The 105,866-nt window shown below is 48.3% G+C and overlaps 3 protein-coding genes and 1 pseudogene across 3 annotated transcripts; all 4 read left to right on the top strand.

Annotated features, from left to right (window-relative positions):
- The first annotated feature begins 10,546 nt into the window (after window positions 1–10,546).
- TGM7 (transglutaminase 7) lies at window positions 10,547–26,733 on the top strand. Its single transcript, XM_028850804.2, has 13 exons — window positions 10,547–10,564; window positions 10,991–11,180; window positions 11,981–12,226; window positions 12,878–12,996; window positions 14,974–15,102; window positions 15,186–15,363; window positions 17,736–17,874; window positions 20,039–20,142; window positions 20,563–20,805; window positions 23,097–23,423; window positions 23,767–23,927; window positions 26,019–26,152; window positions 26,399–26,733. Exons 1-13 carry the CDS (start codon window positions 10,547–10,549, stop codon window positions 26,556–26,558), a joined length of 2,148 nt encoding a protein of 715 aa, XP_028706637.2. The 3' UTR covers window positions 26,559–26,733.
- An 8,416-nt stretch (window positions 26,734–35,149) lies between these two features.
- LOC709871 (ATP synthase peripheral stalk subunit d, mitochondrial pseudogene) lies at window positions 35,150–35,710 on the top strand (annotated as a pseudogene).
- A 790-nt stretch (window positions 35,711–36,500) lies between these two features.
- TGM5 (transglutaminase 5) lies at window positions 36,501–71,617 on the top strand. The gene is made up of 13 exons (XM_077939203.1): window positions 36,501–36,693; window positions 43,907–44,086; window positions 44,193–44,438; window positions 47,141–47,259; window positions 50,182–50,310; window positions 50,879–51,056; window positions 62,819–62,957; window positions 64,552–64,655; window positions 64,762–65,001; window positions 68,345–68,713; window positions 69,269–69,429; window positions 70,504–70,637; window positions 70,851–71,617. The coding sequence occupies exons 1-13, from the start codon at window positions 36,684–36,686 to the stop codon at window positions 71,002–71,004; spliced, it is 2,163 nt and encodes a 720-aa protein (XP_077795329.1). The 5' UTR covers window positions 36,501–36,683; the 3' UTR covers window positions 71,005–71,617.
- Window positions 71,618–79,929: 8,312 nt separating this feature from the next.
- EPB42 (erythrocyte membrane protein band 4.2) lies at window positions 79,930–105,029 on the top strand. Its single transcript, XM_015142053.3, has 13 exons — window positions 79,930–80,295; window positions 86,001–86,186; window positions 87,125–87,358; window positions 90,904–91,022; window positions 91,972–92,076; window positions 92,912–93,089; window positions 93,588–93,726; window positions 94,031–94,134; window positions 94,918–95,160; window positions 95,729–96,028; window positions 99,079–99,239; window positions 100,557–100,690; window positions 104,792–105,029. Exons 1-13 carry the CDS (start codon window positions 80,286–80,288, stop codon window positions 104,952–104,954), a joined length of 2,076 nt encoding a protein of 691 aa, XP_014997539.3. The 5' UTR covers window positions 79,930–80,285; the 3' UTR covers window positions 104,955–105,029.
- Window positions 105,030–105,866: the final 837 nt, after the last annotated feature.

Below are 105,866 nucleotides of genomic sequence, written 5' to 3'. Positions count from 1 at the left end.
AAGTAGAATGGCAAATTGTTTTATATGGAAATTCTCACTTTAAAAAAATCCTGTCTTTGAGTTATAGTATGACTGTAGCTAGGGAAAAAACCCACCTGTGCACAGACAGAAAACAGGAATGAAATGTATCAAAATGTATACCCTTCTCTATCATTAAAAAAAATTCTGTGTTCAGGGGCCAGGTGTGGTGGCTCACGCCTGTAACCCCAGCACTTTGGGAGGCTGAGGTGGATGGATCACTTGAGGTCAGGAGTTCAAAAGCAGCCTGGTCAACATGGTGAAACCCCGTCTCTACTAAAAATACAAAAATTAGCTGGGTGTGGTGGTGCAGGCCTGTGGTCCCAGCTACTTGAGAGGCTGAGGCAGGAGAATCAGTTGAACCTGGGAGGCGGAGGTACAGTGAGCAGAGATTGCACCACTACACTCCAGCCTGGGTGACAGAGCAAGACTCTGTCTCAAAAACAAAAACAAAAACAAAAACAATTCTATGTTCAAAATATCTTTAATTTATGAATTAGAACTCTTACTATGAAAAAAAGTTGTTTTAAAAACATCTGCCTTCCTCAAAAGAGCATATATTTCTACTATAAAAGATTCTTGGCACCAGTAATCAGGTATTTTTCTGAGCCAAGGCACAGCAATTTTAACAAAATAAAGTCCACAGGGTGCCCAGTGAACACCGGGTAATTAGTGAGTTTAATGTGTTCACCTGACCATCATTTCGTGAAAACACTCGACATATTAAAAGAGGCAGAGGATGTGACCGAAAGCTTTGGTTACAATAGATGTAGGAATTTGTGATGAATGAATCACACAGATTAACTCAGGGAATTAGGAAGCTCTTACATACGTTTGACAATAATTAGTAAATGTGTAAGTAGCTTTAATTTTTTTCTGTCTGCAGCACTTTTTCTTTGACCAAACTAAGTTCCTCCTCCAGGAGTGCTGAATGGGCACTTCTCTCTTTAAACTTTGAATCTGGGAAACACATAGACACATGTCTAAATATCCTGCCACGATCTTCCTATTCCTTTTCTTTCTTTCTCTTTAAAAAAAAAAAATGGTTTTTTTCTCCCTAATTAAAAACATCTTACACTCCCACTGTGGAATTTTTTAAAAATTCAGTAAAATATATTTTAAAAAACCACACATTTACAATCTCACTGCTCTTAGCCAGTTTGTTACATTTTCTTCCATCTTTTAAAAATGGATCTATCTGCATAAATAACATTTTTTACACTGTTAAAACTACACTGTTTTTTAAGAAATTATTTTATTTTTATTTTTATTTATTTTTTTATTTTATTTTATTTCTTTTTTTTTTGAGACGGAGTCTCGCTCTGTCGCCCAGCCCAGGCTGGAGTGCAGTGGCACGATCTCAGCTCACTGCAAGCTCCGCCTCCCGGGTTCACGCCATTCTCCTGCCTCAGCCTCCCGAGTAGCTGGGACTACAGGCGCCCACAACCGCGCCCGGCTAATTTTTTATATTTTTAGTAGAGACGGAGTTTCACCGTGGTCTCGATCTCCTGACCTTGTGATCCGCCCGCCTCGGCCTCCCAAAGTGCTGGGATTACAGGCGTGAGCCACCGCGCCCGGCCGAAATTATTTTATTTTTAATTGACATGTAATATTGTACATATTTATGAGGTACAGAGTGACATTCTGATGTATATTGATACATGTATACAATGTATAATGATCAAATCAGGGTAATCAGCATATCCATCATCTCAAATATTGATCATTTCTTTGTGTTGGGAATACTCAAAAACCTCTCTTCTAGCTATTTGAAAATATGCAATAAATTCTTATTAAATATAATCACCCTGCAGTGTTAAAGAGCAGTAGAACCTAGTTTTCCTATCTAGTTGTAATTTTGTATCCCTTAACCAACCTCTCTTTATCCCCGCTCCCACCCACACTTCCCAGCCTCTAAGCACCACAATTCTGCTCTCTGCTTCTCTGATCTCAACTTCTTCAGGTCCCACATATGAGTGAGAACAACTGCACTGTTTTCCTATCCTACTTTTTCCCTCCAGTTAATATCACATTATGGGCGTTTTTCTTGTCACTGGAAACTTTGTCAACTTCATTTTTAATCAGCAGCATTAATAATTCACCATTTCAGTGTGCCTTGTTTTTCTTCAAGATGCAAAGCTCTCTGGGTCCTGATGGGCTGTGCAAACCTTTCTTCATGACTCTTTTTCTATGACCTTCCTCATAGCTCTTTCTTACCCAACACCCATATGGTCAGGGGAAGCCAGACCGAGCTGGCTTAGATCGAATTGGATCCCAGGACTTTAGGTGACAGAAGCACAAGGGAACAGCTTCAAGCCAAGCTTTGCCATCCACATCACCTGGGAGTCTTCTCAGCTCAAAAAGGAGGCCACAGAAACAAATCCCTCAGCACATTTTTACAAGGCTTAAGTCAGAAGCTCCTTTCCTTATACTAAGATGCACCTGGAACAACGGGAAATTTAAGAGGAGTGGGAGGAGGAGGAAGTGGCAGCCCCACCTGACTCAGGGATGGAAGGGAAGGTTCTAGTAGGGTGACTGTAAATGCTCAAGAGGCAATTAGATCTCGAATCGTACTGGTGACTAGTTGAAGGGCTTTGACCGACAGGAGAAGGAGGGAGATGGATCAGGGTGAGTACTGGGAATCGAGTTACCTTTTTGGAGGCACTAAGCCAAGAGAGGGGAAAAGTTTGGAGAGGGTAGAGGATGTAAGGAAGCAGCAGGAGAGCCTGAATTGATGCTTGGTGGCTCATTGTGCAGTTTGGCTCCTTCTCACTTCTCCATCTGCATTTGGACCTTGGGGCACAAATCCTACTGCCATTCATTTTCTTTTCTGAAGCTGTGAACAGCCTGTTATTTAAAACCTTAGGGGTTGAAATGGCCTTGGGAAGTCTGAGGAGCCTCAAAAAGAGCTTGGCCCCTGCCACCAGGTGTCCTTGGGTGCTTGTGAGGCTATTTCTATGGCCAACTCTGAAGCTGTGGGAGGACCCCGCTCAGACCCTAGACCTCTCCCTTGTCCAGCTTCTCCCTGACTCTCAGGGCCTCACTGAGAGCTGCTGTCCCGACCCCTGAGCTCAGGCCCCTTTTTCGATCCCTTCAGAACCCTGCCCACTCCTCTTCTGGGAGTGAGAAGAACAGGCCCCCGCAGGCTGGGCTGGCCTGCCCTGCCCGACACACGGGGCCTGCCATGGAGGGCACTAAACATGGGTCATGTATTTCTTTTCTTCTTTTTTTTTGAGATGAAGTCTCCCTTTGTTGCCCAGGCTGGTGTGCAATGGCGTGATCTCGGTTCACTGCATCCACCGCCTCCTGGGTTCAAAGGATTCTCCTGCCTCAGCCTCCTGAGTAGCTGGTATTATAGGTGCCAGCCACCACACATGTCTAATTTTTGTATTTTTAGTAGAGACAGGGTTTCGCCATGTTGGTCAGGCTGGTCTTGAACTCTTGACCTCAGGTGACCCACCCACCTCGACATCCCAAAGTGCTGGGATTACAGGCGTGAGCCACCGCACCCGGCCATGTATGTCTTAAAATAATGTTCTAAAGCATGTATCATGTTCTAATGGCCAGGCACTGTGTCTCACACTGGGCACGGTGGCTTACCCAGCACTTTGGGAGGCCAAGGCAAGTGGATCTCCTGAGCTCAGGAGTTCTAGACCAGCCTGTCCAACATGGTGAGAACCTGTCTCTACTAAAAATGCAAAACTTAGCCGGGTGTGGTGGCACACGTCTGTAGTTCCAGCTACTCGGAGGGCTGAGGCGGGAGGATTGCATGAGCCTGGGAGGTCAAAGCTACAGTGATCTGAGATCGCACCACTGCACTCCAGCCTGGGAGAAAAAGGTGAGATTCTGTCTCAAACAAACAAAAAATAAAAACAGAGAGATAAATGGTTTTTAAATGCAAGCCAGAGTTTGATAGAGAAGGCTCAAGAAGCTCGTCATGTGCTAGATTCCAGGGTACTTTAGTGCTAGAGTTTAGCATACCTTTTCTCCTTGGCTATCCTCAACTAGAATAAGTTTAAAACAGTTATATTATCTTTTAAAACTGCATACTTTAATTAAACAACGAATACACAAAATATATACTTATTATAAAAAGCTGAAAGTTCACACAGTATTTTAAAAAGCTCGAGTTTCCTTTTACATACCTATATACTTTCACTCCTGCTCCCTTCCCATAGGAAAGCCCCATTAGCAATTTGATCAACTGCCTCCAAATAACACTAGATTACCTAAAATGGTTTGTTTTGCACAAACAGATTATATATATTATTTGATGACCTGCTTTTTAAAAACAATCACATATCTTAAAAATCTTTCCATGTCAGTGCATATTGGTCTATCAAAAATTTGTAATTATTGTAATTTTCCATTCCGGGCATATAAGCACAATTTCTTTAATGAATTTATTAATTTGCTTAGTTTGTTACTATCTCCTATTGGTGGCAATTTAGATTGTTTCTAATATTTTACTCTTACAAACAATGCTGCAATGATCTCCCTGTTGATATAACTTTGTATATGTGTGTAAATATTTTTTATAAGTAAGATTTCTAAAAGAACAACTGTTGGAGTGAAGCAATATCCACCTGAAGTTTTGATGGATGTCAACTGATTGTCTCTAAAATGTCCATATGAATTTACACTCCCACCATCAGTATATGAGACAGTCCATTTCCATAGGCCCTCAGCAAAGTAGGTTATCGTTATTCATTTAAATATTTTTGAATGGATCAAAGACGAATCTCATGATTGTTTTAGCTTGCATTTCTTGCTATTATTATAGCAAGACTGTCTTCTTAACATTTATAGCCATTTTTCTATATTATGAGTAGCAATGCTCTGTTGCCTAAGAGGCAAAAGACCTAAGACTTTAACTTGTGCAGCCAGCTGTAGAACACTTTCTCCGGCCAGCAGCTATTTGAATTGCTGGGTACTGGGTGTAAATAATCGAACAATATAGTTAATCATGTAGACACCACTAAATGAAAATAATGTTTCAAGGAAATACCGTAGTAGTAAGTGATTAACTGAATAATAAGGGGTTCAGAGTCCGGGAAATTGCAGAACAGGGCGACAGATCGAGTGGGTCCTGGAGCTGGTTCTGTCCCGACCTGTTGAGCTGCCTGAGGGCTTGTGCCCTCCTTGACATCTTAGACTGAGGAGGCTGAGAGGGAGCTGTGCTTTTTGTTGTGTTCTTTGGATCCTTAGGGCTCTGCAGAGAAGCCTGGGGGTGGGGAGAACCCCTGCCCGGTTCTCCTACTAGAGAAGTTCCTCTTAAGTCTTTTATTATGTTTTCATTTGAAGAAAGCACAATATTCACTTACTTGGAAAAAAAAAAGTTTGAAAACCTTCAGACCAATACCACAAGCCAGAAGTTAAGAACTAGGTTCTGGAGTCAAACTGTCTAGGTTTAAATGCCAATTGTGCCACTTAATTAAGTAGGTGACACTGGGCAAGTTAATTAACTTTGCCGATCATCTTCCTACTTACCTATAACATGGGGCTGATAATATCAAATTGGGTACTTACAGGGATAGCAGGAGATGATGCATATAAAGACTGGAGTTCCATAACACTTAGTATTAACTAGATATTCAACTGGTGTTGCAAGTGAGAACATCCCGTATGTTCTGAGATGCTTGGGAAGAATTTTGTGGAGGAGTGGCTGCTGGGTTTTGTTTGAAGAATGGGTACAATGGAGACACAAAGACATTAGGGAAGGGGCAGGGGCTGTCAGAGGTAGATGTGAGTATGGTCTATTTGGAGGCCATAGTACAAGTGAAGCAGTTTATTTATGGGCTAGTGGGAGATAAGATTGGAGAGATATGTTGGGACCACATTGTGAAGGGCTTGGAATGCTTGGCTAAGGAGTTTGGACTGGAACTTTTAAGTAAGACATTTTTATTCTTGCACACTAAAAGAGGCACAGAACATGGCAGTAATCTCCTATAGGAATCTCTTCATATGCTCTCACACAGATTATACTCTTTCACATTTTGTAAGAAGGGAAGAAATAAAAAGAATAAAGTATATGTAAAAGTCCTAAAAATGGACAATAATAATGCGAAGTGGAAAGAGAAAAGAAGCTAGAATAAATGCAGAAACAGAGACAGAAGAACGGAAGGAGCTGAGTCCGCCTGGCGCTTTGTGGCAGGTGCCAGCTCTGTGCCAGCTGCACAGGATAGAATTTGTCCTTTGTTGTCTCCACCTAGAGCGTTCCAGCCTCACCACTAACCTGACTACCTGGGACTTTGTTGGCAGTTGATTCCTTTAACTGACCCCGTTCTTCATCCACCCTAGCTGGGGCCTTAGGAAGCCCTGCAATTCAAAATATTTCAATAAGTATTTATTAGCCTGCCATATGCCCAGGGATGCCAGCCCTTTGCACACATACGGTGGTCCTTCTTTTCCTCTTACCGACACCTGTGTTTAGGTCCTCATGAGCCTTTGGCTTAGATCGTTGTGATAGGGTTCTCGCTGCCCTTCCCACCCTTGTCTTCTTCCCCTTTGGTCTGGGCTAAATGCCACAGTTGAATTAATCCTAAAGTACAGCTTTGATCCTGCCACTCCTGCTCGAAAGCCTGCCTTTAATCAAAGTAGCACTTTCCCCTCAACACAAAAGGAATACCTGTTCAAAGTAAAAGCTTGGGAAACGCCAAAAAACCTAAAGGAAAGAAAATTTCCATCATTTCACCACCTAAACATAATCTGTACATACTAATTTTTAGTCTTTTAAAGAAATCTTCCTTTCTAATGTCTTGTGAATTACCTCTCTCTAATCTTTGCTCCTTTTTTTGGCTGCTGTTGGTGCCCTCTTTGTTGGAATCCAGTTGGAATCATCAAATGAGAGGAATCAAGTGTATGTAGCCAGCTCCTACTGTAAGATATGTGGGTTGCACTGAACATTTTTATGCTTAATTTTTCTACACAAATTATTATTTTTTAATTTAAAAAATCCTAGACGAGAAGTTCATGGGTCAAAGGCATTTATGTTTTAAGGCTTTCTTTTATATTTATTTATTTATTTATGATGGAATCTTGCTTTGTCATCAGGCTGGAGTGCAGTGGCCCCATCTTGGCTTACTGCAACCTCTGCCTCCCAGGTTCAAGCAATTTTTCTGCCTCAGCCTCCCAAGTAGCTGGGACTACAGGCACCTGCCACCATGCCCAGCTAATTTTTGTATTTTCAGTAGAGATGAGGTTTCACCATGTTGGCCAGGATGGTCTTGATCTCTTTTTTTTTTTTTTTTTTTTTTTGAGACGGAGTCTCGCTCTGCCGCCCAGGCTGGAGTGCAGTGGCCAGATCTCGGCTCACTGCAAGCTCCGCCTCCAGGGTTTACGCCATTCTCCTGCCTCAGCCTCCCGAGTAGCTGGGACTACAGGCGCCCGCCACCTCGCCCGGCTAGTTTCTTGTATTTTTTAGTAGAGACGGGGTTTCACCGTGTCAGCCAGGATGGTCTCGATCTCCTGACCTCGTGATCCGCCCGTCTCGGCCTCCCAAAGTGCTGGGATTACAGGCTTGAGCCACCGCGCCCGGCCTGGTCTTGATCTCTTGACGTTGTGATCCACCCGCCTCGGCCTCCCAAAGTGCTGGGATTACAGCTGTGAGCCACTGCGCCCGGCCTGTCTCCTTTTTCTTAAAAGGCTGATAATACATTAGGATAAATTTTGATCCTTTTATACCCTTGTCTTTGTATTAGTCAAATAAGTACCAGGAGTCTTGTGGCTGGGGCTTAACTCTCCTCTTACTCCACATGTCATTAACTCCAGTGGGATTGTGGCCAAGTCAAGAAGGCCTTGTGGGTGCTGACTAACTGCTTCTGCTTGATTTCCTGCTTTGTTGAGACTCTTCCTGATCCTCTTGGCTTTCTTTTCCTGCTTTTGAAAGCCTTCCTTTTGTTTTCTTAAGTCATTGTCTCTTTGACATGAGAAGCACTTCAGTGGAGTGCAACAAAAAAGAAAACCTGAGTGTCCAATGGAGAATGAGCTTTCTCCATGCCACTGCAACCTTGGGCCTCTGGAGAAGACATCTTCCTTCCTCCTCCTCTCCTTTCTTTCCCAAACTAAGATAAACCTGGCTCAGGGGAAAATTGAGTTGGCTGTCCCTAGGAACTATGCTTTGAGCTACAAACAGCAGCCAGGAAAAGGCTACCCTGAGTCCTGTTTCCTCCTGTGTGTTCCTGTCTCTTTTGGATCTACGATCATTCAGGGTGGGAGCTGTGTATGGGAAGGAGAGGCTTTCTGTGAAGGCTCAGTGGTCCTGCTATGAAAACTTTAGGCCCCTTAGGAGCAAATAAGAGGCAACCAGTTTCCAACCAGATTGAGGCCAGCTGCTTTCTGACTTTGTGTGTGTGTGTGTGTGTGTGTGAGACAGAGTCTCGCTCTGTCGCCCAGGCTGGGGTGCAGTGGCGCGATCTCGGCTCATTACAACCACTGCCTCCTGGGTTCACGCCATTCTCCTGCCTCAGCTTCCCGAGTAGCTGGGATTACAGGCGCCGCCACCTCGCCTGGCTAATTTTTTATATTTTTAGTAGAGACGGGGTTTCACCGTGTTAGCCAAGATGGTCTCGATCTCCTGACCTCGTGATCCGCCTGCCTCTGCCTCCCAAAGTGCTGGGATTACAAGCGTGAGCCACCGCGCCCGGCTGCTTTCTGACTTTTAACTATGATCCATGATTTATATCATGACCCAGCTACACATAAAATTGTCCTTGTTCTTCCTATGTGTGACGCATTGTATGTTTTCTATTCCATTCCATTTTTCTTATTACCGGCTCCTCTCTCTAAATTGATTTCACAAACTACTAAATGAGTTGGACCTGAAGTTTAAAAACTGCTGTTGAATGACCAAAAGGGATCTGTCTTAGATCTTTCTCTGAATTTTCTGGTTCCAATAACATATCTATTTAAGTGCCCCAAAACATCAAAAGGCTTAACAACTTTGTACCAATTCATCCAGTAATTCACCTTTGTTGAATCTACCTTACAAAGATTGTTGTTAAGAGACGGATCAAGGGATCATTGTGCATATTTTGTTTGTAGCCAGACATTTGGCACATTTATGGAAAAGATGAAAACTGGATTTGATTTTAGATTGTGAAGGAAATTTAAAAACATTGACTTCATCTTTATTCAAAGATTAGATTTGGTTAAAGCAGTTGAATAACTATGCCCAAAAATTATTATTATTATTTTTTTGAGACAGAGTCTCGCTCTGTCACCCAGGCTGGAGTGCAATGGCGCAATCTTGGCTCACTGCAACCTCTACCTCCTGGGCTCAAGCAATTCTCCCGTCTCAGCCTCCCAAGAAGCTGGGATTACAGGCGCTCACCACCAGGCCTGGCTAATTTTTGTATTTTAGTAGACGCAGGGTTTCACCATGTTGGCCAGGCTGGTCTCGAACTCCTTATCTCAAGTGATTCACCCACCTCGGCCTCCCAAAGTGCTGGGATTACAGTGAGCCACAGTGCCTGGCCCCAAAGAGTATTTCTTAATGGCTCAGTGTTAACATGGAGGAAAGAGCTGATGATACACCACTGGCCTCGAACTTAGGCTCTAATACTTAGAAACATCTTATTACTGATTACTTAGATGAAGACTGGAAGATAGTTTAGCCAGTCTAGAGATGGAAAAGTAAAATATTTGGGTCAAAAAATCAGAATCTATCCACCTGGGCAACATAGGGAGATGCCGTCTCTACAAAATATAAAAAAAATATATTGTGACGCATGGTAGCGCACAAGTGTGGTCCAACCTACTTGGGAAGCTGAGATGGGAGGATCACTTGAGCCCAGAATGAAGGCTGAGGCTGCAGTGAGCCAGAAGCATGCCATTGCACTCCAGCCTGGGATGCAGAGTGAGACCCTGTCTCAAAAAAAAAAAAAAAAAAAAAAGGGGGGGGAATCCAGATGGGTAGGAAAGATGCAAAAACATTAAGAACCTCTGCGGAAGTTCAAAATGCACGAAAACTGGCTGGGAACAAACATGAGTTTTTCCTTTAGGATGCTGCTTAGCAGCCTCTTTTCCCAGTAAAAAATGTCTTCAGACATTGCCAAATGTCCTCCAGGGCACAGAATTTCCCCTGTTGAGAACCACTGAGGTAAACTGATGTACTACTAGAGGAAAGACCTAATGAACTTTTGTCGACAGTAAATGCAATCTAAACATTGCCAGCAAAGGTCGCAAAAGAAATGCAATCCAAGAACGCATGATTCCTACCAGTAAGAGTAACTAATAATGACTGCTCACGCTGTACCTGGCACAATGCCAAGGTCCTTCCATAGGCATCCTCACTTGACGCCCACATGACCTATAAGGTAGGAATATAGTTGTCTCCATTTTTCAGATGAGGACACTGATGTCTAGGGACATTAAGTGACTTGCTTGAGGTCTCACAGCCCAGGTGATAGACCTGAAGCTGTGTCAGTCCAGAGCCTGCCCACTGCCCACTATGCAATGAGAGTTTCACAACCATATACCAGGTGCGCACACACAGGAAGCAGGCAGTGCCCTCCTCATAGACCTAAAAATGGCTGAGAAGTCAGACGTAAGTTACAAATGACCCAGAGAGTCTCCAGAATCCCAAAGCAGGGACTTGCCCTACAACTGAAGTCCCAGCCTCCAGTCAGCTCACTGACTTAGTTCATACAAAATCCTAGTATGTTTATTCTTGTATCAGTAGGATAATAGAGGGACTTTTAGAAAGATTGTTAACAAATAGTTAAGAGCATGCAGCAGCACTTCAGGGGTTAAGTTTCGGTTATCTGGAATGGTTTCTGTTTGGGGACCCCAATCCTTGATCATTGTGGCTCCAGGTCCAGACGTGGAACTCACCAGGATCAACACTTCCCCCCGCCCCGCCCCACCCAACCCCCACCCCCGCACTCCCCGCACCTCCCAGAAATGACTGAGAAGCCACAAGGGACGCCTGAGCCCAGGCGGTTGCAGGTGGGCGTGACCTGTCCCCTCCTCTCCCCTAGTGGCAACCTTGCAGCTTGAGTCTGTCGACCTGCAGAGCTCCAGGAACAACCGGGAGCACCACACGCAGGAGATGGGCGTCAAGCGGCTCACTGTGCGCCGCGGCCAGCTCTTCTACCTCCGGCTGAGCTTCAGCCGACCCTTCCAGTCCCAGAGCGACCACATCACCTTTGTGGCTGAGACTGGTGAGTTTGCTCTGCCCCAGGGCCCCGCAGGTTCCCTCAAAATGAGGGCATTAACAGAGTCTGCCTGCAGGGCCCCTGCCTTTCCCACCTGAGCCGCCCGCCACTCTCTTGTCCTGGGAGCCCCAGGCCCCTCACGCTCAGGATCCTGTTAGTGCCGTTGAGAAGAGATTTAGTCAACTCCGCAAACTGAGGTTGTGGCAGTGCACAACCAACCTGTAGATACACAACAAGCATTGTGCTAAAACTTTACACACATCAGCTCATGTAATCCCCAGGACAAGACTTTCAGGTGGTACTATTATTTTTAAAACGGAGGCCTGGCCGGGCGCGGTGGCTCAAGCCTGTAATCCCAGCACTTTGGGAGGCCGAGACGGGCGGATCACGAGGTCAGGAGATCGAGACCATCCTGGCTAACACGGTGAAACCCCGTCTCTACTAAAAATACAAAAAACTAGCCGGGCGAGGTGGCGGGCGCCTGTAGTCCCAGCTACTCGGGAGGCTGAGGCAGGAGAATGGCGTGAACCCGGGAGGTGGAGCTTGCAGCGAGCTGAGATAGCGCCACTGCACTGCAGCCTGGGCGACAGAGCGAGACTCCGTCTCAAAAAACAAAACAAAACAAAACAAAACAAAAAACGGAGGCCTGGGGATCTTAAATGGTTTGCCTGAGGACACTCAGGGGCAGTAAAAGCCAAAAGCATTAGCAAGTGGTAGGAGAAGGTGAGGGTCCTTCCAACCCCCCCGGAATCACATACCACACAGGTTTTTGGAGCCTCACTTTGGGGTCATTCTCTCCCACACAGGACCCAAGCCCTCAGAGCTGCTGGGGACCCAAGCCACATTCTTCCTCACCCGGGTCCGGCCCGGGAATGTCTGGAGCGCTTCCGATTTCACCATTGACTCCAACTCTCTCCACGTTTCCCTTTTCACACCAGCCAATGCAGTTATTGGCCATTACATTCTGAAGATAGAGATCTCTCAGGGCCAAGGTCACAGTGTGACTTACCCGCTGGGAACTTTCATCCTACTTTTTAACCCTTGGAGTCCAGGTAGGATGTGCTCACAGCTTGTAATGCTAACCTGATCCATTGGGAAGGCCCCGCGAGGTTCTTTGGAAAAAGCCCAGAAAATAAATCGCCACATAGCTATGCAATGTAGTACCATGTGCTCTCACAAAAATCATCCTTACAAAGAATTTCTAATGGCATGAGGAAAGTATTCATGGTGTGATGTTAAGTGAAAACACTGGAACATTTCCTAATACAGTCCTAATTGTATTAAGTATGCAGGCACAGAAAGAGAGTGGCTAGAGCACACCAAAACATAATGGCGGGTGTCTCTGAGTAGTGGGAACATAATGGCGGGTGTCTCTGAGTAGTGGGAATGAGCAGTTTCCATTGTCTTCTTTCCATCCGTCTGGATTTTCTGAATCTCTACAAGAAACCAACCCTACAATCCGTCACTTTTACAATCAAGAAAAGATCGTTGTTTTTTAAAGTACACATTGTATTTCTGGCTTCTAGAAAAGCATATAGTAGACCTTTAAGGGGGTCCAGTCTTAATTTCTGTTGCTATCAACCCATCAACTGCTCCTCCTGTTTTCCAGAAACACGTTGTCATTACTGTTTTTAAATTTTATTATTCTGTTTTTCGGTTTGGGGTTTGGGGTTTTGCCCCCTCCACTACTCTTAACTGCCCAGAGGACGACGTCTACCTGCCAAGTGAAATACTGCTGCAGGAGTATGTCATGCAGGATTATGGCTTTGTTTACAAGGGTCATGAAAGATTCATCACCTCCTGGCCCTGGAACTATGGGCAGGTAACACTGTCATCCAATGTGGGCCTGGGGTGGGCTCCTTAAGGCTGGTCCTTACACAGCCCTATTATGTAAGGCTGTTACATTACACCGCCCTCATGGAGGGCCACTAATACAGGTGAGGGTGTGAGGGGCTGGGCCAACTTCACATCCAGTGAGAGGGGCACGGAAGGGGTGGATGTCTTTCCTTTTTAGCTTTTAACATTTTATTATGAAAACCTTGAAACATAATCAAAGTAGACAGGCTACTACAATGAATCTGCCTGCACCCACCTCTCGGCTTCAGTAGTGATCGATGTATCATGAGTCTGTTTGATCAACACTGGGGGTTTGTAAACTACAGCCCACAGACCAAATGTGGCCTACTGCCTGTTTAACCCACGAGCTGAGAATAGTTTTCATATTTTTTCATTGTTGAAAAGGAATTTTAAAAGAATAATCTTTTGTGATGTGAACATTATATGAAGTTCAAATTTCAGTGTTCACAAATAGCATTTTATTGCAACATAGCCATGTTTATTCATTTAGATGTAGTCTGTGGCTGCTTGCATGCTGCATTGGCAGATCTGAGTTATTAAAACAGAGACCTTATGGCCTGCAAAGGCTAAAATATTTACTATTTGTTTTTTTACAGAAAAAGCTTGTCCTTCTTTGGTCTGTACTCCTCTGCCTCCACCCTCGCTCCCCACTCTACCACTAGATTTTTTTTTTTTTTTGAGGTGGAGTCTCGCTCTGTTGCCCAGGCTGGAGTGCAGTGGCATGATCTTGGCTCACTACAACCTCCACTATCTGGGTTCAAGCGATTATCCCGCCTCAGCCTCCTGAGTAGCTAGGACTACAGGTGTGAGCCATAATGCCCAGCTAATTTTTGCATTTTTAGTAGGGACGGGGTTCACCATGTTGGCCAGGCTGGTCTCGACCTTCTGACCTCGGGTGATCCACCCGCCTCAGCCTCCCAAAGTACTGGGATTACAGCCACAGCTCCCGGCCAATTTTTTCTTTTTTTTAAAGCAAATTACAGATACCATATCACTTAATCCAGTAACACTTCAGCATATTTAATCCAATAATACTTCAGAATATAGTCGTGTAAAAGCTTTCTGCAAAACTTAATCAGAATACATGATTGTAACTGAAAAAAAAAAAAAAAAAGGACAGTAATTCTTTAATAACATCCAATATCCAGTCAGTGTACAGAGGTGGACCTTGGCTCTGGGCAACGTCTCCACTCTCAACCCCTGCAGGCGTGGTTTCTCTCTCCCTCCCACTGCCACCTCAGTCCTGCCCACAAACTCCAAAAGGGAAGAGGTGGGGGAAGCCTTGCTGAGGGAGAGCACGTTTTTCCCATTCTCCAACCGTGGCGACCTGTGACCCTCTTTGAAACTGAGACAAATACCTGTGCATTTGGCAGCCAAAGGGTTGTGGCAAACATTGTGCGCATCTACCATGAGCCCACTCTGGCTCCTCCAGGGCCGCAATGTCTGCTCTGAGCTCCTCTACCTGATTTCAAGACTGCCATGCCTGGCCCTACATTGATCTCTAGACTTTTTCTGCTCTGATCCCTTCCCTGCTCCTTCAAGTCCTCCAGACAGGAGTCTGTGTAAATCCTTGGTACCCACCATGCTCAAAGACCTCAGGTAAATGTGCCCACTCTCCTCTTCCTGTCCACCCAATCTGTCAAAGCCCATTGGCACCAAAGCCTTCTCTCATCTATTCAGCCAACGGGGATCTCTCACTCTCTGAATTCTGTTTCCGTTTTTCATCAGAGCCACACAGTTTAGTTTTTCAGAATTTCAAACCTCATACATTCCCAATTTGATTTATAAGTTATTCAAAGGCAGGACCTTGTCTTATATTTAGCGCCCTCCCCCGTCCCCACATCCCCATACACCTGCCATCCCCAAAAGTCTGTTAGTGACTTAAAGTTTCAGAAGTCTAGACATTTGCTCCTCTTTTTTCTCCCTTAAAATCACTGGGAAGTTTGAAGAGGACATCATAGACATCTGCTTTGAGATCCTGAACAAGAGCCTGCATTACTTAAAGAACCCGGCCAAAGACTGTTCCCAGCGGAACGACGTGGTGTACGTGTGCAGGGTGATGAGTGCCATGGTAAGGATGGATGCTTCCCGCCATCTGAGGACAGTCTGAGCTTCCCCAGGAGCTGTGGAAATTTACCCATCTGTCCTCTGCAGATCAACAGCAACGATGACAACGGCGTGCTGCAGGGAAACTGGAGCGAGGACTACTCCGAAGGGGTCAGTCCTCTGGAGTGGAACGGCAGTGTGGCCATCCTACGGCAGTGGTCAGCCAGGGGCGGGCAGCCTGTGAAGTACGGACAGTGCTGGGTCTTCGCATCTGTTATGTGCACCGGTGAGCGAAAGATCAGTCACTTAGGGGTGTGATTAACTTCATTTTCAGAGAAGTTAACTGTGACTCATAAAGGTTCCGTAGCTTGCCCATGGCCCCACAGCTGGGGGTGGTGGGCACCCAGGCCCTGAGCCAGCACACCATACAGTCCCAAGGGATCCTGTGCATTTATGTGAGAGGGGGGTTGACCTGTGGCAATCACGTCACAGTATCCTTGATGGGTCAGACTATTATAACTGTCGTCTGGATAGACAGCTTGTGGTCCCGAAACAGAAACCCAATGGCTTCTTTCTGCCACCAGCTCAGGCATCTCAGCTCGAGATGAGCCTGGCACGGAGGGGCAAGTGGAAGTAGATGGTGTGAGGTAGCTGACCTCACCCATAGGCAGAGCTAGCAGCTCCCAAATGCTTCACTGAGAGATCCTTGAGCAGTTATCATTGTAGACTTACCGCTTTGCTGACTACCCTTAAAGAACATCAGTGTTTTATGCAGTATCAGTTATTTACAATTCAGTGCAAAGTCGTTGAGCAGATCATCTGTGAAGATGAGAGAAAGATGGAGAGTACTTGTCTCACCCTTGCAAGGCCAGAATACCTTACACAGGCCTGTCCTGCTACATGATGGAGCTTGATAAACGTTTGCTGAACTAACAGGGTGACTCTGAGTTGGAGAAAGGAGAAGCAGAGAATGGGGAGGACAGAGACAGGAGCCAAAGACAAGGGCACAAGCTTTTTGGAGAGGGGTAGCAGAGGCTGGCAGTTATATGCAGGTGCTGCAGACACAGAGGAGGTTTAAATCTGAGTGTTTGAATCCAGTGACCTCACTTTGCTGAGGTGTGAAATCCGGTGACCTCACTTTGCTCAGGTGTGAAATGAGGCTAGGGCTACTCTGGCACTCAGTATTCTCGGTTGTTCCGTGGGCTGGCACGTCCCCAGGCTGTGGCTAGGTAGGTGTTGTGGAGGAGGCCTGGGATGAGCAGGAGAAGGACAAGGCCCACCACCGTGCTCCATTTCCAAGCCTCTCCCCACTCCCAGGCCCTTGAGTTATGAGGCCACTGCACACTGGGGGAGCTGCCCCTGCCCAGCTTCCTCTGGCCGCTTCCAGCCCGGGTGTAGCTCCCACACCTGCTAAGGATCTGTGACAAGCCAGGAGCTGTGCTGTGAGTGGGCAGGTGACGGTAGACAGGCGGCCCTCTTGGGGGCTCTTCAGTGAACCAAAACAAAAGGATTGGTTGCTCTCATTAGTCCTTTTACTTTTCGAAGCTGTGTAATCCTCCTGGCAGCCTCAGTAGGCACTGCCTGCCCCTCCTGGGAGGGAGAGGAGTGGGATAAACCTCTCTGAACTCCTCGCCGTGCTGGCAGATATCAGGACCCACGTCCCTTCAAGGTCACACCTGGCTCTTGCTGGCTCTTGGCTTGACTTCATCTGGCTCTGGGCAGGCAGGGGTGTGTGTGTGTTTGTGTGTGTGTGTGTGTGTTTTGGGGGTAATGTCTACACTGTGTGACTAGATTTGCAAAATCATAACTCAGCTTTTAAAAGCCTTTGTAGCAGTATCATGAGAAGCCACAAGAGGGAGCTGCTACCTTATTAAAGACGGTTTCTGATTCTGTGGTTTCCGTTTGTCTCTGCTGACGGTTTCCATGGTCTCTAGAAGTCTATCTTGTCCCTCTATCCATTCTCTAATTTCTTTCATACCTCCCCCTACCTCTTGTCTTTAAGTAGAATTCCAGATCCCAAATTTCAGAACTAGGGTGGGAGGAGGGCGATAAAATAATCTGGACAACAATCCCTTGAGACATGTTTACCTATGTAACAAACCTTCACGTGTACCCTCAAACCTAAAATAAAAGTTAAAAAAAATTGTCAGAACTAAATTTTCAGCCTCCTGAGTAGCCGGGACTACAGGCACGTGCCACCACACCCAGCTAATTTTTTTTGTATCTTTAGTAGAGATGGGTTTTCACCATGTTGGCCAGGCTGGCCAGGCTGGTCTCAAACCCCTGACCTTGTGATCCGCCTCTGCCTCCCAAAGTGCTGAGATGACAGGTGTGAGCCACCGCACCTGGCCCTCTGTTTTTAACTTGGAAAGTTGCTGAGTGGAAAGACTCCTGAATGATAAATTGGATTATTGTTAACTGTTGTTTTAAGTGATCCTCAAATGATTCCTTTCTCCTTGTGGGATGTTGACCACCGATGGGGCAGCAGGGCTCAGGGACTGGGTGTGGGGCTCTGGGAATAAAGGAGTTACTGGTGTGGTTCCCTAAGTGTCTTGGCTTTCTCTCCTCCAGCTTGAAAGTTACAAATTATGCATGGAAAACCAATAATTTTGCCTGAAATGAACTGAGCGATTCTCTATACTTTATTTTTCTCTTTAGTAATGAGATGCTTAGGTGTTCCAACCCGTGTTGTTTCCAATTTCCGTTCCGCGCACAACGTGGATAGGAACTTGACCATCGATACGTACTATGACCGAAATGCAGAGATGCTGTCAACTCAGAAACGAGACAAAATATGGTGAGAGGCACTGTCTTGAACCGCTCTCTGCTCTGTCCCAGGGAGGGCAGGAAAACTTTGACCTGGTTCTCCCTGGCTCTTGAGGCAATGTTGCAAGATTGCCCTGAACATTGCTGCTAATGCTCAGAGAAGAAGAGAAGAATTCCCCAACCCAGGAGGCTGTTCTGGCTAATTAGGTCATCACATTTAACTCATTTCGGAGATAGAAAACAATGGGATAACATTCTGAGGCCTCAACCACATGACTAGCTGGGCATCTTCTGAACACTGACCTCAAAAGTCTTTATTCATCTTCTTCTTCCTTCTCTGAGTCTCTGTTTGTACCATTCTGTTTTCCCAGAAGTCAGACAGAACTTGGACTGACTGCTTCTGTAGACCTCTTCTTGTCTCTCTTGACTTCTTCCTCTCCCCACCCCACTCCCTGTCTGCGTACATGTGTGCGTGTGTGTGTGTGTGTGTGTGTGTATCTCTGTGCATCCCTTTACTTGTGTCTCTCTGGTTTCTTTTCCTGGTTCCTTTGTTCTTCTCAGCTCTACCCTCAAAACTGGTTTCCTGTTTTTCCTTTTCTAGCCAGTTTCCAGATAAGACTCTATTTTTTTTTTTTTTTTTTTGAGATGGAGTCTCACTCTGTTGCCCAGGCTGGAGTGCAATGGTGCGACCTCAGCTCACTGTAACCTCCACCTCCTGGGTTCAAGTGATTCTCCTGCCTCAGGAGGCAGGAGTAGATGGGACTACAGACATGTACCACGATGCCCGGCTAATTTTTGTATTTTTAGTAGAGATGGGGTTTCGCCATGTTGGCCTCGAACTCTTGACCTCAGGTGATCCACTCGCCTTGGCCTCCCAAAGTGCTGGGGTTACAGGCCTGAGCCACCGCAGCTGGCCTTCAGGTAGGACTCTGAGTTGTGTGAGAACTACCTGCTGTCCTAGGAGCCCCCTCCCTCTCTGAGCTTCGATTTTCTTGTCTGTAAAATGAAGATAACGTCTACTTCACAGGGTTGCTAGGGTGAGATGAGATCAATGCTGGTAAGGAGGGCTTTTCAGCCTGGAATCCACAGATAGACTCCTAGAGGTCTGAATCGGCTCTGATTCAGGAAGCAGTGGTGTATCTGAGGATATGTAACTTAGGTACAGTTCTGTCTTTGAATGCGTATCTTGAGTCTAATAATGAGAAAACATCAGGCAAGCCCAAAATGGGCGCTACTCTGGTTTTAAAAAATAGATAAATAACATAAAGACTGTTTTCATTAAAAGCCCAGACTTCACCACTAGGCGATATCTCCATGAAACAAAACTACATTTGTACACCTTAAATTTACGAGAGAGAGAGAGAGAGAGAGACTCTTTTCAAATCCCAATGTAACAAAAGAAAGAAAGGTGGAGGAACTGTTCCAAGGTCGAAGCAGACAACACGCTGCGTAGCTGAATGCAGTGTGTGACCACAGATGGCACTGCGTACCGCGTGGGAGAAGAAGGCTCTAAACAACATCGTTAGAGCAACTGACAACATTAAAATATAGACAGTAAATTAGATAAAGGCACCATATCAATACCCAATGTGCTAGGGTTGATAAACTATACGATCCCTATTCTTAGGAAATACACACTGAAGTGTATATGTGTAGATATCTATTCATGTCCACACTGAAAGAAAGCAAATGGGGCAAAATGTTAACAACAGATGACTTGGGTAGATGGGCGTTCTTTGTACTATTCTTTTTGTTTTTGTTTTTTTGAGACAGAGTCTCGCGCTGTCACCCAGGCTGGAGTGCAGTGGCGTGATCTCAGCTCACTGCAAGCTCCGCCTCCTGGGTTCACGCCATTCTTCTGTCTCAGCCTCCTGAGTAGCTGGTACTACAGGTGCCCACCACCACGCCCGGCTAATTTTTTGTATTTTTAGTAGAGATGGGGTTTCACCATGTTAGCCAGGATGGTCTCGATCTCCTGACCTCGTGATCCACCCTCCTCGGCCTCCCAAAGTGCTGGGATTACAGGCGTGAGCCACCGCGCCCGGCCTGTACTATTCTTGTGACTTTTAGTATGAAATTACTTCCTAACAAAAAGTAAGAAAAAGAAACAATGATATAAATCACTCCGTATAGTGCCTGGTATCTGGCAAAACCTCAGCTAACGTGAGTCCTTTTCTCCTTACTCCCTCCTGCAGGAACTTCCATGTCTGGAATGAGTGCTGGATGATCCGGAAAGATCTCCCACCAGGATACAACGGGTGGCAGGTTCTGGATCCCACTCCCCAGCAGACCAGCAGTGGTGAGTGAGGACCACTGCAACAGGCTCTGGCTCTGTGGGGAGGCAGATTAGGGTGACTGGCTGTGGGAGCAGGAGACCAGGGAGGAGCAGCGTTTTCCACGGCACCCTCTTCCCGAGGTCCCAGCTGACACAGCTTCAGATCAGGAATCTAACTCTACCGTTGACAGCGGGGTCACCTGGATGGGTCACTGGGCCTCATCTGTGTCCTTACCTGTAACGTGGAAAAGCTGATGATGAGCATTGCCACTTCACAGGGTGGCTGTGAGGGTCAGATGAATTAATGGGAACAAAAGTGCTTGGTAAACTGGAAGATATCCCATGGGTGAGAGTCAGCGGTACCACTGCCTGTCCCATCTCCACCTCCCACAGCCACAGCCAGCTGCCCCTGGCCCCCACGTCAGTAGCCTGTTGCCTCCACAGGGCTGTTCTGCTGTGGCCCTGCCTCTGTGAAGGCCATCAGGGAAGGGGATGTCCACCTGGCCTATGACACCCCTTTCGTGTATGCCGAGGTGAACGCCGATGAAGTCATTTGGCTCCTCAGGGATGGCCAGGCCCAGGAAATCCTGGCCCACAACACCAGTTCCATCGGGAAGGAGATCAGCACCAAGATGGTGGGGTCAGACCAGCACCAGAGCATCACCAGCTCCTACAAGTACCCAGAAGGTGCCGGGCTGGGTAAATGGGGAGAGGGCTGGTTTAAGCTTCTTTGTGATGCTCTCTAGCTGGGGTGGCTCCACGTTGAAACCGTCAGCATCTAATCACCTTTATCCTCATGGCAAACTCCTAGGGGTCCTTCCTGGATCCCAGGCATGTGACCCTAAGTAGGGTTACCAGCAAATAAAAATATAGGATGCCCAGTTAAATATGAATTCCAGATAGATCCAAGTAAACAAATATTTTATTTGTGTAAGTATGGGACATACAGCATTTGGGACATACTTATTCTAAAAAGTATTCACTGTTTATCTGAGATTCAAACTGGGTATGATTTTTAATGTATAAGTATGTTCCAAATAATGCATGGAACGTACTGTACTAAAAATCATTTGTTGTTTATCTGGAATTCAAATGTAGTTGGATGTCCTGTATTTTAACTACACCCAGAGTGGTGCCACTGTCTCCCTACGTCCATGGCAGGAGGGGTTGTAACAAGGAGATCGGTGGAGTTGGGGGGATGGGCCCCTGGGCCTGTGGATGGGGTGGACACCCTCACGGAGGGCGCGTGTGTGGAGTCAGGCTGCCTGAGTACTGAACAGGGCTCTCCCGTGCCCTGTGTAAGACTGGACACAGTTTACCACCCCTGTGCCTCCATTTCCTCATCTGTAAAACGGGATAACAGTCCCCTGGACGGCTGTTGAGAGGGTTAAATGAGTGTCCACAGAAAGCACTGGGAACCGTGCCTCTGGGACGTAGTAACTGCGCCAGAGAAGTCCACAGATGGGAGTAAGTGTGGGTTAAGCTGTTGGAGGCCACACAAATGTTTCTTATGATTACGCATAATTGAAGCCTGTCAGTAACAATCTGAACCTGTGATCAATTAAGCAGCTGACCAATCGTTACCTCCTCCTCCTTGCTCTTGCTATCCAAATAAATATGAAGGGCGGTAGACGCTCAGCGGCTGCCTTTGCTCACTAGAAGCAGGGAACTCTTTTCTTCTTTTCTTCTCTCCTTTTCTTCTTCCCCAGGCTAGCCTTTCTTTAACACAGTTTCTTTTGTTTTTTACCATTTCTACGTTCATCCCTTCCTTCAGTCTTGTAATGATGGTCTCCAGTAGTAACAGCTGTAACTGTGGTAATGACGGTCTCAAGTAGTAACAGCTGTAACTGTGGTAATGACGGTCTCAAGTAGTAACAGTTGTAACTGTGGTAATGACGGTCTCAAGTAGTAACAGCTGTAACTGTGGTAATGACGGTCTCAAGTAGTAACAGTTGTAACTGTGGTAATGATGGTCTCAAGTAGTAACAGCTGTAACTGTGGTAATGATGGTCTCAAGTAGTAACAGCTGTAACTGTGGTAATGACGGTCTCAAGTAGTAACAGCTGTAACTGTGGTAATGATGGTCTCAAGTAGTAACAGCTGTAACTGTGGTAATGATGGTCTCCAGTAGTAACAGCTGTAACTGTGGTAATGACGGTCTCCAGTAGTAACAGCTGTAACTGTGGTAATGATGGTTTCAAGCGGTAGCAGCGGCAGTCAGACACATTAAGCCTCCATGTTGAGTAGCCCCCATGGGCAAGAGATGAAGCTCTTTTTTTTTTTTCTTTTTAAGATGGAGTTTCGCGTTTGTTGCCCAGCTGGAGTGCAATGGCAAATCTCGGCTCACCACAACTTCTGCCTCCTGGGTTCAAGTGATTCTCCTGCCTCACCCTCCTGAATAGCTGGGATTACAGGCACCCATCACCATGCCCAGCTAATTTTTGTATTTTTAGTAGAGACGAGTTTCACCATGTTGGTCAGGCTGGTCTCAAACTCCTGACCTCAGGTGATCCACCCACCTCGGCGTCCCAAATTGCTGGGATTACAGGCATGAGCCACCGTGCCTGAGCGAACCTCTTTTTTTTTTTTTTTTTTAATAAGTTTTGAGCATATATTTTAGCTGGAGAGATGCTGGTTGGGGAGAGAAGCCTCTGGCTTCATGACGGTGATGATAGTGATGCTTGGTGGTCGTAGTGATGGCAGAGAACAGTGCTGAGTGCTTGCACCTAGCAACTCACTTAGCCTGACGTTTTTGGGATCCCTTATAAGGAAAGCAGATATCATCCCCCGGTTACAGACGACAGAACAGAACACTGAGAGATTAAAGCACTGTGACAGAGCAAGGATTTGAACCCAGCAAGTGGCACCTGAGCCGCACCCTCCCTGTGCTGCTATTCCTGTGCCTTGGTGCCCCGGGAAAGCCACCGGTCCTCTCCACCCCTCCCCATGCATGTCTCCCCCGCCTCTCCCTTCTGCAGGATCCCCTGAGGAGAGAGCTGTCTTCATGAAGGCTTCTCGGAAAATGCTGGGCCCCCAAAGAGCTTCTTCGCCCTTCCTGGATCTCCTGGAGTCCGGGGGTCTTAGGGATGAGCCAGCGCAGCTGCAGCTTCACCTGGCCAGGACACCGGAGTGGGGCCAGGACCTGCAGCTGCTGCTGCGTATCCGGAGGGTGCCAGACAGCACCCACCCTCAGGGGCCCATCGGACTGCTGGTGCGCTTCTGTGCACAGGCCCTGCTGCATGGGGGTGGCCCCCGGAAGCCCCTCTGGAGGCACACGGTGCGGGTGAACCTGGACTTTGGGAAGGGTGAGTGTGAGGCAGGCGTAAGACGGCACCTCCGGGGAGGGGAGCTGTGGGGCCGTGAACACAGTGGGGCGGGCCCAGCCAGATCACAGAGACCCCTTCCTCCGACACACACACCTTCCGGGCAGTGAAGCTGCCGCTGCTGCACCTCTGATGCCACCCCACCAGGCAAGACGCAGCAGTGAGCCCTGGGGGCAGTGTGTGCGTGGTGGGACACTGTCTGTCTCTCACACACACAGTTTTACCTCTCACGTGAAAAATTCTAATTTTTCCTCTCTCACATCTACATGTCCCCCCTCTTTCTGGTCCATGTCCTGGACTCAAGGTGTCTTTTGTATGTCCTTAGAGACACAGCGGCCACTCCTCCTGCCCTACAGCAATTACAGAAGCAAGCTAACGGACGAAAAGCTCATCCGTGTGTCTGGCATCGCCGAGGTTGAAGAGACAGGGAGGTCCATGCTGGTCCTAAAAGATATCTCTCTGGAGCCTCCCCACTTGTCTATCGAGGTAGGTGGGGGCTCTGAGGCCCTCTGACTCACCCAATCCAGGGGCCGGGGTGCAGCAGCCAACAAGACACTGTTCCCACCTCATCCCACACCGATGGCTCCAGCACAGTGTGGTGTGGTCTTGTGCTCTGACCAGTGAGGGGGCGGAAGGGCGTGAAGGCTTCTCAAAGGAGGTACTGTTTTTCAGAGGATGCATAGGAAACTGTATAGAGAAATGAGATGGCTGTGAAGGCATTTTAAGTAAGGAAATCATTTTGCAAAGGCAAAGAGGCAGGAAAGGCAGTGACTAGGAGATGAAGTAGAGAAGACAGATTTAGAGACTCCACAAAGTCAAATTCAAATGATGACCACCGGCTAAGCATGGTGGCTCACGCCTGTAATCCCAGTGCTTTGGGAGGCCAAGGCGGGAGGATCGCTTGAGCCCAGGAGTTCAAGACCAATCTGGGAAACATAGCCAGACCTTGTCGCTACTTAAAAGTTTTTCAGAAGTTAGCTGGTGCGGTGGTGCATGCCTCTAGTCCCAGATACTCGGGAGGCTGAGGTGCGAGTCCGGGGAAATCAAGCCTGCAGTGAGCTGAGATCATGCCACTGCACTCCAGCCTGGACAGCAGAGTTAGACCTTGTCTCAAACAAAACAAAACAAAAAACAAAAGGTGAGTATTGACAAGATTGAGGTGACAAAGAGGGAAACAAATGAAAAGTGAACTTCGGATGCCTGAGGGGCCAATGAGGCCACTGCACAAAGAAGGAGTTTCGGGCGAAGGAAGGGTGAATGGAAGAAGCGGGTGCGTTCCCATCTCCTCTACCAGGGTGTTCCTTCCCTGAAGCCTCGTTTCCCCACCTGCCCCTCCCACTCGAAAAGACTTGCCCACTGCCTAGTCTAAACCTGGCTCTGTACCTGGAGGCTTCTCCAACGGCACGCCCCTCCCCACCCCAAATGAGAACTGGGCAGCTCCAGACCATATATCCGCTGGCCTACCCCAAGGTTTTCATCCAGGCACACTGTCAGGCTGTCAGGCCGGCTGACGCCAGGCAGCCTCTGTGCTGGGGCAAACCGCGGGCAGAATTGCAAGTGCAGACAAAAGCCGGGGGCTGCGGCCAGGGCCCTGCCGTGTACCTGAGGCAAACATGGCAAATGCCAGGTAGGTTGCTAATTGGTCCCCATCGGTAAGGGACGCGCAGATGATTCCAGTTATTTTAACCTGTTCTACTTTGACACCCTCATGAGGGTACAAGGGACTTGGTATTTTTGTTTGGATCCCAGGTAAGTCAGGTGTGTTCTTCCTTTTCCCTGAGTCTCTGGCCCAGCCAGAACAAGCCCCTAGTATGATCTGGGTGGTCAGAGCTCATTTCAGTTCACCACGTGCTTACTGATGTCCATCATCTGGCTGGCACTGTTCTAGGAACAGGGGCTCCAGAAATGAGTAGGAAGGATGCCTGCCTCCCACTCACAGGCCGCGGCTGTGCTGCCCCATGACACAGCACTGAGCACACCTGGAAGAACTCGAGTGCATGCCCTGCTGATGTTTGTGAAGACACAGCAGTATGGGGAAAGATCCTGGGCTGGGACACCCGCGTCAGGTCCTGGCTCTGCCATTAACACATCATGGGGCCTTGGCCTCATGGTTTCCTCGGTGATGAGTGTAAGGGCAGGATGACATCACTGATGGCACTTGGGTGGCACACATGACACCGCTTGCTTATCCCCCACCTGTGTTAGATAGGAATCAATTGGGATCCTTTGTCCTCAGGATCCTTTTTAACACAGCCTTCCTGGTAGCTTCACTGGAGCTGGCACTCCCATTGAAATCTTGTGGACATCTTGAACTAGATGGTGGGGAGGGAAACGGGTTTCAGCTTGGTGGCAATTGCTGATGGGTGGTGGCTCCTTGGAGTATTGTGACCTAAGACAGGCCTGTATATGTGTTAATCTCAAGTACTCTCAGCTCACATTCCTCCCTCCCCACTGTAGCACGTTAGCTCTAAGCCGCAGTTCGTGGTGGTGGCCAGGGACCTGGGGGTGGGGATAACTGAACCAGAGTGCAGAAGCGAGGCCAGTTGCCCGTGGGATCACTGACCTCTCTCCACACAGGTGTCTGAGAGGGCTGAGGTGGGCAAGGCACTGAGAGTCCACGTCACCCTCACCAACACCTTGATGGTGGCTCTGAGCAGCTGCACGATGGTGCTGGAGGGAAGCGGCCTCGTCAATGGGCAGATAACAAAGGAGTAAGTGATGCTTCTGCCTACCTCCCCCTGGCTGGTCTCAGAAAAGGGTGCCCCATGGCATCACGGGACCCTCCTCAGTCTCCTGTGTGGTGCCTCTCTGCCCCCACTTCCTCACCCTCCTCAGGAAAGGCTGAGCTCAGTGGTGGTGGCGAGTGGGAGCTTCTCACCCACCCAGAGGGGAACCAGATCACCCCTCCTGCCAGCAGGGACTCCTTGAGGCTCTCACAGGCCCTTTCTGACTTTCAGCCTTGGGACTCTGGTGGCCGGACACACCCTCCAAATTCAACTGGACCTCTACCCGACCAAAGCTGGACCCCGCCAGCTCCAGGTTCTCATCAGCAGCAACGAGGTCAAGGAGATCAAAGGCTACAAGGACATCTTCGTCACTGCGGCTGGAGCTCCCTGAGCCCCGCCCTCCGGCTGCCCTCCCTGGCACCCCTGCTCCACCTGACTCCTTTCTACTCCTGACTATGTCATCTTGGCTCCACCTCTGTCCTCTCTCCAGCCTGCCTGGGAGTGAATGAAGCTCTGTTAGAAACATCGTGTGCTTGGGGAAGAGACAATAAAGACGTCTTTATTTATCACCAGCATTCTCAAGCCACTTATTGCTCCTGGCTGATCCTCTTGGCCTGGCTGCCAGCTCTGTGGCTGAACCCTCCCTTCCCCTCCTGTCCTTTCTCTCCTCCCTTAAGAGCCTCAACCACAAAATAAGCCCACCACCATCCCCTCTAAAACAGCCTCTCTGGAACTAAGGATCCCAGGTCTCTCCATTTACACTGTCTTAGTGAGCCTGCAGGCAGACGATGGAGGGAGGCCTGGGGAGGGCAGCTTGGATGTGCTGGAGAACAGCAACCCTGTGCCGACTGGCCAGAAGCTGCCCAGCAGGACTACTCTGCCCCCAGTCTAGAGTATCCTGGGAGGCACAGGCAGCCACCTTTCCGCACACGTTCGTTGACAGACAGGATGACTGGGAAGCACTGCATAGCTGGCTGCTGTCTAGCAACAGCCTCACCTGCTATTCCTGTCCCCGCTTTCGCCTCTCGCTCCCTCACCCTCATCTGGCGTTCTTCCCCATCATCCCAACTCTCAGCCTCTCTTCCTTTGTGTGTGTGGTGTGTGTGTGTGTGCTCTCTCTCTCTCTCTTTTTTTTTTTTTTTTTTTTTTTTTTTAGACAGTTTCCCTCCTGTTGCCCAGGCTGGAGTGCAATGGTGCAATCTTGGCTCATTGCAATCTCCACCTCCCGGGTTCAAGCCATTCTCCTGCCTCAGCCTCCCGAGTAGCTGGGATTACAGACACGCCACCATGCTTGGCTAATTTTTTTGTATTTTTAGTAGAGACGGTTTTTCCCTATGTTGGCCAGGCTGGTCTCGACCTCCTGACCTCAGGTGATCCACCCACCTTGGCCTCCCAAAGTGCTGGGATTACAGGTGTGAGCCACCGCACCCAGCCTCCTTTGTCTTTTGTTTTTGTTATTTTAAGGACAGAGAGAGTCACTCTTTTGTATTTCTTTCTCCTGTGGTTACCAATATTATTCCTGCTCATTCTAGATGATTTGGAAAGTGAAAAAATAAAAATAAAAAACTAAAGAAAAATCACCAATAGCTCCCCCATCCCAGAGAAAATCTTTGCTAACATTTCTCAAGAGATCATTCTAGCTTTCAGCCTGGGACTCTGGTGGCTGGACACACCATCCAAATTCCCTTTTTCCCCTTTTATTATGTTGTTGAAAAGTCAGCATTACAAATGGATACGTCTCCGTCATAGATAATTTAGAACATTCAGAAACACAGGAAAGGAGAACGTCTTTCTGTAGGTCCGCAGGCACGTGCACGCCTCACCTGCTCCGCCACTAGACAGTTTTTTTTTTTTTTTTTTGAGACGGAGTCTCGCTCTGTCACCCGGGCTGGAGTGCAGTGGCCGGATCTCAGCTCACTGCAAGCTCCGCCTCCCAGGTTCACGCCATTCTCCTGCCTCAGCCTCCCGAGTAGCTGGGACTACAGGCGCCCGCCACCTCGCCCTGCTAGCTTTTTGTATTTTTTAGTAGAGACGGGGTTTCACCGTGTTAGCCAGGATGGTCTCGATCTCCTGACCTTGTGATCCGCCCGTCTCAGCCTCCCAAAGTGCTGGGATTACAGGCTTGAGCCACCGCGCCCGGCTCACTGGACAGTTTTGACTCCTTTCCGTCTTCCCTTACCTTCCCCTCCTACTCTCCCTCTAGCTCCTCTTCTCCCTTTTCCTCCCTCTTCCTGCTCTCCCTCCCCCTCTTCCCCCTTCATGTATTTTTTTCTTTGTATGCCCCAAGTCCTCCTTCCCCCTTCTATTTTCTCTCTCTGTCTCTCTCTCTCTCTTTTTTTTTTTTTTTTTTTTTTTTTTGAGACAGGGTCTCTCACTGTCGCCCAGGCTGGAGTGCACTGGTGCGATCTCAGCTCACGGCAGCTCCGCCTCCCGGGTTCAAGCGATTCTCCTGCTTCAGCTTCCCAAGTAGCTGGGATTACAGGTGCCTGCCACCATACCCAGCTAATTTTTTTTTTTTTGGATTTTTAGTAGAGACGGGGTTCCACTGTGTTGGCCAGGCTGGTTTCAAACTCCTGACCTTGTGATCTGCCCGCCTCGCCTCTCAAAGTGCTGGGATTACAGGCATGAGCCACCGCACCCGGCTTATTTTTCCTCTTGGGGTGGCCCCCAGCCCTGCCTGCACGCAGCTGCTTGGGTCAGGAAGGGTAGGAGCCTGCACGTCCTCACTCCGCCCCGTGTGTCAGCTGCACCCGTCCCCGTGAGGAGCCGTTGGGCATTTCCGTGGTGCCCTGTCACTGCCCTGTCACTGCCCTGTCATGCTGTGTTCCAGGTGGCTCCCTGCCATCAGGAGAGGGCCACCTGAGTTGCCCTTGCAGGAATGTGAAACCTCGCTTGTCTGCCAAGCACTGGGTCCTCATGTTTAGTCATGGCCGTCCTTCCCTGTCCCTGGCTGTGTCACTGGAGAAGAACAGCAAGCAGGCTTCCTACTGGCCTGGGAAAGGCCTCCCAGGGGGATGTGGATGTTGGTCATTTCTGTCTTTCCAGCCTACCTTTCAAATTATTTTTCCTGTCCCCAACTAAAAATTGGCTTTAAAAATTATTATACTCTGGGCCAAGCGTGGTGGCTCACGCCTGTTATCCCAGCACATTGGGAGGCTGAGGCAGGCTGATCACCTGAGGTCAGGAGTTTGAGACCAGCCCAGCCAACATGGCGAAGCCCCATCTCTACTAAAAATACAAAAATTAGCTGGGCGTGCTTGTGGCACCTGTAATCCCAGCTACTCGGGAGGCTGAGGCAGGAGAATCACTTGAACCCAGGAGGCAGAGTTTGCAGTGAGCTGAGATCCCACCATTGCACTCCAGCCTGGGGAACAAAAGTGAAACTCCATCTCAAAAAGAAAAAAAAAATTATACTCTGTATCTGCCCCCCACCCCTTCCCCTCCTCCTCCTCCTCCTCCTCCTCCTCCTCCTCCTTCTTTGTTTCACTTATGTAAGCCTGTCTGGCTTTCTTTTTCCACCTCAGTTGAATAAACTAGATCATCTCAAAGCTCCTGTCCAACTGGACATCCCCCAGGCCCTGGGACACTGGAATTCCTTCATGCCTGCTGCTATAGTGCCCCCTGAGACCAGCTTCTAAGCAAGCCTCCCCTGACCTCACAACACAGGGGGGCTGGCCACCCAGGCCAGGCAGTAGCTCCTACAGACAAACTGTGACTAAAGAAATGTTCCACTGTGGAGCAAGGAAGCAGCACCAGCCAGGCAGCACCCTTGGCTCCTGACTCCTGGTCTTCCCGTCCCCCCAAAGTGTGCACAGAATCTGTCATCTTCAGGTCCTTGTGGCTGATGGTTTTGGGGTTCACGCCACCCAGTGTAATTGTGTGATACAAAGCAAAGAGCCGTGGACTCCCTCATGGTGTGACCCTGGTTCCCCCAGGGGTAAAATGATAACATAACAATAAGAGTGTCAGCCCGACCTTCCCTCGTAGGGTTGCTGTGAAGATCAAATGAGGAAATGTATTCTAAACTGCTTTGTGACTGGGCATGGTGGCTCACTCCTGTAATCCTAGCACTTTGGGAGGCCAAGGTGCGGGGGATCACCTGAGGTCAGGAGTTAGAGACCAGCCTGGCCAACATGGTGAAACCCCATCTTTGAAATACAAAAACTTAGCCAAAAAATTATACACAAAAAAATTATATACAAAAAATTGTATATAAATTGTATTATATTACAAAATATATAAATTAAATATTTATATATTTATTTATAAATAAATATAAAGTATTTGTATATATAAAGTATACATAAATAAGTATGTATATTTGTTTTACATAAAAATAAATATAAAGTATTTGTAAGCTGGAGTCATCACATTATTTAATTTCAAACTATACTACAGGGCAACAATAACCAAAACAGCATGGTACTGGTACAAAAACAGGCCTATAGACCAATGGAACAGAATAGAGAGCCCAGAAATAAGGCCCCACACCTACAACCATCTGATTTTCAACAACACTGACAAAAACAACCAATGGGGAAAGGACTCCCTATTCAGTATATGGTGCTGGGATAACTGGCTAACCATATCCAGAAGATTGATACTGGACCCCTTCTTTACACTGTATACAGAAATCAACTTGAGATGGATTAAAGACTTAGATGTAAAACGCAAAACTATAAAAACCCTGGAAGACAATCTAGGCAATACCATCCTAGACATAGTATTGGGCAAAGATTTCATGATGAAGATGCTGAAAGCAATCACAACAAAAGCAAAAATTGACAAATGGGATCTAATTAAACTTAAATGCTTCTGTACAGCAAAAGAAACTATCAACAGAGTAAACAGACAACCTACAGAATGGGAGGAAATATTTGCAAACTATGCATCTGACAAAGATCTAATATCCAGTCTCTATAAGGAACTTAAACAAATTTATAAGAGAAAAACAACCTCATTAAAAAGTGGGCAAAAGACATGAACAGACACTTTTCAAAAGAAGACATACATGTGGCCAACAAGCATGTGAATGAAAGTTCAATATCACTGATCATTAGAAAAATGTAAATCAAAACCACAATGAGATACCATCTTATACTAGTTAGAATGGCTATTATTAAAAAGTAAAAAAACAACAGATGCTGGCGAGGCTGTGGAGAAAAGGGAACACATATACACTGTTAGTGGGAGGGTAAATTAGTTCAACCATTGTGGAAAGCAGTATGGTGATTCCTCAAAGAGCTCAAAACAGAACTACCATTTGACCCAGCAATCCTATTACTGGGTATATACCCAGATGAATATAAATCATTCTATCATAAAGACAAATGCATGCAAATATTCATTGCAGCACTATTCACAATAGCGAAGACATGGAATCAACTAAATGCCCATCAATGACACATTGGATAAAGAAAATGTGGTACATATATACCATGGAATACTATGCAGCCATAAAAAAGAATGAGATCGTGTCTTTTGCAGGAATATGGATGGAGCTGGAGCCCATTATCTTTAACAAACTAACACAGGAACAGAAAACCAAATATCTCATGTTCTCACTTAGAAGTTGGAACTAAATGATGAGAACTTAAGAACACAAAGAAGGAAACAACAGACACTGGGGTCTACTTGAGGGTGGAGAGGGTGGGAGGAGGGAGAGGAGCAGAAAAAAGAACTATTGGGTACTAGGCTTAGTATTCAGTGGTGAAATAATCAATACAACAAATCCCCTTGACACGAGTTTACTTATGTGACAAATCTGCACATGTACCTCCTAACCTGAAATAAAAGTTAAAAAAAATTTTTTTTAAATTGAAGTGCTTTGTAAATTGTGAAGCACACTCACAGAGGCCCTCTACCAGTTTAACCTCTTCTCCAGGGTGACTATCTCTGTTTCTAGGGGTGGAAAAGGAAGGGGAGAGAGGAATCCACTGGCATCTGCCAGCTGCGGCTTCCCTGTGCAGTCATCTGTGGGGCACCTCCTCACCCTCCCTCAGACCCGGGCACCCAGCCCGTCATGGGCTCTGATTCTACAGGCAAAGAAACTGTCACCTGCTCAGGGGCACAGTGGAAATTCATGGCAGGCCCAGAATCAGCACCCAAGGCTCTCTGGCTCTTAGAAAGGTCTGACCGTATCTGTAAAATTAGAGAATAAAAGGAGGTTCTGGAGGTTCTCCACCCCCACCCAGTGAGTACTGGCCTGCCCCATGCAGATGGCAGGTGTGTCCTCACTTCTCTGTTCAGGTGTCCCTCCCCTGTGGGCACAGCCCTGCTTCCTTCCAGACAGGAAGGTGCTCATCCACTCTGCTCAGCCTCCCGGTCTCTCCCTGTCCCCTCCCCTGGGCTGAGGAACAAGCTGCTGCATCGGAGCTGCCTCCCTCTCCCCAGCACCCTCGCCCACTTGACCTCTGACTAATGGATCACAGGAATCGAATGAGGGGCTGAACCTACACATAGCTCCCTAGGCCCAGAGCCCAGGTCGCATTCAGCCCCAGGGTCCAGGCAGAGGAGCTGGCTGGGGTATTCCTGGCCCCGTGCATGGGCTTCGTGCTCCTGTGGTGCCTCTGCCTCCTCTCTCCCGTCCAGTGGCTGCCTTAAACAAGCCTGCTCTAAGTGCGCCTGACCATGCGAGGTCCTCCGGGGGAGGCCCAGGCCCTCCAAGATGGGTGTGAGTTCCCTACCCTCTCCTCAAGTTTGGGGCGTGGGCAGAGCTGCCAAGAATTCCAGCCACTCAGGCTGGCACAACTCAAGGGACTTTACTCAGAGTAACTGCCTTATTGATCCCAAATTCTCTCAACTGTTCCCAGCTGCTTTGGACTGGCCTCAGGGCACCACAAAACAGGCTGATGTCCAGCTGGTCATTGGGCACTTTCTCCTTTGGCCACCACAGTTACCCCAGCTGCACTTACCTTCCTGTTCCCCTCACACTTACACTCTCCTGCCTATGCCTCTTCCTCCTTCCCAGCTAACCCATCTCAGCATGTGGGTTCAGGCATTCATCCATTTGTCTATGTAGGGATCATTTTTTAATTCATTCACTCTATCAGGCAATAAATAGGAACTGGAAAACCAACTATGTTCCAGATATTGCAGCAGGCAAGCACTTATGAAGCACCCAGGCTCTGGAGTCTGACAGTTGCATTCAAAATCTGGCTCTACCAGTTCTTTGTGAATGATTTATTTAATGTCTTTAAGCCTCAATTTCCTCATCTGTAATGTAGGAACAATAACAGTAACTAACTATAGGGATGTTGTAAGACCAAGTGGGGTCATGCATATAAATACCTCAAAATAGTATCCGGTATTAAAAGCTACTGCTGGTTGTATTAGTCGTTCTGCTACTATTAGCCACTGTCATTATTAAGCTCTGGGAACGCTGTTTTTTTTTGTTTTTGTTTTTTTTTTTTTTTTTTTTTTTTTTTTTTTTTTGAGATGGAGTCCCACTCTGTCATCGCCCAGGCTGGAGTGCAGTGGCTGGATCTCAGCTCACTGCAAGCTCCGCCTCCCGGGTTCACGCCATTCTCCTGCCTCAGCCTCCCGAGTAGCTGGGACTACAGGTACTCGCCACCTCACCCGGCTAGTTTTTTGTATGTTTTAGTAGAGACGGGGTTTCACCGTGTTAGCCAGGATGGTCTTGATCTCCTGACCTCGTGATCTGCCCGTCTCGGCCTCCCAGAGTGCTGGGATTACAGGCTTGAGCCACCGCGCCCGGCGGTGCCCATGCCCTCCAGGGTGACTGGGGGCAAGACAGATAAGTATTTATAATGTTGAGGCATGAGTTGGCTAATAGGAAATGCAGGTGCAGCAGAGGAAGGGTGTCAGGAAGACTTCCTGAAGGGGGGATGCTTGAGCCTGGGTACTGGAGAAAATAGACAAGTGAGAGGAGGACATTTGAGAAAGAGAGAAGCTGATACATGCAAGAGAGAGGGAGGTGCAGGAGAGAGGGGGCCAGCCTGCTTGGCCTCCAGGTGGGCAGGAGAAGACCCTCCAGGCCTTGAGGGTGGTGCTGAGAAGTCTGGACTCTACCCACTGTGGGATCTTAAGCAGGGGAGCAACCTGATGGAATTGGCACTTCAGAAAAATCACTGGTGACTCATTTGGAGAAAGGGTGAATGGGAAACTGGTTAGGAGTTGTCCAGGTAAGCAGGGGCTTCCATGAAGGCAGAGCAAGGGGCACAGTTTCAGGACAGCATCAGGAATTGGGCTGGACTGATGGGCTAAAGGGAGGTCAGGAAGCAGGGAAGTACAAGGTGGCATGCAGGTGTCCCCTGGAGTGATGGATGGACAGTGTCCTCACTCACCAAGACTAGACTTGTAAGAGGAAGGGCAGGTATTTTGAGAGGAAGGAGCAAGAGGAGGAGTTCCATTTGGGCTCCTAGCCTGTGAAGTGTCCAAGGTTCCCCCAGCAGAGCTGTCCAGCAGAAGGTCCTCTGCAGCACACAGTTCTGGGGGTCCCCAGTGTCACGCGGGAGCCAGTAGAGTGAGAAGAGAGGAGATGGGGACAGATCCCTGGGAGGCACCAGTTCGAGGAGGGAAAGCTGTGACGGGGACTGAGAGGAAGAGGACAGTGTGGATGGGGAGACAGGCAGACGACCAAGAGAGAGAAGTCTCCTCAGCCCAGGAGGAGTGGTCAGTACCGGCAGGGCTGCAGGAGGCCTTGCAATGTAAGAGCAGGAAAGGCGCCCAGTGCCCAGCCTTCAGAGCGGGGAGATGAGCGTGATGTCGAGGCAGCCTTGAGACAGAAGGCAGCCCGCAGCGGGTGAGGGGTGGTGGGAGGCAAAGCAGTGGGCAAGGAGCTTGGCCAAGAAGTGGAGTTGAGAGAAAGGGCAGGGGCTGCCGGGGAACTGGGGATGAGAGTTGAAGGTGGATGTGCTGTGTTAAAATAGTGAACTGCATTTGTGCACATATACCCTATAAGCTGTAAGAGGTGAGTGGAGTGTGGACCATGGGCTGCCAGGGTCGGTGAAGGATACCAGGATGGCTGGGTGAAAACTTGCTCTAAAAACCATTGACTGGGTAGCTTTTGCAGAGACGATACCCCAAAACCAAAAGGCCACTGCAAATTCCCTGAAATCCTGGAATGAGACCTTCACCTCCAGGCTGGCTACTTTACCTGAGAATCCACCAGCTATTGACTGGGCTTACTATAAGGCCAATGTGGCCAAAGCAGGCTTGGTGGATGACTTTGAGAAGAAGTTTAATGCCCTGAAGTTTCCTGTACCAGAGGATAAATATACTGCCCAGGTGGATGCTGAAGAAAAAGAAGATGGGAAAACTTGTGCTGAGTGGGTGTCTCTCTCAAAGGCAGGGTTGGAGAGTATGAGAAACAGCTGGAGAAGATGAGGAACTTAATTCCATTTGATCAGTCCACTAAGGACTTGAATGAAGCTTTCCCAGACACCAAATTAGACAAGAAAAAGTATCCCTATTGGTCTCACCAACCAATCAAGAATTTATAAAATTAAGTCCAGGAAGAAGCTCTGGCCCTTATATTACACATTCTGGACATTAAAAATAAAAATAATTATATAATTTTTTTTAAAAAGCTGAGTGGAGACAGAGAGAATTGAAAATACAGAAGGGAGGACAATGCTGGTGAATGAGGTTCCCAAGAGAGAAGGGCCCACAAAGCAGGGGATGTGGGGAGAAGTGCCCAGGGCACAGAAAGACAGGGTGGGCACGGGGGTCCCACCCACTCCACAGGCAGAGCCCTTCCCTCTCCTGTCCTCTCTCTCCTTCCACCTGCGCTTTTCTCCCTACGAAAGGGCTTGTGCCTTTCTTCCTAGGATCAAGGCCCTTGCTCACCTGCATTCCCGCCCTCTCACCTATTTCCAAACCTCCTCCACAAATTTTCCCAATTTTTCTTCCTCTATTTTATTTGTGATTATTTGCTTTTGGTTGTGATTTGTCCTGGACCTGCCAGGTCTCACGCAAGACAATGCCACTGCCGAAGCTAAGTACAGTGAAATCATATTAAAGGAGATCCAGACGGAGTGGTTCTGTTTGCATTTAAAGTTCAGGAAGTGACTTTTCAGGATAAGAGAAAGGCCTTGGTTACCTAGCAGGGTTCTCAGCTCAGTGAGGTGCTTTACGGTGTGAGCAGAGTCTTGGGACCCTGATGCTACTTCCAGCAGCCCCCTGCATCCCTCTGGCAGGCCCATCAGCTCGCTTCTCCCTCCTGACTTCTCCACCACAGCACAGCACCTGCCTGGGAATGCCCTATTGCTCAAGAGCTATCAAAGGCCTACATGGCACAAGGCTGTGACAGTTCACCAGCTTCCACACCTCCTCTCAATCCAGCAACACCGCCAAGAAAAACGCGAGGGCAAGTGAGCAAACCAGTTGTGATCTGCTTGGTAATCAGGTGGCAGTGCAGCAGTCCAGCCCCGCCTTCGGTTCTCCTGGAGTCTTCCAATGGAAGGGGAAGCAGACACTCTGGCACCAGTTTGCTGAAGCTCCAGACCGCCCAGCTGTTCTGTGGGGAGCATCCCAGGAACCGGAGGCAGCCACCATGGCCCAAGGTAGGGAAAGCCCCTGTGGCCACTGGAGTTCAGGGATAAAGAGGACAGAGAGAGACTGTAGGAAGTCAAGGGGTGGAGGGTGTATTCAGAGAAATAAAGAAGTAAATACAGAACTGAGTCAGAAAAAGCAAGAACCCCAGAAACCTCAGTATTCATCCGTGGCTTGAGAACCACCACCAGGTTGACAGGTAAACACAGCCACACAGCTGCATGCTAACATGCCTGCCTCCATAGCCAGGTGGGACAGGGCAGGACCAGGGATGAGGGGGTCAGGGTTTCTGTCCTTCTCAGCTACTAGCTGACCCTTTGACATCGGATGGTCACTTTGCCTCTAGTTTCCAACCCCCTTGCCTGAAAAAGGAGAGATTGGATCAGACAATCTTGAAATTGTCTTCCAGCTCTTAAGTTCTCTGAATCTTCATATCTTCTCTTTCTCCTCCATTTCCGAGGGTCTATTTCTTATCTTAGCTAATCTTCCCATCGCCAGCCTTCTCGCTATATCATCCCCTTCTCTCTGGAAAGAGCTGCTATGAAGATTAAATCGTCAGTTGAAATCATTCAGAGGAATAAGCTTTCAACTTCCTCTACAACTGTAACAGCCTTACCTTTATTTATTACTTTTTTTTTTTTTTTTTTTTTTTTGAGACGGAGTCTCACTCTGTCGTCCAGGCTGGAGTGCAGTAGTGTGATCTCAGCTCACTGCAACCTCCGCCTCCCAGGTTCAAGCGATTCTCCTGCCTCAGCCTCCTGAGTAGCTGGGATTACAGGCGCGCGTCACCCCGCCCAGCTAATTTTTGCATTTTTAGTAGAGACGGGGTTTCATCATGTTTGTCAGGCTGGTCTCAAACTCCTGACCTTGTGATCCTCCTGCCTCGGCCTCCCAAAGTGCTGGGATTACAGGCGTGAGCCACTGCACCTGGCCCCATATTTATTACGTCTTGTGTTTAAATTTTTGTTTTAAAATTTTCATAACTTTTAATTGCACAATAAAGATGGGAATACATAGTTGGAGTAAAATAAATCAATAATTATAGATATAGTCTATCTATAGACTATAGACTATAGTCCTCTGCCTGCCATCCCCAATGGTAACCTCATCTCCAGAGTGAACACTGTTACCTGTCTTTTGTCTGCACATTTACATTCAGACATATATTTACTCAATGTAATACATAGGATTAGCATGTGTGGTCTTTTTTGGTATATCCATGGTATCATCATGTTGTATGTATATTTCTGCAACTTGATTTATTTCACTACACAGTATGTCTGGGAGCTCTGTCCATACCAGTCAGTACCTATAGATCTACCTCAACTTTTCCCATAGTATCAGTGCAAGTAATTTCTAATCCAGTCCCCTATTGATGGGCATTTAGGTTGCTTTCAATTTTCCAGTTACACGAGCAATATTGCAAGGAACATCCTTATCCATGCCTCTGTGTGCTCATGTGGGAGTGTCTTTCTAGGATAACTACGAAGATCACTTACTTTAAAACGTTTTTCTACAATCTCTGTTTATTTCCTGATCATTTCACCCAATTCTCTTCTCACCTCAAGGAAAACAAATATGCCCAGTAGCCAATGAACCTCCTATTTGAATAGAAGGCACCTGGGCTGAAGAGTCATCCCTGTCTTAGGCAGGGATTAACATGGCCCAGGATGTCTCTAGAGGATGGAATTCTGCCCCAGCACTTGCTGCCAGGCAGATGCTGCCATGCCTGCTGAGTAGCCTGAGTCATGTGCCCAACCTGAACTGCAGCCAGTTAGTGCTGTCTAATCAATTGGTCTCCAAAAGGGGTGAGCTTCTTTTTCCACTATTAGGTAAAAGCCAAGTGCTTTCTTAGCTGGCAGTGGGTGTGGACATTTTTTTGATCATGAGTGAAAGTCAACAGTGGGCAACAGCTGTTGGGTGATGGGAAGGGCACTGGACTGGGCTCAGGAATCTGGTTTAACCGTAGGCAAGATATTTAACCCACCTGAACCTTAGTTTTCTCATCTCCAAGTGTGGATGACATGACATTTTGTCCCTCCAAGGATGCGATGAAGATTAAATGAGATAACTGTCCTAGCATACCTGGCACAGTGCCTGGCACATAGTAGATAGGTCCTCAATAAGATGTTGATTATATCTGAAATCTGAAATAAGTACAGGGTGATTTTGCAAAAGATAGAGAATTCTATTCAACCTAGCAAATCTGAGTACCTACAATATGCTGATCATTATGCTTAATTTCTTTATAATGAAAAACTAGTTTATGAAAAAGATGTGTGTTGAAGTAATCAAAAGCACTCAAAGAGATTTAAGACAAAGTTTAATACTTATTAGGGTATTTTGGTACAATTTGGTTCATATTTGTTTATAACAACTTTATTGAGATATAATTCATATACCATCAAGTTCACCTTTATAAAGTCCACAATTCAGTGGTTTTTCATATACTCACAAAGTTTTGCAAGCATCGCCACTATCTAGTTCCAGAACATTCCGTTACCTCAAAAAGAAATCCCATACACATTGGCAGTCACATCCCATTCCACCTTTCTTTAGCCCCTAGCAAACCCTAATCTACTTTCTGTCTCTATGAATTTGCCTATTCTGGACATTTCATATAAATATAATCATATAATATGTGTCTTTTTATGTCTGACTGACTTCTTTCACTTAGCACAGTATTTTCAAGGTTCATCCATATTTGATATGTTAAGCATTCTTTTTTTACAGCCAGATGACATTCCTTTGTATGACATATCATTTTGTTTATCTGTTCTTCAGTTGATGGACAATTGAGTTGTTTCTACTTTTTGGCTATTATGAATAATACTGCTATCATTATTCAGATATTATGTGAATGTGTTTTCATTTGTCTTGGGTATATACCTGGGGATGGAATTGTTAGGTCATATGGTAACTCTTTGTTGAATGTCTTGAGGAATTTCCAGACTGTTTTCCAAAGTGCTGCACCATTTTACAACCCCATCAGCAATGTATGAGGATTCCACTTTCTCTGCATCTCCACTAACACTTGTTATTATAGTCATCCTAGTGGAGGCAAGATGGTATCTCATTTGTATTTCCCTAGGACTAATGATGTTGAGCCTCTTTTCATGTACTTATTAGCCTTTTGCGTATCTCCTTTGGAGAAATGTGTGTTTAGGTCCGTTGCCCATTTTAAATTTGAGTTGTCTTTTTTATTGTAGAGTTATATGAATTTTTTAAAAGTATTCTGGATATAAGTCCCTTACCAGATATATGATTTACAAATATTTCCTAACATTCTGTGGGTGTTCTTTTCACTTTCTTGACAATGTTCTCGAAGACAAACAATTATTATTTTGATGAGGTCCACTTCCTTTGGTTTTTCTCTCACTGCTTGTACTTCTGCTGTCATATCTGAGAAACTGTTGCCTAGTCTAAGATCACGAAGACTTACATCTATGTTTTCTTCTAGGAGTTTCATAGCTTTAGCTTTTATGTTTAGGTCTTTGATCCATTGTGAGTTAATTTTTAATAAATGGTGTGAGTTATGCATCCAACTTCATTCTTTTGCATGTGGATATCCACTTGTCCCAGCACCACTTTTTGAAAAGAGCATTCTTTCCCCCATTGAATTGTCTTGGCACCCTTGTCAAAGATCAATTGCCTGTGAATGTGAGTTTCTTGCTAGACTCTCAGTTCTATTCCACTGATCTATATGTCTATCCTTATGCCACTACCACATTGCCTTGATCAAGAAGTGCCACTCCTCTAATTTTGTTTTCACTTTTCAGCATTGTCTGGATAGTATGGATCCCTTGTATTTCCATATGAATTTTAGGATCCACTTGTCAATTTCTACAAAATGGCTGTTGGGATTTTGTTAGGGGTTGTGTTGAATCTGTAGAAAAACTTGTTATTTTAATGATATTGCCTTCCAATCCATGAAGATGGAATGTCTTTTTATTTATTTAGGTCTTCTTTAATTTCTTTCGATGATGTTTTGTGGTATAGGTTTTGCCCTTCTTTTGTTAAATTTACTAAGTCATTCTTTTTGATGCTGTTATAAATGGAATTGTTTTCTTAATTTTATTTTCAGGTTACTCTTTGCAAATGTATAAAAATACAATCGGTTTTTGTATATTGATATTGTGTCCTACAACCTTGCTGAATTCATTTATTAATTCTATTTTTTTGGCGGGTTCCTTAGGATTTTCTATATACAAGATTATGTCACATGTAAATAGAAACAATTTTACTTCTTTCCAATCTGTTTGTCTTTGATTTCTTTTCCTTTTCTTTCTTTCTTTCTTTTTTTTTTCCTTTTTGCCTAATAGCCCTAGCTAGAACCTCTAGTAGAATGTTAAATAGATGTGACAACAGCAGGCATTCTTGTCTTGTTCCTTATCTTAGCAAGGAAGCATCCAGTCTTTTACTATTAAGTATGGTATTGGCTGTGGGCTTTGGAGTGCAGTGGTGCGATCTTGGCTCACTGTAACCTCCACCTCCCGGGTTCAAGCAATTCTCTGCTTCAGCCTCCCGAGTAGCTGGGATTACAGGGACCCACCACCACTCCCAGCTAATTGTTGTATTTTTAGTAGAGATGGGGTTTCACCATCTTAGCCAGGCTGGTCTTGAACTCCTGACTTTGTGATCCACCCGCCTCGGCCTCCCAAAGTGCTGGAATTACAGGCGTGAGCCACCGCGCCTAGCTGGAAGTCCCCTTCTATTCTTAGTTTGTTGAGTATTTTTATCATGAAAGAAGGTTGGATTCCGTTGAATGCATTGGTTCACTTTTAAAAAGTCTAAATACAACCAAGACAAAGCAGCTAAGTCTCTGTACTTATTGGCTTATATCTAGAGGCAAAAGACAGACACATAAAAAAGTAGCTAAGAAAAACATCTGGGGCCAGGTGCGGTGGCTCACGCCTATAATCCCAGCACTTTGGGAGGGCGAGGCAGGCAGATCACAAGGTCAGGGGATCGAGACCATCCTGGCTAACACAGTGAAACCCTGTCTCTACTAAAAAATACAACAAATTATCCAGGTGTGGTGGTGGGCGCCTGTAGTCCCAGCTACTCGGGAGGCTGAGGCAGGAGAATGGCGTGAACCTGGGAGGCGGAGCTTGCAGTCAGCCGACATCATGCCACAGCACTCCAGCTTGGGTGGCAGAGCGAGACTCCGTCTCAAAAAAAAAAAAAAAGAAAATAAAAACATCTGAACACCTCATCCTAACCCTTACATGTTTATATAAATGAACACATGAGCCTGGCATGTAAATTAACTTGTCAATTAAGCAAATGAGCGATTCAGTTAAGTGTATAGCTCAGTAGGTGATGGAAAGAAGGGTTGGCCAATTGAGGCAGGCTTCATAGAGCAGGTGGGTATTGGAGGAGAGTTGGAATTTGGTTAGAGTGAGGGGCCATTCTGAGTTGGGGCTATAACAGCAAATACAAAGACAGGGATTTGCTTGGGGATAGATTGGCTAGAGGAGAGGGCCAATGCTGGGAATGATGAGAAGTGAGAATGCAAGAATAAGCTAAGGCCAAGTATGAAAAGTCGTGTCAAGTTAAGGAATGAGCCTTTTATATGATAGACTGTAGGAGATCTCAGAACTTGTAAAGCAAAAGAATGGCATGATTAAATTGTCTTGAGGAAAGGTAATCTGATACTGCATTAAGAGATGGGAGATGGGGAGAGAGATAGGAGGCAGGAGACCTCATGGAGGCTATTACGGTCACTAGGTATGAGAAGACATTGGAATTATGTGAATGTGGAAAGGGATGGATAGACACCAGAGATATTTTAATGGCAGGCATGAAGAGAGTTAGTGACATGTGAATGGGCATAGGCTGAGAAGGAGATGGGTGAGCCAATGGTGATTTAAAGGCTGTGAGCCCACCAGGTGACTGGGACCATGGCAGAACCATGGTCAAACATGGAAAAATCAAACACAGACCCTTCTGGCAGAGACTAGTGAGGTCAGTCTGTGTTTTGGCAGAGTCTCCAGAAGGTGGGGAATGGAACTTTCTTTGACTGTCATCAGCATCCAAGCTCCCAGGGCACTGAGCACACGGCCTGTGGTGGTCAGAGAGCCAGCAGATGGCCAGTGGCTCCAGCCTGTAATCCCAGCACTTTGGGAGGCCGAGATGGGCAGATCATGAGGTCAGGAAATCGAGACCATCCTGGCTAACACGGTGAAACCCCGTCTCTACTAAAAAAATACAAAAAAACTAGCCGGGTGAGGTGGCGGGCGCCTGTAGTCCCAGCTACTCGGGAGGCTGAGGCAGGAGAATGGCGTGAACCCGGGAGGCAGAGCTTGCAGTGAGCTGAGATCCGGCCACTGCACTCCAGCCTGGGCGACAGAGTGAGACTCCGTCTCAAAAAAAAAAAAAAAAAAAAAAAAAAAAAAAAAAAAAAAAGAGCCAGCAGATGGCTAAAAGAAGAGCAGCTAGCGGCCAGGTACGGTAGCTCACGCCTGTAATCCCAGCACTTTTGGAGGCCGAGGCAGGCGGATCACGAGGTCAGGAGATCGAGACTATCCTGGCTAACATGGTGAAACCCCGTCTGTACTAAAAATACAAAAAATTTAGCCGGGTGTGGTGGCGGGTGCCTGTAGTCCCAGCTACTCAGGAGGCTAAGGCAGGAGGAGAATGGCGTGAACCCGGGAGGCGGAGCTTGCAGTGAGCTGAGATCACACCACTGCACTCCAGCCTGGGCGACAGTGTGAGACTCCGCCTCAAAAAAGAAAAAAAAAAGAAAAGAAGAGCAGCTAGTCCAAGGAAAGTTAACCCCAGGGCAGCTAAACCAAGGAGTAGCTCCCCAGACCTGGAGGCTAGTACAGGGGCAAGTGAGACTGTTAACTTGAGTCCAAGAAAGTGGATGCTGGGGTGAATCTGAAGCCATGTGAGGCTGAAGGGAGCAATCAGACTTGGCCAGGTCTACAGAAGGACTTGGACAGAGGCAGAAAACCATGCCCCTCCGGAGTGTGTAAGGGAGAAGAAGATAGAGGGTCAGAGAGAGAGGAGAGGAAGGAAGAAAGAGAAACGTGTGTGCCTGGAACCTCATTAAATCCTCATCCTCACCCTGGCAGGCTGATCTTACGGACTCTATTTTACTGATGTGGAAACTGAGACTCAGGCTAAGTTACTTTCTCAAGTTTGCGGAACTAGTAAGTGGTAGGTAGGATTGGCTCCACAACCCCACTCTTTTGTCTGACCCTGGCTGCCCCATTGCAGGGCTTGAAGTGGCCCTCACAGACCTCCAGAGCTCCAGAAATAATGTGCGGCACCACACGGAAGAGATCACTGTTGACCACCTCCTTGTTCGCCGGGGCCAGGCCTTCAACCTCACCCTGTACTTCAGGAACCGGGGCTTCCAGCCAGGCCTGGACAACATCATCTTCGTGGTTGAGACTGGTAAGAACCCCAGCTGGCTCGCAGGGGCTAACTGTGTGTGTCTGGGAGGGGATTTTCGGGGGTTTGGAGGTCGCCATAGAAGGCCTCAGCTCTACTTCCCTCCTAGGACCACTGCCAGACCTGGCCTTGGGGACTCGGGCTGTGTTCAGCCTGGCACGCCATCACAGCCCCAGTCCCTGGATCGCCTGGCTGGAGACCAATGGGGCCACCTCCACAGAAGTGAGCTTGTGCGCTCCTCCCACGGCGGCCGTGGGTCGGTACCTCTTGAAAATCCACATCGACTCCTTCCAGGGGTCTGTGACGGCCTACCAGCTCGGGGAGTTCATCCTGCTCTTCAATCCCTGGTGCCCGGGTAAGGCAGGGTGCCCATGCGGGGCCCTCCTTTCTCTTCTGTCAGTGCTGCCAGAGAGACAGGCTCAAGGATTTCTAGACCCGGCTCCCGGGCCACCCAGAGCCTCCCAAATTCCCTGCACTCAGCATCCGCCCCAACCACCACCAATTAGGGCGGAACCTTGCTATTCATTTACTTATTTAGAATTTTCAAGTTGTAAACCAAATCATTTTTGCTTAAACAGAAAAACTGTTACAATTAAGTTTGATCATGAATAACATCTACCTTCATCATACATTTTTAAGTTAACTAGAGTTTTTTTCGTTATAAAAGTAATGAATGCACTGCATTAAGTATTTATGGAATGAAGGAAAGGGTTTAAAGAAAAGAAAGAAAAGTATAAAGTAAAAAGTAAAGCCTCCCAGTCTCTAAGTTCCATTCAACAGCAGTTCTATTCTTCCAGATTCCATTCACCTTTAACATTCTCTTTTGTAGTTTTACCAAAGTGTTCTATGCTTAATCGAATACGTACGCCTCTGTGTGTGTGTGATTCTACAACACACAGGGTAAGTGAGATTATGTAATACATACCATTCTCCAGCTTCTTTTTTTTTTTAATTTAACAATTCAACTTTGGGCACATTTTCCTATCGGAGCATTCTTCTTAACAGCTACAATTATTCCACTGTTTGGATGCACTAGATATTTTTAACTAGTCCTCTATGGGCATTTTGGCTGTTTCCAGTTTTTGTTTTTTTCTTCTTCTTCTTCTATAAACAAAGTCACAGTGAATCTCTCAAACTACCTGTCTCTCAAGCCCTGACCTCTAAATCTAGTTGGGGACAGGGCTAGATACATAGGCAGACACAAGGACACGATGTGGGCAGAAGGGATCGGGGTAGAGAATGGATCTGCTGTGCCTTTGAGCAGAGGCCAGACTCGCAAGTCTGGCTTCTGACTTAGGGGATGATCCCCTTCCCATCTTCCCTCTCTTTCTACCTTTTCCCCCAGCCTTATCCCAAGGAGGCCTCCTGGGTCACATCAGGACCCAGAGCCCTGGCTGGGTTCTAACGCCTCTAACCACTTCCCACTTCCCTGTCCCTGAATGGCTCAGAATGCTCACCCATCAGCCAGGTGGAGAGACCCTGCCATGGGATCCAGGAGGGCCAGTCGACTGTTTTCCCTGTCTCTGTCTCCTCTCTCTCTCTCTCTCTCTCTCTCTGTCTGTCTGTCTCTCTCTTTCTCTCTGAGGGCCTTCTGAGCAGTGGGGAGAAAAGCGTTAATGGTGGGGCCTTCTCTCTTGAGCTTGTGCCACACCCAGGCCCTGGGGAGACCCAACACTGGGCCTAGGGTTGGCGGGGGCTGAAGTGCCCTCTGGTGCTGCAGGACGGGAGGGTATAGTCTAGGAAGCCTCACCCTGTAGCTCAAGCCACTGCTGGCCCTGGCTGAGAGGAGGGGGCTGTGTGGTCTCAACCATAAACCTGCAGCTTCTTGCCACACTGGCCCAAACCCTCAATAAAATACATCTCAGCAACGAGGCCTCCTGCACCAGCCTCCTATCAGGCTGTGTCTGAGGCTGCCTCTGAGGAGGGCACCTTTCCCTCAGGGTCAGGCAGAACTTCCAGACAGTTCCAGAACCCTGTGAGGAGGACGTCTGCGCCCATGGCCTTTTGTTTGTTCTTAACTTTAAAAAGATAATTTTAAACTTTTATTTTAGGTTCAGGGGTACATGTACAGGTTTGTTATGTAGGTAAACTGCACATCACAGAGGTTTGGTTTGATGTACGCATTATTTTGTTACCCAGGTAATCAGCATATTACCTAACAGGTAGTTTTTCAATCCTTACCTTCCTCCCACCCTCCACCCTCAGATAGGCCCCATTACTTTCAATGGCAAAAATCGCAATTACTTTTGCACCAACCTAATATTAAGATAGTTCTGAATCGGCTTCAAAACCTTCTGTTCATATGGGCAGCATGTGTATGTATGTGTATATATATATATATATACATTTGTGCTGTAAACATGGTTCATAGTCTGTAGAGACTTCATGTATCACATACAGATTTCCACGTCCATGTACACGATTTTGCTGCCTTACGTCTCTACGGTATGGAATTCCACGGTGGAGCTGTACCGAAGCTAACTAACTACTCCCCAAGAATAGGGCGTGGGTGGTTTCCAGCTTCGCAGTATCACAAACGGCACTCAGACAAACAGCTTAGTGTCTAAATCTTTGTGCACATATGAAATGCTTTGCCTAGATTAAATACCTACAAAAAGAATAATGAGGTCAAGGCCAACCCTTAAGGTCTGGTTTGCTCTCTTCCAACCAAGATTAGTGTAGCAGAAAGAGCACAGAATATGGAACCAGCGGGCTGTGTTCAATTTCTAGCTCTGTACTGATGTGTGATTTGGGCAATTTACTTAATCACTCTGAGCCTGTTTCCTCAACCTTAAAATGGGGATAGGATGTAAATGTGCTTTGTAAACCAAGAAATTCCAGCAAAGGTGAATTTTTATTATTCCACCTCGTGTTCATATTGAACCTGTTGGTGGTGTTGGGAGCGTGGACTCCCTAAGACCCACCGCCTCGTGCCCCTCTTGGTGTCGCCAGGGGCGCTTGCTCCAGAGCTGTTTCCTCTGGGACTATGGGGATGAGAATGGGGCAGGAAGGGAAAGGTGACTTTTCTGCTTCGTGCCCTCCCACTCTGGTTCCTAGAGGATGCTGTCTACTTGGACAGTGAGCCCCAGAGGCAGGAGTATGTCATGAATGATTATGGCTTCATCTACCAAGGCAGCAAGAACTGGATCCGCCCGTGTCCCTGGAACTACGGACAGGTGAGTCTCAGCCCTGCTTATGGCCCATCCCGGCCCTGAGCTTGTGGGGAGAGGGAGCAAGGCGCACGTGAGGTTCACCTAGAACTGCTGACCAACGCTCACTAAATGGCACGAGGAAGATGTGTGTTGTGAGCCCAGGAGCAGCCACAGGGAGTGGGAGGGTCTGTCCCTTGCTGATCATGTCTGATTTGGACAACAGGAGCTAAGGGAAAGGGCAGTTAAAGGCCCCTTACCCAGGAATTCTACTGAGCATGAGAGTGAGGACGGAGGGCATGATAAGCACCACGTCAGTGATGATGGCATTTGGGTTCATTAAACTGTTTTTCCTTTCGGGTCCCATTTTCCACTCTCTCACTTCATCCTCACAACCCCTGGTGACTGACCCTAGCATCAATTCTGTCACACCAAGGACAACTTGCCCTTGAATGTTTCAGCCAGAAGCAGGACTGATGAGCAGCAATGCGTCTCCCTCCCCGTGGCTATTGTCTCTCTATTTATGTGTCTTTTTGATGAGATATCTTTTTAATTATGAAAGTTAATACATGATTGTTTAAAAAGCTTTGCAAAGAGACATTACAAAAATGGATACATGAAGGTCATCCCAAGCACCGTCACCAGCTTGGTGTATGTTCCTCTACATTTTGTTTTCTACACACATTCTAAAATGCTACTTTATATGTAAAAATAACATCATATTAATTGCAATGCTCTGCACCTCCTGCCTTTCTAAAAGCCTGCCTCTCTTTTCAAATTCAGCCTGCAGCAGGGGCTTCAGGAAGTCTAGCACCAGGCAAGGAAGAGGGCTCTCGAGGCTGAGCCCCACGCCAAGAGCACTGTGGGAGGGAGGGATCAGCTCTCGGCCACTCGGAAGGCTGTCAGCTGGGAAACCCTGGGGATCCTCGTGGAGCCTTGTCTCAGCTTGATATGAATTTCTCCCCTGGACCTGCCCAAATAGAACTCCAACACATGTGTCCTTCCAGCCCCAGCCTGGGCCCAGAGTTGGCTATAGCCAAGACGAGAGATAGTGGTCCCAACTGGCCCCAACTCACACCCCCGGTCCTCACTCAACATGGGCAGATTGGGCATCATGGAGAGACCTGGACAGGAGTTGGCTGCCCTCTGTGAGAAACAGAGGTGAGGGGTTGCTGCTCTCTCAGCCCTGGGTCCCTCTGTTTCTGTCTTTCTTTTTTTGTTGTTGTCTTGTTTTTGTTTTTGAGACATCATCTTGCTCTGTCACCCAGGCTGGAGGTCAGTGGCGACATCATAGGTCGTTGCAGCCTTGACCTCCTGGACTCAAGTGATTCTCCTACCTCAGGCTCCTGAGTAGCTGGGACTAAAGGCATGCCCCACTACGCCTGGCTAATATTTTTAGTTTTTGCAGAGACGAGGTCTCACTATATTGCCCAGGCTGGTCTCAAACTCCTGGGCTCAAGTGATCCTCCCGTCTCGGCCTCCCAAAGTGTTGGGATTACAGGTGTGTGCCATGGCACCCGGCCTATTTCTGTCTTTCTTCTTCATTAAGTGTATATTGGTTGCCTGCTCAGTGTCAGGCAGGGTGCTAAGTGCTAGATATATGAAAATGAATACAACATTGTCCCTGATCTTACAGTGTAACGGGGACTCAGACACATAAACAGGTCGCTTATCACACAGTGGAATATATAAAGACTGAGAGAGAGAGGCACAGTGTTCTGAGAGCCAAGGGAAGAGCTCTTGGTTGGGCGTGGGAGTATCATGGACTCTTCCTCGGAGAGGAGATGTTTGAACTGAGTTAGCCAAGTGAAGGATGGTGGGAAAAATATCCCAGACAGAGGGAAGGCATGAGCAAAGACATGAGGGTGGGAAACGGTTCGGCCCAGTGCAGGAATTTGGTGTTGCTGAAGAAATAATGGTGGGGATGGAGGGGGTGGGGACGGCGATTATTGAGACCTGAGGCTGGAGAGAGAGGTTGGGGCCAGATCTGGGAGGAACTTATGTGCCTACTGAAGGAGGTCAGAGCTTTGATTCTCTAAGCTGTAGGGGGCCTTTGAAAATTGTAAAACAGAAAAGTGAGCTGATCAGACTATCCTCTGGGGAAGATTGATTAGAGAAGCCTCCTAATTCTGCGTGTGGCCCAGCGTTGCACAGGAGTGAATGCATTCTTTTACACGCGTTCTACAAGGAGGTACAGAGTTTCTGTAATGTGCTGCGCACTGTGCCAGGCCTAAGGTCCAGAGTTGTGAAGGGAACTGGACTGGAGCAGTGCCGAGACTCAGGCAGGAAAAGACAGACTTGACTATATCACATAGCCGAGTCTTATGAGGAGAGGGGACATACCCAGGGCTGTGGAGCTAAAGCAGGCTCAGGCTCAGGGAAGGCCTCAAACAGAGTGGCATTCACACCAAGTCTGAAGGACCAGGAGGAGCCAGCCTACCTTGAGTGGGAAATTCCCTAACTCACATGTAATTAGTCAGCCTAGAGCCCCAGTGAATCACGGGTGCCATGGCAGGTTGGCACCCTCACTTCAGCAGCAGCTGCCAATGCTAAGCTGGGTCAGCAGGTGAGTGTGGAAGCAGGGGGATTTGGTTTTGGTAAGAACGCCCCCTGGGGCTCTAGGAGTGTGGGGATTGAGAGGAGTGGAGGAGCCTTTTCAATCGGTCAGACTTACTGGGGAAAACCCCAGAACAACCCAGGAGTAGCAACAGTCATCTGGAGTGAAGGGGAGGGATTTGGTGTGCAGGGCATACACGCCAGCTGAATTGTGACCCTAGAGCTTTGAAACCCCACACCTGAATGGGAGGAGATTCATGGCTGTTCTGTTTGACACAGTTACCTTCCAAGTGAGTTTATATTCCACTGGGGTTGAGGGGGCAAGTCACTACTTTTTACATATTCCCACGTGACAAGCATGGGTGCCTTCCCTCTCGGCCTCTCCCCCTGAAGTTTGAAGAGAAAATCATAGACATCTGCCTGAAGCTGCTGGACAAGAGCCTGCACTTCCAGACTGACCCAGCCACAGACTGTGCCCTGCGGGGAAGCCCCGTCTACGTCAGCAGAGTGGTGTGTGCCATGGTGAGGTCCCTGGCGTGCCCGGGGAGGGGGGACGCTGTGCAGCAGGAGCCCTGCCCACTCACAGTTGTCCCCTGCAGTGGGTGAAAGAGGGACCCTCTGGCAAAGCCATCTTGGATGAGACTGACGCCAGAATGTGGGTGACAACTTTTCTCAACCGAGCTCTGAAATAGCTGGGTGTAGGTCCTCACCTCTATGAATTCCAAATTACCTGTTTTGAGAAAGGGTGAGTGTAGCTCCGGTTTGCGAAATGGTCTTGTTGTTTCTAAATTTCCTCTTTTCTGAAGTGTTTTTTAAAGGTCTCACAGGTAGGCTCCAGCTTTGCAGGGGATGGGAGGACACGGGTAAGGGGTGGATAGGAACATAATAATAAACTAATTCACAGTGGAGCAAAAGTCAGAAGAGTCAACACCCATCCTCAGTCCTCCCCAGCAAGTCTGGAAGTCTGCAGTAAAATGCTGTTAAAGTCTCTCCTCTGTTTCTCAGGCCCATGGCTGTTCCAAGGCAGCCTACACATGACGTGTTGAGGAAATGGATGCTTCTAACACTTCTCTATATGGCTTCTCTTCAGATCAACAGCAATGATGACAATGGGGTGCTCAATGGAAACTGGAGTGAGAATTACACAGATGGCGCCAACCCTGCAGAGTGGACGGGCAGCGTGGCCATCCTGAAGCAGTGGTATGCCACAGGCTGCCAGCCTGTGCGCTATGGGCAGTGCTGGGTCTTTGCTGCCGTCATGTGCACAGGTAGGAGGTAGAAAGGACCCCATGAAAAGGTCAGAGGTATAGCAGCTCATGTATGAGCCTTCTGAACCATTCCCATCCCAGTCCCACACAGTTCACACCAAGGGACATTTTCCCCTCTGAAATGTGTCGGCCAGGCATGGTGGCTCACACCTGTAATCCCAGCACTTTGGGAGCCTGAGGCAGGTGGATCCCAAGGTCAGGATTTCAAGACCAGCTTGGCCAAGATAGTGAAACCCCATCTCTACTAAAAATACAAAAATTAGCAGGGCATGGTGGCAGTCACCTGTAATCCCAGCTACTCGGGAGGCTGAGGCAGGAGAATCGCTTGAACCCAGGGGGTGGAGGTTGCAATGAGCTAAGATCATGCCACTGCACTCCAGCCTGGGTGACAACAGTGAAACTCCCTCTCAAAAAATAAATAAACAAAATAAAAAATAAAATGTCTCATCACGGACCTCAGACTGCACATGTCTGGGCTTATGTCAGACCATGGTTCTGAAGTGACAGTCACACGTCCCAGGATGCCTGACACCCTTGCTTCTTCTGAGCTTAGGCAACCTACCAGCATATTCCTAAGAGCCTGGCTGGGAACGGTCTAGGTTCAAGACAGAAATGAGATGAGAGGCTAAGTAATTAGGAAACTACAAACTGATTAGTGTCCTTTCTGAGCACAGAGAATGGGCTCAATGAAGATGTGTACATGGAAGGGAAATGTGAGTCAGGGCTGTGGTGTGGGCCATGGGGCCAGAGCAAGATGGCAGCCCAAGCAATGACCTTGAATTTGGAGTTGTTGAGGGCCTGATAGCCCTACTCCGGCCAGAGGGTTAGGGGAAGGGAGAAAATGTGAGGTCAGCGTTTCAGATAAGGAATGAATACTACATTAGCAGAGGAAAAACTGAAAAATACATACGGGGAAAAGACGGCAAATGGAAGTTGGTTTGTGGGTGACAAGAGGAGGAGATAAGGAGGAAATCATGAGGGGGGTGATATTGGAAATGAGTCACACACTGGAGGTGAAAGGAGGAGGCCTTCTGCCTCACCCAGGGCCAAGTGCTTGCTCCGGGTCCTCACCCTTGCCCTGCCCCACACCCAGGCCAGCTCTGGGCCTCTTGGCTTGCGCATCCTGATTAGGGTGGCAATCAGAAGGTTATTTGTTGTGTTAAGCTGGGGCGAGAGGCCAAGCAAGGTTTTCGCTCACAGGACTCTTTAGGGGAATCCAGGAGTGCCAGATCTGCCCATAACTTGGTGTTTATTGGGGGCTCAGGCCTTCCGGGTGGAATTTCGTGTGTGACAAGGTTTAGTGCATTTCGTGTGCTTGTATGTACTGGGCTCATCTCTGGGCTGTTGGAAGAATGCAACTTCCCTGAAGGAAGCTCAGAGAGCCCCAGGCATCTGTCCAAGGGCACGAGGAGGCGTTGCCACTGAGAGAGAGTGACTTTGCACAGTTGATGAGAATGATCAGTAAGTCCCAAGCTTACTCCTCTGCAGCTGCAGAGCCAGCTCTTGAGTTGATTGAGTTGAGTTGGATGAGTTGAGTGCCCAGGTGTAAGAAACAAGGAATTCCACAGCTTTGAAACTGCAAGTCATGAAGATTTTGGTGAAGTGAGAGGTCTGAGTCCTTCAGGAAGCAGGCACAAGACTGACAGGTAGAGACTAGATCTTGTATAAGATAGAGAGGGAACCTTCCAGTGTGTGGAAAAGCCTAGCATCTAATGGGCCAGGTATGTGTGTGTAGAAGGAGTGAGCCAGGTTTGGTCGGGTGTGGTTGTCTGGAACTGCTTGATGAGAGAAGTGGAGCCAGTGAATGGAGATTATGCAATGACAGTAGACCAATTAACATGTTTGTGAGAATCATGGCCCTTTAGTGGCCTGGAAAACAAAGGGTTGGTCAAAGTAGGTCAAACGTGGCCCGGTCCCCTGTAGCTCAATCAGCACCAACCTTCCCCAAAAGGGTTACCATGTTATATATGAATAAATACAACAGTTTGAAAAACTCATTCCTTCATCCAGCAATACTTATTGAGTCCTTATTCTACACCAGGGACTCACTGTGTTCCAAGAGCTCTTGGATACAAGATGGGTAAGACCCAGCTTCTGTCTTCAACTAAAGTTAAAATTAAAGATTTAGTCAAACTCCTTAACCTCAAACAGTTCCCAAAGCATGTTTTTTGAAAATATATATGTTATTATTTCATAGCCACAGTAACCAATGTTTACTGGGGACTTCCTTTGTGTCAGCAGACACTGTGCTAAAACCCTGATGTCCTAGGGTAGCGGAGAAGCATGTGGACTCTGGAGGCAAGATGCGTGAGGTTGCATACCAGCACTACCATTGATCGGCTGAGTAACCTTGGTCAAGTCATTTAACTTGTGCCTCGGTTTCCTCAGATGTACGGTGGGGAAAGTAATGGTACCTACCTCATAGGATTATTGAAGGGATTGAGTGACTTCATACTGGAGAGTGCTTAGAATAGTGCCTGGCTATAGTGAGTGCTCAGGAAGCATCAGTTAGGGTCATCTTGTCTGATCACCTAAATGACCTTATGAGATGGGACCTACCATCTCCATTTTTCAGAAGAGGAGATTGAGTGGCAGAGTCGGTCTCATACCCGAGTCTGGCTGGCTCTTCAAGCCATGTGCTAACCATCAGGCCTTACCACCTCATGAGCATTGCTAGCAGCTGCCATTAATCCAGCACTAAGTCCCGCAGGAACACACTGGGCACTTTCACTTTTACTAATCCTGACCACCACCTGCAGTGGATATCATTATAGCTGTTTCACAGATGAGGAAGCAGGCTTAAAGTGACCTGGGGACTCTGGTCTGACTCAGATGTGCTTCTCCCCTCTAAGGCCCTGCCTCCCCAGGTGGCCTTTCTACGTGTTGACACATTGACTTCAACTTCCCATAGAAAAACCACAAAAGGAGGCTTTGTATGCATCAAAGATGAGGTTATAATTTTTGGGGATGTGCTGTGTCCTTGGCATCCATTTAGTTGCCTGTTACTTGAGAATTTTAGAGAACTCCCTGGCCTACCCTTCCTGTGCCCAGGGCCAGGCACCCTAGAGCTCTAGGCTCTCAGGCTCTTCCTGTTCTGGCCGTTCACTCTCTGACAAGGTTGGAACCCTCAGCCCTTGGCTGAGGTCTAGGAAGTAGCCTGGATGCCTTGCACGATAGCAAGAGAACAGAGGGAACAGTGATGTTTTGTTACCTGAAAACTCCCCAAAAACCAGGTGTGAAAAAGCCACCTAGTGTATAATTTCATACGTATGAAATGTCCAGAGCAGGCAAATTCATAGAGATAGAAAGTAGAGTGTGGTTGCTTAGGGCTGGGAGGAGGGGATAGTTGGGAGTGACTGCTACTGTAATGAGGTTTCCTTCTGAGGTGAAAATGTTTTGGAGTTAGACAGTAGAGATTGTTGCACAACCTGTGACTATATTACAAACCACTGAACTGTACACTTTACAAGGGTGGATTTTACGGCATGCGAATTATATCTCAAGAAAGTTGTTTGAGAAGAAGCCAGGCATCCTGGGAATATGCCTGGTCTATTCTCGCCCATAACTGCGTGGGGTTGGAAGTGGGGTAGGGGAGAGAAATGACTTGGGCTGAGGGTTGGGAGGTACTAATGTGTGACTGTAAGCAGTTGTACAGCACCATCCCTCTTCTGTAAAATAGGGTCCAAGGTCCCAGGGGCTGTAAGGGGAAGGGGAGGTGGGAAAGGGTGTGGGAGATGGGAGGCTGCCTGGTTGGGACTGAGACTGGGCCCTCCTCTTAAACTAAAGCAACCCAACTTGCATGTCTTTGATACATCAAATCCTCACTTATGATGGGCTTGCATATAAGGCCCTCTGCTTAATGCTTTTTTGAAAACCCCTGAGCTAGATATTATCTAAGATTTTTCTAACTCAATTATGTAGGGGCCTTTATAAAGTATCTCATCTTCATTTCAACACAGTAACTCTTGTTCTTATTGTTTTTACCCTTACGTCTTAAAGAAGGAACCGCAGCCAAGGCCCTGGTGCATTATTTTACCGCAACCTTTTCTTAGATCCCAGTTCAAACTCTTTTGTGCAATGCCCTGGACTAAACACAAACCTGCCTTATTTTCCGTTGATTTCCATTGACATAAGATAGCATGGAATGTTCCCTCGTAAGGTTGTTGACTAATACATGGAGACTAGATAGAAAGATGTCTGGCACATAGTTTTATCTAAATGTTAGCTATTATAATTAGTCTGGTACTGTTTTAATCTCTGCCTCTTGGGCTCCAGGGGTTCGGCTGGGTCTTATTCAAAAGGTGTTTCGGCCTGGTGCGGTGGCTCACGCCTGTAATCCCAGCCTTTTGGGAGGCCGAGGCGGGCGGATTACAAGGTCAGGAGATCGAGACCATCCTGGCTAACGTGGTGAAACCCTGTCTCTACTAAAAATACAAAAATTAGCCAGGCGTGGTGGCAGGCACCTGTAGTCCCAGCTACTCGGGAGGCTGAGGCAGGAGAATGGCGTGAACCTGGGAAGCAGAGCTTGCAGTGAGCCAAGATCACACCACTGCACTCTAGCCTGGGCGACAGAGCCACACTCTGTCTCAAAAATAAAAATAAAAATAAAAATAAATAAATAAGTTGTTTCTAGCTATCCCTGAAACTTCAGTTCCCCTCTCTCCCACTTTTTTCCCCTTTTATTTCCTTTCTTCCTTGGAACGTTTAGAGTTAAGTCAACTATATTCCTCATTTCATGGCATTTACCATAATTGGTCTGCTCAGGCCCCTCTTTTGTAAAAGGCCCTTCTTATTAAAATCAATTAATTAATTTCCCCCTTTTATCTCATAGCTCACTTCTATTCGCCTCTCTGCATGATAGGGAAACATTTTAATGTGTTTAATGTGTAGCACTGTAGTTGGATGTGTTCTCACAAAAAAACATATTATCATCTTTGTGCAGTGTTTTATTCAGTATGGTGTTGGTTTCATGTATTGTATTTGTCTTTTATATACATATGTATATAGTTTTATTTTTATTTATTTTTTAAGGCCAGTGTGTATTTTTTATCCTTAGAAGTTCTACTGAGTCTTTTTTTTACCTCCCGTTTCTCTTCTCGTTATGTTCTTGTTTTTCTATAACTCCTCTCGAGCACTTTGAGCATATTTATAATATATAAAATAGCTCTTTGAGGTCCTTGTCTCCTTTTTTTTGAGATCAGCTTTTTAAAAAATAATTTCAACTTTTATTTTAGATTCAGGGGATACCTGTGCAGGTTTGTTATGTGGGTATATTACATGATGCTGAGGTTTGGAGTGTGGATGATTTGTCACTTTGTGCTAATTTCATGATCTCTGGCATTTCTGAATCTGGTTCTATTGATTAATTTTTTTTACAGGCTATGGGTCATATTTTCCTGTTTCTTTGCATGCTTACCCATTTTTTATTGTGTTATGCTGTTAAGAACTGAATTTTGTTTTATTCCTTTAAAGGACTTTGTGTGGTACAGCAATAATAAATTCCTTGCAGATTAATTTGAGCCTTTGAAGGTTTTTTTGGTTTTTGGTTTTTGTTTTGTTTTTGAGACAGAGTCTCTCTGTTGTCGCCCAGGCTGGAGTGCAGTGGCGAAATCTCGGCTCACTGCAAACTCCGACTCCCGGGTTCAAGCTATTCTCCTGCCTCAGCCTCCTGAGTAGCTGGGACTACAGATGCCCATCACCATGCCTAGCTAATTTTTGTACTTTTAGTTGAGGCAGGGTTTTGCCATGTTGACCAGGCTGGTCTCGAACTCCTTGAGGTTTGCTTTTAAGCTTTATCTTGATGGCTCCAGAGCGGTCTTTACCCTAGGCTTAATTTAGCCCCACTACTAAGTCATGCCTCTTCTGAAGACTCTTATCAAATGCCCAATGTATTACGAGGCCTCTCCACTCTGTTGCTTTATCTGGCCTCCTGGAATTTCATCCCCATGCTTGCACAGATCACCACTCAGCCAAAGACGTGAAAGACCCCTCTGCAGATCTCTGGAATACTGTCTCTGTTCAGCTCTCTCCCCTGCATACACTCCACCCTGCAAATTTCAGCCCTCTAGGCTTCCCTCAATTGTGATCTCATCTCGTTAACTCGATAAGACTGCTGAGTTCTTTTTGGGCTTCCCATGCCTGTGTGGTGGCCTGGACGCTGCTCTGGGAAGTCCCTCAATTGTGATTTGTCTATTATTGTTCTCATGATCATACTAGAAGTATGTATTTTGGGAAAGAAGACAACAAAAGTAGTGCTTCCTGTTCACATAATATCAGGGGTACCTGCCGTCGATACAACTTATCACGGTTGACATTGACCTTGATGCCTGGCTGAGATGGTTCAGTCTTTGCCAGCATGAAGTGGTGGGGGCAAGGCTACAGTTTGTGTCTGTACAGTCAGTTTGTCCAAACCAGGATCGAATGAGGAACCAAACATCGCACCTGGTTGCAATGTCCTCTGTGTCTCCTTTAATATCAAAGAGATCCTTTAATTCAATATGTGACTTGGTTGAAGACACTGAGGCAGTTGTCCTGCACAACTCTGCCTTTCAGACTTACCTGAGGGCTTCACTGTATTGTTGGTCTTCTTATGCCTCTGTTCTTTGTATTTTGCAACTGGAAGTTAGATACAAAATATTCATATTAAACATTTGGACTAGAGGCCTTTTAAAGCAGTCTTCTGATTGTCCATCCCCGCATAAGCAGCTGACATTTTTGTCTTTTCTCTACTGGTCCAGGAGACTGACTTGTGTGAGGATGGAGGGAGTGATTGTACTGCTCACTGTGAAGGGGACTTTTTTGCCATTTAAGACCCTCCCCCCGCCACACACACCCAGATAACCCTTACAAATGTGCCACAGAGCCACAGAGCAGGTCTCCCAGCTCCATGGTAACTGCCCACTGCCACCTTCTGCGCTGCCATTTTCAGCTAATACATGACCCAGGTCCTACATGCTGCGCTTTGCTCCTTCAAGGTTGATATCCTTGTTTCCATGTCCTATTTCTCTGTAAACAGTGCTCATTTGTACTTCTTGAGTAACAGGTTATTGCACTTTGATGACTAGGGTTCAGTTCCTACTTGCCCCCACCCCCTTATCAAAAAATAATTTTGGTAGGGCCTTGTCTTAGTGCAGGCTAGAAGACCGGAGATTATCGTGGAAAACAGATGGTACACCTTTGCATACTTAAGGTACTGTTAAGGAAACAAATAAGATTTCATTTCCTTCCCATTACAGGTGAGAGAGAGAACAGTTCAAATACGATCTAGTGATGGCAAATCTGAAAGACCAAAGCAATATGATCATCTTGGTTATAAGGGACGATTAAAGGCATGGGATAAAGAGCAGAAAGTGATATATTTATCATTTGGAAGCTTAATGCATTCAGGGAGAAACTAAAAGGTGATAAAAGTCATCACATTTACACTCAATTACTTGGACTCTATGAGCTGAAGTTTTGGCCACATTTCTCAATAAAAGCCATGGAATTGTGGCAGTAAAGCTAACTGAATGCATTTCAATAAACTGAACTCTAACTTTCCACTGAATTTTTCTTGTAAAATTAGGGCCACATTTCCACATGGGGGCAAAAAGAACTTTACAGCCAGTCCTGAAACATACTAGATATTTTATTTTATTTTAGACAGGATCTCACTCTGTCACCCGGGCTGGAGCACCCAGGCTGCAGTGCAGTGGTGCCATTATGGCTCACTGCAGCCTCAACTTCCTGAGCTCAAGCAATCCTCCTGCCTCAGCCTCCTGAGTAGCTGGGACCACAGCGCCATCATACCCAGCTATTTTTTTTATTTTTATAGAGGTGAGGTCTCACTACGTTGCCCAGGCTGGTCTCGAACTCCTGGGCTCAAGCGATCCTCCCTCTTTGGCCTCTCCAAGTGCTGGGATTACCAGCCTAAGCCACTGTGCCTGGCCCCATCCTCATCATTTTAATACACCATTAGGACATGGTCCACTACCTGTCAAGTGGAGTTGTCTTCCCTGAAGGCAGGAATGTCTTTCATTTTTGTATCCTCTTCATCTAATTGACTACCTGGTCTCATCACTTATCACTGAATGACTACTAAATGGCTGAATGAAGAAATGTAATTGCTGATGCTGAGAATGCAGAGTGATATACCTTGATAACTCTGTGGCCCCTTCCCAACTCTGAGATCTCATTCACCTTTGCCCACTTGTCACTGCATCAGTGCATGTGCATGTAGTGTATGCATGTCCATAAGCACAGATTCCCCACGTGGGTTTCTCTTTTACGAGGGACTCAGGGACTCAGAGCCCTCAAAATCATCAGTGACAGGTCACCTAAATCTCACGTCAAGCTGTGAGTCATCAGGACTGAGAGTCCGCAGGAACAGGTTAAAGGTGCCTTACTTTAACAGGAATATAATGAGCACCTACCCTGTGCCCAGCCTTGTACTAGGAATGTAGAAATGCAAGAAAAGTCTTATATGAGCTCAACTCTAGGGGGATGTGTAATTTGGCAGACAAGATAAGACAGACACATTAAATTACAGACAGCCAAATCCAGTGCTGAAATGTGTGACACAGGCGATCAGGGTTATGTGAGGGCACGAGAAGGGATGAGTGTGGTGTGGAGTCATTGGTGAAAACTTCGCAGAGGAAGGTGCACTGAGACTGAGGTGTGGCTGGGATGTCCAGTGGAGTTGCAGTGTTGTGGCCTGCAGTTAAAAGCATGAGAGGCTTTGAGATCAGAGAAACGTGGGTTTATGTCCTGCCCTGGCTTTTCTCTTTCTGCCATGTGACCTTACCTCTCTAAGCTCCAGGTGTCTCATCTTTAAAGTTGGGATAATCATATGGGCATGAAGACAACTAAGGGAGATAATCCCCGCGCCGTGCTTGGCACCACGTCTGGTACCTATGATGATGATGTCCTTGACTAGAAAGGCTGGAAGACAGTAAGTTCAGTGAGGGATGTGTTCAGTGACAGCAAGGTCTCCAGACAGGCTCAAGATTCAAATTCAAGAGTCCTGGGCACAGAAGTGGGAGAGAAAGCCATAGTTGGGATGAGCTCTTTGTGGGAGGACAGAACCAGAAGGACAGAGGGAGCAAGGCCCCTGGAAACATGCGTGTGCACGGCTTCTGCTGCACAGATCTGAGTGCCTTGAAGCTGATGCCTTCGCTTCACCCGCTATGTAAGAAACCATTCTTGCCCCTCTGTAACTTCATTCTGTTCTACTGTGACAATCTGCTCCCCATCCAAGTCCTCTCACAAGCCATGATGAGCAAAGGGTGAGACTGGATCAGTGCAAATCCATCACCACTCAAAGCTTATGCTCTACGGACAGTTGAGCTTGGTACCCAAAGCATCACACGGCCATTAGGATAGTGGTGTGTTGAACTCAGAAATCACCAGAACAGACAAAAGATTCACAAGACACCATTCATCCAACCATCCATCCATCCATCCAACCAGCAAAGATGCAGCAAGATGCAAAATGGGCCTTGCCCTGTATTATTAATAGCTGAGTAATGAGAAAGATGAATAACACACAATCCCTGCCCTTAGGAAGACAGACTTGTAAACAGTTCATCACAAGCCTCGTACTCTGGTCTCATAGAGAACTTCAAAGTGCTTCAGGATCAGTTACTTGTGTTAGGGTGGGACAGTGCTCATCAAGTCATGTTTAGCAGAAGTTGACACCACTACTGACCCTTCAGGTGGCCACTCATGAACTCGTCCATCCGGGTGAAGGGCAGGGGGAGGCTTGCTCCCTGCTCTGCCTCCCTGCCCTCCTCCTTGGCACATTTTCTTGTTACTGTGAGCGTCATCCACCCTCCTGACTGTACTTTTAGCATAAATGTGCCTCTGCAATGCTGCTCTCTTGTCTCACTGCTGTCTCAGGGTCCTTCAGTGACAGCTTTTCAACCTTCAGCCTCACCTCTGCAGCCGTCCTGTGTCACCTCCACCTACAACCCACTTAGTCAGCTCTACCCACTGCCTGCCCTAGTTCTTCAGCCCTGTTCAGACCTGCCACGCGAGCTCAAGGCTCCCTTTGGGCTTCTCCCCTCCCTTTTCTGGTCCCATCCAGAGGCCTGTCGCCACCCTGGCCTGGAGAGGCTCTGTGTCAAAGTGCAGAATAAGAAGAGGGTGAGCTAAAATCTGTATGCAATTAAATGTTTAAACTAAAAATTATAGGTTTTTATGAAATGACAGTAGTGTGTGTGAAGAACCCTTAGAAATAACCATATTTTTGACTCGGTCATTTTACCCCTTAGAATATGTCCCAGAGGAAGGGAGATATTGATCTACAAAGGTATTTATCACAGTATTTACAACAGGGGGAAAACTGAAAACCAACTAAATGTTTCAAAATAATCACCACTAAAATCTTGCTTTGGGCAAATATTTGATAATATAGGAAAATGCTTGGGATATAAAATTAGGTGGAAACACTAAGATGCTGAACTGTATGCATACTACTGAGAGCTGGACTCGGTATTGACTGCAAGCTTAGCAGTAAAACCAGGATATGAGTGGTAGCTCTGCCTCTGCTTAGCTGTGTGACCTTGGTCAAGGTAGCAAGCTTTCTTAGCCTCTGATTCTCTGTCTTCAAAATGGAGATAATAATAGTAGCGGTCATATAGCGTTGTCTTGAGGATAATGTGTGCAAAGCATTTAGCACTATGCCCAGCTGGTAGATACTATTATTGTCATTATTAAATTGAGTGGGCTGTCATTGCTGGACATGAAGGGACAGGGATCCCCACAGCATTTCATGGTGGGATTTTCCTGTACTTAAAAGAGCACAGAGGCCAGACGCAATGGCTCACGCCTGTAATCCCAGCACTTTGGGAGGCCGAGGCAGGCAGATAACTTGAGGTCAGGAGTTCGAGACCAGCCTGGCCAACATGGTGAAACCCCATCTCTACTAAAAATCCAAAAAAAAAAAAAAAAATTAGCCGGGCGTGGTGGTGTGTGCCTGTAATCCCAGCTACTCAGGGAGCCGAGGCAGGAGAATCACTTGAACCCAGGAGGCGGAGGTTGCAGTGAGCCGAGATTCCCTGGGGAACTAGGGCTGGAGTGTGATTTTTTTACTTCAAAAAAAAAAAAAAAGCACAGAATGGAAATACGGCAGAGGATAAAGAAAGGGAGTTGGCTGGCAAACAGAATGCATGGCCCCCAGGAATAAAGACAGCACTCTGCCTTCTTTCAATAACGTCTCTACGAGGTGGAAACTCTCACTTTTCTAAGCTCTTGTTACATGGTTTCCTTTCCTTGTTGGCTTGATCTGTGATGCTTTCCTAGAGAGGCTTCCAAGATCATACACCCAGGAAAAATCATACAGAATGTTTTGCTTGAGAATCTGATGGTCTCGAGCAATCATCCTAATCACAGAAAGGAATAGAATTCCAGCTGTAGCTTGAAGATGGAGATTCAGGGCCAGAAGAGAAGTGCAGTTGAGTCGGGCCTCTGAGTTTTGCCAAAGGAAAGGCATGCCTGTCGCACTCTTGTGGCGTAAGCAGAGCTCACAGCTTGCTAGACTTCATTGGCTCAGGCAGTGCCTGTCTGAGCAGTCAGCGTCCCGACCTTTGCATAGAATCTCTCCCATGAGCTCCAGAAGTGGGGAGGGAAGTTGGAAATATCACTATTCCAGTGTTCCAAACAGCTCCAGCACGGTCCTACAGATGACGGACGGAAGATATCTCCAGGTCCAGGCCCCAAAGTCCGGGAATACACAGGTCTGGAATCTACAGCTCACAGGTGACTTTTTTTCTGCCCTTTTGCAGTGATGAGGTGCCTGGGGATCCCCACCCGTGTGATCACCAACTTCGACTCTGGCCACGACACAGATGGAAACCTGATCATAGACGAGTATTATGACAACACGGGCCGGATTTTGGGGAATAAGAAGAAGGATACTATCTGGTGAGAAACAACCTCTCAACCTATTTCTAGGGCCACACATCAGAGCCAAGCCCCATGGCAGGAGGAAGGGCAGGACGATGTCCGTGAGTCTGCTCCCTCCCCTTCACCTCCTCCACCCCGCCCCCCCAACGCCAAGGCTGCCCCCACACCTCTTGCCAGTCTTCAGCTGGGAGACAGCTGAACAAAGCCCATTTGGGGTTTAGAAGTCTCACAATCATAAGAACGTTCTGCCCCGGGTTCAGGTTTTCATCTTTGTCACCTCCTTCGCAGAACCTCCTGGTTCTGTGGGGCCTGGAGAAAATTTCCCCACTGCCCTCTGAAGGTTTGTTAAAAAAAAAAAAAAAAAAATCAACTCACAAAACCAGATCCATAAGAGAAAAGGCATACGCATTTATTAACGTATACACAGGAGCCTTCGGAATGAAGACCCAAAGATACAGGGGAAATTGTCCATCTTTATGCTTAATCTAACAGAGTATGGACAGCCACGTAGAAATATGCTTGGACAAATGGTATGACCTAACACTAATAGACTGAGCAGGGAAACCCAGCCCTGTCTGTCTACATTCTGCTTGGCCTCTCTGAGCATGAGTTCCTTCCTTCCCAACATGGGGCAGAACCCTCTCTAGAATGAGGGTCTTTTGACCTACAGTCAAACAAGGTAGGTCAGATAAAATTTTTATGGCCAATTTTTATACACAAAGGCAGAGGGAAAGCCAGGGCAATATTTTTAGGTTTTAAGACTGCCTTTGGGGAAAAGGGGTTCCGGTTTCCATGACCTTCCCACCTTGGGGAAGAGAGATTTTAATTTCCATGGTTAGCCATGGGGGTAAATGAGACTGAGAGACAGGAAGACAGGAAGACAGGAAAAGGTCCGAAAAAACACTTCTGCTTCTGAGACCTTCATTTTGGAATATTGTTTCCTGAGTGCCAACAGTTCTGACCACAGGACGGCCTTACCTCCGAACACAAAGACGGCGACTGCCTCTGTGAGTCAGCAACACACACAAAGGGGCCACGAAGACTGTTTGATGAGACAGTGAAGGATTTTTAACTTCAGTGGACTCTGGAAGCCTTCACTTTCTGTTCACAAGCTGAGTCCGCAGAGGGAAACTCTTTTCTGGGAGGCAAACAGAGGTCCACGAGAGGAAGACCTGTCACTAATTAATCATTTTTTTGAGCCAGGGTCTGGCTTTGCTGCCCAGGCTGGAGCGCAGTGGTCTGATCGAGGTCAATGCGGCCTTGATCTCCCAGGCTCCACTGATCCTCCACCTCAGCCTCCCAAGTAGCTGGGACTATAGGCACACGCCATGATGCCTAGTTAATTTTTTTTTTTTTTTTTTTTATGAGACAAGGTCTTCCTTTATTGCCCAGGTTAATCTTGAACTCCTGAGCTCAAGCAATCCTGTCACTTCAGACTCCCAAACTACTAAGATTACCGGCATGAGCCATCGTGCCTGGCTATCCACAGAGGTTTCAAGCCCTGTGCGTGTGCTAAGTCTCTCTATCCAACAGTTCATTTGCTCGTCCATCCCTTGCCTTGTTCTAGAAAGAACAAGCAGTACAACGTCTCCCTTGGCTCTGTTTGACACAGGAACTTCCATGTCTGGAATGAGTGCTGGATGGCCCGGAAGGATCTGCCCCCTGGATATGGAGGCTGGCAGGTGCTGGACGCCACACCTCAGGAGATGAGCAACGGTGAGGCTCTCCAGAAGAAAGGCAGGACCCGCTCCCATGGGAAGTGCCCCACCCCTGCCCAGCCCTGCAACAAACGGCCCACCGAGGCTCCCCTGTTCTCCTTCAGGCGTCTACTGCTGCGGCCCTGCCTCTGTCAGAGCCATCAAAGAAGGAGAAGTGGACCTGAACTACGACACGCCCTTTGTGTTTTCGATGGTGAATGCTGACTGCATGTCCTGGCTCGTCCAGGGAGGGAAGGAGCAGAAACTTCACCAGGACACGAGTTCTGTTGGCAATTTTATCAGCACAAAGAGCATCCAGAGTGATGAGCGGGATGACATCACAGAGAACTACAAGTACGAAGAAGGTAAGTAAGTAAGCCAGCCCTACTCACAGCCCCAGTCCTGCAGGAACCTTCCCCCACCCCGGGGAGCCAGAGAGCATCTGAGAGGCAGGACCCAGCCCCACGGTCGCCTCAGCCGTTCAGTTTTGAGGCCCTAGTTGGGGTGGCCCCACGGCCTCACTTGTTCGTCACACCCCCACCCCACATCCTGCAGGCCAGCGAGCTCCCGCCACAAGGCGCTCACAGGGACTATGGAGCCCAAACAGAATATGAATCCTTCACCCCTGCTTCCCGCCCCAAAATCAGCCTCCCACTGAAGACGGCAGGGAATTTAGTAAACACTATGCCATTCATTTATTTTATTTAGGGTATTGTTTAATTCATTGTGTTTCACTGAGTCTTTGGAGGACAGGCTGAGGCGAGCCCAGATGTTCACTCCCACCCTCCTCCCTGCGGGGCTGGCAGGACCAGAGGCTGACTCTGAGGTGACAGCCCTGGCAGCAGGGCCACAGGGAGGCTGTGTTAATCCGGTATGGATGAATGCCTGGAAACTGAGAAACGCCAGCCACTGGGTTCAACTACCAGGGAACCAGGCAAAAATATCCAGTCCATGGGGGCCAGAGGCAGGGTGAGGGCCAGAGGCAGGGTGAGGGCCAGAGCCAGGATCTGGCTGGGGAGGATCTGAGCAGGCACAAGGCAGGGTGGGTAGAGGGCGGCAGGGAGGGCTGAGCAGTTCCTGGGAGTGCTGGTGAGTGGGTGTCTGTGGTTCGTCTACATGGGCTTTGGGGACAGACACGGGGAGGCTCCAGAATTCCCCACCTGGAAAGGGGATTTGCAGTAGGGGGCGAGTGTTGAACGCAGCCCAGCAGTGCCATCACCACCCTCTCCCTGCGGCCTCTGGCCTCATCTTGGCTGGGTTGCCCCAGAAATGGATCCTGAGGCAAGCATTCAAATACAAGTGGTTTATTTTTGAGGCCATCCTGGAAATGCTGGTAGCAGAGTGAGGAAGGGAGACAGGGAAGGGGAGGAAGTGGATGTAAGGGTACATTTTCAAGCCTGTTAGCACAGTGACAGCTGGCTGGGAGCTCTGGGCGTGGGGTTGCCAGGAAAAATACAGGACAAATAATGCTTTAGTGTAAATACGTCCCAGGCCAGGAGCTGTAGCTCACACCTGCAATTCCAACACTTTGGGAGGCTGAGATGGGAGGATCGCTTTAGCCTTGGAATTTGAGGCTGCAGTGAGCTATGATGGCAACACTGCACTCCAGTCTAGGCAATAGAGTGAGACTCCATTTCTTTTTTTTTTTTTTTTTTTTTTTTGAGACGGAGTCTCACGCTGTTGCCCAGGCTGGAGTGCAGTGGCGCGATCTCGGCTCACTGCAAGCTCCGCCTCCCGGGTTCCCGCCATTCTCCTGCCTCAGCCTCCTGAGTAGCTGGGACTACAGGCGCCCGCCACCGCGCCCGGCTCATTTTTTGTATTTTTAGTAGAGACGGGGTTTCACTGTGGTCTCGATCTCCTGACCTTGTGATCCGCCCGCCTCGGCCTCCCAAAGTGCTGGGATTACAGGCTTGAGCCACCGCGCCCGGCCGAGACTCCATTTCTTAAAAAAAAAAAAGAAAAAGAAAAAGAAAAAAAAAAGATGTCCCAAATTTTTTATTGTTTGTTTCAAATTAAATTGCCTTGTATTTTTGTTTGCTAAATCTGGCAACCCTATCACTGATTCGGTGTGAAGTGCTGAACAACACTGCAGATTTATTGCACCAGACAGGCACAGGGTCTAGGGTGTTTATCCATCAATTCCTGTCGGTCATGAGTTGAGGGCTGTTCCTAGGGGATGTAAATTCTCTCGCACTTCTGGCCCGCCCCATGCATGAGCTGAGTCTGCTCTGGTAGCAGAGAAAGACTCAGACAGAGTTGCAGGGGCTGTAATTTGAGAAGCAGGGTCTGTGGGCACTGAAATGGCAAGTGCCAAGGGGATATGGGCGGGGCTGTGACCGCATTTGCTACAGAGGCCCACAGGGTCCCCTGTGGACTCAGGGGGATTGGAGCCATACCCCGGTGGGCCTGGGTGTCCTGCTCAGGTGCTCCTTGGGCCAGCAGTATTCAGTCTCCTCCCACCCAGCCTGGCAGGGTCTGGGGTCGCACAGACCGCAGATGCGCTAAATCGGATTCCCATCTATCAGGGCCCACACTTTTAAAATTTAATTTTATTTTATTTTATTTTTGAGACAGAGTCTTGCTTTGTCGCCCAGACCGGAAGGGCAATGGCATGATCTTGGCTCACTGCAACCTCCGCTTCCCGGGTTCAAGCAATTCTCCTGTCTCAGCCTCCCGAGTAGCTGGGATTATAGGTGTCTGCCACCACGCCTGGCTAATTTTTTTTTTTTTAATTTTTAGTAGAAACAGGGTTTCACCATGTTGGTCAGGCTGGTCTCAAACTCCGGACCTCAAGTGGTCAACCCTCCTTGGCCTCCCAAAGTGGTGGGATTACAGGTGTGAGCCACTGCACTCAGCCTTTGGGCCCATTCTTACTGAAGCAAATGTCTTCAGGTTCTCTTTTGTCTGGAACTGGGCTTAGAACGACCCGCAGAGCAAGGGTATAGAAGTGGCCTCTGCTTCAGGATGTTGTGGCAAATGCATTGAAGGGGTAGAACTGGTCCCTGGGGAGAGTAAGTACTCAACAAAGGCAGCTTCTGGAATTATAAGGGAGGCGTGGGCAAGTATTCCTGCACATGCAGCCCACAGGGACCCCCGGGATAGAGCGGGGAAGCTGAGGCCACTCTGGGAACTCCGCACACCTGGACCTCCTTTCATACGTATTTACTTATTTACTGTGCTGCTCCTTTCTCTCAGTTTCCAGGAATTAGTCTATCCCTGAACAATAATCTGGCTCTGGAGCAGGAAATCACACCATGCCCTGCTGTCTTTAAGAGGTTTATTTCTCTGCGTTTGTGGGCCTTTGTCTTTCCCTTGAGGACATCAGGATAGAGTTGAGCGGTCACAAGCACAGGTTTTAGAGTTGGGCAGGTTTGGCTCCCGCCTGGGCTCTGCTCCTTACTAGTTGTGGGACTCGGGCAGGTGACATGACTTCTGTTAGCCTCCTTTTCTTTATCTGTGTATGGAAGAATAATAAGAAGAAAAATGGTAATGGTAATACACCTTGCTTGTGGTTGATACGGGAGGATGGGTGTGAAGTGGCCAGCAGAACCTGCCTGGGAAAGCACATGAGGAGTGGAGGGACTGCTTGTTACTGGGAGTGAAGGCCTGAAGTCGTTGGTGGAGCTACTGGGTGGGGGATGGTGCTCAGCCTCGGTGTACCCTGGTCAGCCTGGCTCACAGCTGGTGCTGCGCTCTCCCCACCTTCAGGTTCCCTCCAGGAGAGGCAGGTGTTTCTGAAGGCTCTGCAGAAGCTGAAGGCTGGAAGTTTCCATAGCTCCCAAAGAGGAGCAGAGTTGCAACCTTCCAGGCCCACCCCACTGAGCCGGGACAGCCCTCGGAGCCTGCATACACCTTCCCTTCGACCCAGTGATGTGGTCCAAGTCTCCCTGAAATTCAAGCTGCTCGACCCGCCCAACATGGGCCAAGATATATGCTTTGTCCTGCTGGCCCTCAACGTGTCCTCCCAGTTCAAGGACCTCAAAGTGAACCTGAGTGCCCAGTCTCTGCTGCACGATGGCAGCCCCCTGTCCCCATTCTGGCAGGACACAGCGTTCATCACACTCTCTCCTAAAGAAGGTACGCGTGTGCACAGTTTGTGTCCGCAGAGTCGGTTTTGGCAACGTCGGTGCGGTCAAGCCAGCCAACAGGGTTCTGGGGACAGACCCCTGAGACACTGTGATTCCTACTGTCCCCTCTGGCACGATCCCCCTCCTTCTCTCTTCTCCTTCTTCCTCCCTTCCTTCCTTCCTTCCTTCCTTCCTTCCTTCCTTCCTTCCTTCCTTCCTTCCTTCCTTCCTTCCTTCCTTCCTAGTATCTCCTCTCTGCCTCCTTTCTCTTCCTCCTCCTTTCCCACCCCAACAAAAGTAGCCGGTTTTGCAGGAAAAACCTGAGATTTTGAGTCTCTGAGACCTTGGTTGGAGCCTTAGCTCTCCCATTTCCTAGCAGAATGGCCTTGGGCAGCCATTTTGGCTCTTTCCAGCGCATTTCCTCATCTGAAAAGCTGCCACCTGCTTCCCCGGGACTTGGTACTTGTTGACTCTCTCTTCTCTGTGGAAGAGAGACCCCAGGTCCAACCCAGGTCTGGCTGATTTTCTCAGCTTCTCTCACCCCATCCTTGTGTTCTTTCTCTAGCAAAGACCTACCCCTGCAAAATCTCCTATTCCCAGTACAGCCAGTACCTGTCAACAGACAAGCTGATCCGCATCAGTGCCTTGGGTGAAGAGAAAAGCAGTCCCGAGAAAATCCTGGTGAACAAGATCATCACCTTATGTTATCCAAGCATCACGATTAATGTAGGCAGGAGTCCTGCAAATGGCTTGTGGGGCCCCTTGGATCTGGTGGGGAGGGGGTGAAGCCCTGTGAGAGGGCAGCCTGGGCCTGCTTAGGAGAGCATCCTCTCCCTCCTTTGCCTCTTCTGGTGCCCCAGGAGGGAAATGTTTGTCTGAGACACCTTCATCCTCTTGTACCACCCACTAGAGGCCCTATGGATGGGTCCTTGAACAGGTGCCATGGACAATAGAAGAGATCCCTCTTGTGCCACTCCTGCTGTTGGCCTTCCCCATGGTTCAACATAAGGAAAATGAGCACAGATGGGAGGGTCTCTGGTCGGGGGAGAGCCCTGTCTGAAAGTCAGTTCAGATTTGCCATTTTTTGGCTGTGCATCCTCAGACAAGGCCTTGGGCCTCTGCTTCTTGAACTGTCAGAGAGGGGATTAGAGCAGGTGGCCTCTGAGGACCCCTCCTGCTCTGACATTCTGTGATCTTCCAAGTGGGAAGATTTCAAGGGCTCCCTTCCTTCCCGTGCTGTCTCCCCAAGGCCAGCCAGCCTCCTAGACCCTGTTAAGTAAGCCCATGGAGCCCCCTCTGGTGGGGAAACATGAAGGTTTGGCTAGAACTTGGGCTTTTATGGCATCTTAGCAAAGAAGCAATATGTTTTCAGAGAAGTGACAAGAGAAAGGGAAAGGACCTTGAGTCTCAAGGGGTGGCAAATTTGGGGAAAGCAAATACATGGTAAACTCATGGTAGATAAAACTTAGAAAGTCTGTTGTGTAGATTCCTCTGGTGCCCTCTCTAGGCTCATAAAGGTCTGAAGTCATCTCTGGTGATCAGCCTTTGTCCTTCTTGGTAGAGGGGGAGGGGGGACACCTTTGTAAATTTATGTCCTGCTTTTAGGCAAATAAGGGGCAACCAGAGAGCTTTTCTTATATCTGCTTCTTCTCAATTGTCTTCGGCTCAAAGTAATTCTTATGCCAAAGTGGCATATTCGGGGATGGCGTATCCTGCCACCTTACAGAACAGTGCCCTTCGTAAATGTCTGGTGAGTTGCGGAATGAGAACTAATTCTCCTTCCCCTCCTGGTCTGTTTAGGTTCTAGGAGCAGCCGTTGTGAACCAGCCACTCTCCATACAGGTGATATTTTCAAACCCCCTCTCGGAGCAGGTTGAGGACTGTGTGCTGACCGTGGAAGGAAGTGGCCTCTTCAAGAAACAGCAGAAAGTCCTGTAAGTGCTGCAAGTGCTCAGCCTTCTCTTCTGTTTTCCCCTCCGTGAGATTAGCACTATCCTTCTCCCTGGACATGGGCTCCTGGGCCGACTCACGACACTGGGGAAGGGAAAGCGGAAGCACTCCCTCGCACTCAGGAAGCTGGGTGGAAAAGGGCTCTGGGGTCATCATCATGCCTGTGGTTTTCTGGCATGCCGCATTCTCTGTTGCAGCCTTGGAGTCCTCAAACCCCAACATCGAGCGAGCATCATTCTGGAGACCGTCCCCTTCAAGAGTGGCCAAAGGCAGATCCAAGCTAATATGAGAAGCAACAAGTTTAAGGACATCAAGGGTTACAGGAACGTTTATGTAGACTTTGCATTATAAATTCTGGAGCAACGTGCCGGACGTGTGCCTTTCAAGCTTCAGGAAAAGGAGCAAGTTCAAATGCGAGCTGCGCCATTCCCCACCACGACAGAGGCTTCACAGGGCTCCAGCGAGAGCAGCAGAGGGGATGACGTGTTCATTGTCCGTCTCCCCTGTCTCCACTAGAAATGTAAGCTCCATGAGGGCAGCGACTTTGCTTTATTTACCTTGTGCCCCTACACTCAGAACCATTTCTGGCTATGCTAGGCACTCAATAAATATTTTTTGAATGAATGAATAGGGTACTCCAGCATCCAGAGAACACGTAGGAAATGTCTATGGATGGATATTTCCCTGGACCATTTGCACAGCTCCCCTGGACTCTTTTTAGGGCCCAGGGATTCCACTGTGTCCCGTCCAGAGATTCCAGGGATTCCACAGTCTCCTATCCAGAAGCGTGATTTGGCACAGAGGTCAGAGGATACTGGTAGGACTTGGCCATGACTTACTGCCCCCTGCCCCAGATATCCAGGAAAGAAAAAGACAGGCTGAACAGCTCACTGTCGTTGTGTTGTTGCAATAACTAACTCCCTAGTATGAATAAACTTCAGACCTTGCTCTCCTTTGCCCCATGTAATCATCACTTTCCTATCTGTTCCCTGGATGCTGGAGTCTCCTATTCATTCATTCAAAAAAGTATTTATCAAGTACCTAGCATATGCCAGAAATGGTTCTGAGTGTAGGGGTACAAAGTAAACAAAGCAAAGTCCCTGCCCTCATGGAGCTTACATTTCTAGTGGAGGCAGCAGAGATAAACAACGAACACGTCAACAAATAAGTGAGATACCCACAGGTGGTGTATCAGCCACAATCCAGCTAGAAAAAACAAAAACTCACAGGTGTTTCTACATACTACCTACCATCTTGGTGTCTTGGGGAAAAAAAAAGCCTGGGACACCTTTCACCCTTGGCCTTCCTTTGAATCCTTTCCCATATCACATCCAAGAGGTCCCTCAGTCCTAACAGTACCAGCCTATTTGCTCAAAACTCAGCGATGCACTGGATGGCCTTGCATTGGCTGGGGACATAAAACCAGCTGAATAACACAATGAGGTAGACTTTGAGTGGGGAATGGAATACTCTCAAAGTTTTCTATTAGTTGCTGCCTGTGTTTGTGGTCACGCAAACTCCACCCTTTCTGGGTCCTACTGAACACAAAACAATTCTGAGCATTATCTCCTCTTGTGGCACTGCACCAAGTTCTACACAAAGAAAGACATGACGCACTTGCTCTCTCAGTACTGGCTACATGACTGAGACAGCTTCCCATTAAATACACTCACAGTAAATAAAGAAGATAAAGACTTCCAGTATGTATAAACCAAAGGGTATGTGTAGTTAATCAGAGGGATAGAAGGGCATGTGGTAAGAATTAGGGAAAGTGGGGAAATAGTCCTGTGAGAGAGTGGGCTGAGAACCAGGAGCTACTGGCAGGGAACTGGAAGTAACTTAAAATTATTTCATCTTATAATTATTACCTGACAATCATGAGAAATAGTTTAAGGAAAACACCAGAAAGAGCAACATCTTACAGACACAATGACCTCTGAAGCACATGGAAGGTTTCAGGAACTGCACCCTAGGACTCTTTAATGAGTCCTGGTTTTAACACCACATTCATGAATTCTTTCATTCAACAAAGATTTACTGAGTTTCTACTAGGGGCCAGTCCTCTGTATGCTGAGCGCCGGTCCCCTGGGCCCACTTTTCTTTCTCTATACTTTGTCTCTGTGTCTCTTTCTTTTCTCAGTCTCTCGTTTCCCACCTGATGAGAAACGCCCACAGGTGTGGAGGGCTGGCCCCCTTCAGCAAAGGTTGTCTTTCGTTCATTCGTTTAACATTTTTTGAGTTCCTAATGTGCTGAATGTTCTAGGTGTAGGGAATAGACCAATAAACAGGGCAAATAAGGTTCTCCTCAACCCATTCCCAATGGACAACCTCACAACCCCTCATCCCCCACCCCTAGTGGAACTCAGTTTCTTTCTTTCTTCCTTTCTTCCTTTCTTTCTTTCTTTCTTTCTTTCTTTCTTTCTTTCTTTCTTTCTTTCTTTCTTTCTTTCTTTCTTTCTTTCTTTCTTTCTTTCTTTCCTTCCTTCCTTCCTTCCTTCCTTCCTTCCTTCCTTCCTTCCTTCCTTCCTTCTTTCCTTCCTTCTTTCTTTCTTTCTTTTTTTTTGAGATAGAATCTCACTCTGTCGCCCAGGCTGGAGTGCAGTCGCCCCATCTAGGCTCACTGCAAGCTCCACCTTCCAGGTTCTCACCATTCTCGTGCCTCAGCCTCCCGATTAGCTGGGACTACAGGCGCCTGCCACCAAGCCCGGCTAATTTTTTGTATTTTTAGTAGAGATGGGGTTTCACCATGTTAGCCAGGATGGTCTTGATCTCCTGACCTCGTGATCCGCCCGCCTCGGCCTCCCAAAGTGCTGGGATTACAGGCGTGAGCCGCTGTGTCCGGCCCTCAGTATAATTTTCTTCTGACAACATTCAGCTCAGCTCCAGGCAAAAAGAGTTTTTGAAGGAATTTCTTTTTCCTTATTGTGTGTATCCGTGGTGGTTCTGCCAGTGAAGAAACCCTGCCCACCCATGGCCAAGAGGTGGGCATGCGACTTATGCTGGAACAATCAGACACTTCTCCCAGGACTTCGACTGCAGAGTGAAGTGGGTTAGAGAAAGGAGAAACCTGGAGTCCATCCGTCTCGGCAGCAAAGACCCAGAAACAGACCAGCTTCTGTTCCTGCTGCCTAGTCCCTCCAGCTGCCCTGGAGTCCATCCTTCTCCTAGTCCCGAGTCTGGTTCTCCTTTTCCCCATCAATCTAGGAGCTCCTTCATACTCTTGTTTTTTTAAGTTGACCAAAACTAGTTTTGGCTTTGCTTGCATTCAAATGACAATCATGAGATAAAAGGACTTTATCTAGTTCAGAGAAATTGGGTAATTAGTTTAAGACCACACAGCAAAGTCTTTCTGATTCCAAATTCCCACCATGTCACACTGCCCAGTTCTCTCATAGGCCTGCACTTGGGTCCTACAGGTGTCTTTGTTAGTGTCATACGTTAGCCTGAAGTTCAAGGAAGTGTCAGAAGCTCTCATTCACCCCAACCTGGTGAATAACTGGAGAGGTGGGAGGTGGCTGTGTGGAAAGGGCAGGCAGCAGCAAGAGCCACACTTTGTTTCCCAGAGCCCGCTCCTCCTTTAGTCCCTGGCCCTCCGAGCCCCACGGTTCAGTTTTTCTTCCTCACATCTGCCCGCTGACCAGCAGCCAACCAACTAATGCGCAGCTGGTACCACCTCTCTACCTGTCCCTGAGACCCGATTTTCTAGTATCCAGGAACCACTTGGTGCCAGCTTTGGGGCTGCTGCCTTTTCAGGAGTACAGACAAAAAGAATTTGATTGCAGAGCGCTGATCTCAGACATATTCAGCTTTCCTCCAACCCCAGAGGATAGGCTGGGCTTCAGACTCCATGAGAACCTGGAGCTTCCTGAGGGGCGGCAGGTCACGTGCCTGGCATAGCACGTTAGCAGAAGGTCTGAGCTGGGATGCTGAATGCATCTGTGGGAATGTGAGAAGGAACTCTGTGATCACAGATAATGTCAGGCTCTGGATAATGCTAATATCCTCCAGAGAATTTTCTTTCTGGTAGGAAGTTACGATAGTGGGAGAGTGCCATAATGCCATAACGGAGATTTATTTAAAACCAGGCTTCAGCCTTTTTTTTTTTTTTTTTTGAGGCTGAGTTACTCTCTTATTGCCCAGGCTGGAGTGCCATGGCACGATCTCTGGCTCACCACAACCTCTGCCTCCTGGGTTCAAGCAATTCTCCTGCCTCAGCCTCCCAAGTAGCTGGGATTACAGGCATGGGCCACCACACCTGGCTAATTTTTTTTTTTTTTTTTTTTTTTAGTAGAGACAGGGTTTCTCCATGTTGGTCAGGGTGGTCTCAAACACTCAACCTCAGGTGATCCGCCTGCCTCAGCCTCCCAAAGTACCGGGATTACAGGTGTGAGCCACCGCACCCAGCCGACTTCGGCCTTTTATAAGGATTAGTCTATTTCCTACTTACCTCAACTCCTGGGGCATAGCCCTTCTGAGGTCCCAACAGAAAGCCTGGGGTGTTTATTGGGGCCCCTCATCCTTGATGACCCTCAAACTCAAAGCCTGCTAGCCTGCCAGATTCTCAGGCTCTTATCTGCCAATTACGAATGGGCAAATGCCCCAGATGGAAGCGTGGCAGCCAGTGTCAAGTTCACTCTCTGCTCTTCTTCTCCCCAAGATCTTGATCCCTCAAGTCCTCACTGCCTTGATGCCTTCAAAGATATATTTTAAACATTTCATTCAACTTTTCTAATTGTTCCCAATAGGGAGGATGGTAACAAGCTAGTCTGCTGTATTTAGATACAGAAATTCTTGAGAGATTTTAAAAGAAGGCTGAATAGAGAGACCTTCTCAGCGGTGGCTTGGATCAAGGCTAATGTGAAATCAAATGTGTGGGGTATGAGTTGGAAGACCTCAGTTGGAGTCTAGGCTTTACGATAAGCTGTGAGATGTTGGGAAACCCTCCCTTCTGGAGCTTAGAGGTAAGTTTCTTGTGTGTGGAACACAAAGGTAGGCTATAGTGTGCACTTTTAGCCTCGTCCTTGGCTCTGTTTGAGCACCTTCTTTGTTCTTTCATCATTTGCATCATTTTAATGTGCTCTTCTGCAATACCATATTTCATTGTTAGTCTTAAATTCTTTCTGGAATGAGGCAGTATATTAATTGATCTTATATTCCCTAAAATAAATGTTAACTCTCTGAACCTATTTTCTAATCAGTAAAATTGGAATAATGATCCCTTAATGTAGTTTACAAGATTGAGGTTCAGATCATACAAGATAATGTATGCAAAAGTGCTTTGTAAAGCAATATGCCAGCATAATTAACTTATTTGCACCTGGGAGTCATGTTGAATATCTTTTCTTCTCTGCCCTCCACCTGATATTCTGTCCATTAGCACGTCATAGCCATTTAACCTACATCTCCGTCAAATCTGTCCATGTCTATCTTCTTTTTTTTTTTGTATTGAGATGGAGTCTCACTCTGTGGCCCAGGCTGGAGTGCAGTGGCGTGATCTTGGCTCACTGCAACCTCCACCTTCTAGGTTCAAGCAATTCTCCTGCCTCAGCTTCCTGAGTAGCTGGGATTACAGGCACGGGCCACCACACCCAGCTAATTTTTGTATTTTTAGTAGAGATGGGGTTTCGCTGTGTTGGCCAGGCTGGTCTCGAACTCCTGACCTCAGGTGATCTGCCTGTCTTGGCCTCCCAAAGTGCTGGGATTACAGGTGTGAGCCACCATGACCAGCCTATGTCTATCTTTACTAACACCCCCCGGAGTAGACCACCATCATCTTTCACCTGAGCCATTAGTCTCTTATTTGTCATCTCTCTTCCCTTTTTGCCCCCTCTAAATCATTTCCCCCATATTAGCCAGTATTAAAAAAATGCAAATCTGATTGTGTTACTCCCTTGCTTCAAATATCATTCAATGGCTTCTCACTGCTCTGAGGATAAAATCCAAAATTCTCAGCTCAACTCTGCAAGATTTAGCCCTTGCCTTACCTCTCCCCATCTCTCTCTGTGATGCAGGCCCACTGACCTGCTTTCAGTTGCTTCCTGCCTTAGAGCCTGTGCACGTGCTGTTTTCTCTCCTCTGGCGCCAACCCTTGTCCTATTTCCTACCTAACTCTTGTTTATCCTCCCAGTTTCTCAGCTTAAATATCACCTTCTAAGAGAAGCCTACCCTGACCTTCCACACCTAGGTCCGAGAGCACTCAAACTTCTCTTTTACAGCATTTAGCACACTACAGAGAAATAGCTAATGACGTATGCGCTTAGTATTGTTTGTCTCCCCCTGCTGGAATAGAAGCTGCTCGGTGGCAGGGACGCGTCTATCTAATTTACTGCTGTACCTAACCCGGTTCCTAACAGTTCCCGACAGCACCTGCCGGGACGTAACACAGTTCCCGACCGCACCTCTCGGCACCTAACGCGGTTCCCGACGGCACCTGCCGGCACCTAACGCGGTTCCCGACGGCACCTGCCGGCACCTAGCGCGGTTCCCGACGGCACCTGTCGGCACTTAACGCGGTTCCCGGCGGCACCTGCCGGTACCTAACACAGTTCCTGGTGCATGGCAGTGCTCTATAAGTATTTGTTTCACAAATAAATAAACAGATCCTTCTTGAGTCCACACCAGCGAAGGGGTTGTTTTTCTGCCAGAGGCTGGAGAGTAGAAAGGTGTGGGTGCCGTGGGACAGACCTTTCTGGTCACCCCCTCCCTCCATCCTCTTTACATCTCCCACTCGCTTTTCCCCAGCCCAACCCAAATGCAACAGCATCTGTCTCATCATGGGCTCCTCAAAAAGTGCCCCGACTGAAATACTGCCAGAGACTGGATCTCTGTGGAGCTCTCATGGGAACTGTGCCAGGAAAGAGAAGATTCTGTTTGCTAGTACCAGAAGGAGAACACATTCCCCAAAGGGAGACCAGCCCACAACTCCCTCATTGCCCTCCCAGGTGAAGGGTTCTCTGTGGTGAAAACAGTTCTTTCAGCCAGACTTTTCTTTCCCCTGACAGTTTTTGTTACTTTAAAAATATTAACATATGTTCAGGGCACAAAGATACAAAGGGTATATAGAAAAAAGCCTTGTCCCTAGGCACTGAGTTTCTCTATCTAGAAGCGATAATTTTCTAGAAATAGTCTATATAAACAAAAGCAAATTCATACATATTCTCCCCCCACACACATACCTTTTACACAAAGATAGCATACTATTCACACTGTTCGTTCTCTACCTCACTTATTCCACTTAACAATACAGCCTGGGCTGGGCACGGTGGCTCATGCCTGTAATCCCAACACTTTGGGAGGCCAAGGCTGGGGGATCACTTGAGCCCCAGAGTTCAGGACCAGCCTGGGAAACATAGTGGGATCCCGTCTCTACAAAAAATAAAAAATTAGCCAGACGTAGGTGGCACATGCCTATAGTCCCAGCTACTCTGGAGGCTGAAGTGGGAGGATCACTTGAGCCCAGGAGGTTGAGGCTGCAGTGAGCCATGATTGCACCACTGCACTCCAGCCTGGGTGACAGAGCAAGACTCTGTCTCAAAACAAATGAACAAACAAACAAATCAAGCTTGGAGATTGTTCCACATCCTTTTATAGAGTTACTTCATTCTTTTTCACCTTTATGTATTTTATTGAATGCATGTCCCATAATTTATCTACCCAATACCTTATACATGGATGTTTAGGTAGTTTCTAGTCTTCAGCTATTATAAATATCAATGCCTTGAATATACTTGTATAAATCTTATTTTACACCTGTTTGATCATTTGTATGATAAATACCTAGAAGTAGAATGGATGAAGCAAAAGTACAGACTTTTTTTTTAAGTGAGAGCAAGTTTATTAAGAAAATAAAGGAATAAAGAATGGATAATCCATAGGCAGAGCAGCAAAAAGTATAGATATTTAAAGTTTTGGTACAAACTACTTAATTTCCCTCTGTTCTGGACTGAATTGTGTCCTCCCCAAAAATTCATATGTTGAAGCACTAGCCCCCAGTGTGACAGTATTTGGAGATGGGACCTACAGGAAGGTAATAAAGGTGAAGTGGGGTCATAAGAATGGGCTTCAGTCCAATAAGAATGATGTCCTTATAAGAAGAGGAAAAGGAAAAGACACCAGAGATCTTTCTCTTTCTGCGTGGACACAGAGAAGAGGGTGTGTGAGGAAGATAGCCTTCACCAGACACCAAGCATAAAGGCCCTGATCTTGAACTTCCATCCTACAGAAGGGTGAGAACATAAATATCTGTTGTTTAAGCCACCCAGTCTGACTAACACTGTCCGTAGAGGCTGCACCAATTTGGAGAGGCTGCAGCAATTTATTATTTATTTGTTTATTTCTATTTTTTTGAGACAAAGTCTTGCTCTGTTGTCAAGGCTGGAATGCAGTGGCATGATCTTGGTTAACTGCAACCTCCACCCACCAGGTTCAAGCGATTCTCATGTCTCAGTCTTCCGAGTAACTGAGATTACAGGTGCACACCACCATGTCTGGCTAATTATTGTATTTTTAGTAGAGACTGTGTTTCACCATGTTGGCCTGGCTGGTTTCGAACTCCTGACCTCAAGTGATTCACCCACATCCCAAAGTGCTGGGATTACAGGCATGAGCCACTGCGCCCAGCCAAGGCTGCACCAATTTAAATTTGCACTCCCACTAGTATTAGAAGAGAGTAACTATTTTCCTAAATCGTCGCCAACTCAAAATGTTGTCAGGCCTTTCTACCCCACTGCCCAGATCCCCTCCCCACAGGCAACCAATATTTTTTGCCGTGTGTTTTATGTCATTCTATAGACATCTCAGGTATATGCAGCAAGTACAGCTGCCCTGAGAGTGCTTCTGGTAACACAGTTTTACAAGCCCAGGTAAGGCCAAATATGAGATCCTTGTCTTGTCTCTTCAGGAACTAAAGAAGGAAAAATTGAAAAGACATAGGGCCTGAGTTCCAAGATAGTTCCCAATCTTCTCTGGTAGAGGGTCCCAGACCAGGTAGGCTTGGAAGAGTTGGGGCCCCAGCTTCTACTTTTAAGACATTTATTTTTCACCAACAAATTCTACTTCCTTATCTCTTTCACACAGATAAATTCCAGACACACGTGTTCTCTCTATTATCAAAACAGCCCATGAACATCTCGCAACTTGCAGCCCCTGTCATGTTTAGGGCCTGAGATTTGGAGTTGGATATAGGACTCCTGTTTGTGGCCCCCTGTCTTCCAGAGTCTTCCAGTGCAGTCCAGATAACATCTGAGAGTCTCTTGAGGCCACTGAAGCAAGAGGCTTCAAGGTTTGTTCTAGGCTTCTCCAGTTGGCAGGTCTTCCCCATCCTGCCCCCTCCCTCAGGGCTGCCAGGCATATCCCTGCCTGGGCCTCCTGGCACAAGAGATAAAATGAACAGGGCTACTCCCAGCAACTGGTCCAGCAGATACCAGCAGGGAGGGAGCAGGAGAGAAGGAACATGTCAGGGTGCTCACAGGAGTAGCTGGGGGGAAGTTTTGCTCTTTCCAGATTCTTAAGCCAACAAAAGTGCCTTCATCATTTTCTGTCTGAAAGACAGAAAGCCCAGAAGGAGCCCAGAAGCAACAGTTCAACACAGGTGCTTCCTGCAGCCTAGTGGATAAGAGGAGCGGCCTGCAGCCATGGGACAGGGTGAGCCAAGCCATCGCTCCGCAGGGCTTGCTGGACTGTATGCAGCCCCTGCAGTATCACCTGTTTTCATTAAAGGAAGTGGGATGGATGGTGGGCGGGGAGGTGGTGGTATAACCACGGCAGGGGAGGGGGTACTGGTGATAGTGAGCTGGCTGTGGAGCGTGGTGTGATGGTGGGTGCTGGTGGAGGCGGAGGCGATGGTGGGGTGGCTGTGGAGCGTGGTGTGATGGTGGGTGCTGGCGGAGGCGATGGTGGGGTGGCTGTGGAGCGTGGTGTGATGGTGGGTGCTGGCGGAGGTGATGGTGGGGTGGCTGTGGAGCGTGGTGTGATGGTGGGTGCTGGCGGAGGCAGAGGCGATGGTGGGGTGGCTGTGGAGCGTGGTGTGATGGTGGGTGCTGGTGGAGGCAGAGGCGATGGTGGGGTGGCTGTGGAGCGTGGTGTGATGGTGGGTGCTGGTGGGGGCAGAGGCGATGGTGGGGTGGCTGTGGAGCGTGGTGTGATGGTGGGTGCTGGCGGAGGCGATGGTGGGGTGGCTGTGGAGCGTGGTGTGATGGTGGGTGCTGGTGGGGGCAGAGGCGATGGTGGGGTGGCTGTGGAGCGTGGTGTGATGGTGGGTGCTGGTGGAGGCGATGGTGGGGTGGCTGTGGAGCGTGGTGTGATGGTGGGTGCTGGCGGAGGCGATGGTGGGGTGGCTGTGGAGCGTTGTGTGATGGTGGGTGCTGGTGGGGGCAGAGGCGATGGTGGGGTGGCTGTGGAGCATGGTGTGATGGTGGGTGCTGGCGGAGGCGATGGTGGGGTAGCTGTGGAGCGTGGTGTGATGGTGGGTGCTGGCGGAGGCGATGGTGGGGTGGCTGTGGAGCGTGGTGTGATGGTGGGTGCTGGTGGAGGCGGAGGCGATGGTGGGGTGGCTGTGGAGCATGGTGTGATGGTGGGTGCTGGTGGAGGCAGAGGCGATGGTGGGGTGGCTGTGGAGCGTGGTGTGATGGTGGGTGCTGGTGGAGGCGATGGTGGGGTGGCTGTGGAGCGTGGTGTGATGGTGGGTGCTGGCGGAGGCGATGGTGGGGTGGCTGTGGAGCGTTGTGTGATGGTGGGTGCTGGTGGGGGCAGAGGCGATGGTGGGGTGGCTGTGGAGCATGGTGTGATGGTGGGTGCTGGCGGAGGCGATGGTGGGGTGGCTGTGGAGCGTGGTGTGATGGTGGGTGCTGGCGGAGGCGATGGTGGGGTGGCTGTGGAGCGTGGTGTGATGGTGGGTGCTGGTGGAGGCAGAGGCGATGGTGGGGTGGCTGTGGAGCGTGGTGTGATGGTGGGTGCTGGCGGAGGCGGAGGCGATGGTGGGGTGGCTGTGGAGCGTGGTGTGATGGTGGGTGCTGGTGGAGGCGGAGGCGATGGTGGGGTGGCTGTGGAGCATGGTGTGATGGTGGGTGCTGGTGGAGGCAGAGGCGATGGTGGGGTGGCTGTGGAGCGTGGTGTGATGGTGGGTGCTGGTGGAGGCGATGGTGGGATGGCTGTGGAGCGTGGTGTGATGGTGGGTGCTGGTGGAGGCGATGGTGGGATGGCTGTGGAGCGTGGTGTGATGGTGGGTGCTGGTGGAGGCGGAGGTGATGGTGATGTTGCTATGGGGTGGTTATGGGGTAGGATGTTGGGGTAAACTGGTCATGATAGCTGTATGATGATGGTGAGATGGTGATGGTGGTTAACATGGGTTTATATTCTTATCCCAAGGTCTTCATAGCATAAGTGTTCACAGCTTACTGATACAAATGAGAGATACCCTGTGATACAAATGAGAAACACCCTGGGTAGCATGAAGGTGTCACATCTTCTACAACAAATGGGAGAGAAGGAGAGGTGGGAGTCAGGGAATCCACCTAAAAGGGGCAGGAGGCAGACACAATGCAAGAAACCAACAGAGGCGGTCAGAGTCTCAGCGTCTTGGCAGGAATTATTATCTCCTGGCCTGAGAATTGCCTGGCTGTTTTGTGTCCAGGGAGAAGCAAGTGGGTAGGCAGAGGGAAATGGTGCAGGGGTGTGGGGACAATGGGATGCAGCTGTGCTTCTGTTTCTATAGAAACTGCCTCACTCCCCACCTTGGTCGGCCAGTCTGGCATGCGGAGGTCAACTGACCCTGAGACCAACACCTGAGAGGGAAATAAAAGAATTCTGGGTGAATTCAGTAAATCATCTCAGCCACGTCTTGTGAAAATAGGGCAGACACCAATAAATTGTCCTTTTTTTTCAGACGGAGTCTCTCTCTGTCGCTAGGCTGGAGTGCAGTGGCACAATCTCGGCTCACTGCAACCTCCGCCTCCGGGGTTCAAGTGATTCTCCTGCCTCAGCCTCCCGAGTAGCTGGGACTACAGGCGCCCGCCACCACGCCCGGCTGATTTTTTGTATTTTTAGTAGAGACGGGGTTTCACTTTATTGGCCAGGATGGTCTCAATCTCTTGACCTCGTGATCCACCCACCTCAGCCTCCCAAAGTGCTGGGATTACAGGCGTGAGCTACTGCACCCGGCCAAATCGTTCTTTTTATTCTTAGAGACCAGACAAATTAAAAACCTACTCAATCAGAAAAACACATTCAAAGATATCAGGAGATTGTTTAGTCCCAAACCAGAGGATGCCCCTGGGCACTAAATTCTTTCCAGGCAGTGGGTGGCAGAGGGCCCAGTAGCCACCAGATGAGAATCATTGAGTATGAGCTCATGGCGTGCCGCAGTGGCTGCAGCTGGCTTGTGCTGACTTGCAAGAGGCAATTGCTAAATTTTGAGGAATCCTGTGAACCAGTTCTTAAACAGAGGCATTATTAAAAATTAAACTGTATAAACTTACAAGTAAAAAATTTATATTAAAAAGAAAGATAATAAGTACTCTAAACTCATCACCTTCTACATATTTTACTCCTTTTCACCTTTATGTTCTTGAGGGTGTTTACGTCTCCTGTATCTCTGTGCTGGAAAAACCACATGATGATGTGCCAGTCCACGCCTCTTCACAGTTCTGCGCTTGCTGACATCACCTCAGTAGCTTCAAACTGGCCACAGAGGGAGTATTTTACACCACAGAACTTGGCAAATGCTGTAACTCAGTACGCCCTTTCCCCTCACCACCCCTTTCCCCCAGCCAGTCGTTAAACACATCACTGCTTGAGGGGCACATGTGCGGCAGCGCTGGGGTGTTGTGAAAGGCAGAGAGGGAGGAGGGTGGGGTACTGTGCACCTCTGAAGAGCATTCCACATGGTCTCTGTGTTAACGCAACTTCTCATGGTCTGTGGTACAAATAGGAGATGCTGGGAAAACACAAAGGTGTCATTGCCTCAAGACCCAGTGGGAGAGAAGGGGAGGTAGGAGTCAATGAATCCACCTAAAAGGGGCAGAGGCAGAGATAAACCAAGAAACCAGGCAGACCTAAAGAATGCAGAAACCTCAGGGCCCCTGCGAGGGTCTGGCGGCACAGGTGGGGGCCTGAGGCCCCTGTGATGCATCTGAGAAAATCTCCTTTAAGGCTGTCCTAATGTTCTCATCCATTCATTGACAGAGCAAACACTGATTGGCTATCTATTATTAAGTTCTGCTGGGGCAGAGGATGCAGATAGGAGAAAGCACTGTACCTCGGGGAGCTTCCCCCAGTGAAAGCAGGAGCAGAGGGCTAGGCAGGTGATGGGTATCAAATGGGATAAGTGCTGAAGAAAGTGGAGCAGAGTACTATGGGAGCCCAGAGGACTGACCTCTTCCAGGAGCAGTCAGTGAAGGCTACAGAGGTGGGTGTCTTTGGATCTTGGAAGATGAGTAGACATCTGCCAGGTAGAGAAGAGATGGTGGGAGCCTTCCAGACAGAACCGGAATCCAAATGAATTCTGGTGACTCTTGCCATAACACATAATTACTTGGGTTCAGATACACTGAGGCTCGAGTCATATGACTTGGGATGTGACTAAGGCATTCCACCATCCAATCCAACTCAACCAGTCTGCAGAGGCAAGGCTTTTCCTGGGCCTCAGCACAAGCTTTGTGCTAAGCAGAAAGAGGAATCATTGTTGGTTTCTGAGTGCTGCTGTACTTCAATTTACAAATCCCAGCCTCCCTGTGGCTACTTTATCTATAGCCATGGCCTGACCAAACCAAGTGGAGGAGGGGGATACAGGGATGCAAGGGGCACCCAGGGACACCAGGACCAGACACAGAGAGGTTTCTTCCCCCCTCTGCACGCTTAAACATTTCTTCATATTCAATGATGTCAGTTCTTTTGCCCTAAATAGACATCATTGGCATCTTCTATCATCCCATCACTAGTGAGAGAAAAAGTAGAACATCCTTCCCCTCTACTCTTCACCTCTAAGGCAGAGAGACTGGGAAATGAGGGAAATTTGAAGTAGGGGTATCCTGAATTTGACAAGATATGTCTTGTAGTCTAAAGGACATTGCCATCAGGGTCATATCACTTCCCTGAAGTGGGTTAGACTTCATTTCATACCTGCAAGCAAAAGCCATAGTTTCTCTCTTATGGCAGCTGAGCCAGTACAAAACACTGAAGGCTGCCTTTCAGACCAAGGAGATTCCCAATGGCCTTCTGCCATCAAAGGAACAAAAAGTGCACAATTCCTTTGCTGCAAGAAAAAAAAACCTAAATTTTTTTCCCAGCATTGTTCCTTATCTTGGGCTTGCTGAACGTATCTTTTGACTTCTTTACTCCTTGTTTTTTTCTTCCCTCTTGTATTAGTCCATTCTCACACCGCTATAAAGACATACGTGAGATGGGGTAATTTGTGAAGAAAGTAAGTTTAACCAGCTCATGGTTCTGTGGGCTGTATAAGCTTCTGCTCCTGGGGAGGCCTCAGGAAACTTACAATCATGGCAGAAGGGGAAGCAAGCACATCTTCACATGGTCAGCGGGAGAGAGAAGGAGGAGGTGCTACACACTTTTAAACAAGCAGCACTAAGGGGATGGTGCTAAACCATTAGAAACTGCCCCCATGATCCAATCACTTCCCCCCAGGCCCCTCCTCTAACACTGGGGATTACAATTCGACCTAATATTTGGGCTGCGACGCAAAGCCAAACCATATCACCTCTGTTAAATGAGAATTGATTAACAGACTGTCATAATACTCTTGAACCACCTACGTGAAGGGTTTTTCTGGGCTGCATAGTGCTGTGAGTTTATAGTAAGACTTTAGGTCAAAAAGCCACCATGCACAGTCTCGTGTGAGTCAGTTCCACACTCAGCCTCACTCTTCTCATCTATAAAACAAGAGAATTGGACTCAGTGATCTCAAAACCAGCTCTAAAAATTAACTGATTGTGCTCTAAGAAACAATGAGTAGGGGTGAGAAAGATTTTGGGTTTTATTCATTGCTTGTGGATTGGGACCAGAAAAAGGAGGCCAACAATGAGAATAAGCATTACATTTATGAATAATAGTAACAACAACAGCAGTTTCATTTATTGGGACTTACTGTGTAGCTGACACTGTGCTAAATGTATTATACATCATCTAATCCCCACAACTATGAAAGGAGGGATGATTATTCTAAGGAAAAGGAAACTGAGGCTCAGGGTAGTTAAGTTACTTGCCTGGGATTGCGCAGCTAAAACGTAAGTGGAGCCGAGGATTTGAACCCTGGTCTCTCTGACTCCAGAGTCTCTGCTTGTACTTATATTGTCACATTTACTTAATTTCCATGACTTCTCTCTTTCCCACAACAGCCCTGGGTATCAAGAGCTGCGACTTTCAGGCAGCAAGAAACAATGAGGAGCACCACACCAAGGCCTTCAGCTCCCGGCGCCTCTTTGTGAGGAGGGGGCAGCCCTTCACCATCATCCTGCACTTCCGCACTCCAGTCCACGCATTTCTGCCTGCCCTGAAGAAGGTGGCCCTCATTGCACAAACTGGTTAGTGAGACAGGCCTAGACTCCTGGCAGCAGGTCTGGGGGTTTCTCTCCAGCAACCTGTTAGGGAATCAAGGGGCAAATGGCCCACACTGCAGCTGGGCTGTAAGAAGTCCTGCCCACCTGGCAGGGCAGTCATGAGGGTGCCATGAAATTATGTGCCTGGTAAATATTGTTTATGATGAGTTGGAAGCTGCCTAGCAGCAGCATCACCAAGGGCTTCTTTTCGGTTGCAAATATAATAGTAGATTTGTAGAAAATTCTGGATGGGGCTGGGCACAGTGGCTCACACCTGTAATCCCAGAACTTTGGGAGGCCGAGGTGGGTGGATCACCTGAGGTCAGGAGTTCAAGACCAGCCTGAGCAACATGGTTAAACCCCGTTTCTACTAAAAATACAAAACATTAGCCAGGCATGGTGGCGGGTGCCTGTAATCCCAGCTATTCGGGAGGCTGAGGCAGGAGAATCACTTGTACCCAGGAGGTGGAGGTTGCAATGAGCCAAGATAGTGCCACTGCACTCCAGCCTGGGCGACAAAAGCAAAACTCTGTCTCAAGAAAAAAAAACAGAAAAGAAAATTCTGGATGGAATCGAACCCAGGCTAAATATAACATTTAATTGCCAGTGTTTATTGAATCCATACTACCTGTCAGGTGTTGGGCCAAGTACTTCACACACAATAGTTCGTTCAGTTCTCCTATGGGCCATGAAGCAGGTACTATGAAGATGCCCATTTTAGAGACTATGATGTAGGTCCGTGGGTGCCAAAAACCTGTGCTCTCCTATCACTCTTTCTTGATGGGTCTCATTTCTAGACGGGTCACTTTCATTATCCTCCAAAAACAACTTTCACCTCCTCCATCTTTGTAATACCCTGACCTTATTACTCTGAGTTGTGACCAAGAAGTCCCAATGATGGACTCGTCACTGTGTGACTGCAGGAGAGCAGCCTTCCAAGGTCAACAGGACCCAAGCCACATTCCCAGTGTCCAGTCTGGGGGACCGAAAGTCGTGGAGTGCAGCGGTGGAGGAGAGAGATGCCCAGTCCTGGACCATCTCTGTGACCACACCCGCGGATGCTGTCATTGGCCACTACTCGCTTCTGCTGCAGGTCTCAGGCAGGAAGCCACGCCTCTTAGGCCAGTTCACATTGCTCTTTAACCCCTGGAGTAGAGGTAAGTTTGGACCTGGGCTAGCCTGGGCTGCACGGGGACTCCAGACACTGGAGCTGGGGTGCAGCTCTGGCAGGGAGCACCTGTGCCAGGTACCTGCAGCAACCCTCTCTAAGGACAGCACCAACACTCAGTCTGTGCCAGGGCCTTCTACCTGGATGAACCAGCTCTCAGACCAAGGGTCCTGTTTTGGTGTCGCTCCCGGGAGAAGCAGGTTGAGGCTTCCCACTGAAAGCGAAAGCTTGTCTCATCACCAGACCCTGGTGCTGGCTCAGGCTATTTCGGTCACAGGAGTTGACACTCACTGAGATGACCCTGGGAAAGCTGCCCTTCATTATAACAGTGCAGGGGTGAGAACCGGAGAGGGCCTCGGGAATGAGGTGGCCTGAAGATGGGCTTCTCTCTCTCTCCCCGCTATTCTGTCTCCAGAGTGCACTCAGGCTTTGCGGGACCTGAAGCTGATGCAATTTGGGGGACCCTCTTTAAGAAAAAGAACATACCATTTTGAATTGATAAAGCTGCCCCGCTGACCAGGGCCCCAAGCGGTCTGTGCTATTCCACAGGCCTCTGCTTCTGCTTCCCAGGAAATGTGCTGCTCCCTGTCTTTCCTCCTCTCTTCCGGCTCGTTCTGTTCTTGAAGATTTCTGGGCGCTCTCCAGACCCACCTACCCAAGTGTCTGATGGGACCCTACCATTCACCAGCCTGTGAGCGGCTTCCCTGGGGTCAGGTGACCTCCTGTGAGCCCCCCACCCCCAACCATGACCGCCTGTAGCAAAGCTCAGCCCTAGCTGTGGCTGGAGCCATGTCGTCTGGAAATGGCCATCTGACATAATACATGTCCAAATAAGACCCAAAGTAGGACCCATCTTCTCTTCCTCCCCACTCTGAAGATTGTGTCTGTCTTTGTTTTTAAATCTACCTCGCCCACCTTCATCCTTGGGATCCCTGAAGGGTTTGTTGGGAGAATGAAAGAGAATTTATCCCGGCCTTCCTGTCTTTACAACATCAAACAAGTACACAGCCCTTTTCCTCTCAAGAATTTTGCTGCCAACATGGCAAGGCAGGGCTGGGAAACTGGCAGAAACATGGGGAGGTGGAAGAGCCTTCCCAGGTTCTTAAGGCTGGCCCCATGTCTGGCCCACAGCTCCTGACTGCTTTTCTCTGTGGTACCTAAATCCCAGTGGGTTCTCTCTCCACTTCTCCTGTCCAGGGCAGGGTTCTCCCCCACTTCAGGTGGCCCCACCTGTCCTCAGCTCAGGCCCTTCTTTCCTGCTCCAAGGGCACAGGCAGGTGGGTCAGCAGATGGGGGCTAGTATTCATCCAGATGCCCCACGTGGATGAATGTAGATGCAGGACCCCTCGGCTGGGGCAGGCCTTGTGGCTCTCCACGACTGCCGCTTCCCTCCAAAGCTGAGGCTTTGGTGTACCCCCAGACCACCCTGAGTCTGCTTCCAGAGCCAGGCCCTGGCAACAACCGTAAAGACCCGGCAAAGACAGTCTAGGACAGTGCTTGGCTCAGGGCGCCCACACTCTTGACTCCAGTGCCAGGAGTCCTGCCTTTGTGCTCAGTTTGTAGGGACCTGCCTAGGGAGGGCCTCTCTACCTGAGTATGGGCGGAGGTCTCTGTCTGGGCAGGGGACAGTCATTGGCTCCGCTCATCCGGGAGGTGACTGGGAAATTTTCAGATTCCCTGGTATCTCAGCGTCATCTTGGCATGCTTGGAGATGGGGATTCAAAAGGAGAGTTTTACATCGTTTTACATCCTATGATAAAAGTTGGAGCCCTGCTCATCAGCCAGGCACTTTATAAAGGGGGCTACATACGCCCAAGCAGAGAGGAGGAGGCTGGCGCTGCCCGTGCTCTCATAAGCTACTTCCTAGAGCCCTGCAGATCCTGGGGCCAAACACCTGAGTTTGAAGTAATGTCAAAAAAAAAAAAACCACAAAAACCAAAAAACAGTGGCGCGTAGCTGACTTCAGAGAGTGCTCAGGACGGAAGGCAGGAGTGGAGGGCTACTTGGGCATAGGGTTCTGTGATTTTAGACCCCAGATTTTTCAGGGCTTCTTGATTTCTGTTGCCTTATCCTTCTGTTGCCCTGAAGACCCTCATCCCCAGATGGACCCCTGGAGGGCTCCAGAGACGTTAGCCCAGCAGCTCCTCTGGATGGTTTGGAAATCCTTTTCTCTCTAGTCCCCAGGAACTAGTCTAACCCCTGTCCACTTCACCTCGGCCATTGGGTCGGAGTGATTAGCCCTCAGCAAGCAGGGCAGTTGCCCTCCTGCTTCTAGCTTCCCAGAGTGGGTGATGGCCCCCTTAAAAGTCGCCCACCCTCCTCATGATGGCTAGCCCAACCCTAGGACGAGGAAAGCAGGAGGGGCACTGGGAAGAGACTGAGGGAGCCCTAGACTCACTTGGACACCTCCAGGGCAGAAATCCAACATTCTGACTTCCACTTCTCAACCCCACTGGTCCTTCCCACCCTCCAACCTTGTCTTGCCAAATGTTCCTCTTCCTTCTGCTCACATCCATCAACCTATGCTTAATTGTCTTTTTTCTGAAACACCTGGTTTTTCGTCACAAATTGAACTTATGGGAAAGACCTACAAGCCACTTGGAAGCTCCCTGGCCTGTTGCCAATTTATCCAGGGACGATAGTGTTCTGGCTGTGAACAACCAGGATTTTCTTTTTTCTTTCTTTTTTTTTTTTTTTTTTTTTGAGACGGAGTTTTGCTCTTGTTGCCCAGGCTGGAGTGCAATGGCACGATCTCAGCTCACCACAACCTCCGCCTCCCGGGTTCAAGAGATTCTCCTGCCTCAGCCTCCCGAGTAGCTGGGATTACAGGCGTGCACTGTGACACATGGCTCATTTTTTGTATTTTCAATAGAGACAGGGTTTCACCACATTGGTCAGGCTGGTCTTGAACTCCTGACCTCAGGTGATCCACCTGCCTCAGCCTCCCAAAGTGCTGGGATTAGAGGCGTGAGCCACCACGCTTGGCTGATTTTCATTTGTTTTAAGAGAAAGTCTCCCACTCTGTCACCCAGGCTGGAGTGCAGTGGCACCATCATAGCTCACTGCAACCTCAAACTCCTGGGCTCAAGTTTCCTCCTGCCTCAGCCTCCTAAATAGCTAGGACTACAAATGCGCACCACCACACCTGGCTGTTTTTATTTTTTGTAGAGACAGGGTCTTGCTGTGTTGCCCAGGCTGGTCTGAAACTCCTGGTCTCAAACTGTCCTCCTGCTTTGGCCTCCCAAAGGGCTGGGATTATAGGTGTGAGCCACTGCACCTGGTCAGCCAAGCTTTTTAAGGTTGTTCTTGTCTTCCTGGCTGACCATAAGGGCCACACGCTGATTGACCCAGGGACTCTGGGCTGGGTCCCAGTGGGGGCAGTGAAAGAGGGACTTCCTCCTCAGTCTTCATTAGGCCCAGAGCTGACGGGGTGGCCTGCAGCCAAGCCTAATCTCGGCAGGGAGGACAGAGGCCTGGATGTGGAGGGTGGACCTGGCACCCCACAGGCCCTCATCCCTACCCACCTCTCGCCAGAGGATGCCGTGTTCCTGAAGAATGAGGCTCAGCGCACAGAGTACTTGTTGAACCAGAATGGTCTCATCTACCTGGGCACAGCTGACTGCATCCAGGCAGAGCCCTGGGACTTTGGCCAGGTACTAGGGCCCTCTAGGGGAGGAGTGTGTGGAGTGACTGTCCCATAACCTTGCATGTTCAGGCTAGACAGAGCTGGTAAGTCCAAAAACCGCTGGTCATGAGACCATTTATTTAGCCCGTTTCAGCCTTGTGGTGCCCCGCCCCCCTTCCTCTGGGCCACATCAGAACATCCTCCGGAGCTACCAGAATTCTTTTCCTTAAAGCTGTGGCAAATCAAGCCTCAGTTACATCCCCACTGTCTTTGAGATAAAGACCAAATCCCTCTAGGCCAACCTCCACGGCCCTTCCAGCCAGGCACCTGCTCTGCTTTCCCCATGAACCACCCCACGTTCCAACTGCTCACCATCCTCAGACCAACAAGCTGAATGTTCCCTCCGCCAGGAAGGGCTCCCCACCCTTATCTCCTGGCAAGCTCCCACCCATCTCTCAAGACCTTCTCGAAGCCTCCCCCAACCCCCGAAGGCAGAGGGAACCTCTCCACGGTGCTGCTCTGTGCCTGCATCTCTACAAGAGCCCTGGCCATGCTGCTATGCTCTGTAATCTAAGGGGCTGCGCTGTGGGTCCATCTCCAGTCCTAAACCGTGGGCTCCTCAGGAACAGGGGGAGTATCCTCCACTCCAGGTTCAGGGCTGGTAGGGGCAGTCGGGGTTCACTAAATGGAAACGGAATGCAATGCAACAAAATGAAATAGTACAGCACGGGTCCCCGAGAGCTCACACCCTACCGGGAGTCAGACAATAGAATAGGCAAAGGACTAGATGCCTGGGAAAAGGAACCTGGGTCACATTGAGAGGTAGGGGGAGGGAGCCAGAGCTCCTCAGAGAGATGAGGCAAGGGAGGCAGGTGTGGAGTGCGGGTCTGGGAGAAGGATGAGATAATGAGGCTGTCCTGCGGGATGAGTGCCTGACCTGAGGACCCTTCATCATGGCCCTGTGTGGTCCTTAACAGTTCGAGGGGGATGTCATCGACCTCAGCCTGCGCTTGCTGAGCGAGGACAAGCAGGTAGAGAAGTGGAGCCAGCCAGTGCACGTGGCCCGTGTGTTGGGTGCCTTGGTAAGTGAGAGGCTGGGGAACGACAATAGGGCGGGGGTGAGACAAGAGCCCTCTGAGAGACCTGCCCCACCACCGTGGCCTCAGAAACCCCCAAATCACAAATGGCCCCCTCCTCCCAGGGTGTGGGGACAGTTCCGACAGAAGGGTCTGAGGAGGAGAAGAAGACAGGCAATAGCATCCACAGGGGGGAGAAAAGCAAAGAAATGTGTCCTCCCTCAGGACGCAAGCCCGCAGAAGACTAAGCCTCCTTTCCCGCCCCACACCCAGTCCCATCCTGGAGCTTAGGTCCACGGGAAGGAGCCGGTAGGGCCCATCGTACCCAGTGCTTGCTGCTGCAGTGATCAAAGTGACTTTTACATTTCTAAATTGTTCATAAGAATATGCAGACCATGATGGTAACTTGGTGCTTTCCCTTGTCCCTAAAAATCCTCTCAGAGGAGTCCAGTGTTCACCATTCCCTCTTTGCCACCGAAGTCCCCTCTGAAAAGGTGGTGAGGGCCCAGGCCAGACTGTGAGTTGAAAGAAGCTTGGGATAAGTGGCCTCCAGGACCCAGGTGCAAACCACCTCAAACGAGGGTGGAGGACTAAAGGTGAAACCAGCCCCCAGCCAGAGGACTTGTTAAGAAGGGCGGTCCTGGGCTCCAGCCCTAGGGCTATGGCCCAGGGGCCTAGGATGGAGCCCAGGAGCATGCAGGTTTAACCAGTACCAGGTGGCTCTGATGCTGGGGATCTGTTCACCACGGTTGGAGTACTGCGATGAGCCCTCCTTACCCATGCCCTGGAAGCTGTCCTGCCCGAGGGACTCATACTGACATCCACACATTTCCCCAAACAGCTGCATTATCTCAAGGAGAAGAGGGTCCTGCCCACCCCGCAGACCCAGACCACCCAGGAAGGGGCCTTGCTGAACAAGCGCCGGGGCAGCGTGCCCATCCTGCGGCAGTGGCTCACCGGCCGAGGCCGACCTGTGTATGATGGCCAGGCCTGGGTGTTGGCCGCTGTTGCTTGCACAGGTTGGTCCCCTTGTCTCCTGTACAGAGTGCCCTGCCTCTTGGGTTGTCCCCTGGCCTCCCATGTGGGAGGGACATCTCCAAAAGCAGGTGCTGCCTCCCTGCGGCCACGTTTCCCCGTCCCACCACACAGAAGTAGTTGCCCCAGGCAGCTCCTCCCACCAGCTTCTGCTGCTTTTCCCCCTCAAGAAATTTGGGCTCATTTGCAAACTCCGTTCCCAAATTCACTTAATTCCCTAACCCTGCCCCAGCAGAGCAGCTCCACCCACTGTGTTCTATGCTCCGTTGCCCTCTCCCCTGCTATATACCCCGCGTGTGGTGGAAGCTGTGCCTTACTGATCAGCCTTCATGCATCTGTTCTTGGCTGCCACTTCTAGGCTCCACACTCCTCTTCTTTCCAGGTTTTCAGTGCCCAGAGGAGACACTGAAAATCCTAGCCTCCCACACACCCCCAGCCCGGTCTCTAGAGCGCCCCCTGACACTCCACCCCTCTTCTCACAGTGCTGCGATGCCTGGGAATCCCTGCCCGTGTGGTGACCACGTTTGCCTCAGCACAGGGCACCGGCGGGCGTCTGCTCGTAGATGAGTACTATAATGAGGAGGGACTTCAGAATGGAGAAGGCCAGAGAGGCAGAATCTGGTGAGAAGCCTGAGGGAGATGAGGTTCCAGTCCAGGAAGGGCTCCAACCCTGCATGGCACACCTCTGCAGGAACCCCACCCCCTGCGTGGCCCTGGCATGGACAGTAGGCTTTCAAGGACTCTTAGAGGCTGCGCTGATGGTCAGTGGTGGTGTGCACGCCCCTTCGTGGGAGTGCCACAGCCACTTTGACACAGGGACCTCCCATCCCACTGGAACAACAACAACTCTGCCAGGCTGCGTTTCCAGAACCTCTTCAGCACTCCTTTTCCTTCCCACTTGAATTTTTCTCTTTGCTACATTCAGGATCTTCCAGACTTCCACAGAGTGCTGGATGACACGGCCTGCCTTGCCCCAGGGTTATGATGGATGGCAGATTCTGCACTCAAGTGCTCCTAATGGAGGTGGAGGTAAAGCCTAGGGGTGGGTCCAGGACCACGCAGGGCTGCACAGAGCTGAAGAAATCCCCCGGAGAGGACTCGGGAGCAGCAGGCAGTCCCAAAGGGGTCTGCATCCTCGAAAACAGTAGAAGCACAAGGCATGACAGCAGCCAGCAGAAAGCTGACCTGATGCCAGTGGGCTCATAGGAGTAGAGGTGCCTGCCATCCTGGCTACAAGGCTGTAGGGAGATGAGGCACTTTAGAGCCGCGGGTGAGGGAGTTGGGTCACAGTGAAGGGCAGAGGATCTTAAGATGGCAAGTGACTGTGCTAGGCCAGGGGCTTGCAGCAGGGGGTTCTGAAGTTCTGGACATGGATGAAGAGGGTATCCGGATAGGCTCAAGCCCAGGAAGCTTCAGGACCCACAGAAAGATAGCTCTTCCTCACCCAGGAACAGAAATGGCACAGAGCCTGGCACCTAGTAAGTGCTCAAGAAAAGTGGCCCTATTCCTGTCATATCCATGGTAAAACTGGCTTGAGAGCTCCTCACTCTAAGTGTGGCTCTCTGAGCTTCTGCCTGTTCCTGAGAGGGCTCCTGCCAGGGGCCATGACCAAAAAGTTTTATCACTAAATAGTTGATGACTAAATAGTTTCACCTCTGTGACTCTCTCAGAAACCCTGCCTAGTGCTCACCTCTGACGCTGGTCCTTGGGGAAGGAAAATAGGCTAGAGGATGGGGACTGAGGTGATGCAGTTCTGAACTGAGCAGAGGTCTAGGCACGGCTCCCATACTCACCAACCTTTTTCTCCCTCAGTCCTGGGGTTCTGTGATCTCGTGCCAGTCAGAGCAGTCAAGGAGGGGACGCTGAGGCTGACCCCAGCAGTGTCAGACCTTTTTGCTGCCATAAATGCCTCATGTGTGGTCTGGAAGTGCTGTGAGGATGGGAAACTGGAGTTGACTGACTCCAACACAAAGTATGTTGGCAACAACATCAGCACCAAGGGTGTGGGCAGTGACCGCTGTGAGGACATCACTCAGAACTACAAGTATCCTGAAGGTATGGGCCAGGGAAGGGCCCAGGCTTCTCGGTACCTGAAATAGCAAGCGAGGGAAAGGGATGGGCCTGGCAGATGCAGTCGGGAAGAGCCTTGTCCTTTCCCCATCATATAAAACAGGGTTTCTCAACCCCATTTGACACCATTGACATTTGGGCGCAGATATGTCTTTGTTGTAGGGACTGTGCACCCTAGGACATTTGGCGGCATTCCTGACCCTCAGAGGAAGTCTAAATTCTTTCACACAGGAAGATTCAGTTCCCTGCAAAACTGTCCTCAGAGACAGTGTTGACTTGTCCCCAACCTTCCTCTCTCATCGTTCAAGGGGCGAATTCATAGCACTTGAAAAAGAACTTGGTCCTTGAGTGCTTTGGAAGAGACACACTGTATCGGTGGTGGATCTGCCTGACACAGACATTTCTGGGCTAAATACGGCCTTAGAGGCTTGCAGAGCTCTCATGACTTTGGCATTTGAGCAGAAGTGGGTAAATGGTTTTGATTCCCAGGGTTTTATGAGAAGCGTGTATACCACCTGGGTAAAAGGTCAGCTTTGTTTCTTCCCTTTTCCAGGGTCTCTTCAGGAAAAAGAGGTGCTGGAGAGAGTTGAGAAAGAGAAAATGGAACATGGGAAAGACAACGGCATCCGTCCTCCCACTCTCCAGACTGCCAATCCTCTGTACCTGCTCTTGAAAGCACCCAGCTCCCTACCCCTGAGAGGGGATACCCAGATCTCAGTGACGCTGGTTAACCACAGTGAGCAGGAGATGGCAGTGCTGCTGGCAATCGGGGTCCAGGCTGTGCACTACAACGGTGTCCTTGCTGCCGAGCTCTGGAGGAAGAAGCTGCACCTCACGCTCAGTGCCAACCTGGGTAACGCTCTGTGCCCCCACCAGACACCCCCCACACACACAGCCCCTGCCTTGGGAAGGCAGTAGCCACAGGGCACCCCCTGCAGTCTCTAGAGATGGCTTTGAGCCCCTGCTGCTCACTCTCGTGTTCTCTCTCATTCACTCATTCAACACATATTTACTGGGCCCGAAGCAGGAAAAAAACATGATGCCAACTGCAGTCAGGTAAGTAAACAGACCCTTCGCAGCAGTGTGAGAAGCGTTTGCTGAGTTTAACAGAGTGGAACGGCAGGAGAGCACCTCCCCCCGGGCTGGAGTAAGCCGCCCCCAAATAAATTGTACTGCATTGAATCTGGAAGGATGAGTAGGAGAGTAATGGCCAGAAAAGTAAGTCACAGCATTCCAGACGGAAGGAGTAACATGTGCAAAGGGCCCTGTTCATCTCTTAGGTTCTTATTTACTTGGTCTGAGATGGGGTCCAGGCATTGTTTTTTTCTTGTTTTTTGTTTTAAACACCCTGTGTTATTCTACGGTTAAGATTCCCTGAACTAGAACAATTGCTTTTAAATTTTGCTGCACATTAGAATCACCTGGGGAAGTGTGACGCTCAGCCTGTATCTCAGGCCAATTAAATCACAAATTCCATGGTGGGCTGGACGCAGTGGTTCATGCCTGTAATCCCAGCACTTTGGGAGGCCAAGGCGGGTGGATCACCTGAGGTCAGGAGTTCAAGACCAGCCTGGGCAACATGGTAAAACCCCAACTCTACTAAAAATACAAAAATTAGCCGGGCTTGGTGTCACACGCCTGTAATCCCAGCTACTGGGGAGACTGAGGCAGGAGAATTGCTTGAACCCAGGAGGCGGAGGTTGCAGTGAGCCAAGATCGTGCCACTGCACTCCAGCCTGGGTGACACAGTGACACTCCATCTCAAAAAGGAAAAAAAAAAAAAAAGAAAAGAAACTCCATGGTGGAACACATCAGAATTTTTAAAAACTCGAGTAACTCCCATGTGCAGACAAGTGTGAGAATCAGTTGACAAGAGCTTGTCTACAGCATTGCAACAGCCTTGTAACCGGTCACCTCACCTCCAGTCTCTGTATCACTCTTCCCTTTCCAAGCATGGGAGGAGAGGAGTCGGGGGAGTGGTGTGAGAGCTGGACAGGGCCCAGGTGACACAGCGTCTTGTCTCTCTTGCTAAGGACTTTGAGTTTTGTTCTCTGGGTAATGGAAAACTGGTGGAAGTTTCAACCAGGGTAGTCAATGGAATCAGAAATTCGTTTTAACAAGAAAGAACTTTTGGCAGAATGGAATGGAAAGGGTCATATAAGAAAAGTGCTTCTTAACCTTAGCTGCACATTGTGTCATCTGGGGAACTTATTTTGTGGGCAGGGTAGGGGGCACCCTTCTGAGCCAGAGTAGGCTCAGAGTCTCTGATCATCTGGAAACTTTCAGAACTGCTGATGTCTTGGCCTCACCGCCAGAGTCTGATATAACTGATTGGGGTGGGCCTGGCATCGGGGTTGTTTTGTAAAGCTCCCCACTTGATTCTAATGTGCATCCAGAGTCTTGAGAAGCACGGGATTGAAGATGAGAAGGTTTTGTAATCATCAAGTCAAGAAATGAAGGCCAAACTAAGCTAGCAGCACTTAGAGTTAAAATGTATTACGGAGTTGGGATAGACGGGGCTTGCGAATGTGTGAGTGTATATATGTGTGTGGTGGGTGCTTCTGGTTTGGGTGAGTCACTAGAATAGGAAAAATGGGGAAGAGCAGGTTTGGGGAGAAAAAGGATGAATTTGGTTGTGGCACATTGTGTCTGAAAGCCCGTGACACATGCATGTGCAGCTGACCAGTGGGCAGCAGGAAACCTTGGTAAGATAAAGTTCTGGGCTGGAGCTCAGATGTGGAAACCCCAGCACAGGGGGGCCAACAAAGAGTCAGGGCATAGATGAGCTCACAGCAGTGGGGAAGAGGACAGTGAGATGAGAAGGTGAGGAGGGAACCCGGCGGCAGCAGCAGCATTTAGGGGGCGGTCAGGGGAAGAGCAGGGTAAGGGAGGCCAAACAGTCAAAGAGAGAAAGGAGGCACCCAGCAAGATCAGCAGAAAGGGCACGAGGTGTCAAGGCTGAAGAGCACTATTAAGAGAGTGGGCTTGCAGAGAAGTTTCCTGGGCGTTAAGCCGATTGAGTTGGGAAAGTGAGACAAACCGTCTCGTCCTCCTTGGAGGCAGGACAGAAAAAGGAGAGGCTGCGGAGTGGTCAGCCAGGGACACTGGACAGAGGGAGAGAGCTGAACCCACTTCTATGCTGAGGAAAATACGCAGGCAAGAGGGAAAGAATGAGCCTCAGGAGAGACGGGTTAAAATTGATAACGCTCTGCCTGGGGATATGAGACAACTAGAATCACTGTAGCTCACATTTATCAGGCACTTACTGTTTGCCCAAAATGATATTAAGTGCTTAATGTGCATCATCTTGTTAGGCTTCACCACAACGTTCTGAGGCAAGAACCATCGCTATCCCCACTTCACAGATGAGGAGATGAGACACAGAGAGGCTCGATAATTTACTCAGGTTACACAGCTAGTGTGATGGGGTCAGGAGGGGGCACAGATTTAGAAAGCAGAGGATTCACTTGGGCGGGGGGGATACCTCATCCCCTAAGCAGTGGTGACAGTAGGAGTCGATATTTCTTCTGTAGGGTGACAGAGCAAGACCCTGTCTCTAACACAAAACAAAACAAAAACCCTACAAACAACACAAACCATCCCACTAGGAAGGCATTATTAGACAAGGACACTGAGGCTCAAAGAGCTTAACTTGTTTCACTTCACGGGGACCCTTCCCCAACCCCACTGAGGTGGTCTGCCAAGAGCGTTGTTGAGGGTGGTGATGGGGATGAGGGTGAGGAGTGAGGTCTTGAGTGGGTTCCAAGCATACAATTGTTGGGGAAAATGGGGCATCTTTCTGGTCTCAGTGAGGCCCTGAGTCCTTTGCATTGTGTGTGTAACTATGGCTGTTTCTGGGGTACACACACCTGTTGGCACTGACTCCCCCGTCATGTGTTTCAGAACAGACAATAACCATTGGCCTGTTCTTCTCCAATTTTGAGCGAAACCCACCCGAGAACACCTTCCTTAGACTCACCGCCATGGCAACACACTCTCAGTCCAGCCTTAGCTGCTTTGCTCAGGAAGACATTGCCATTTGTAGACCGCATCTTGCCATCAAGGTAGGCACCAGTCCTCCCCTGAGTTGCCCTCATCTGCCACCACTCAGGTCCCCATTTCAGAAGGAATCCAAGCCCCTTCAGAGCAGATGACTGTGCTGCAGGATTACCAGAAAATGCTACATTTAAGAGCTCCTTCCCTTGAAAGACATAGTTTCTTACATACCCTATTAAGGTGTAAATCTTCCAACTTCTTTAGTTAGTTAAGTAAAGGTTTCTAAAATTGGGGCCTTCCCAGTTGCTGCCTCCTACCTACAGGGATCATAATAGCCTATGTTTCTTTAGCACTCCACACACATGCCAGAGGGTTTTCACCTCCTCTCTCTCTCTCTCTCTCTCTTCTCTATTCTTTCCCTTTCTTTCTTTCTCTTTCTTTCTTTCTTTCTTTCTTTCTTTCTTTCTTTCTTTCTTTCTTTCTTTCTTTCTTTCTTTCTTTCTTTCTTTCTCTCTCTCTCTCTCTCTCTCTCTCTCTCTCTCCTTTTCTTTTCTTCTCTTTTCTTTCTTTCTTTCCCCTGTGAGGTAGAACTGTTCCCATTATTCAGATGAAAAAAACTGAGCCCTAGAGAGCAACATGCCCAAGATTATAAAAACAGAACGTTCTAGAGGCTTATCGCTCTTGGTCCAGCCCTCTTTCCATGTGTCTACCCTGGCCAAAATGAATGAGATCTGATCCCTGCCCTCTAGCAGGTTATAGTTTAGTTAGGGAGACACAACATTTGGTCTTCCAGGTAAGTGCTTTAATAGATGCACAAAGTTGCTATGGAATAAGTGAAGCAAAGGGGATTAATTCCAGCTGATGGGTTCGGGGATGACATTATGAAAGAGATGACATCTATGCTGGGCCTTGAAAAATGGGTACCCTTTCAGTACAGAGGTAGGGGAAGGCCACTGAAGACAGAAGAAGACAACAAAGAGGTGCAATGGAAGGTAGCCTGAGGGGTGTGCTGGGGATGGGACAGTCCCTGACGGGGCTGGGATGTCACTTAGTCATGGGAAGAACAGGTGAGGTGGGAGAGGGGGGTTGGGGGCACACCGTGAAGAATGTTGAATACAATGTAAACTGAATTCCGAAGACGGTGGAAAACCCTCCAAGGGGTCTGCCTAGAGGAGAGGCAACGTCAGAAATCATCAGTGATGGACCAAGGGTGGGAATAAACGCAGGAGGAGCAGGTAGAGCGGCAGAAAATGTCAGCTGTGAAGCTTCGGTCAGCTCAGCAGAGATGAGGAAACTTACTGAGGAGGGTACAGGGGTGCGTGGGAGGAGAGAGTGACTGCGGCTGTGCCCTTGGCATCCACACCAGGTATTGCCTCTTCCCACAGATGCCAGAGAAAGCAGAGCAGTATCAACCCCTCACAGCCTCAGTCAGCATCCAGAACTCCATAGATGCCCCCATGGAGGACTGTGTGATCTCCATCCTGGGAAGGGGGCTCATTCACAGAGAGAGGAGGTACAGGTAAGCAAAGACAGGCTTCTAATCCTCCTGAAATGTCTCAATGGGTCAGAAAGGTGGGGCCCAAGAGAGAGACTCTCTCTTTGCCATGTCCATGCAGACAGCAGATACCCCCAGAAACTGAACTAAAGGATTAGGGCTACCAAGTGGCTTCCCTCATCTTGGGACTACCATATCTGCAAGAGGATGGGAGTGAGGCAGGCTGTGTGGGCCCCCTGGGCACCCACCTGCCCTGGCTGCTGCCCTGATCCTGCAGGGAGAGCCTGGGTGTTGCTGTGAATGTAGGCGAGGGCATTAGGGCTAGGTATTGGAGAGTAATGAAGGGAGGCCAGGCTATCTCTCATTGTGGTCAGAGGGCTACATTCTGGTAGTCACCACCACAATACACAATTTTGTTTAATTTATTCCCTTTTATTCCCATTTTCACCACCACCCTTCATATCCTTTAATTCGTATATGTAAAATGTGTACTGTTGCTTTCATGAGCCTGTATTTTTAACTTTATATATAAATTTATATTTAATTGCTTTTCTTTTCACTCGGAACTATGTTCTTAAGATTTATGCCCATACGTCTTCTGCTACAAAATACTTCATCATGTACACCCACCACTTTCTACCACTCCACTCCACAGAGATGGGCACCCAGAGTGCCTCCAACTCTCTGACACTGCAAATAATGTTGCAGTGAACATCCTCACACAAGTCTCCTTATATACTTGTTTGAAAATTTGGTGCAGTCTGGGGATCTATATACCCAGGAATAGAATCGCTGGGTCACAGGATATGATGTGGTTTGACCAGGTACTGTCAGATTTGCAGAATGGCTGCAGGAGTCTCCACTCCCTCCAGCAGTACATGAGAGTTTCTATATTCCTACCTCTCCTTCATTCCTGGCAATACCCAGCTATTAACATTTTCTTCCAGTCTAATAAAAATGAAGTAATATCTTACTATTATTTTAATTGCAACTCTTCATATGTTTGTTAGCCTTTTATGTCTTCTCCTCGGTAAGTAGTTTGTCTTTATTTTGCCCACTTTTCCTTTGGTGTTTCTGCACTTCCTTCTTATTGATTTGTAGAAGTTTCCTGTAGAGTCCAGGTATTAGTCCCTTGTTGGTTTTAGATGTTGCAAATATCTTCTTTCATTATGTCTACTGCATCCTTAGTTGAATAGACAGTATAAAGTTCAAGATACCTACTCTACCATCGCTGAGGTCCCTAGCAGGTGTTTGGGTTACTGAGCCACTGCCTCAGCCTCATGAAACTTAATGAGTCATTCTTGCCAAGAAATCGAGAGGAGGGACTGTCAACATTTAACCAGACTTTTGTGATCTCCCAAATCGGTTGTGGGGCAAAGCTCCCCAAAGGAAGTCTGTCACCAAAAGGTTTATAGGCAGGTCAGGAGGTCGCTGACAAGGCTCCAAACACCACCTGCTGACATACTGACACCCTCTCCATAAGCCTGCTACACCCACTGTGCTTAACAATAAGCAAGGGTTCCAAAGCTATAGCTCTTTGTATTAGTTTGTTTTCACGCTGCTAATAAAGACATACCCGAGACCGGGAAGAAAATGAGGTTTAATTGGACTTACAGTTCCAAATGGCTGGGGAGGCCTCAGAATCATGGCGGGAGGCGAAAGGCACTTCTAACAGGGTGGTGGCAAGAGAAAATGACGAAGAAGCAAAAGAGGAAACCCATGAGAAACCTATCGGCTCTCATGAGACTTACTCACTATCACGAGAATAACATGGGAAAGACCAGCCCCTGTAATTCAATTACCTTCCCCTGGGTCCCTCCTCTGAGGAATGGGTGATAGAACTCAAGTTGAGATTTGGGTGGGGACACAGCAAAATCATATCATTCCACCCCTGGCCCCTCCAAATCTCATGTCCTCACATTTCAAAACCAATCATGCCTTCCCAACAGTTCCCCAAAGTCTTAACTCATTTCAGCATTAATCCAAAAGTCCACAATCCAAAGTCTCACTTGAGACAAGGCAAGTCCCTTCTGCCTATGAGCCTGGAAAATCAAAAGCAAGCTAGTTACTTCCTAGATACAATGGGGGTACAGGTATTGGGTAAATACAGCCATTCCAAATGGAGGAATTGACCAAAACAAAGGAGTTACACGACCCATGCAAGTCCAAAATCCAGCAGGGCAGTCAAATTTTAAGGCTCCAAAATGATCTCTTTTGACCCCAGGTCTCCTATCCAGGTCACATTGATGCAAGAGGTGGGTTCCCATGGTCTTGAGCAGCTCTGCCCCTGTGGCTTTGCAGGGCACAGCATCCCTCCCAGTTGCTCTCATGGGCTGGCGTTGAGTGTCTGTGGTTTTTCCAGGCACACAGTGCAAGTTGTCAGTGGATCTACCATTCTGGGGCCTGGAGGATGGTGGTCCTCTTCTCACAGCTCAACTTGGCAGTGCCCCAGTAGGGACTCTGTGTGGGGGCTCTGACCCCACATTTCTCTTCTGCACTGCCCTAGCAGAGATTCTCCATGAGGGCCCCACCCTTGCAGCAAACTTTTGCCTGGGCCCCCAGCAATTTCCATAGATAATCTGAAATCTAGACGGAGGTTCCCAAACCTGTTCTTGACTTCTGTGCACCCACAGGCTCAACACAGCTTCCATGTGGAAGCTGCCAAGGCTTGGGGCTTCCACCCTCTGAAGCCACAGTCCAAGTTGTATGTTGGCCCCTTTCAGCCACAGCTGGAGTGGCTGGGACACAGGGCACCAAGTCCTTAGGCTGCATACAGCACAGGAACCCAGGGCCTGGCTGACTAAACCACTTTTTCCTCCTGGGCCTCTGGGCCTGTGATGGGAGGGGCTGCCATGAAGTTCTCTGACATGGCCTGGAGACATTTCCCCCTTGATCTTCAGGATTAACATTAGGCTCCTTACTACTTATGCAAATTTCTGCAGCCAGCTTGAATTTTTCCCCAGAAAATGGGTTTTTCTTTTCTATTGCATAGTCAGGCTGCACATTTTCCAAACTTTTATGCTCTGCTTCCCTTATAAAACTGAATGCCTTTAACAGCACCCAAGTCACCTCTTGAATGCTTTGCTGATTAGAAATTTCTTCCACCAGATACCCTAAATCATCTTTCTCAAGTTCAAAGTTCCAAAAATCTCTAGGGCAGGGGCAAAATGCCACCAGTCTCTTTGCTAAAACATAACAAGAGTCACCTTTGCTCCAGTTCCCAACAAGTTCCTCATCTCCATCTGAGACCACCTCATCCTGGATTTTATTGTCCATATTGCTATCAGCATTTTGGGCAAAGCCATGCAACAAGTCTCTAGGAAGTTTCAAGCTTTCCCACATTTTCGTCTTCTTCTGAGCCCTTCAAGCTGCTCCAATCTCTGCCTGTTACCCAGTTCCAAAGTCACTTCCACATTTTCAGGTATCTTTTCAGCCATGCCCCAATCTACTCATGCCAATTTACTGTATTAAGTTTGTTTTCATGCTGCTGATAAAGACATACCTGAGACTGGGAAGAAAAAGAGGTTTAATTGGACTTACAGTTCCATATGGCTGGGGAGGCTTCAGAATCATGGCAGGAGGCAAAAGGCACTTCTAACAGAGTGGTGGCAAGAGAAAATGAGAAAAAAGCAAAAGCAGAAACCCCTGATAAGTCCACCAGATCTCATGAGACTTATTCACTATCACGAGAATAGCATGGGAAAGACCAGCCCCCATGATTCAATTACCTCCCCCTGGGTCCCTTCCACAACTCATGGGAATTCTGGGAGATAGAATCCAAGTTGAGATTTGGGTGGGGACACAGTCAAACCATATCATTCTTCCAAACAAACTCCAGTATGATTACCAGGAACTGAACCAGAAGGAAGTCACAGATGACAGAAGGAACAACAGATGTAGCTTGGAAGCCCTTAGGATGTATCTCTTCTCAACCATGCAGTTGCTTAGCATTGGGAGGTTCCTGTCTTCTATTCCTTTATAAACACTTCCGTTTTAATAGCAAGGTACTTAGATGTTTATTTCTGCATGATCCACCTCTTCAAGCAAGGAAGGATCAAAGTCACTGGGACCAGCAGAGCAATGAACCTGGGACAGAACTAGCACCTGCCTTTTCCTTTATTTCAGATTTGGTTCAGTGCGGCCTGAAAACACCATGTGTACCAAGTTCCAGTTCACGCCGACACATGTGGGGCTCCAGAGGCTCACTGTGGAAATGGACTGCAACATGTTCCAGAACCTAACCAACTATAAAAATGTCACCGTGGTAGCCCCTGAACTTTCAGCTTAAATTTCCAGCTCTATCACCACTCTCCTGCCAACCCTTGCTCTACAATCTAAACCAAACATGTGCTAGGAAGAGAAACTTTGCGTCTCAGTGTTTGTGTTGCTATAAAGGAATACCTGAGGCTGGGTAGTTTAAAAGAAAAGAGGTGTATTTGGCTCACAGCTCTGCAGGCTGTACAAGAAACAGTGAGGGCTTCAGGATGCTTCTACTCATGCAGGAAGGTGAAGGGAGCCAACGTGAGCAGAGATCACAGGGCAAGAATGGGTGGCGAGGGGTAGGTGCCAGGTGCCAGCCTCATTTTAACAGCCAGCTCTGGGGTGGGGGAGGGACGTATAGAGCAAGAACTCACTCATTACCCCAAGGACGCAACCAATCCATCCATGAGGGATCCAAACACCTCTCATTAGGCCCCACCTCCAACACTGGTGATCAAATTTCAACATGAGGTTCGCAGGGTTGAATATCCAAACTACATCACTTTATCAGAAAAATGAATAGTCGTTCGGGATAAGCAGAAGAGTGACCAAGAACAAAACCAGATTCCCAGAAATCAATAGACAAGATGTTTATTTCTGTTACCTCAGCTAAGGCAGCCATGAAGACCAGCTGTCTTACAATAGACACTACTGGGCTGAAATGACAAAAAGAAGCCTTTGAAAAGGTGCTCAGTTACCTTTAAAGAGTACATTCAGATTGTTCAGGTTCAGGTTTTTCGCAACCATTTTACTGCTCATTAATACATTCGTAACTTAGGGGTAAGGGAAAGGATCTAACACTTAAATCATTCTTATATTTCTGATGAAGTGGGATATTATCCCAAAATGGAATTTTTAGGTAATCTCAAAATTACATTGATCAAGCTGGGCTCGGTGGCTCACACCTGTAATCCCAGCACTTTGGGAGGCTGACGTGGGC

The sequence above is a fragment of the Macaca mulatta genome, chromosome 7, assembly GCF_049350105.2.
Source record: "Macaca mulatta isolate MMU2019108-1 chromosome 7, T2T-MMU8v2.0, whole genome shotgun sequence".
NCBI lineage: Eukaryota > Metazoa > Chordata > Mammalia > Primates > Cercopithecidae > Macaca > Macaca mulatta.
This window is presented reverse-complemented; position numbering and strand designations above follow the sequence as displayed.

Bases quoted from the DNA above. Each gene is read 5' to 3' on its own strand.
- TGM7 (XM_028850804.2), top strand. The intron at 20,143-20,562 runs GTGAGTGAGGAC...TTGCCTCCACAG, and splicing joins TCCCCAGCAGACCAGCAGTG to GGCTGTTCTGCTGTGGCCCT. The intron at 23,928-26,018 runs GTAGGTGGGGGC...CTCTCCACACAG, and splicing joins CTCCCCACTTGTCTATCGAG to GTGTCTGAGAGGGCTGAGGT.
- TGM5 (XM_077939203.1), top strand. The intron at 44,439-47,140 runs GTAAGGCAGGGT...TCTGGTTCCTAG, and splicing joins CTTCAATCCCTGGTGCCCGG to AGGATGCTGTCTACTTGGAC. The intron at 65,002-68,344 runs GTAAGTAAGTAA...CCCCACCTTCAG, and splicing joins GAACTACAAGTACGAAGAAG to GTTCCCTCCAGGAGAGGCAG.
- EPB42 (XM_015142053.3), top strand. The intron at 87,359-90,903 runs GTAAGTTTGGAC...ACCTCTCGCCAG, and splicing joins CTTTAACCCCTGGAGTAGAG to AGGATGCCGTGTTCCTGAAG. The intron at 100,691-104,791 runs GTAAGCAAAGAC...CCTTTATTTCAG, and splicing joins CACAGAGAGAGGAGGTACAG to ATTTGGTTCAGTGCGGCCTG.